General features: G+C 39.1%; 2 protein-coding genes across 6 annotated transcripts; one reads left to right on the top strand and one right to left on the bottom strand.

The window, feature by feature from the left end:
- Positions 1-32,462: 32,462 nt before the first annotated feature.
- On the top strand, positions 32,463-96,870 carry EEA1 (early endosome antigen 1). Of its 5 annotated transcripts, XM_079304846.1 has the most exons (30): positions 32,463-32,630; positions 40,509-40,601; positions 43,055-43,177; positions 53,768-53,895; positions 57,692-57,746; positions 57,873-57,938; positions 58,764-58,803; positions 59,589-59,696; positions 59,783-59,904; positions 61,310-61,465; positions 63,874-63,990; positions 67,725-68,063; positions 71,439-71,588; positions 72,608-72,727; positions 72,955-73,158; positions 73,843-74,043; positions 74,246-74,359; positions 75,575-75,730; positions 77,483-77,622; positions 78,183-78,513; positions 79,963-80,064; positions 81,139-81,333; positions 82,557-82,739; positions 87,678-87,863; positions 88,315-88,446; positions 90,227-90,412; positions 90,719-90,957; positions 92,405-92,525; positions 92,873-92,971; positions 94,017-96,870. In XM_079304846.1, the coding sequence occupies exons 1-30, from the start codon at positions 32,607-32,609 to the stop codon at positions 94,137-94,139; spliced, it is 4,353 nt and encodes a 1,450-aa protein (XP_079160972.1). In that variant the 5' UTR covers positions 32,463-32,606; the 3' UTR covers positions 94,140-96,870. The 5 variants fall into 5 exon arrangements, with proteins under 5 accessions (XP_079160972.1, XP_079160974.1, XP_079160973.1 ...); XM_079304848.1 differs by lacking the exon at positions 43,055-43,177; XM_079304847.1 differs by lacking the exon at positions 57,873-57,938.
- A 4,511-nt stretch (positions 96,871-101,381) lies between these two features.
- Positions 101,382-130,171, bottom strand: PLEKHG7 (pleckstrin homology and RhoGEF domain containing G7). Its single transcript, XM_079304135.1, has 17 exons — positions 129,932-130,171; positions 129,090-129,802; positions 127,887-127,909; positions 122,609-122,736; positions 121,335-121,375; positions 119,371-119,466; positions 118,579-118,728; positions 116,525-116,620; positions 114,213-114,308; positions 112,819-112,932; positions 111,259-111,433; positions 109,777-109,892; positions 108,900-108,993; positions 108,380-108,459; positions 106,966-107,125; positions 103,038-103,135; positions 101,382-101,544 (listed from the first exon to the last, which is right to left on the bottom strand). The coding sequence occupies exons 2-17, from the start codon at positions 129,798-129,800 to the stop codon at positions 101,437-101,439; spliced, it is 2,286 nt and encodes a 761-aa protein (XP_079160261.1). The 5' UTR covers positions 129,801-129,802; positions 129,932-130,171; the 3' UTR covers positions 101,382-101,436.
- Between the last annotated feature and the right edge of the window lie 14,008 nt (positions 130,172-144,179).

The raw sequence follows: 144,179 nt of genomic DNA, 5'->3' as shown, positions 1-144,179 counted from the left end.
TAAAATGCAAGGAAAACAAGAACATGTCAAGAATAGTCTCCATATTTCAAAGGGAAAAAGGCATGCCAAGAAAAACACTGTAATCCTGCTTCTGTCTTGAAATAAAATTTAGAAGCATTTTAAAAGCTTTCTACTTCATATTGGTGCTAGTGTGAGTTCTCAGGCTTACAGGTTTGGTTTTTTTGGCTTTTTTTTTTTTTTTTTTTATCTAGATGCAATACAGAAAATACAGAATTAAGAAAAAGCATTCCTAATTGGAGCAGTGTGAAAAGACAAAGAAATAGGATATCTTGGAAGAGAAAGAAGAATGTCCTAGAGAATGGATTAAAACCATGAAATGTTGACACTGGGAGCATTTATATGCAAAACCAGACAATCAAACTGGTATTGGTTGAAAAATTGAAAAATAGATTAGTGTTCCTTGCAATAATGATGGTGATGAAAACTGTTGTTTTAGTTACCTGAGTTCAGGAATAACAGTCTTAGCAGCAGTTCTATCTTTAGCTGCTGTTCTCTAACAAAGAATACTACACAGCAGCTTCTGCTGGATGCACTCTGCATGTTCTGCTGAATATTTTTCCTTGGAACTACTATTAGAGGAATAGGTATGGCAGAGATTTGGAAAAATACCAAATAAGAAGAGATTTTTTTTTCCAAACCACATTGCTATGAATAAGTGAAGTGTGTATGACTGATAAGGAAAACTACATGAAGAGTAAAAGGGGAAGGGACAATGCTGTACAGGTTTAGGTGACAGCTAACAGAAGGTGACATCCAGAAAATATAGCTGGTTTGGGCAGGATTGAACTACAAATGAGCCAAACTGAGTAGTGCTCAGAATGGAATATCAGAGCTTGTGTTTCTGTTCAGGCCTGTGTTGCCATCTGTCCTTGCTCTAAAGAGCATAGAAACCCTTAACCTTCATGTTTACCTGCTTATGCCATTACCTCAGCGTCTGCTATGTTCTGCTGGATTTTGATATTCCCACCAATGAGCAGGAGTACAGAGCTCTAGAAAATGAGTCTGTATAAGTAAAAGATAATCTAACCCAGATGTGAAAAGGAGTAGAAGAAGGAGGGACATTGTATTGCTACTGCTTCTGTGCAATGTACTGCATTTATTTGTTGGCAGCACAACTGGTTTCTCTAACTGTGTGTATAGTTTAAGCTACAAACCTGAACATTAGGCAGTGCATTTGGTTCCATATATTTCCAAAGATTAGAGGAATGTGTGTTTGGGTTTTAGCTAATGATGTTTGTGATGGTTTGGGAGACATGGGTTAGAGCTGTGTGCTCAGCCCCAGTGGAGCAGGCAGCCTAGGACACTCCAGACCAGCCAGCTTCAACTCTATAAGACTACCTTGTCCTATCTCCATCAGGGTTTTTCAATGTGCCAGATAAAATGACCAAACCAAACCTTTGTAAGAAGGCAGCAAATGGAATTTCAGTAAGAAGACCCATAACCAAACGAAAAGATTCTGAAAAATAATGAGTTAAACACGTCTGGAAATTATCTAGCTATTAAAAAAGGAAAAACTAGACCTCAGGTTTTGGGTTTTTTTTTTCTAGAAAGTGTTTAAAGTTTCTTAAGCTGCCTGATGGGAAGCAGTGGCCACCTAGGATCCTGTAGGCTGCTATGTCAGGAGAAAATGTTACTACTCTTTATGAATTTATTTAATTCTGCTTTTCATATTACTGGACTGTTTTTTTGCACTGGCTATGTTTAAATTGCATTGATCTTCAGAAAATAAAAGAAAAAAAAACAAACAAAAAACCCCCAAACAAACAAACAAACAAACAAAAAAACCAAACCGCAAAACAAAAACAAAAATTTACAAACAAAAACAAACAAAAAAAACCCCAGTAAAACCCAAACAAAACCAACTCAATTAATTTCAAAACCTTTTGTTTCAGAAATAATGTATGAGTAAGGACTGTCAGATTAATGCAGGATCAGATAGGGAAGAAAAGAACATTTTTGCCTGCACTGGATGCTTAGGGCAAGCATTCATGATATCTGAGGCAGCCCAGCTGTTGAATCCTGTGCCCTCAGCCACAACATCAGCCAACCAGGCTGCCTAAACTTTGTAGGTAGCAGAGAGTGAGACCCTGGATGAGGCAACCAAAACCATCTGAGTTAAAAGAGTCCTGATTGGCCAGTGAAGGAACTTCTCCCTCTCTGCTGGGTATGGTGAGAACTGCTTGCTTGTGAAGTGCTTAAAATTGAGTGATGCCAGTTATCCTTTCTATATAATTTTTAAACAACTAATAGATTACCTTGAATCTTCTATGAACTGTCATGAAGACACTTTGTGTTTTAATTTTAATTTTAGTTTTAATTTCCCAAGAGCATAGTTTTATTTCTTTCAGTTTCCTAAATTGTCCTTACTTAGTTTTTATGTCCCATTCCTTGCACCATGATGTTAATATCGTCAGAACAATACTTCATGATTTGGCCTTATCATAAGTGCATCAAAATTGATGAACAGTGGGAAATATTGCTTGCTAAATTTAAACATCAAGGTGAACTGTTATTTACATGCAAGACAGCTTTATTGTTATGATCATTTATTTATTGCATTTCTAGTGTACTGGGAGCTTTGCAGCACATGTTGCTAGGTGTGCTCTCTGCCCTTTGAATGCTGCTATTTTGGAAATAGCCTGAGATTAGAAGGCTGGTTGATCTACTCTTGAAGCTTGACAGATGATATTCTTATTTATCTTTTGAAAGTGAGAAAAAAAATGTAATCACCATTCTGAGCATCTGGAAAAATGTATATAGCAGGTGTGAGCAATTGCAATTTCCTTTCTCTGTTAATCACACTGTGTAGGAATATACACAGGTTTTATGATCTGATTGCCTTCTTCATGTGGTGTAATTCACCACCACAGGGATAAATACTGCAGAGAGGCTACTGTGAAAGGTAATGTGTACATTCTTCTTCAAGGTGGTGCATTTATCTGCTTAATAAACCTGGTTCACAGCTTCCAACAGCTATAGCCAGGCATTAATAATGTAATTTGTGTCAGTCCATAGGGGCCTGTCAGCAGAGGAATTAGGACACCTGGCCACAGAGCCAGAGCTGTGAAACAGGCTGTGCTCAAATGTGTGCTGACAGTGGTTCCAAAGGGATCCTGCTTTAAATGAAGGCTTAGTCATGCAGGCTGGCAAGTGGAAGGTGGGCAGGGGTGGTGCCAACAGCCTCATGCTGGTCCTTGGTGCTCCTGCATGTTTCTGGGCATGCTTTTAACTGTATTCACCCAGGTCTCATCCAGGACTTAGGGGAAGGATGGATGTGTAGTAGGTATATATCACTGACCTCTCACGGGTGGACTCGGGACTCAGTGGTAATCAGCAAAATATTCCTGAGTCCCCCAGCAAGGTGCATGGTATGCTTCAGATTGAGAAAGCCTCTGTGCATCCGAGGGAGACAGCCTTAGCTTTCCCAGGGGTAGCATGGATGTGCTGTTATGCTGCTAACACAGTGGTTATAATTTGTTGGAACATTATTCCAAATGCAAAGACATCTAGTCAACCAATAATGTCTTTACTAAGTTCTAATACACAGATCCAAAGCTTTCTCATCTCACGATGGCCACTTGGTACACCCTTATTTAAATGCACAGGCTGTCCTTGAAGCATGTTATAAAAGCAAAATAGATTAGGAAGCCGAGATTATTTGCAAACAAAACTGAATAACAGAATCAAATCTGGTGGGGTAGCACTGTGCAGTCAATTGAAACCAGGACTTAATAACTTCTCTGGTAAGGGAAAGTAGGTATTCTTAGCTGGCAGTAAACTTCCCTGCCTATATTTTTGGTCTGTACCTGTGCACCTGAGGTGTCCATCAGTCAAGGGCAGTCATGTGCTATAGCTCCAGTCTAGTGAATTACTGATGCTAATGAGGGGAGATCCTGCTGCTCTCCCATCCTCTGTTCCTCCCTCATCAGGCTGCATAGTTCCAGCTGTTCTCTTCACTGTCTCTAGAGCTCCTCTAACTGTACAGTGACCTGATTCAGCTCGGCAGCACTAACTCATAAAATAATTCCAAAACAAAAGCAAAGCAAAGGGGGTTTTCTGCTTGGTGAGTGGAATTGGCTTTATTGTACAGATAGAGCATTGTAAGTTGCACAAGAGAGGACCTGAAGTTGTGTGTTTGTGAAAGGGGAAATAGACAAGGAAGGGAGAGATAGAAAGTGGTGGAGCAGGACCATTGCATCTTAAAGCAACCAGTCATTGCTTTAAGCAAAAAAATCCTCTCTGTTACACCTCTGGCTATACTCATATCATCTCAACACCTCTCTGTCCTCAGGCTTCCTTCTGTCCTGCCCGTGAAGTAATGATGTTCTGCTACTGCCATTTTACAGGAGAAGGCACAATCAATAGTTCTCTTGACATGGAGAGAAATTGAAGTCAGGTGAGTGACTACAGGTGAGTCTGAAACACTGGCCATTCCTCCCTGCCAAAAGGGGCAACTAATTTTTCATCCTCCATCTTAATTCCTGCTCTTATATGGTAACTGTGGTTCTGCTTATGAGCACACAAGAGTATTTTTATACTGCACTGCAAAGGCAGAGTTTTGGTATCTTTCTCCTGTCCTTTCATCCATGACCTATTACAAATAATCTGCTAGCCAAGGGGCAGAATGAAGGTTGCCTTCATTTGTTGCTGCCCTGCTGTAATCTCACTAGTTAGCTGCCAGAATTTTCTAATTTCTAAGATAAATATGCGAGCAGTTGGATTTCAAATTGCAAAACTGTGTTGACCGTATTCATATCCAGGAGTGCTTCTAATTGGAGTTTTTATTAATTTTTTCCTTGCATTCAGGACTAGTAACATGAAAAGATATTATGCTGTTTGAAAGCTTCAAGCTAATGCACACCAAAGATTAGCTTGCTTCTACACACTAATCATGGGGCACTTAAAAGTCACTGTGCAGAGTGTACATGACACTCAGGGACATGTTTAAAAGCAGTGTAATCAGCTTTCAGTCTGATCTTTTCCTTTGCATACATTTAGAGTAGTCACACAGAAATATTCTACTCACTGGTCTTGCAGAGCTCACTTTAACTACCCGCTTGTAAAATCCTTCAGTAGCATGGTACAAAGGCAGAAAACAGCCCATGTAACATCTTTAAAATGAAGTAACACACTGGAGTGGAATGCTTCTGAATGATGACATATTAACTGCATTTCCCTGCATATTAGTCCCAAATAAGTTTTAATTATCTACATTTTGGTGAGTAATCTCTTCCACTTGTGGAGTTCATGCAGACAGACTGCACTTTCCTTGTTCATATTCTGGGAGTATTTTTGTGGTATGGAATATTTGGTATCCACAATACAAGCTGTGCTATTTAGCTGTGATTAGTTACTTAAGTCATTTGTTATTATTTCCATTACCTAGTTGGAGGAGAATAATTTATAATTAGCAGGGTGAGTTTGGCTTTCTGAATAAGGCAGTAATTTGTGGGATGGGATTCAGCAGGAAGTGGAATTAGGACATCCCTTTCCTTGCTTATGTAAGTCTTGTCCTTAGATTCAATCCTGGAAAGTTAAGTTATTCTTAACAATTTAGAAAGGGAATATATTGATTTTAAATACTGTACTCTAGTTAAAAAGAAATGCAGCTCTGCACTTGAGGTGAACTGTGAGAAGTATTGTCAGTACAGTTTGGTTTATGTCAGGGTGGATACAACATGTGCATTGTGTCTATTCCGTACTTGGATATCTTTGATCTGTGGGCTGTGGCTCTTCGAGTCACCCGTCAGTTTGAACCTGTAATCAGTGACAGAACTGTAGACAGAGGCTAAAGGTTTGGTACAGGGTTCTAGTTAAAGCCACTCCTTGCTCTTAAGGTGGCTTTTTGGTACCTTCTGTTCTGTGGTACTTGTGGGAAAATGAGTTAAGATTTTTGACAGTTAGGAGCCAGGAGCTTATTGCTGCTTCCACTTTTGGTTGGACTGGAAGTGTTTGTAAGGATACATTTAATGTTAAAGTCAGGGTAATGATGACAGTCGGGACTAGTTGGAGGTTTCAGTTTCTGCTGAATCTACATAGGTATATTATACTCTGGGTAGGAGTATTACCTTTAACTCTGAAAAAATCAGTGCCATTATGTTGTTTAAAACATTATTTCAAGCTTCAGTTTTGGATTGATTTTGGTACATTATTCTTTAGCGTCTGAAGTTTTAGTTCAATCTGTATTTGGCTTTCAGATTGCATTTTGAACTCTGCCCAGTAGAAATGAGAGACTGAGGTTGAAATAAAAAGTGACAAGACAGTGCAGTGCATTGAGCCTGTCACTGGTCAGTGATGAGCGTGAGTGTCTGAGCATTGCTTGGAGGGCAGTTTCAACCTCCAACGAGCACGTGCAGAAATGGTAAGTTAAATGTTGCAGTGAATTATCTTCAGGAGGTACTCACTACTCTTCAAGGATTACACAGAGGGAGTGGTGTGATCTGGTTTTTGACACAGATGTCTACATTAAATACCTGCTGCTAGATGGAATTAATCAGGTCTTATTCATTTTTTGTATGTTGGCAGTAGCACTAATGGAGATCAATTGCCTGAATTTTCATCAATCTGGTCCTTCTCTGGAATTTCCTCAGATTGTTTTGGTCAGTGATTGATCTTCTTGTCAGTTATTTTAAATAACTTTTTGAGTCATTTTGGCAAATATGGAAATACTGTGAAGATGGGAAAGCTGGAGTGAAGGCAGGTTAGTTCATTCCAGCTTTGTTCAGGCTTGAAGTAATTCTGAAGCAAATGTCTTTCCACAAAATGTTGGGTGGAGACATCCCAGATTCTGTAGCTCAGCCAATCTGGCTATTTCTGTTGGAAAATTTTATTTCTTTTATAGTTCTATTCAGGTCAATTTTCTGCTTGTTTCTTCTTTCTGACACGTACAGACTCACCTGGTTCCTATACATTTGATAGAGTTTCCCCAACAAGTTCAATGGTATTGAAAATATTCAATAAGCAATACTTAATCACCCTGTCCCACCCCAAAAAGGAAATTGTAGTGGTGAAGGGGCTTGAGCAGGAATTGAATCTTGCTTATCTGAGGGTTGATATTAACACAGAATTCATTAATCTGCAGCTCTGGCTCAGGCAGGCATTTTCATCGCTCTTTCCTCCTCCTTTCCTTTCATCCTCTTGGCTGCTTGTCCTTGTCTGGCTCTTCCTCCACCATGGTTGTATGAGTACAGAATATGTTGGACTAGGGAACTGTTCTGGATTGAAAAAATTATTATTATATTGGTGGTACATATTATATTTCAGCTGATTCACTTCCTTAGGAGACTACACAAATGTTTGTGCTGGGAGAACACTGTGGGAACCAGGATTGGAGGTGGAGTAGGAATGGCTTCATCTGGCAAAAGCTTCATTGCTGCCAAAACCTCAGTCCCAGGAAGTGCTGTGAAAGCAAAGGCAAAGCTGATCAAGTGGCCAGATATGGTGTTGGCAGTGGATTTCCTTGAAGCAGGGTGTTGGACTAGGTGAGCTCCAGAGGTCCTTTCCAACCTTAATTATTTTGTGGTTCTATGATTCAAACTTCAATCCTGTTTCAGGCATCCTTTGACTCAGGCATTTGCACACATTTCATTCAGCACAAATACAAAGCTAAGATTAAAAGTGTCCAACAGAGATAGATGCCCTCTGAACATGTGGTATGGTCAACAGAGTACAAGCCAGATCACATCCACACAATTTTATTTATTAAGAAGAACACTATTGGAACTTTTTTTTATTCTTTTCTGCCTTATCATAAGTAAGAATTGCAAACACAGCCCTGTATAGGCTGTTGTATTTTGATTTGTTACAATTTGTTAATGTTGTGAAAGCTGAAAGGGCAATGTCTAGGTACAAACAGCAGGTAACCCTGTACCTGCACCACTGTCAAATGTTCTGTGATACCCATGCCTGTTCTTACATAGCCAGTGACAAGGCAGGCAGTGCCTTCTGTGGTACAGGACTATCCTTGAAAGCTCTGGTATCATCTCTCAGGATCAGGGCTGCAGTGTAGTGGTAGTAGGCTGTATAGTGATGTTGAACATACGCCTGTTTCCTTCTTCCTTGCCATGAAGCTGCTGTTGAGAGCCCTTTTCCTTTCCAGGTGCCTGCCTCGTGCTAAATGCAGAGGGAGTGAAAGAGAAAGCAGCCCCACTGTAGCTGCAGATATCTAATGCAGATATCAAAGAAAGTGCCAAAGTCCATGGTTCCCATCCATCTGGCATATCCCCTCAGTATTCCAACTCTGTCAGTCCCTACTATTTTCCAATGAGATAATATTCAAAAAGACCACAACATACTGCACAAGGAGATCCAAGGCCAAAAGAGGAGCACTTTGTCCAGGGCTCAAAGCAATGTACTGTGCTTTTTCAGCAGCCTGCATAATATCAGTTTTAAAGACCCCATTAAATTCTTTTTAGTATGCATAAAAATAAAAACAGGGCAGCTAATGCTAAAGTGTAAATATAATGTGTTCTGTATTATTTTGCTGTGTGATTTGCTGCCTCATGTGGCTGAGCTGCCAGATGTCCATGGTAGGAGAAGATCATATATACTGACCAGTCCCTGTCTCCTCTGAGTGGGGTGAGCCAGGGCTGTAGTCATACTACCTCCACTTGTCAGTGAAGTCAGAGGTGTGACAAAGCAATGGAGAACTTGCTCTTTTAAAGGAAAGCAGGGAGCCATTGCACTTTATGTGTTGGCGTGATATATACTGGTTAATTGAACTAGAGAGGGCAAAATACCTTAGACCTGTTGCTCAGGCTTTATGAGTTTGTTTGGGTATGGCTGATAAATTGCTGTCCCCAGCTCTGTGCCTCACCCAGGATGTGCAAGGTGTCTCTGAGTCAGCTGCTGCATCACCTCGATTTACATCATGGTTGTGGTCTGGAGTATAATAGGGCTGATTCATGTTGATTCATCAGCAGCTCAAGTGTCTATACAGTCTGTGCTAGACAGAAACCTAGGATATTGTTTTTCTTCTTTCATCCTATCTGAGGTATTCCTACTCTTCACCACTCTTTGCCCTTAACCAAGCTTGACTGTGGGGAGATTCATTGTTCTACAGTGAATTGCTAGTTCTTCCTTCTTCTGCCCCCAGCCCTCCTCCCCCTCATTTCTTCAGCCTTCAGTTGCAGAAGCACAGTGTCAGAGGGGTCCTTGCTGTGCTGCCAACCTGTGCATGTCTGCGGGGAACTGCCCCTTGAGTTCTTGATGGCCCATTGATGTGAGTATTTGGCAATTTTCGTTCCTTAGCCTTTCTTTTCCCCTCTCTCAACTAGTTTCTAATCTGTTCTTGTCCCTTTTAACTTCATGCAGAACTGAAGAATATTATGACACAATAACATTAAAAGTATTGCAAGATGCTCCTCTATTTTCTGTACAGCAGCTGTGGACAAAGCTCACAAAATACTGTTATTATGAGCTGCAGGGAAAAAAAATACCTATTGTACATAGGCTGCTTCCTTGCTACTGTGAATGCTCCTTTCTGACTCCCTGGTATTATCTACAGGGCAGAGGCACCCATAGCATTGCTCTACCTCACCTCACCACTTTCCTACTTCACCCTATACTCAGCCTTTCATCCCCATCCCAGCTTCATCCTGCTGGCTTTGTCCCTGCAACTGTGTGCCAGAAAGTGGATTGAACCTTGTTGCTGAAATGATCAAAACTGAAGGGAACTCCATTCTGAGGGTTATTTATACTCCTGAGGGTTATTTATACAGCTGCAGCAGTGTAGTCAGCAGTGCAGCACCATCATCCAGTTATCAGGCAGTGCCTGAGAGAAAGTGGCTCTGGCTGGATAGGAACCTCTCCGGTGGCTTTGCCTTGCAGAAGACTAAGTTTTGTGGAACTGCTCCTGCCTGACAGGGGCCTGTCAAAGGAGCTTGTGTGTAATAAGAGTGGGGGATCCGGAGGATTGGGTCAATGAGGCCTTGAAGAAGTGGTGGGACAGGGTGAGAAGAATGGGAAGATAGGTGGAAATGAGGGTATGAAAACTCAGTGCATCCAGACAAGGCTGGGTGTGCTGTCAGAATGGAGATAGGGCTAGAGGAGGCTTTACTGGGAAGGGAGAAGCTGAGCATCAGATCAAGTAGAGGGGTGTTGAAGGGGAATGTCATCTTTCACTAGGCAGATATAGTTAGACAAAGCTCTGACACACTTCCAAGTACACTGACTTTCGGTGACATGGGGATGAGTTTATGTTCCTGAAAAACTATCTGGTTCCTGTTCCTTTAATTTAATAAAAACAAGGCCTGCCCTTACAAATATTGCCTTGGTCATCTTCTCAGGCCATCATAGCTCCAAAAGCCACATGGATACAACCAGAAGGAGAGACAGAACGATGTGTAGGAACTGGCAGATCCTGGAAAAACTCAAAGACAATTCTTGCCAACTTTCCCAAGGATGTGTTAGAAACAGGCCTCTAACTTCCTTAAGCAGTCATTGCCCAGCAGTAGATTTTACATTCTCTGGGCTCCCTAGAGTTCAAACACCTTTAATATCTAGAAGTGCTCACCCCTCAGTTCTATAGCTGAGTCTCTCTTGGCTTTCATCAAAATTAGCAGAGCTACCCAGATAGTAGATATGATGAGAATTTTCTGTTATCTTTCTGCACATTTTCTCCTGATCTTTACTCTCTCATGCTAAATATGCCCACCATTTGTGTCAGAGCTCTGTTCCTAGGCTTGCCATGGCACAGACACTTGTGGAGGAAGTCCCCCAGCCTATGGTAACACACAGCCCTCGTGTTTTGGGTGAGTGAAGGGTAAGCAATGGTATACAATTTCAGGGAGGTTTGCAATCTCTCCAGGAAATTGTAATGTTCACTTAGACACTATCCTTAGTCTGAATATGTTAAGCCCACTGGTGAAAAGATAGCCACAATTTAAGTTAATTGTACAGTTACTGGAAACAATAAGAGTTATCTTTGTAGTCAGTCCTCCCACACATGGCATCAGCTAGTTTTGTATCCCTGCTACCTCATACCACAAACCAGTAGGGAGAAAACAGTAATTCTTGACTCTCTTCTTTTTTTTTTTTTTTTTTTTAAAGTGGAGGAGGCAACATTTTTGCCTTCTGTGCAGCTTTATTCACCAGCAAGCTTTCATTTAATTGCAATTTTCAGGTGTCTCACAAAAGATTATCATATGAGTCCTGAAAAATATCAGCAGTGGAACTGTCACTTTATTGTGAAGAAAGATAACAAGATGAAAAAGAAGTGAGGGAATTGCTGTCAGGATTTTCTGTCTCTAGTTCTAGGCTTGGTTTGTTAAAAACTGTTAAATGGGGAGGTGAGCTGTTTTCAAAAGGCTTTTTGATAAAATGCAATCCAGTGGTAATGCTTCCATACTTTTCTGCAGGGCTGTGGAGTAGGCAATGAGGCAGCATTCTGTCTCAACCATCCTTAAACCCAGAGAAAGAGAGACAAATAGGCTGTTTGCCTCTGAACTGCTAACAATTGACTCCAAAGGATCCTTGAGTTTCTCATTGATAGGAGAATGCTTTTCTTCAAGTGCAAGGGCATTCTTTTGGACTTTATGGACTTGGGTTCCAATGCCAGCAAGAGTTAGATATTGCTGTGCAAAGAGTTTTCCCTGGACATTCAGAAGGTATTTTCAATAGCTGTGCATGTTTACTCCTCAAAGCAGGAATTTCTATGTGCTTTCTGTGGACAAATGCTGGTGAAAGCAGATGCCAAACCATGGCACCACATTAAGGCCAGAAAAACTGCTTAAGAAACCAGATTATTCCTCTTCCCTTTTCTCAGTCAGTCATCCCCATTCTTATGGAAACCTTCTTACAACTGCAGCATAAGCATTTGTATGACTTTGTGGGGAACTATATTGCAAAAATTGCATATTTTTTCCCAGGGGCTGTTTTTCATCTGGATCAGTTCCTTGATCTGGTTAACCATGCAGCCACACAAATATTTATGATGGCACAGTACAACAGATGATCTGAGACAAACTGTGGGAGTGGGAGAAAGTGGGGACTGCTTTATTGGTAATCATGTTCACTTGAAAGAATACCAAACTGTAGCTTAAAGAAAAAAGGAATAGCAGTGGGATGACACGTCTGAGAAGGGATTTGAGGCATGTGCATTATTCTCCAGAAATGAAAACACAGCTTCAAATATCAAATGGTACTGTTCCAGGGGGTGAATATCAGCTGACACAGCCATTTCCAAATGTTGCAGTCTGCAGGCAGGGAGACTTTTCAGTATTTTGGTCTGTCTGAAACTTTGCTTTGAGGGAGCTGGGAAGCAGAAGATGCAGATGGTAAATCCAAACAGCTGCAAAACCAGTGATTTGCATGTAGATGACCCTGTGCCTCCATGTGATCCACAAGATCTGAAGTGAGATGCTATGTGAGATTGTTTTGGATAAATATGCTGGTGTCACTGTGTGTTTGTGTGTGGGCTCAGATATGTTCTTGCATGGTGTTCTTCTCCTGAAGGTGCTTGTTGTGGGTTACATTTGAACTGGTTTGTCACCAGATAGAGAGCATTGCACACAGATTTATTTATTTTCTTGAGAAGCTGTGCTACTTGCAGTACTCCTCTGGGCCCTGCATGCTGCAATGGCACAGTAGCCTGTCCAAGTCCTCACAGAAAGATGATGTGGCTCCTTGTTCCATGTTGCCAGTGTTCATCCTTACTGCTGTCATTTGGAACCTGGGCTTGTGTGGCTTTGGCAAAGGGCCCTCTCTGTATCTGCCCAAACCACCAAAACTGATTTTGCTGAGCCTCTGATGGCCTCTGACATTTGCTGAAATACTTCTGAGTTTTGTGCCAAAATATCCTACTTCCAGTACATTCAGGTAAAGAGGAGAGAAATTGAATAAATGCTTTTTCCTGCTTCCTGAGGTTCTATTGCATTTTACAAAAGCCTTCAGAGACAATTTCCAATCCAGAAAGGAGCTCCCAACATGCTTCGCCATTATTAAGCTAAAGCACTTGCCAAGTCTATTCAGAGCCTTACAGCTACATGTGTGCTGAAATGCCTTTCTGGACAGAGGTCCAAAATGCTGGGCTATGTCACTGCTGCAGTTTCAACTCCCAGTTTGTATCTGTTCTTTCTCTACAGGACCCAAGGTGTAATTTAGACACAAAGCTAATTTTGAACATGATAACTCAGTTGCCTACAGCAGTTTAGTTAAGGGAGCAAGGATTTAAAAATAATCTGTCAGAAAAATCAAGGTAGATTAGGCAAGCAATGAGCTTCATGGTGCTGCAGGTTTATGACTCTCCCCAGTCCAAAAGACAAAAATTTGGTTCTTTTCACATGGTACAGTGTTTTGGGGACTGACACACCTTTACATTGTGAGGGGCTATGCTTCTCGAATAGTGCTAAGTTCACATCTGCTTTTAAGAGATTCTCTAGCTCACTGCTGCATACAGTCTCTTACACAAGGTAAGAGAAGGGTTTTCTGCTCTGTAGTCAGTGTTGTGGAGGATGGACTATGTTCAAGTACTTTGATTCCAGACTAAATGCCAAGTCTGATTTAGCCTGGCATGTCTTGTGTTAGTGTTTCCAGGGACACGTGAACCAGTTCCTTTCAGAAATGCTTTTTAATGAATGAAGTTCTGAATATCCAAGTGACACTTCATTATTCACTGCTACTTTATTTCACTTGATGTTGTTTCAGTCAGTATCTCCCTAGCTCTTAAGCGAATAATGTCATTATACCTTCACTTCTTCAGAGGCTCTCAGGATCAAAGATGTCAACTACACTGTGATCTTCATTAAAAGGGAAAGACAACAGGGAGAGGCTGGCTCATGCAGTGAGAAGATCTTTTAAAACTCTCTGTCTCTTCACACCATAATAACAGAATGATGGCTCTGACTGGGTAATGGAGGCAGGGTAAGATGCAGAACAGTGCTGAAATCAGATAATTTGGAAGTTTTCTTCTTTTGTGCATAGGGAAGGTGCTTCCCAGATCATTACAAATGCTTTGTTGCCTCCGCATTAAACTATATTGTAGGAAACCTGATGGGAAGAATGACCTTGGGAAAAGGTTTACAGTTCCAGCTACTGCAAATTTAAGGATAGGATTGTTGGCTTATAAAGCTATGAGTGAAAAAGAAGCAAAAATTAATCAGTTGCAGGGCCAGAAATATGGACAACGTTTTTAGCACTAATGTTGCATCTCTGCACAACTGTATCAGGGCCCTGAGGGCACCCTGTTTCTGACTACCCTTGCCCAGCCCTCTGGAGCTCCCCCCACACTGCCTACAGCCCAGGATCCCATGTCAGCCCCCTGGGGCTGTTGGTTCTGCCCAGTGATGCTTCAGCTGAGCCACGTTCCAGCTGCCCAGCCCTGCTCAGCTGTGAGTGCCCAAGACTGGGCCCACCACAGACCTGTGTCCCCATCCCCTCAGTCACCCAGTGCCTGGGGCTGGGACTCTCCTGGGTTTGTTGGTGCCTCTGCAGCAGCTCTGTTTTGCCATCTGCTATGGGAAGACTGAGCCCTTGCAGGGCTCTGACAGTCAGGTTGCTTTTGCTGGAATTCAGCCAGCACCCTCCTGAGGGCTTTTTTCCTGGTGCTTTCTCATATATATGAATACATCTGAGCTGACTAAAAATATTCTTATCTATTATTCAATAATCTCTTCATCTTTCACCTTGCTGCTGGGCTGCTTTGTAAAACTTTAACAATAAGCTCATTTGATTGAAGTGGAGATAAGAAGTCAGCTCATAAGTGCAGATTTTTGCTGGGGAATGATTTGTGAAACCCATGTGTATTTGGCCTGTCTGCTTGCTTCAAGACTTACATAGGTAGTGCCCTAAGAACTGGGTGCTTGTTTTTTTCCACGGACATTTCAAGTATGTAACACAGGGCAAACATGTTCTTAAACCTATATTTAAAAATATCTATTACAAAAGCACTGAGCTTGACTCTGATATCCAGGAATAGCAAATGAGCTATTCACCAATATGAAGCCATGCTCTAAACAGAGTATTTTCATCACTGTGTTTTTTTAAAATTTGAATGATTCTTTTTCATCAGAGTACTTGGTGATGTATTTGACAGTGTTGCCTTAAAGAGTTTATGACAGCCTCATGTTTGAAGCTGGAAAAGGGGGAAGAAGGGTGGGTTACCAATGTGAGAAGATATTGCAGACCACAACAGCCCTCTTTTCCTCTTGTCCTGTGTTGACTATTATGACACAGTTCTGGTTTTGGAAATATGTAGTTTCTATTTTTGCTTCTGAAATAGAACTACATTTTCCAACAACATTGTGAGAAGAAAGTATCATTGCCCAGCCAGCACAACTTGTGCATGCACTATGCACAGGTGATGTGAGAATGTCTTTTTCATGAAGACTCGTTCAGGAGTGATAAGGGGAGCCTGTCTCTAACCCAGGCCATGGTAGTGTGTGTGCTCTGAAACATTTGTCCTACCAACCTCAGAAGACCTCACTACAAAATATCCTAGGGACTGTCCCAGTACAGATTGGAGGATATCTGACACCTTCTGCTGCTTTTGCCACCAATGTGATGGGTGTGATAGCAGTGGCTTTTCCATGCTTGCTGAAGAATCTCTTTCTCTTTTTGAGATATCCCTCCAGGACTTCTGTGTAAGCAGTACTGAAAAATAAGCTATCTAGTTTCTTCCTGGAATCATGGTCCCAAAGGCAGGGAGGGTTAAAAGCATTTTTTAAAAATACTTTTTATTTAAAAATATCTTATTAAACCTTTTTGGCCTTAACTATACTGAGAAAATATACTGATCTAACACATAACTTGTATAAACCATGGTTGGGTGTAATACTGTCAGAGCATATCACGGATTTCTGCCCTTGCTCATTCCAAGGACAAAATGATGTTTAACATCAGGATAGTTAGAAAACAATTTTACCTCATACATTTTAACATTGCATTTTCCCTGTACAGTGTTGAGCTTAGTTATTCTAATTTTGTCTTCAGTAATGTGTTTCTAATTTTGTTGTTGTGGCTGTTGTTCCCTAAGGGTATTTTGGAAATGAGATCCAGCGTTTAAAAAATGCTTGGATGTAACAAACTTCTAATAATGAAATCAATGAAAAGAGTATTTATAACTATAAATTCTGAATTCTTTTTCATTAGTACATGAAAAGTTGTTACTGTTTGTTGTGTACTGAGTTTTGTATTCCTGGTGCATGTAACCACTTATTTCTCCTGGGCATATTCTCTGGACATCTGGAAATCTCCATTCAGAAGGGCCAGTTGCCATGTTTTCCACCAAAGTGTATGTCAGATGTGCTAGAAACCACAGGAAACCCTTTAAAATAAGAGGGCTGTGTGGCCAGTGCCATGTTATGGCATTATGACCAACAAGTTGATTTAATTGGGAAGCAACAGCAGAAATTTCCTTTGAGATAGAAATAAGTGCAATTTTTCTTTCACTTATCTGGAAAAGTTGGCTTACTCCAGATCTGGAAGGAAGCATGTGTGTCCAGGCAGGATTCAGGAACTTTCCAACAGTGCCTCTTGTTCACATATATGACCCATATCTTGCTATATGTGCCTTCTCAGGTGATTGATTTTCTTCTTGGGGAGATCTTCTCCATGCTTCCTTTTTGACAGCAGCTTGTCTGCTCTACCAATCTCTCCCCAACATTTTTTGTCTGAACCACTGAAGGCATCTGGAGGCAAAAGGAAAGCCCCAGACCAAGAACTTTGGAATGGCCAGTGCTCACCCTCCCTAATGGCCATAGCATCAGCAAGGAAGAATCAGCAAAGGTGTCAGTGGGGCCTACACTTGCAGATTTCTTGATTCAAACACCTGTAGAGCACTCAAATAGGATAATGTGTTTAAAAAGGCATTATATTACTGGGTCTTGTTTTCCAAATATCAGCCCAGAACAAGCTTTACAGCTGATGTACAATGGATGGAAATATTTATGGTAGAAATTCTGCCAGCTGTTTAACACCAACAGCACCCTGGCCAGTTAGTCACTGGAGAACTTTGTCAAAGTGTGTAACTGTGAGAGATTTTCTACCTCCTTTTGATCCTGACTTAATTTCCCAGACTTGGAGCGCTCCTGGTAAAGAATACCAAATATGTAAAATTGTATCATGAGTAGCATTCAGTGTCCTCATGGAAAAAATGTTGACATGGCAGGGCACTATGCCTTTCTGGAACTGCTGGACAGCATTTCTGTGGACATGCCCTTGGGAGATACTCAGAAACAATTGTCTCACATGTTGGTATGGACAGAAGCTGCCTCGAATTTGGATAAAAAGGCAAATGTATTTGCTAAGCCACTATTGGTAACACAACAGCTTATACAGCAATATATTCATTATCATTGGGCTGATTTAGCAGCATGTTATGTTCAGCACATAATGTATAAAAACATTAATGTATAAATGGATAATAATATTGTGATCTAAGACCACTGAGCTTTAGCTAGTGTTGTGCATTGCCTGCTTTCAGTTAGGCTCAATTCAATGAAAATTAGTGCCAGTTGTCTTTCATTATTGCACCAAAAAGGGGGCTGTTTTTGTTTTCCAGAAAGTTGCTGAATCACATCACTGAGCAGAGTATATTCCTCAAATGGGCTTTCTCTAATGATGGAAAAAAAATAAGCAAAAGAGAAAGCAGCAGCAAACCTGGTATGAAAAGTCAAATGATGAACCATATTATGAAGAAATGTAACAGTATCCTTTAATTTGTAAAAAATTGTATTTCTCATGCTGCATTGCCTTGGAATTGAAGGGCATAGAGTATTCCTTTTCTTTTTTACTGCTGCATGGCTTGTGCTTAAGTATTTATGTTACAGTGTTAAGACCTGCTCTTGCTCCCCAGCAGAAGCACACTAAAGTATTATTAGATCTAAGTGCATGGGAGGGAAAGCTCTTAGTATAATTTTTTATGTATAAATATTGCATATTTTATACCCATCCTTAGACTTTTACCAAAATAGAAGTCATCTGATGCACACTCTAATGGCCAGTCTTTTTACAAAAAGAACTCATAGGTGCAACATGATAAATAATGCACATGTGTTTGCCATGTATTGTGCTATTTTTTAATTTCTAATTGTTATTTTAAATTTAAGAATACATACACTGTCCTGTCAAGCCCTGAATAGGTGTTTTTTAGCTGCTAGTCCTTTGGTCTCTAAGACTAAAACTGGGTTGGTTTAATAACACAGAGTTTCTGTTAAACTTTCTTTTTGGTCACAGCTCCTTATCTGTTAAAAAGTAAAAGATCTTATCCTCTGTTTTATTGGACAATAATAAACACAGTACAGCAGAGGTTTTGGTACAGATTTGTGTCATGCTCAGCAAACACAAGTCTAGGATGGGCCTTCTGGGCTTCACAGCCATATGAATAAGTACCAGCTTTCTGGAACTTCTATACAAATATACATGACTTAAAGGCTTCAATTTTTTGTGTATGCACATGTGAATTCAAATGCACATAATGTTCAGTTCAGTCACATAGCCTCTACTGACTATGACATTTCTGTATATTCTGTCTTCTGGCCTGGCCCTGCTTAATGCTGCTTCTTTTATGTTGTCTGTGACGTACTTAGCCTTTTTTTTAGTTTTTCTTTTTGTTCAACAGGAAATGTCAGACTGTTCTGATTGCATCTTTCATTTTCTTCTAGGCACTGCTCTATTACTTTGGCTGTAGGTGCTGGAAGATGAAATTCTGCTCAACTTCCAGGCAAGCAAATCTCCATCCTGCCACATGCAGAGAAGTTGCTGAAATGCTGGGACAGAGAGAGACTGGGGGAAACACAAAGAAATTCCTGACTCCCTGTAGAACACAAAGTGTGAACACAAAGTGTGAACACAAAGAAGAGGGAGGAGGAAGATGGTAGGTGTGACCCTGAAGCTCTCTTGCCCATGCCCTGAGAGACAGGTCTGGTGCTGCTCCCCCTGTTTGCAGGGCAACTGCTCTGGCCCTTGCTCAGGACTCTGCTCCCTGAGCCATTTTCCTCCTCTGCTTTCCTTTCACTCAGGGTCATCTCTTAAGGTTATAAACTCCTCTTGCTAAGGAAAAGAAGGCAGCCTGCTCCCTCTATAGGCTTTCCTGGTTGTTGCTTTCATGAACCAGCCATCCAGGGAATCAGAGCTGCATGCTTTTGAAGGCTGTCAAAAATGCTGAAGTGAGACATATTTTGCATTTCTTTTAAATTTAGAGGTTATTTGTGTGTGTGAGTGTGTGTGTGTGAATGTGCATTTGTGTGTGAATGCATGTGCACATGTGTGTACATATGCCCACACATGTTCTCTCACACCTATCTATATAGGTGCTACTTTTCCTGCAGAAGTCACCCATGGAGCTGTTTTACTGTTTAACTTTAGTCTCTTTTCTAGAACAAGTGCATGGTCCTTTTGTGTGAACTTGCTGTTTGTTAATGGTTTATGACAACATAAGCCATGCATCCTGACTGCATCCTACTCTTATTAATGGAAGAGACACCATCTGAGCCAGCACATCCATGAACTCAGGCATGCTTCCTCCCTAGGGTCCTCTATCCCAACTGCTTTTTCTCTTCTCTGTCCCAGGACTCTACCTCCTCAGTTGCACCAGCACTGCAATTTCCAACATTGTTCTGGTAAGAAAAGCAACCTGTATTAATAACAACTCTGTAAATAAAAAGCCTATTTGTAATTTCGATCAGCTCAGTGACCTGATTTACAGCACAAACCCAAAAACAGTGCAGAGAAGCATTAGTGTGAAGAAGCAGCCCGAGGCAATGCAGGGATGGGAGACAGACATTCCCAAGCTGTCCTTGCAGCTGAAGTCCCCCTTTTGTATAACTGCAGCTGCCAGTGTACCTTTGCTCTGGCACAGATATCAAAGGGAATTCCCCTGCACTGCCTGAAGTAACACTTGAGGGAAAAACTGACACATTGGTGAGTAATATATCAACCATTACAGAGAATGGCAGCGTGACAAGGCAGTGAGTTACTGATAAAAAAAAAAAAAAAAAAAAAAAAGCAACATTTCCATTATGCAGAGCATGGATAATAGCTCCTAGGAAAAAATGGCCCAACTCTTTCCACTAAATTATACTGTTTTCAATTCTTCCATACTTTCTGGAATGAGAATATATTGTTCAGACATTTTCAATGCTAAATAAATGCCTCTGGCTGGTTCTTGTGGGTAGCTGAGGGGAAAAGGCAGGAAATGTTTTAGCTAAAATGATGCAGCTATTTCCAATGAAGCATCAGAAGAGCAGCATACAAGATTTTAGGAGTTACAGGAAAAAAATTAATCTTAGTAGTCATTCAGCACTGTGCTCAGTTTTCTTTCCCAATATCTGACCTTGCTCTGTGTTCAGCAGTATTAGAGGTCTGCTGCAATGAAGTTTAGGTTCTTATGTCTCTTAGGACACAAATTAATTACTTAAACTTAAGTTTAAAAGCAGAATCTTGCTGGAGATTACAAATGGGAGTATTATATATCACCAGTTAAATGATTAATGTTTTATTTGTCTTTGAAGTTTCTGGAGAAAGCTGAAGCATAATGGTGAAAGAAAAAATAATTTAAGTTACACAATACCTCACATATGGGATTGATAATGCTCTGTTTTTATATGGAATACATTGCTCTTCAGTGGTTATATATATATATATATATATATATAATTAAGATGATTCAAATTGGTATCCAATATGTGTTGTGCATTTATTTGGGAGATTTAGGAGATTTAAACTTTTTGACTGAAGATTAGATTTTTTTGTAGGAGATCCTTCTTTCAGTCAGTATATTCCACTACTTAATGAAAAGAACCCTGTCTATGTTTCAAGTCAATTGTTTGAGTTCCAAGAGACATTTTTGACCATCAAAACCACAAAATGATCCTTGCCTTACACCAAAATACTGTCTTTTGAACTGAAAAAAACTCCAAACCAGCCCCCCCTTTTTCTCCCCCAAAGCGTTTCTTATTTCAGTAGTAATACATTTCCTTAAAGTTGTATGTTTGGAATTGAATTTCATGGCATTTATGTAGCCAAGGCTTTAAGCACTCTTACATAATGAATAATATAACCAAAATCCCTGAGGTCTTTTTATCAGGAACTCAGCTAGACAGGCACTTAGAGATGCCCTTTTTCTACTCCCAATACTATGGGAAGTATACTCTGCACTTGACAAGGTGAAATAAAAAGGGATTTAGATAACAAAAGGATGGTAATAAATACTAATGCATACAGGAGAGTTGAGGGTAGGCCATGTTCAGTGCAGGATATTGCTCAACTGTGTTTGGGAAGGGAAGTACTGACAGGGATTTCCTCTCCACCCCTTAGATCTGCTAACCTCTTCATGTGGGTCAGGGTTGCCCTGGCATGTGGCTGCACCTCCTTTCATCCCACCCTGACCTCTTGAAAAAGCAGAGGCATGAGTAAGGGAGATGAATTATTTTGCTTAAATAGCTAGTGCTGGCTGCCAAGAAGGCAACCTGTGACAGAGAAGAAGAGTAGTGAGAGGCAAAACGAGCTAGCCAGGATTAGGTAAAAAAAAAAGCTAAGCAGAACCAGAGCAAGAAACATTTAGGCAAAGAATTAGTCCAGGGATGAGTGAAACAGAGCTCCAATGGGATTGATAAAATCCAGGATACGAGTGTACTTAGGAATAATATGATTGTTGTTTGGATGCAAGGGCACTGTATGTGTACTGATCATCTCTAAGCTGGTGCCAGAGGTCTGTCACACACACCGATTTGGAACTGCTGCCAGTTTTCTGAGTACAGTGTGTCCAGATGATTATTACAAGTCTGCAGTAAGAAATAGGCAAGTTATGCTTGTGTCTGATATTCAGACTCCAAGAAAAGGGCAAAGAAATGTAGGTCTTTTATGTGACAATTTTGACCAGTCTGATCAGAAAAAAAATCCCTAAACCCAAACATTTTGTACGTTCCTATACATTAAACACCTGTTATGATAAAAATACAACAATATCAATTTCTGCTTGTTGGAAATTTTTGCACATAGGCTTTGTCAACACCATTTCTCCTCACAGCAAGAAGACCATGAGACAACTCAGCATTACCTTTCAGATGGTTATGCCATCACACTACTGTATTGCACCACCAGGGTGTTGCAAAGAATGCCTTACAATGTGGAGCTACCCAAACCTAACAAGGCTTGGGAGCAATGTATTTGCTATTGTATGCATGACCTCATCTTCAAAGGAAGATTAGCGTTAGCAAACTTAAGATGGTGGAAAGGGAGAAGTTGGTTTAAAATTCATTTCAGCACAATAGAGTTCAATTTAAAAAATCCTTTATTGCCATCCTCCTCTTTGCCAGTTCTGCATTTAAGTGCTCTTTTTTTTATTTCAGCAGAGTCAATCACCACAAAAATCAGGATGAACAGATTTCTCATGTATGTGCCAAAGCAACATCAGAAAGTGGTGTTCAGAGCAGTTGGTATGGCTTTTTGGGCTGCTCAGTGGGGCCATGAAAATCATGCTTTGGGCTGGGGCAGGCACCTGTGACTGCAGGGCAGAGGAGGGAGCTGCCAGTAGCTGCCAGCAGCTCTGGTGTCAGACTTACACAAAGCATGACTAAAACAATGCCACTTCTGAATACAAAATTGCCCTACTTCTTTCTTTCTTTAGTGAGAAAAGCTCTGCAGATGTGGAGAAAGGGACAAAAGCAGCCAGTATTTCCTCTTTTTCTACATGCTAGTCAGCCCTGTTTATGGGGCACTGGCTCATCCCCCTGGCTTCTGAACTGAGAAAAGAAGATGCCCCTCTTCCAAGTAACTAATGAATCATCCCTTTTAGTACATAGCATGCATGACTGCATTGTTAAAAGCAGTCTTAATCACTCACTGAGAAAAATATTATTGATCATTTCTCCCTTTTAGTTGTTAAGTGGAAGCCTTGGGAGTTGTGACTCACAGCCGTTGTGCTCTGGCAAACCCAGAAAGACTTCAGTAGATTTTTAGATAATTGTATGAGCCCTCTGCATCTTATGCTTCACATCTTCCTAGTATAGCTATAATTTGGAAAAATGGCAGATTTCTTACTTTTATATTATTCTAGAAATTGCTGTTTTGCAGATGGATTTGCCCTGAACTTTACACATAAATTCAACAAGGAGAAGTATTTGTGGTAGGCAACTGACTTGAAGCAGTGGATAGGGCAAAACAGCTTCTGGGCTGGAGAAGCCCACCCCCCCATTTTGCCTTTAGCTCTGTAGTGGTGTTGGACATGCCATGCATACTGCAGTTCACCCTTGTTTATAGGCATAGGACTATGTCAACAGAACAGTGAAATAAGGAAAAAGTAAGTAGTAAGATTAAATTTGAAGGCTCTTGACAGTTTCCTGGAAAGAGAATGAATGGCTCTGAGGTAAAAAATAAATTATCCTGTTTACCTGCAATTGCCAAAGGCAGAGAAAAGTTAATAGTTTAAATGTTTTCAATGTGACATGGTAAAAAATTATCTGTAGCTATTTCAAATGTAGGCAGATATACTGATTGACATACTTGTGTATTAACTGCATAAAAAATACTAGGGTGAAAGATTATTATTAATGCAAAATTGTAAAATTTTCAGCTGGTGCAGGGTTCCATAGTTAAGACAGTCTATACCCTAATAAATCAGTCTTTCTATGTTTGTATGTCTTATATGAGTATAATGTGGCTGTATTCTATTATTACATCACACTTACTTAATTGAATCAGTTGCTTGTTCATTCCCCCACAAAAGCAAAAGAAGCTACAGGGCCTCCATGGAGGATGAGGAGGAGTAAGAGATGTAGGGGCACTTCTGGTAGTGACTGATTGAAGCATGTTTGTTGTTACCATTTTTTTTTTTCTTTTTTTTTTGTTATTTCCCCTAAATAACCTTTCTCATTCATTCTGAACAGAGAGCTTTCCCACATGCCCCTCCATGGCACTACATCGAATATTGCTGTTCAGCAGGTCCTCTGGTCTCCCACCACAGCCTTCCTTAGGTTCTGGAAAATGGAACCAACCTCTGCTGTGAGCAGACACTTAGGAGAAAGAGGTAAGAGGGGTAAGAAGGCACCCAACTAGTGATTGATTGTGTAATGATACTAAAACCACATGCATTACAAAACTTCATCATGTTTGACTGTACCTGGGAGCAAAGGTGATGTCAAATAATTTATGATAATAGTTTTCTTTTAGTATCTGTGCCTAGAACCAGATAAGTAGCTTTTTGGTTTTTGGGCTGTCATTGTTGGGAAAAGTATTGCCATCAGCTGTAGGTCTTAAAAATATCCTTTGATATATGGAAAGGAAATGGAATTTATTCAAATTCCAAAGAATCTTGTCCCCCCGGTGCACTGCTTAAGGAATGTGGTCAATTGATGGAACCATGGTGCCATGGGGTAACAGCCCTTGAGATTTGTCCTGGTGTCAGCTCAGCTCTTAGAGAATGACAGAAGCTATTGTGGAAGAAGAAAATGTTCTCAGTGGAATCACAAGGAAAGAACAGACAAGAAGATATTTGAGAAGAAGGGCATGCTGAAGACCCTAGCAAAACTGCATTTGGCATCTTCAAGAGAGGATTCAGTGAGGGCAGAGATTTAGAGTGAGCCTTGCAGGGGGATAGCTCCAGAGACCTCCCCAGCCATCACAGGCTGGAGGCAGGGGTTCACTTTTTGTGTGATGACCCTACAGATGCAGAGGACTGTAACTTGTACAGCTCAAATTCCAGACATCCTCTGGATGGGGTCTAAAGGGTCCTAAAAGATCTGTGAGAAGCAAATAGTAACTGTATAAAATTCTAAAATTCTAGCTTTTACACAGTTTTGTCTTTGTAGGAAATAGCTTGGATCTTGACTGCTGAAAGTGGACAAACCTGCTATAATTATCTGTATCAGTTTTTGCAATACAGAGATATAGTAGCCAGCACTTGTTCTTTGTGAATGGCAGGCATCAGGAAAACATCTTTAATAAGAAACAGCAATTTGAACTTCTAAATGTGACTTCAGTTTGAACTCTCTTTAATACTCTTAAAATATATTTCAGTTTAATAACCTCATTCAATTTCTGCTTGGGTCTGAGAGCACCTTTTATTATCTGCTGTTTCTTACATTTATAAAAATAGTACTTAACATCAAAGGAGCCTTTAAAAAAATAAGCTTCTTGGATCACTTCAGTAAATAGCTTATTGCTACTAATTGCCCATCACTTCATAAAGCCCCTTTCTCTTTTATGGTTCTTCCTTGCAAAGCCTCAGTGAGACTGAGATAACTCCATATCTAAGTATAAGACTGTGGCCCTCAAATAATTTTTTCCATTCCTTTTCTCATGTATTTCTAAGTCTCAGGTCTCCTTGTGAAAGAATTGCAAAGGCAAGCCATTGCATTGTGCATCTGTAGGATTCCCACTGGTTCCCACACTCATGTCTATGGCTATGGTCATATCCCTCTCTGTCAGGAACATCCACATGTTATCCACCTTTCCATGTAAACAGAGCCCCCAGCTGTATTCTGCCTAACAGGAACACCAGTCCTCTATGAGAATCAAAAAAAGCCCTGCTCAGTCATGAACCATATGTAATGGGTTTTTTCTTTCCTTAGTGTAGACTGGAATATTGATTTCAAAACCTCACTGAGGTTAGGTCCCACTGTGTGCAAGAGAGCCATGGGTCTCGTGTTCAGTATTGAGAGACTTCTTTGAATGTCTTGAAACACTGAATACCTTCTCATTTCTTTTTCTGCTTTGGGTCAGACAACAAAACAGATGTCCTCTACAAATTATTGTGTACATAATATTGCTGAGCAACTGAAAGATGCTGTAGCAGTAGATGACCCTTGTCTCCTTCCTAAAGTCAAATGACATCTTTACATTATATTTTTGCAACTATACTGCCAGAATCTTGGAATACATTACATGAGCTTAAAAATTTAGGATTTTCATACAAATCAGTATTGCCCAACTTGTTAGCAAAGAAGGGGCTTTATTATTCCCTATGGGAAACCTCTATATTTGGTCAGAAATGTCTAATATGAATAAAATACCCTATCTTCAAAGAATACACTTGATCTTCCATTTCTTGATCATTCAAATCACCCAGCAAATTAATAAAGAGATTTTGGTGCACTAAACATATATTCTAGCCAGGTAGTTAATCCACCACTGAAACATTTTTTTTTTAAGTTGGATGATTTTATTTGGTTTTGTAATCTTAAACCTTAAAAAAATAGTTATATGATGCTCTTCTTCCTCCTTTGGTTTGAAAACTTTTTGAGGCAGAGATGGTCCATATTAAAACCTTCTACAATATATATCCAGTTTGGGGGGAACCATTTCATTGCCAAGCTGGAAGTAAGGAGTGAATATTTATTTTAGGAACAGATATATTACTAGCATGGCTCTTGCCATTACAGCTAAGAATTATCTAAGAAAAGAGAGGCATAGAGGCCAGGCTAGGGTTACATAGCTTTTCAAATCGGGCTTCAGAAAACTTAGCTCTAGATCAGAAAATTTACCAGCACAAATAGCAAAATTCCAGGTGTTGTGCAAATTTATTCAACATAACAAAATGTATTAACATTGTTTTAAAGCAGTTACTTTCTTCTGGCCACTTTTATAATAGATTTGATGTGAAAGATTTTTCCCTGCAATTAACTCACAGTCAACAGGAAGTATAAAACTGCTTTAACACTATAACCTACACTCTTCTTAGCTCAGATGATACAGAAATTCAGTGGTGCGTGTGTATTTGTTCCAGAATAAATATGTATTGTTAGTTGACCCAGTAATGCATCTAGCTGGCATTAATGGAAAGGAGCCTCAGCTGTTGAAGGGTTGATCCTTGATAACTGTGTAACCATGTGGCATTTCATCATGCCACAGGAAATGCATTTGTTACTTTTTCCTTCACTGTTACTCTGTGCCTCTTTGCCCTGGGCGTTGCTATATGCATTTTATTTTCCATTAATAAATTAGATGGTTTGTTTTTGTTTTTTTTTTTTTTTTTTTTGTTTCAGTATTTTATGAAATTGCAGATTGTACCTGCTCTATACCAGAAGAAGATGAGTGAAACGTCCTACTCTTTAATTTTTTAGTGAGAGCAATCTAAGTCATTTCTACAATTGCTACATAGACAGGTTTGGCTAGTACTGCAAGAAAATCAAAGGCTGGCCAGCCAGTATTTAGTAGTGTGCATTTAGCTGTGCACCTTAAAAATAGCATTTTGATTCCTAGATGCAGCAGACATTAAAATACAAATCTGGATGACTTTGAGAGGTTGACTTTATAATTACAGATACCATTAAGCATTATGTGATTAGTGTAATGCTATGGGCCTATTTGTTTACAGTTTTAAGAAAGCCTGTTAACCTCCTTTTACAGTTAAAATTCAGGCTCTTTATTTAGCAGCCTGTATTCTGGTAATTTAAAGATGTTTAACTGAATTGCTGATGCAACACGTGTACACAGTGACTCTCAGTAAAGCTAACATTTATTGCATCTACTTATATACAAGGCCATGAACAAATAGTGCCTTAATGTTCAGAGAGAGAGGACCGTGTTTGAAGCAGTGCTGTATGGACCTTCCTATTTAAAAAAAACCCAACCAACCAAACAACATAAGCCAAGCAAAAGCTTGTTATTTCACCTGGTTAGAACTGTGTTTGAATAAAACCAACCCATGTTAGACTTTCAGCATATTTTGCAGTTATGCAGAAGGGTGACCGAAACGATGCCCCTAGCTATTATCAATAAAAATTCAAACATTAAATCATCATACACTGAAAATTCATCAGTTTCTGCTGTAACTAGGAAAGTCCTACTAAGGTTCATTTTAATAACCATTAATACTGACAAGCAAATAATCACTACTTCCCCTACTTCTTTCATTTGGCATTTAAAGCATTTTGCTTAAAAATCTATGAAGTAGTCTCAAACATGCCTAGACTGATGGAGGTGAATAACTTTGTGTCTAAGAGAGGGAAAAAGAAACCACATATGTATTTTAGCACATGCCAAGGTGAACAGATAAGTAACCTCAAATAATCTATTATTCAAAATATTTTAATTTTACTCTGCAGTGAAATTCCACAAAGCCCCTTTATTGTTCCTTTTGACCCATTTTCTGTGCCATTTACTGGAAAGAAACTAGGTGAATTGCCAAAAATTTTTAAAGTCTCTGGACTATTGGGATCAGAATGGACATGGCATCACCACAGCTTTTTATGGTGGAATTTTAAAATGTTTCTTTTGTGTCAAGCTTTCAACTTTATGCAGAATAATTTCTTGGCTGAGGCATTTGGCAAAGAGTGCTCTGCATGACTCAGCAGCAGGTCTCCTCCATGTCAGATTTTGGTTATATTAATATGAGGTTTATTTTTTACACAAACTTATACATATTTATGATATAAGTTCCCTTGCATGTTGCTACTTCCAGTGCCTGTCTGTCCAGCTTCTCCAGCAAAGCTACATGGCATATGCTACACAGGGATTCAGTACTGAGGTGGATGGAGAAGGAATCAGTGAGCAATTTTTTTGATTGATAATAGAGATAATTCTGTTATTCTGTCCTTAACTGGGGTTTCTTAGGGAGAGCTGTGCAAATTTTACAACATTCAAGTTCGGTAATACTAGAATGAAGTCATGACTTGAAGCTCTTGGATTTGGTATTTATGCTAGCCATGCAACCTTTATTAGTAGACACTCATTACTCATGCAGGTAATTGCACTGGCTTGAAAGAGGCTCTCTGTAGCAGAGGAACTGGCCTCGAGTAGCCAGCTCTTTGTTAGAGACATCACCACAGAGTCACCCAGCTTCTAAAGCAGCTGAGCAAACACAGTCTAATATATGCAGGGAGAAGTACTCTGGCCAATCTCTTCAGTACCATGAGTGAAGAATTGGAGAGCTGTTATTTTTCTCTGTAGTGAGAATGGGTCAGGAACCATTGGTGATTAGTTCAAGCATAGACTAAAACCAGCCTACGTGCTGGTAAATAGCTCTGCCTTCAGCTGAAAATACATTTTTGTCCAGATCTGCACTTCATAAATCTTCCAAATTTTGTCATACACCTTTCATAGCATCATTAAGGTTTGTAAAGACCTGTGAGATCATTAAGTACAACCTTTGACCAAATTTCACCATGTAAGCTAAACCAGATCTTTTAAATAGTCTGTGTTCAACTGAGTTTCATAGAGCTCAACTTGAAAGGAGAGAGCTTCAGAAAAAGATATGGGTAAATTTGAAAGCTACTTACTGATAGTATATGGAACAACACACAGTGACAGTCAAAACTGTACAGTTGAGCTAGGAAAAAGAAAACCAACCAGAGGCTGATATCTTTTATAAATAGGATACTTAGAAACAACATCTTGAAAAAATTGGATACTTTTCCAGTGCAGCACATCATGAACCAAAGGAGCTTGTGACCAAGTGATTTTAAGGTCAGGAATTTTACATGACTGAAAATAGTCATCTGTATAAACACTGAAAACATAGGACAATAAATAGCCCAGAAACTTGTAGGCTGTTAGTGTGAGCAAGCGTACGTACTGTGCATGCACCACATGTGTTCCTTGCCATTTTCAACCAAAACACAGTGGTTCCTTGTAGCCCTCAGTTGGGGCAGAAGATTGTGTGAACACCAGTTCTTGTGAGCCGTGGTCCAGACACCATTGCTCTTTATTTGACTATATGCATAACCAGTAAAAATAAAGAACAACACTCCAAACTCCCAACTAAACCCTGCAGTTATCTACTGGAAGATCTGAGAAGTGCTAGTGCACACTGGGCCATCCTGGAAACTGCTTGTACAGTCAAAAGACTGATTTTCAGTTCTGCACTGAAATAAAAATTACTGGCTTTGGCAGAGGCTGCTGAGATTGTTGTAGTTCAGACACTTCAACTGGTGTTTAATTGTTGTAGTTCAGACACTTCAACTGGTGTTTAAAGGATAAGGTACCTGTTCCCAGCTGGTTTTGGAAAAATATTTGCTGTGATTGTGTTCTGAGACTTTTTATCAACAACTGACTCTTCAGAAAAGCATCTTCCAACCCTCATGTCACCAAACCCTTAACAGAATTTATGAGCTTGGATGAAATGAAAGTTTACAGCTCCCATGCCTGAGGATAAAGCTTATTTACCAACAGCTGAAAATTCTGCTGAGTTTTAGGAGGGCACATGATACGATTTCATAGAATACCATACACATAATAATTAAAACCAAGGACTTCCACTAGAATTTTTTTTCCCCTAGATCTCTGCCCCAAGAGTGATTTTTTGTGTGGATTTTCTGGTATGTAAAAGCAGCCACACTGCAATCTTTCCTTACAGCCAGGATTCAATAGGGACTCTCCTCTCCCTAGCTACCTATTTAACTTCGTAGGAACTTAGCATCTTTGAGCCTTATCTGACTCTGTTGTATTTGAAACTGGCCCATAGATGAGAAAGTTACTGAGGTAATGATGCTTGGACAGGGAGACAAATGTATGTGTTCTAACATCCATGTTAGCATCATGTATTTTCTTTCAAGTCTTGCTAAGAAAAGCCTCCTCTGATAAAAACTTTTAACTAGTATCCTCAATTCCTCTAATACTCAGGAATTTCTAACCTAGGAGAGTAAAAACCATTCTAGAAAGATGGGTTGGCCAAGTTGCTTGAGGCTTGCAAATTAAGCAGTCCAGCAGTTTGTTGTGTAGGCTGTCACTCTTGTTGAAATATCTATAAAACTTGCAGTCATTTCTGTTTAGATTCAGAGTGTCTCTGATCTGCCTAAATATTTAAAGATCTGTACAGCTGTACAAAATCAATCAAATTCCCCTTACTAATCTCAAATACAAAATTCAGAAAAAAACCTAACTGCCACATCACCACTCATCAGCTGAAGACGTTACCAAGTGTGTGTGTGTGTGCTCTTAATGTACCTCACTTGTGGATCCAATGCCATTAACATGAAACACACTGGAACCTGTAGCTGGAGCAAACTGAGTCCAGCCACATAACACTGCCATGCTTCAAGCCTCCAGCTGTGGCAGCCAAATTCTTCTGGTCATGTGCTCACAACTCACACAATGTGTGAGGATTTTAGAGTACTTAGAAATGTCAGCTTCTGGGTGGAAAAATGTTTTTGATCTTTACAGCACAACTGGTGCTCTGCTGTGATATGTGTTCTACTCGACACAATTAGTCATTGACCAAGTTTATTATTTACTCGTGACCCTTTGTCTGGCATCCAACATGTGAAAAGTGCAGCTTTTGGGTAGAACAGGGAGCTGTAACTTGTTGAATTACATATTCTAGAAGGTGCATGTATTCCAGAAACTCTCCTGCCATGTCTAATGTGGGGTTTTGCCTCAGCACCTGAAGATACTGTGATTCTTTCTCAGTTAAACTTGTCAGAAAAATTAATCCACAAACACCAAAGATTTATGTACAAAACGGCGACAGAAAAATCCTGTAACTCCATTCGAATAAAGGGAGAGGTTATGGGACACTCCCTATGGGGTCTCTGAAAATTTTTAGGGGATGTGACCCCTACTTTTTATCCTGAATTCCCGGCCACATTTTCCCTCTCTTTGCCCATTGCGTGAGGTACAGACTCCTCAAAACACCTAAGCCCCCTTCTAATTTATATCCTTGTTTTTCTTTTTCCTGTATCTCTGTTTTTTTTCTCTAAATCCAGAGATTTAGTTCAGTCTTTGGTGAGTAACACTAAGTGAGTCTGTGTCTATTAGTGGAGCTCCTGTGGAATTTCTGATTCCTCCCATTGCTTCTTGTACCCCTCCGTATTTGGCCTTATCTTGCATCAGCCCCACAGTTTGTTTGGAGACACCTCCTTCTCATTCCTTTCCAATGGATGCTTTTTGGGTTGTACGTTTTTTTTTTTTTAAGGCATGTGTTTGTATGAGTAAAATGCTCTTTTCTGATATTTAAAAAACACCTAATGAGTCATGCCACAAGCTCATCTTTTCAGCCGAGGGCTTGAAGCAGGGAGCTGCTTCATCAGAATTATATTTCCGATTAATTATCCAAACAAGTTTGCTCTAACAGTCCTCACTAACGCGCATTTCTCAGTACTTTCAGTGCCGCACGAGTAACAAAGTACCAGGCGCTGCATTTGCGCTTTGCCTCCATCAGCGAGCCCTGAGCTGCAAGCTCCTTTTCCTTCTCTCAGACTGGTGCCAACAGCAAGGGGCCCGCAGCTGTCGGGAGCCTGGGGCAGCCCCCGAGGGCAGGAGGGCCGAGGGGCAGAGACACCGCCGCCCTCCGTTCCTTCCCCGCTGCGGCCAGGAACGCCTGTCGGGCGGCGGAGCCCGCGGGCACAGCGCAGGGACAGCCCGAGAGCGGCGGCAAGGGGCCGGGCCCGGGTTCCTGAGGGGCGATGGGGGCGCAGACTGCCTCCCGTCCCGGGAGCAGCCCCCGCCGGCCCGGCGCGCCCCGCACCTCTGCCCCATCCTGCCTCCCCTGCTTCCTTCTCCCCGCGCCCGGCCGTGGCCACAGCCCCTTCCCCGCGGAACCCGCCCTCCCCGGGGCGGAGCGCGGGCCTGTCCCGCCTCCCCGGCCGCGGCGGCTGTCACGGGGCGAGCGGGCCGCACCGGGCTCCTGCGGGGCGGGGGCGGCGCTGCGCGGGGCCCCGCGGCTTCCCTTCGGTCTGGCCGCGGCCGCCCGGCGGCATCCGCGCTCTGCCACCATGTTCAGGCGGATTCTGCAGCGGGTAAGGCAGCGAGACCCGCCCCAGCGGCGAGGGCGGCGTGCCGTGCCGGCGGCGTGCCGGTGCCGCTTCCTGGTGCCGGCCGGCCTCGGGGCTGCGCTCCCCGCGGCGGCGCCGGAGCCACCGTCCCCGTCCGGCCCGTCTTGCGGCGCCGGGTACGGCTTAGGGCCGTCGCGGCCCCGGAGGCCGGGAGTTTGTCCGCCCCCGCCCTCCCGCGGGGGACGGCCCGAGCCCCGACGGGACGGGACGGGCCGGGCCGAGCCCGCTGTCCCGGCTGGGGGCGGTGTCGTTCCCCGGGCTGGGCGGAGGTGCTGGCGGCGGGCGGTGCCGCGGCCGGGCCTGTCGGAGGGACGAGGGGCGGCCCTGGCCGGCGTGGCTGCTTGCCGTAGCGCGGCGGCGTCTCCGCCCGCCGCCTGCGCCCGTCGCCGCGGCTGCGGGCGCCCGCGCATAGGGCAGCATAGAGGGATGCCCGGCCTGCGGAGAGCCGCCGCCGGGACCTGCGCTAATTTCCTCGGGGGCTGGCAGGCGGCAGGCTCCCAGCGCCGAGAGCCAGCCCGGCAGCCACCGTCCGGCCGCCTCCCGTGTTTTAGGAACCGGCTTTTCCGGCAGCTCTGCCGGGCTTGGAAAGCCAAGTTGTGACACCCATTTATGAAACGCTTGTCGCTTGCCCGGATCCCCGCGCCGGTGTAAGGCGCCCTGCGGTTGGCCTGCGGCTCGGGTGGCGGCTGCCGGGAGGCGCCGGCGCGGTCCCGGTGGCGGCGCGGTCCCGGCTCCGTGCGGCCGGCACGGCGGGGGATCGCCGAGAAGGGTTGAGTCACGGCGGCGGTGGGCAGGCAGCGCTCCAGATCCCGCACCGCCAGAGAGCGGTCCCGCTGTCACGCAGGAGGCGCTCACGGGTAGAGAGAGGACCAGCTGCCCTCCCCGTTTTGTCTGCTGTTGCTTCCAAAGCGTGCTGTCTGTGTAACACCTCTGCCAAAGAGTGTTTTATTGGAAACGCTGGCTTGCTCTCCTTATCTGCCATGCAAAGAAGCGTTGCTACAAGAATGAGAGTTAGGGGAAATAAAGTAAGCATAGCACCAACTTTTTCACTGTAAAACATACCTCAGATTATTTTTCGGTCGTAGACCCCGAGCAGGTGAAGAATCTTGGTCTATTTGGAGCTTCGTGTTTACAAGGAGGAACTTCCTTCCTGAAGCTTAATGGGAAGCCCTGCTAACAAGCAGGGAAACTTAGTTCAGACCTAATTAAATATTGGCAGCAGTTAACTGGGCGTTTATTGATTCTGAGAAATACTAGGCCATCAAGGAAGGCTTCTGTGAGAGAGGAAAAAGCTTCATACAGTGCCAAAGGATATTTGCCCCTAAGTAGGGATTCAGTTAAACACATCTTATAAAAATCTAAAGTCAGAAGTTTCTGTGGGAGAAACAGATGCCTTTTCCTAGAAGATTGAACAAATGGTTGTTCTCCAGTTGCTCCTGAAAATTACAGGAGAGCTATTGTCAAGAAAGTGAAACAGACTTCTTCCTGTCTAAAAATTAAATAAAGAAATGCCAAGATTTTTGAAGGTGTTAACCTTTTAATTGCTGAAAATAACTATGTTTTTGAAAAATTCACCTCATACTAAAAGGGGCTTCAGGCGTTTTGTAAAAACAAGGTTGCATGCACAACCTTGCACGTGTGTACCATTTAAACTTGCACTCCAGCAGGTGTGAAAAGTCACTTGGCAAACTGTGAAAAATAGTTCTGCTGCCCTTTAGTATTAAAAATGAACCTTAGGTTTATGTCAGATATTTTAATAAAGAGCATAGTTATTAACATTTTTCATGTCTCATGCAGTAATTTGAAAAGTGAGGAACCTCCTCTTGACCTTTTTATTGTCCATCATTTGCATAGCTGGCAAAAAAACCCTGCCTTTCTGTCACTGAAGCATAGCTTCTTACACATCTATTTGGTTTTTTATATGGTTGTAGGTGATGCCACCCTTTCTAGCCAGAGAGCTAGTAATTAATGATAATATAACTTGAATTACAAAAGTATGCTTTTTGAAAAAGGAATTATTTATTGTATTTATTTTGTTGTAACTCAGCTGGCTGACAAGCTGCAGAGGAGGCAGACAACAGCTACAAAGATATGGTTTATAGTTTCTGATTCCTGAAGATTCAAAACATCAGATGTTTCTTTCTTATATTACTTATGTACCTTGACCACCTTTTTATTTTTTCTGCAGTTGTAATTTCTGTTTTTAAAAGTATCTTCACTGTGGCTTTGAACGACATATTTTCAAGGTAGAAAGTATTATATACTGAACATTACCTATTTAGTTTTTGAGGTTTTCAACTAGTTCCTTATTTGACATCCTTTCCCTACAAGCTCCTAAATTATTTACAAGTTTTGAAATTTTATGTGTGTTTTCAGCATGACATCTCAGGGATCCACCTGTTTTGTGTGTTTGCACCATAAAACCCCTTTTGTACGTTGTTGTTGCTTCCTGGTTTCATGCATTGTTCATCATGCTGATCTAGAAAAAGGCAATTTTCCCCAAAAGGCATCTCTGTGTGAAATGAACGAGACACAACTTTCCTGCTCAAATAGTTTGATTTTTGTCAGTGGATTCCTTGGAGAGCAGTCTTTTCTTTATTGTGTTCAACTTTGATGCCCTTTGTGGGCGTTGTGTCATCTCTCCATTATTAATCTTCTAGTGGGACAGTGGCAGATGCCTCTGGCCTGTGAAAGCAGAGCTTATTTCTTACATTTGCAAGGAGGAGGCATTTATTTTCAGCTAGTAGAAAACTGATTGCTTTGACTTCCTTTTGAGCCTTATTCCCATTGCTCATAATTTTTTACTGGACAGCTCATCTATTGAACCAGTGTGACTACTATTTACATTAGTTTTTGTCTCAGTTTTTTATCTTTAACCGAATGTCTACAACTATTGGCTGCTGTGCTGTGTTTGGGTGCTCTCTGTGCTCTTCTATTGCTTTCTGTTTCTAACTAACGCTTGAGTTTTTGGTCTTGAGATCCTAGTATCTGGAGGATAACAGGGTTTTGCAGGTATTTCTGTAGCTCCAGTAGTACAGTCACCTTTTCTCTTACTCCAGGCTCAGGCACAGAGATATTTACTTGTCTGAAATCATTGCATCTCGTGCCTGACTTACACTTTTCACATTTAGGCTTGCCAGGTAGCATATTTACTTGGATAGATGCTGAACTGCAGCGGTGCCTCTGCCTTCTCCTCAGGAGTCAAAGGGAGCATGTGCACCTCTTCCTGGGCACAGAGTGTGCTTGTGTGAAACTGATGGCATGGGAAAGAAAGAAAAGTTCTATGCCCTTTGAAGTCAGGAGTCATTTCATTTTACAGAGTCACATTAGAAGTAAATGGTGTTACTGTTCTGTATGGCAAAATACCCTGTTCCTAGCAGAGAGTTCTTTGGCAACAAGGGCTTTGGCCCTCTTACCTTCTCATTTTTGTTTTGTTTGTTGCTTCAGGACCTTTTTATGGTTGTAGTAGTAACCTGAGTAGTAGTATTTAAATCTGTGCTGGAAAAACTGCTTAATCTACTATATTTTTTCACATTTTCTCAAGACTTTACGTATTTTTTTTCAGAAATTTAAATTTATTCTGAATTTAAAATTGCTGAAAAGAGTGTTCTGACTGAAAGGAATGTAGCTGTAGACAGATAAAAGACTATGCAAAAACGACACAGTAGTGGTCCGTATTTATACTCCCTCCTCTTAAAACATTAACTCAACTCATTCATTATATAATTTTCAATTCCTTTTTGGAAAACTAGCTGCAATCATTATCATCCTTTTTGCCGTTACTGGTATTTCTTTATATTAGCTTGCACTCTTGAGAAAACACAGAGAATGCATTATGAAGTTTACAATATTACTTCTACAATTCTAGGGCTAGCATTAGAAACATAGTCTTCTCTGCAAAGTAAACAGTAATTGACAACTAGGAGGGAATTATGCTGGATCAGAGACTAGCTTTGCATTAGTCTTTCAACTCTGGATATGCCTTCAGATGTCAAATGTTAATTTTGTAATTGTATATACACAGAAGCCTGTGTGGAAATTTTCTTTTTCTCTGGGATTAGTAAGTTGTTTATTTGCTCCCCTGTATAGGCCATCTCAAAACAAAGAACATCATTCTCAGTTCTTTTGTAGATCACAAATCCAGATTGTTCGATGTGTTGTGATTCTTTTTTTAGCAGACTGTGATACCACAGTGGTATGTGTGCACAACATAACTGTGTGTGTGAACCAGTTTGATGATGCAATGATCAATTTGAAAAAGACATTCCCAATACCCCATTCTTTATTTGGATGGTGAAGGATATTTAAATTACATTGCAACCCTGAAAGATAAATTAATTTCATTTTTGATCTTGGCCTCCTTAACATTCTTCCAGGTTTTTGTTTAATTTTTCTTGCTACTCTGTATATTTTCAAATGGATACTATAGACTAGAACTCGAAAGTTACTTAATGACCTTCTTCATTCCCTCTCTTCTTTCCCGTGCATGGCGTTCACCAGAAAATGTCACCATTTGTACTAAGCTTTCTAAACCTAGTTTGGAACTATGCTTTCTCATTTCAAGAGCACACATTGATATTTGAAAGATTTAGAAGGATGTTGCCAGGTACTGCAATAATTTCTGTCTTACAGTGCATGCAGTAAGACATTCCATCCAGTGCTTATTAGTGTGATTATAGAATGTCTGATGTGTTTCATAAAGCAAGTACTTTGAGCAACCATGGAGTAATAGCAGTGTACAGTGGAGTAATAACAGAAGAGCTTGCATCCTGGAGGCTGTAATAATCTCAAATTTGTAGTGCTAGAACTAGCAGAACTTAATATGCAAATCTCATTGCAAAATGGAGTCAACTCTAGGCTGAATGGAATGGGCAAATAACAATGTACAGTAGTGTTGTATAAGGAATTACCGCATAGGTGAAGAAAATATTGTGTTAATTGTTGCAGAAGATTCTTGGGTTTGGGATGAAATGATTCATTAGGTGTGCTGAAAGTGTATGCTCAGATATTGCAAAAGTGAAGGTAGATGCTGCTTGTCTAAAGTAACTGTTGGACCATCTCTTAGTGCCACTGGAACATTCTAAATGGGAAAAAATTCTTTCCTGGGAAACCTGGCTACAACTTACAATTTGTTTTACATAGTATTTATCGGACTGTCAGTTGAACACAATCCACATATTCATTAAGGGAGTTACTTAACTTGTATTTCAAAGCTGTCCTGTGGGATGTGTCTTTCTGTGGGCAGCACTTCTTAGGCTACAGAACAATTGGGGCAGGAAGGGAGCTCAGGAATTCTCTAGTCTGAGGAGTGAACAGGATCAACTTGGAGGTCAAGAGCAGGTTGCTCAGGCCTATCTCACACTAGAAAAGCTCTTCTTTATATCCAGTAGGAATCTCTCATTTCAGTTTTTGTGTCTGGTCTTCCCACTGTGTGCTGCTTAGACCACTTGGCTTCCTGTGATGGCCTGTTCATGAGTGGTGGTGTGGCTGCTTTTGGCACTGCCAAAGCTGTCTCTACTTCCAGGCTGCCAGCCTGTTCCCTCAGCTGCTCCCACAGGTCAGATGCTTCATCCCCAGATGTGTTGGTTGCCTTTTGCTAAACTTGCACTGGTTTGTCAGTGTTGTCCCTGGACTGGAAGAGCAGTATCTTGACATGGTCCACTGGGTGCTGGCCAGTGGGGAACAATCGCTTCCCTTGATCAGTTGTCTGGGCTCCTTGTTAACACAATCCAGGCTTCTGGCTGCCGTCTCTGCAGACAGGGCACACTGTGGGCTCCTGTTCAGCTTGCTGGCTGACACAAGGCCTTGGTCCTTTTCAGCAGAGAGACCTGTGTTACTGCCAGGAATTTTTCTTCCCTGGCACAGGACTTGGCATTTGTCCCTTTTGTATTGCACAGGGTTCCCCTTGGCCTGTTTCTCCTGGCATTTCTAGGTCCCTCTGGGTGGCAGCTCTGTCCTTGAGTGTATCAGCTGGTCCTCCCAGTTTGATGTCATGTGGAAACCTGAAGAGTGTGTACCTGTGGTCCATGCTGGGATGTCCATTGTTTAGTGTCTGGTCAGTCACCCTGGGAAGAAGTACCGATGCCTTCACTTTGGCGTATTTTGCACGTGTACAGTATCCCTGCTTACACCCTTTTTTGCCCCTCCTATTATTAACTTGCAGAGCTTGCATTGTCTTGCCTGTTGTTTTTATATGCTGTACTAGAAGCAAATGGCATTCATATTTTCTTTAGAAATACAGCTAACATGAAAAAGACATGGTATAGGAAAACCAGAGTACGTTCAACACTTAACTGGTGACCTCAAGAAGGCTGGAGTGAGGAGACGTGGTTGTCTTCTCTCACTGTTACCAGCCCCCATAGCTTAGCTTCACTCCTTCTCATTTCCCTTTGGCCAGTCTGCAGAGCCTTTCCAAAACTAAAATGTATTTCACTGGGTATTTAATCAGCACACTTGACCTGTTAACAACATATTTGATAGATTTGATAAACAGTAAAAGGCCGTTATCTTTGTTATCTTCATCTTTGTTATCTTTGTTATTTTTGCTATCTTTTGTTATCTTTTTATCTGTGAAAGTTGAAAATAGAACATTCTTCTTAAAACAAAGCAGGAAAATATACTTAATATTCAAAGAATGGGAATAATGTGTGCTGCAGATATCTTATAAGAGGTTATATAACTGATTTGTTTTCAATAAAAAGATCTATTTGAGCAAGAAAACTCTTCTCCAAATAAGATTTTGGAGGCACCAAGATCAAGAAAGTAAAACTCTGTCCCTCTCTCTGTAGATTTCAGTCTATATATTTAAGTTCTTTATCTTTATCCTCTTATATTAAATTATAAAATCCTTTATAGAGTTACAAGTATTTCCAGATGGACTAAAATACAGCAGTAGCATTACTTTATCCATTTGAGATTGTCATACTGGAACTAGATAATGAGCTTTTTGTTCTCTGTTGAAACTAGGATTGCATATACACATTGAGATAATTTTTTAATGGTGTTTGTTTTGAGAATGCTTACTCTGCCATCAGTTAAGCAGTGACATTCTGGAGATGAGTAAGAGAAGTTAAATCAAATTTAAATCAAAGTTATAGTTAAATAAGGACTATAAGATACAATCCATCTACCCAGATTTTGCATCCTATAGTATTTAAAAGTGCTTATTTTATATGTCTGTAGTTACAAATTATTACTGTTGTTTTGATTTTCAGCATATTCATAGAAGTATATCTTTATATAGGTTGTCTTACTGATTAGCGTGTTTTAACTTTACCACAGGGTTGATTATTATTTTTATTCTTTTCCAAATCAAGGCAGTGTACCTGCTTGTGTGCTTGTTGAATCAACAGGATGGTCAAACTTTAATTTTCCATCTTTCATATGTATAAGAGCTTGTCCAGAATGTGGACAAGTTATTAAGAAAGTAGCATGATACTAGTTGACTACTAATGAAACTTTTCAGATTGTAATTTCTACTGTTTTCCTGTAGGATACAGCGGCCTAATTTAATGTCACCAAGAGTGATACAAGGGCAGGCTTTAGTTTTTGTATTGTGGTGAGCATTCATGAGAGGAAGTGGTTTAAAATCCTGGCCTTTGCTTTTGGTATCTGCTTGGTTTTTTATGAATGGAGAGTGTTGGGTATAGGCTTTTGTTGAAGTATTGTGCTGAAAATTATATAATTGCTTGTCAGCCTGTTAACTTCTTGTGGAGGGAAAATACCTCTGTATTCCAATAAGTAGAAGAGAGGCCTTTGTATAGGATATGTACTGTGCTTTATTAAGTATTTATTAAGTATGAAAATGTAGACTTTCATTTTTGTCTTCCCCATTTATTTCAGACTCCAGGTAGAGGTGGGTCTCAGAGTTCGGATTCAGATTCATCTGCCACACCTGGAAATGCCGTGGACGTGAACAATGAAGGCTCCTCAGAGGTACTGTGCTCTCTGAAATCTTGGATGCTGTTTCTCTGATCCATGGAGCTGTTGCAATAACTTTTCATGCCCTTCCTAAATATCAGCTGTATTAAACAAATACTTGCAAATGTCATTCTAAAAATTGTTTGCTATTTAAATAATAAAGGGAGACTAGGCCATATTTATATGTAACTCTTAATTAGGCTTATCTATCCAAATGGTCACAAGCAATTCTTCCTGTAGTTCTAGAGATGAATTATTAAAATTAAAAGCAATGAGATGTAAGCTTAAGACTCCTTGTTAATAAATCTTTTATGAGAGCTGCAAAAACCAAGGATTGACGTTTTATCATGCTTGTACTCCAGTTTCACCTTGCTTCTGCTTAGCTGTAATGTATACTGGAAACCTCTTCCTTCTTGTGAAAAATCAAATATATTGGATTTTATTTGGTGTTGGAGTATAAATCCTATCAGTTTTTCATATACTATATGCCATACTTAATCAGCAGAATAAGTTATTCTCGCTGCAATCCCATATTGCAATGTCTTTGTATTTACAGTGTTGTCTGACATTAACTCTGAAAAATACAAACTGATTTCACTGGCTGTTGAAACTTGTTTGTGCTAATGTAGCCTGATTACTTACCTTAAAAATGTTTTGAGCTTAACATACAAACACAGTGCAAGGTTAATTACCCCTATTACAACATCGAAAGGAGCAAAGTGCCCTTTCTTATACTGAGTAAAGTGTATGATGATTCAAATACTCCTGTATGTGCTATGATAAAATATAAAAGAAACTTACTGTGCTGTTTAAAATCCTGTGCTTTTCTTCTTTCTTGAAGCCTTATTGCAGTCAATGTAGTCAGACATTCCTTAATATTTTCTGTATGTTCTACATGTCACATGTTTTAGAGTCCAAATCTGTTCTGTGTGCGTATTTAACAATCCCTGAAGCAAATAAATATTCTTAAATTGCAGATTAAAATCAACTTTTGTAGTTGATTAAGGCATAAAAACATTCAATGAGATGATTACTTCTTTCCAAAGTTTGACTGAAATTACACAATTCTGTTAACATGAGTGCACCATCACTGACTGTACAGCTTGTGGGTGCCATAAGGTACCTCAGTATTTTCTTGGCATGGGATGAGCTTTCAGTGTGGTGGTGTGCCTGCACTTTTGCCCCATTGGCTGTTCTTTCTACTGAGTCAAAACTGGAACAGACCAAAGGCTGTCTTGTCACTCTTGATATGCATGTGTTACATAAAAAAAAGTATCTTTTAGCTGTCCATAATTCCATCATTTCTTGCATTGGGTGTTATCCTTAGCATAGAATTTCAAAGTCTATTTAAAACTGAGCTTTGAACCTGATGATAGGTTTCACATTCACATGCAACACTACTTGAATCTGTTAGCCTTCCTTTTCCCTCACAGCTTACCTGAGGTCTTGTCTCTCCTGGAACTTCTCTTCAGGAGCACCATAGTTGGTCTCTGCAGAATGTTTACTGTTTGTTTTATCATGGTATTCCTACCTGGTTCTTCATTATTATGCAGTCAGAAGTCCATTAACTTGTTTTCACTCAAGTTTTCTTGGCTACATTTTCTAATTAGTATTGTTGAAAGATTCAAGTAGAGACTAATTATTAAATCTGTGCAGCTTTGTATGCTTCCTTTCTTCTCAAGCCTGGTTAAAATAAATCCTGATTTTTGAGAATTGTAGTATGAAACAGAAGCAGTGGGAAAATCTGAATTCAGACTGCTCAAGAAGAGGTAAAAATTTGCTCGTGTTCTGTCTGTGACCATGCTGACTCTTCAAGTCACAGGCCTTTTATTCACTGTGCCCGAGAAGGAAACATTTGAGTTTCTCTTACCTTTGCAGCTTGAGTCCCAGTTCAACTCTTTGCAGTACAGGGTTGCTAAATATTCCAGGCTTGCTCTGAGTCTACCAATGAGATGATGCTGCAGTGAGATAATGCTTTCCTTAGTGTAGTGTAACTGTGTTAACCAGACAGGTTTGCCTCAGCCTCTCCTGCAAACTTGCTTATTGATTTATAGAGGCATTTCTGCAATCTCACTGCACCACTACTCCCTCTTTTTCTGAAGCATCTGAACACCCTTATGGGAAACCTTGTGATGGATGTGCTGTAATGCCTTGTAATGCTCCATTCACTATTTGTTATGCAGTTTGTTCCTCTGTCACATGAAGGGGCACCAAGAGTGTAAGGAAAACATGTAGCATACAGCATTGTCCTAGTTTTTAAGGCATGTTTTAGATTTATTTTTGTGTTCTTAATAACTCTTCCTTCTTGCCTTTTCTGTGGTGTTGGTATGGTTTGTAAAAGTTCTCTCTCCAAAAGGAAATTTTTGGTGATTCTAGAAAGCTTTCAGTGTAAGAATTCAAATTTTTGATTCCAGCTCTACATTTTTTTGTCTTTATTAGTTTCTTAAAAACAAATATATATTTCACAGGGCTTCATCTGTCCATTGTGTATGAAAGTGTGTGTAACTCCCACTGATCTATCTGAACATTACCAGAGTGAGCATACTGGGACAGAAGGAAGACAGGAGCTTCACGACCTCGCAGCTGTTAGTGTGGGTCTTGTTTATTTTGTTTAAATAGCTTTGGTGATGGGCTGCTTTAAATGAACTACATGTTTTCCTGGTGTCAGCCTTTTAAATTGTTACTTTTAAATCCTTGCTTAAATGCTGCTTGATCTCGTGCTTGATTACAAAGCATAGATTCAGCAGAATAATTAATTCATGTCTAGTTTTCTGGTTTGCATTTTCAACAGCTTTTGCTTGATTTTCTTATAAATAAGACTGTTTCCTTATTTGATTTTCTTCACATCAGACTCAGTATCATGATAAACATGGTGTTGGATCAGGCACATTCTTTGTGAAAATAAACATTTAGAGCTCTTATTAGCTAACTTTTTTTAACAGCAGATTTCTAGTGCCCGTTCGTACATTGGGTAAAGACAACAGAGGGCAGTGATATAAAAATCTCAGAAACTTCTGCTTTTGAACACAAGAGCATATGTATTGCAGCAACATTGTAAGAATAATTAGAAAAACTTATTTTTTATAGGTAATCTGACTGGATATTTTATGCCCCCAAGAAAATGCAAAGGCTGTTTCAGTAAATAGATGTAAATTGTGCATTTCTAAATTCTTCTGGTTGTTCAGTGTAAGACTACACACTTAAAACAAAATGCATGGCTTTATACTCAAGAGCTAGAAGAATTTGGATTCTGGAAGTCAACAGCCTCCAGCTGCACAAGGCAATCTGATTCTTATTTCTGCAAACCTTGAGAGAGTAGATTGGACTTCTGGGAGCAGGCAGATTGCTGTGCTCACTAAATGGGTTTGTGTAGAGGTGAAGTTTTGCATTGCTTCTGCCAATGTTACTCTTGTTGCAATTTGAAATCTGAGGATTTATTCTAGGATATGTGTGTGTTGTGATTTTGTTGGGTTTATTGTTACATTTGCTAGATAATGCTTTTTTCTTTATACTTGATGTGTATTTGTACTGTATTTTGGAAGAGAAGACTTCAAATTGTTGGATGCTATTCTCAAAAAGGATGGAAAGAATCAATACATTGTTTATTCTAGAGATAGCCTGAGGTGTCATTTCGAGTGTGAAGTTATCTGCTAAAGTGAGAAGGATCTGTGGTAAGACTGACCTGTGCTGCTGTCTTGGAGTGGTGTGGGACCTCCTGAGAGCCAAGGCAGCTTGAGTATGGCTTTGGATGGACTCCTTACTGCCTCTTGTTGAAGCAGAGGCTGTCAGCAGTGCTCTGTTGTGGTCAAGTAAACTTCTTACTTTTGTTATTATCTGGTCACAATGCACATGCTGTACTCGAATAAGCTGTGGTATTCCTGATGTGATGGTGACACTAGATTGGGGTTTGATTGCCTGAAGAAGTTACTGTTTTATTTAAGCTGATTGTGTTTAGCATATTTTATGGAGCTGACTGCAGGGACTTGACCACTTTGACTTTTTGTTTTTCCACCTACCTTTTGTCAGTTCCTTGGTCAGTTCTTTTTACTGGTCAAGATCTGTTTACAGCTTTTAACTTGATAAAGCTATGTATTAAGTGTGGCACTTGAAATACAAATTCACTTGTTTCTAGCTGTTGCTGTTTCTTGTTGAAGCTGTTTCTTTGTACTGTGGTTCGGTAAATATCTGTAAGAGGTGAGAAAAAAAGAAAGCAAATGTGTGTGGGGTTTTTTTCAGTTTGATCTTTTATTATATGAGAAGATACATATATGCCTAGAAGCATTGAAAAAGTGGGGAATTATGTTAATAACTGTAGTCAATACTAGTATGAAAAGTTTTAAATGTTTGACTACTGAGAAGTCAACAAGCAAGCTGATGGTTTTCTGATGGAAAAGAATAGTTTGGATTTGTAGGAAACACATTGAAACAGCAGCATAGCCAGGCTGTCACACCTCATTCTATCTCTGCCGTTTCTGGGATGGGCTATAACAATGATAAAATGTTGTTCATGTCATCTTATGTAGCAGTCATATGAAACATTGCTCCCTTTGCCTCATTTCAACCCTTAATGTTTAGTGGTATTGCTTGTGCATAGTACATAGTATTGGGAAGAGTTCAAATACCTTTTGTTGAAAACATTGCTGAAGAAGTTTGTGAATTCAGAATTTTTGCTAGTGAATTCGACTTAAACAAGGAGATAGGATGTGTTGCAAGACCAGTGTTTGGTTACACTTTGTGAGACCTGAAAAACTGTTACTTGGTTAACAAAAGCCTTAATACCTGCTTTAGATTTTACCTGTAGTTTCTTTGCTAACTCTTCTTCCACTGATACACCTATCAGCTGATGGAAATTTTAGCAAGTGCCCTTCTATTCTCCTTGCTCTTCCTTCCTCCCTGTCCTCCATGCAGTGAGAGTTGGTCTTTGTTTTTCAGTCACAAGCATTCACACCTGCAGTGTTGTGCACAGCTCCTGTTGTGGGAAAGGTTCTTTGCCACTTGCCTGCAGCCTGATTTCTGGCCATTTTGAACAGCTCTCTCTGCCCTCTTTTTCAAACTAGGGATTGAAACAGGATAACGGGTGAAAATGTCAGTGTAATACTTCCCCTGCCCCCCAAGCTGTAATGAAGCCTTGCTTTAAAATATAATGGCTTATTCAGCTTGAGGAAAAACCACCAAAATGTTGGCAAATATCTGTCCATGTATAGCCAGCTTAACCAAACAAATGCTGTATGAAAGTCACACACGTCTCCAAGTTCCCAAATATTGTTCCCCCACTTTCATGTGTACAGTGAGGTCACTAACAAAAGCTGTGTGGTGGCTTCTGTTTTATTTTCTTTTTATTGAAGGAATGATACATTTCTAAACTGTGTTCTGCATTTCCTGACAGTCTCTGTTGGACATTCAGAATATCTAAACAGTGAGTCAGTATAGAGGCATAGTTTGAGACTTCCTGTCCTGTTTTTATCTGAGGCATCCAAAGGAACCACTGAATGGTACCCCTGCAGCATTTAGAATATAGTGGCTGTTATTATCTATTGTCTTATCTACCAAGTGGGCTAAATCTAAGACAATTTTCAGCCAGTTCTTTTGGGTAATCTTCATAAATTTCTAGACGTTTAGTAAGAATGTGTTTCTTGGCTAATACAAGCAAGATGACCTTGATGTTTTCTGAATAAGCTTTTCATAGCAGAATTGCAGAGAATGTAAATTGGCATAGTAGTTGTGCAAAAATGTGTGGTTTTTAAGTCAGTCTTTAAAAAGACCACATTCTTTATGTTTTTTTCCCTACCGGTCTCTTATTGTAGATGTAGTTGAGTGAATCTTCTGTTTTTATGCATGCCCTTGGAGTGTTGTAGACTGTTACTGCACAGAACATCATGTCAATGCTTTAAAGCTGATTTTTTATTCTCTTTCAGTTGCTTTTCAAATTAGGTTGTGGTGCCTGCTTTCACCTCAACAGTACTTGCCTGCTTTGCACAGGAGCAAAAATTATTGATGGAGTTACATTAGTATATTAATTTCCTTCAACATCTGAACAGTATTAAGAGAATGAAGAATTAGAGATACTGGTTTGAGTTGACTTGGGCATGGAATATGACTTTTCTTTAAGAAATAGAGATCACATGGGATTAGGGTTTCTAATTCTTGACAAAACTGTGGTTTTGTAGGTTGTGACAATTTTAGTCTTACTCATCAATAGCAGTAAAAACATAAGAGAACTGAACCAGAAATTATGTTTGTTCTATTCTTCTCAGGAAGAATCCAGCTTCTTTTCTAGGACAAATTCTGCACCTTTGCTCTCTTTGTCCAGAAATTTAAATACTTGTAAAATTGGAATGGACTGCAGGTCTTAATTATACTCAACGTGACCTTTTTACCTACTTTTCTAATGATTAAATAGAGATGTTATCTGAAAGCCACTGTCATCTTACTTCTTACATAAACACAGAGGAAAGAGCTTTATCTGGTCAAAGACATGAAAAATGTCAACTGTATTTTCCTTTTAGCAATATATAAAATAAGTGACCTAATTTATTTATTCTTTAACTTAAAATATGTCATTATTTTTTAAATCAATATGTAAACCTACTGAAATAAATTATGAAATGTAGTCTTGCCCTTGCTGTCTCGGCAGACTGTTTAATCTGCTTCTGAGAACTTCCTGAGGATACAGTTAATTGCTTTGATATATATTTGGAAAATACAATCTAGACACTACTTGACATATCTTTCAGCTCTGAAATATCACTTATGTTCCCCTCTGCTGGCCCTAAATATATAGTTTCTGATCTTCCATCATGTAAAATGTTTCAGACTCTAAATCACTGTGTAACTGGAGAATATCTGGGTTTTAGTTTGGACTTACTGTTTGAGTGCTGGTGAAGATGTGTATCTTGTATTAAGGAAAATTGTAGAGGTTCACTTGCAGTGGAAGAAACATGAATGGTAAACTTACTTTCAGTTTTCTAAACATGCTGAACTTTATTCACAGCATACAGCTTTTTGTATGAAAACAGCTGTGTGAGAGCTGCTGATGTAAGTCTGGATTCTGAGAGATGGGCAAACATACGTCATGGCCAGAAGGTGTTACAGCCCTGGCTTCAATCACTGCTGTTGGATTCTTGTCCATGCAGCTCACTGGAAACAGGCTGTAGTTGGGGTGCTGGCCTGGTATTTAAGGAAGGTCAATGGTGAAACTTAGATATTAAAATCTATTTAAACTTAAAGCCTAGTCATGTGAATGCCAAGCATGTTAAAGTGCATTCTGGTTTTTGGTTTGGGCTAAGGTGTCCTATAGCATGTATGTGGTAGAATAGTCATGAATGTTTTCTATATGGTAAAAGTGTCAGCTATCCTGAAATGATTCTGTGGGATGGAGGCTTTTTTTTAGTTAGATTTTTTTTTTGTTGTTTACCACAGTTCTTAAATATTTTCCAAGAATGGAAAACAATGAAGCAGTGAAGTTACATGATTCTCTAAGCTTGACTCATGATGTAAGTGCTGCAATAAAAATATAAAGGTGTTGCAGAAGCTTTGTTTGTATTAGTAAATGAAGCTATTTGTGCTATGTGGCTTTCTACCACACAAAGCTTTAGATCAGCAGCAATCATAGCACCCTAAATGGGACCACTTATTCAATTCTATGCAGTGTTAAAATGGGATTGACTACACTATCATTAGATATTGCTGGAAGGTGCTAAGGAAGCTGAATTGCTATGGCTGTGACTTTAAAACTTAAATAAGGTGCCTTATTTCTTGGATTCTAAGGACCTGAGCACATCTGGATTCCATCCTGTAAAAACTGTTTTGTCTGTGGGACTGACCTGCAAGAGGTATCTGTCTGCCTGTAACTCCACTTTTAATTTGTGAAAAAGCAACCTTGAGTGAAGTAACTGTGCTCTCACTCATTAACTAATTAAGGCAAGATTTCATATTAGCTGTAAAAGACCATTTCATTAAAGCTCAGGGCAAAAGGAGAGCAGTTGTTACAAGAAGAGAGATTGAATGCATTTATATGTAGGTGTCTCAGGCTGCAGTTACTGATAATGGAGCCCTGGGAGTTGTTATGCTGACCCTACCTAAGGTATACACATTTGTTCAGTCAGATTACTAGTTTCTTGCTCCATTCACTGTTGAATAGCTCTTCATTGGTATTGACTGGGGGGTAGACATCTATGTGTAAATGTTGGGTGTTTTTTAAACCTAAGTTGGTAGCCTTCAGCTGATGAAGAAAAATCATTAAAAGTAAGACAATATTCTGAAAAGGCTGAAATTTTCAAAATACTTCTTTACACAGACAACCGCCTTACCCTTAGTCCTACAGAGTAATGGAAGGAGAAGACAGAAACCCAGAAACCATTCAGTCCTACACATTCATTTTCCTGTTGCAGAAACTATTTCTGCATCCAGTTTAAAATCATGTGAGGATTAGGAGGACTCTGTGGTAGCCTGCAGTTGGTCTGGTTGTGCACTTGTCTGTCTGTGGGTCTGTGCCCTGCATTTCAATGTTTTAGGGCAAAGTTCTTCCAATAGTTGATAGCTCTGTAAATTATTTTAGTACAAAAACCCCCCAAACCCCACACTAGTTTTTGTAGTGAGTTTCCTTTTAGTGTTGCTTTTAGTATCCTGGCATACCTCCCAAGGAATGCTGTCTTAATGATTCATACAAATATTAATGTTACCAGAAATAAATAATTTACCTTGAATGGCTTTAAAGATATAGAGCACTGAGAAGCTTAACTTTATCAAGCCTGAAAATAAATCTCAACTGTTAAAGGGGGAAAGTAGTTTTTTGGGCTTATTTGTAAATCTGTCTTGAGAAAGTAGGTATAAAAGCATCTGGTGCTTTCATGGAGTCTGAGATCTTTGGTGAAATTTGTCATTATAACTCAGGCTGAGGCAAGATGCTTTCCTACAAAACTTCTTTGTAGCATTTTCTGTTCTGTTGTGAGTGAAACCCATGTGTTTTGGAGTCTTTGCACTGAGAAAGGCCTGTCCCACTGCAAACAGCATGGTGCTCTGGTAGTGCTTGATGCTTGGCATGGCTTCTGGGCCTCCTGAAAGAGGAACATTTCACTTGGGATCAGAAAATTGGGATTTGAAGTTTAGCGTCTCACTCATTGTTGAAATGTCTGGACTATTGGGTCAGGGGCTGTTTTCAGCTTTACATTGTGTGCTGTCTCCTAGCTGGTTTTTGTGCCTGTGTATTGGGTTTGGTTTGAATGCCTTTTTTTATTTTACTGTTCTTTCTGTGCAATGCTTCAGAAACTATGTGGTGATCTCAAGAACTCTTTCTTGATAAAAAGTAGAACATGTAGTTGTGGTTTATTTTCTATTTTCTGTGAAACTGACAGGTATCTGCAGAAATCTTTGCATTCAATAAATTGTCATTTCTTGGTGAGAAGGCATAAAAACAAGCCTAAGTAATAACCATTCAACTTCTTTTAAGTTCTTTTCTTCCTATGTAAAGTGGAAGATAAAACCCAACTAGAAACATCAGCCAGGGAATCATGAGTTACGATGCAGCATTGAAGGGGCTCTAAGTGCTGTCTTCACTTTTATTAAATGAAGAATGTGAAATACCTTTTGCTTCTCTATGGCTGTGGTTTATGCAAAGTAATCCCATAGCACACGTTAAAAGGAAACCAACCAAAATTCAAGATACTCTCATACTTGCTTCTTCTGTGAAGGAGTCTGTTAGTTAAGGTATCCAGGTGCTGGCTTACAGGGAAGGATGCCTCAGCTCCTCCCTGAAGCTGTGATGATCACTATTACATCTCTTGGTTGTAGCTACACAGTCTCCTTTTTGTCCAAGACTGGTGTGGTCCTGATGCAGGAATATGTTGGACCTGATATAAATTCCTGCAAGCTGACAGAAATGTTCACTAAATTTAAGCATCTCAGATCATCAGGTTTCTTCTCCTCTTCTTACATATTTGTTTTTGCAATAGTAAAATACACTTTTGAACATATTTACAAAGTTCATCTCAAGATGATACTGAGAGATATTTTTTATTTGGCTGTATTTAATTGTATTTTTTTTTTAAGAGATAAGATTAGTGATCCACCAACCCAATTTCCCAAACAAGATTGTCACCAGGGCTGATAGTAACAAATCCAGGGAACATACTCTTCTGCCTGTTACTGCCTGCTGCCGGGAAGATCCTGATGGTTCTGGTTTTCCTACTGTAAAGAGAACTGAATTAGTGCTTCTGAGTCAGAGTCAACATTGGATATTATCAGTCTGTGAGGTGCAGCTGCTTCCTGGGTTCGTGCAGTTTGAGGCTCTGATGTATGAGTGGTAGTTGCCTGCATCTTTAGGAGCTGGTGTTCTTGTCCACCTCTGCACAGGAGAGGTGACATTTCCCATGGCGAGGTCACCTTGCTGCTGAAGGGTGATGGCTCACTCTGCTGGAGCCTGTGTGTCAGACCTCTAGCAAAAGCTGCATTAGATTAAGGCTGCATGTGAGAGCTGACTCCAACAGTGCCAGGTCCCCCAAAACTGAGGCCAGCCATGATCAAGACTGTGCTGGTGGAGAGCCTGTGGCTGGTGAGTGATGCACTCTTTATCCCCTGCTTGCATGAGAGGAAGGCAGTTTCTGAGAAGAGGAGGAGGAGGTTTTGTCCACGTTTCTCCCCTCTGCCAATGACAGTATGCTTGCCACCCCAGAGCTCCCATCCACCCTTGCAGGCTCACAACTGCAGCACATTCCCTTTGCTCAGCAGCTCTGCTCTGCCTCTGGCCCCTTGTCCTTGTGGACCTTGCCTTCAAATCTACCTCCCTGCTTGCCTGGGAAATCTTGGCTGGCTTTGCCCCATAATTGAGATGAATGGTTGCTGTTCCCCTGGCCTAATTGCACATGTAATCTATTCTTTCCTCTTCTCTAGGGCTCCTATTTGCACAGAACAAACCCTAAACACAATAAAACCACAAAAAACCCAAAAAAAACCAAACCCAAAAAAATCCAATAAAACCCCAAGCAAAGGAACAGATTTTGTTGTTTAAATGAAAAGAGATAAAGGGCAAAAGAAAGGAGAGGCCATAGCAATTTTCTACACTCATTCTTTCTAGATGTGATTACTGGAGCTCTGAGGAATACATACTTTTCTCTATGAGCAGCAGACCTTCCCATCACTGGGAAACTAAGCACAACACTGAGAACTGCTTAGTAGAGTTTCACCCCAAAAGGATGCTGTTGCATTATCATTGTATGAAACTGCTTTCTGTATAAAGCTTACTAGGAAAAACCCCAATCCCATAATTTGTTACCCCCCCTATGGTTCATTAACATTTTTTGTGTGCCAGGCAGCTCTCTCTGGTTCTTGCATTCAGAGAGACTCTTGCTGGCATCCTATTCTAATTGCATCAGATAAACATTACTGGGAACCTGGTAGCTAAACAGAATTTCTTATACTTATATTTTATATATGTATTACTTACATCTTATATATATTACTTATGTATTGCTTATATAATGCTTACATATTGGTTAAATTGGTTTAATCTGGAGTGAAACTGCTGATTAACTCTGCAAATAATAAATGGTTGTTAAGGTTAAATGCCTGTTTATTGCAGTACAGTACATGGTTTTTTTTGGGTTTTTTTTTGGTCTAGTTGTGAAAACTAATTTTCCATGTGATACATGGTGGACTTGACAAGTGACTCTATTTAGGAATTAATTTTCTGAAACACTAAATAAATAACAGAAGTTACGAAGGCTCTGTTTAGAGTTTTGGTACATTTGAGTAGCTGAACATGGTAGTTTTCCTGGGTTAAAACCATGTAAATGTTGAATTCTTAGTGACTCATGAAACAAAATGCTATGAATACCAACTTAATGAGTGCTTTTTCTGGTTGTCAACATATGCATTCAATATGCTCACTTTTTGCTAATATTTAAAGTGTTGTGTCTTGTCTGTTAGCATCCAAATGCAAAGTTAAGGGCAGAAAAGTGTCAAAACTCTTCATGTGTCCTTCATAAGTCATATGTGAGCCTGTGTTAGGGGAAGTGTGATAATGCCATTTAGAGGAGAGCTCTTATCTTGGATGCTGGAGAACCTTGGTTTAATATTGGAGTACACTACAGTTCATAATGGCATAATAAACTTAAGGATAATATATAAATGTAAAAATGCATATTTGAAATGAATTCAAGGAACAGGGAGCCTTGCAAAAATTAAAGACAGGCAGCATACTTACCCAAGGTCTTTTGCACTGCTTGGAATTACAGGTAGTCTTTAATGTGAGATGAGGTCTTGACCTCTTACTGTCTCAGTGGTGCTGCTATGTTGCATTATAGGCTGAAGTGTAGTTGGGAGTTGGGCTCAGAGTTGCCATGATAACCACAGGAGTGAGGAGCCAGTGTAAAGTCCAGCAGTCAACACCAGATGTAATAAACTGTGGAAAATTAGGTGGATGGTACTTCTGCTGAGTGGCAGCTTGGACACTCCACAAATGTTTAGAGATACATAAAGAAGGAACATAACCCTTACTGTTTTCATCTGTGGGCTAGTGGGTAGAACAAGGGCATTGATCTGCTAAATTTCTGCTCTGGTAAGCTTGTAGTACATATGCTAGAAGGAAAATGGATGATTTCTGATTCTTAGGGCTGTAGAGATCTGTTTTTTTTAATGTGGTATTTATCTGAATGGCATTTACCAATTAATTATATGAAAGGTAAAAAGTGATTCCTAGTTGTCTGGCCCGTATTAAAATCAGTAGTTTCAATATGTTTTATTTATGTTTATTAAAGTTTATTAATGACTGTGCTTTAGAGTGGGTCTTTATATCTCCTTTTTAAAGACCAAACTCCAGACGCTACTTCTATTTGGAATAAGAATGTGATACTGTGAAAAGTTATATGGAAAATTGTTTTGTTGGGGCAGGGAGGAAGAAACTGCAGAATAGTCCTTTTTATTTTGCTAAATAAAATTTTGTTGCTAGTATGTAATGCTATTGGAGAAAAAACCTCACTGAATAATGGAATATGCTTTTTGCAGGCATTTTCTAACTTTCTCATTGCAAAAACTGTTACTAGTGCATGAACAAATTAGTATGAGTCTTCACAATTGCATTTACTCCTTAAATGTGCAAAGAAAACTTACAGTTCTGTATAAAAACAGGATGGAAAAGAAATATGTCTGAAATTTTTTTGTTTGTTTGTTTTTCCTTTTTGTAATAGGGCTTTATTTGTCCTCTCTGTATGAAGTCTCATGGATCAGCGGAGGAGCTGTTCAAGCACTATGAAGCAGTTCATAATTCTGGCATTGATTCAACTCATGGAGGGGAAGGTCATCTGTCTCCAGAAAGGTGAAACAGTACTCACTTGTGCATGTGCTTTTGTGCTGGTGTGGAGCTGCTTCTAGTTACACTGAAGGCTTTATTAATTTGAAATTATGCAGTCAAGTATTTAAATGTTCATGTCTCATTTCCAATTAGAATTGAAAGGCAGCTTGTAAATTATGTTGTCTGATACTGATCTGACAGTAAGTGAGGATCAGATACCTGTGTTTATGATATTAAGCCACCTGTTTCTGCTTCAGCAGACAATGCAGCATTACAGATCAGAATGATTTTTACAAGTGCGACAGAAAAAATATGGGTTTCTCCTAATTTCTGACATAGACCTGAAATATCATCATTTGAGAGTGGAGAGGACACCCCTAAAGATAGAGAAGAAACCCAGTTTTGTCCCTAGTTAATTAGGGTACTTACTGGGTAATTAAATATCAGTATTTGCCTGAATAGCTTCCCTTATTACCTAGTTATTTGCAAATGAGAAGTTTCTGTGTGTGCCCATAATTCTCCTTCTGTGTTTCAGAAACTCTGTGCTGATCTTCAGAAATCTTAACTAGTTTATTTAATTTGTTTTGGTCAAAACTATATTGTTACATACATCCCTAGGAAGAATATCAGGTTGGTGGTTTTTTTTGAGAGCAGTTTGCAGCAGGAATTGATAATATGAAACTTTATTTAGAAGTGTGTTTAGCTGAGTAGTCCGAGTTTCTTTGGGAAGGTTTTTCTTGGGAGTAAAATTTACATAGGTTCCCCCTTGCTTCCTGCTAATTCTTTTTCTGTTCAGTGCTTGTTTTGTGCTGTAAATGGCAGTCCATGGTGCTGTTATGTCACACTCCCCCAGACTCCCCTGTTTGTACACAGGAGAGTCAGAGTGAGCAGCAGAGAGATGCATAGCACAAGACCTGTGGCTTCTGCTGATCCTGGGAAATAAACAGTTGAAAAATTTTGTTACAAACAGAAATGTGACCCAAAATGACATATAATTACATTGAAAGAAATACATATATTTATGTAACTAATTCAAGAGAAGGTGGCTCTGGTGAGAAAAGAGTGTGGAAGATAACATGTTTCAGTTGTTACCCAAATTCAGATCTGTATCTTCTCAGTACTGAGCAAAACTGGCAAGCCAGTAGGAGCCAGCATTAGCAGAAGTCTTGGATGACTCCTTCCTTGTGGATAGCTGCCTTCTCTCTCAGATACTGCATCAAAGAAATCAAAGTTGGTACTTTATACAGGATAAAGCAACAGGGTACTATTGAAGTCATATTGGGCTTCTGATATGCACATTTATTCAATAAAGAATATTTCTTCTTTTTATGCCTCATTTAAGTATTTTTAGAATGATTCAGCGTAGACCTGAAGTGATACTTTTGTAGGATAATAGCATTCACATGGGGAAATTACTGGTCATAAATGTTTTGTTTATACAGTTTATTAAATACTTATTTTTATGCCTGCAAATTTCCAAAGTCAGCCAGATGCTGGCTGGTGAAATTGACAGTTTAGGGACAAGTAGTTTTGTTTTCTCTTGCATAATTGAAAAAGTGGAGAAGGTCAGGGAATTTTGATGGAATAAAAGGAGCCTGGTGGGAGCCATTGTGTATACACATGAGCTATATTTTCCTATTATTGTGGCATTCTTTAGTGCTACTAATTTGCATGCTTTCTTGAGAAAACTCTTATTCAACATAAATCTGTTTTCCCAAGCCTTGGATTCCTTGGAATATTAGAGAACTATTTCAGACTGCAGTAGGGAGCCACTCCACTTGCTCTCCATATGTGAAGCTTATGTGCAGTTCTCAGGACCAAGACTGGGAGGTGAAATTCCATATGTAGTCAATAGGAAAATTAAGTACTAGGAATGACACTGTTTCCTCTTCCTCCCACTCCCCAGTAAACTATGATGAGTAAGTTCCAAGAGTAAATATAATGTAATTCCCCCCCAGTGTGTTTCAGCAAGGCCATCAGCACTCAGTACTAGGGAGGAGGTACTGGTACACGTGGGAAACAGAGTGGACCATAATGAAAAGGCACTAAGGATTTTCCAGATCATAGGCTCAGATGTGCTGGGAGAGGAAGGGATTGTCACAGAGCTAGCAAAAAAAGGAGATTTGGTGAGGATTTGGATGACAGGAAGAAAAGCAAAGTTACAGTGCCTGTAGTGATACCTTACACTAATTCCCCCCATACATTTTCCACTCGTTAAACTAAATTTAGGTTTCATTTTAAAATGGTCAAATAAAATTTTGTTGCAGATATCAAGGCAAATACTGTAGAAGGCTCCTTATGTTGCAAACTTATTCCTTTCTCCTCTCCTCTACCTTTCTCTCTACTACAAACCAGCTTTATACAACTCAAACCCTTAAAACTGTTGTGAAGACCAGAGCATCTTAAAAGCTTTCATATTGCAGATCTAGTATATGTTCAGACCACCTTCACTATAGTTTACTGTTCCACCTTCTTTTTTCTTTATATTCTTAGATCTGAATCTTAGTTCATTTATTTACTGGTACTGAGGAGAAAGTGGCTCCCTCTTCTCCACTCACAACCAACGTACATGTTTTGGAATGCAGCTACACCTGCCTTAGTAAAGTTGTATTTGCAAGCCTCCAGTAAGTGTATCACATAGGCAGAATAATATGTACATAACACAATTTTCCCCTGAAAAAAGTAAATCTCATAATATCCCATGTTTGTTTTGTTATTAAAATTGGTCCCCCGTGGAGTTCTTGCTCCACTGGTTCAAAAGCACGTTTCACTTACTACTTGATGACCCTGACCTGATGCTAATATGCTAATGTAGATTGAATCTATTCCTCACCAGGTTAGCAAAGGAATAAGTTTTTTTTTGTGGTTTCTTTTCTCCAAAGTATGAAATAATCTGAAAGAACATCTGTGGAGGAGGGGTAATGCACACCAGCAGCAATAAAATTGTATGGTATAAAACTGAGAGGATTTGTTGGCACTGGTACCCTCCATGTATATATTTTGTGAAACTCTTAATGTTGCCACTGTACAAGCAATAAGAAAGAGTATTTTTGCATTATTTTAACAACCCTTGTATTCTTGATTTTGAATGGCTCAGTAATCAGTATCTCAGTAATGCAACATTATCCTTGTGTGTATAGTTGTGCAACTCTGTAAGGAGACCTGTAATTTTGAAGGGTGCTGTGTAAGTCAGTTACTAACAGTTATAGCCTTGGATCTTGGGTTCTTGCGTGTCTGGAGGCTTGAGCATGAAATTTGAGAATTTGAAATTCTAAGGCTTTAAATATTCAGACCATTAAGTGAATATGTCTTTGGGGCATACCAAATTGCTGTGTGGATGAACAATTATGTAACTGCATATTTCAGAAGTAGGATAGCATGCTGTCACTTAGCAGTGTTCCTTTATATGATATGGGAAGTGAAGGAGAAGAAACCTGTCCTTTTTGTACGAAGGCATGCAAACCAGTTAAATGTTCCAATGCATAGCTTTGTTATTCTAAAGTCATGTCATTGAGCTGATGCACTGATTTAGATTTACATTCTGTTTTCATCAGACTTTTTTTCATATCTATTTCTTTACTTATCCATTTAATATGTTCAGCATTTTTCAAGTGATGTGCAAAGTGATAATAATCTAGTTTGTTCCAAACCAGATTTAAAAAAAAAATCTAAAAATAAATATTTTTAATTATGTAAGTTATATTTATGTAGCACATGGCTATCAGTTCAGTTACTTAATACATATTACAACTTGTGTGTAATTGACAAAATATAAACACTGTGTATTCATTTTCTCCACTCTGTGGATATGTTTATTCAGAGATGAAGTATCACTGCTCCGACAAGAAGTCCAAGACTTGCAAGCTTCACTGAAGGTTGGAAATGTATTTTACTTGCACTTGGTTCTTTGTTTCAAATTGAAGTGTTCCACTGTCTTAAGCAACCAGATTTATAGTCTCTCTCCCCATCTCTTTTTTCTTTGTTATCGTTTTCCCCCTCAGGAGGAGAGATGGTATTCAGAAGAGCTGAAGAAAGAACTAGAGAAATTGCAGGGGCAGCGGCAGCAAGTAATTGCTTTAAAATACTTGAAGCAGGTTTATCGTCAGCATTGACATTGAAGATTAAAACCTTTTTTGTAAGGCACGTGGCCTGATTTAGTTAGTTCTGTAATTTAAATATTGACGTGTTCTTGAAAACAAAGCTAGTTATCTCTGCACAATGTAACTAGATATATAATGTAAAGAACAAAGTCAGAATAGATAACAATTCTTCCATACTACTCACTACAAGTTCAGTTCAGAGTTTTCCTTCTGTTGAGCTTATTCAGAACTCAGTTTATTAAAGAAAGTAAATTGAATGTGGTGTTTCATCTTTTATGAGAAAAGGCTATGAAGTCTTTCTTGTAGGAACTTTTGGAAAACAGCAGTGGCATTTCATAGGTATCCAGCTGAGCTCAAAAAATAATGCAAGGCCAACAGTGGTGTGTTGTGCCCTAAAGGAAGCTCTTGCTTTTTTTATTACTATGAGCTGCTTAGATGCAGGATAGTTACAAACCTCAGAAATTGCTTTCTGACAAAACTCCCTCTCAGAATGTACTTGATGTCTGTAACCTCTGTTTTAAGGACAGATTTCTATATTGAGAAAAGGGAGGAGGAGGGGATTGTTACTGGAGCCTTATGAGTGGAGACTTTAATCGTGTAGCAATATATGAAATGAAAAGTCATCTTGGCCTTTTCCAGTCTTCTGTTTGAAATCAGATATTTTTATACTGCTGTGCAGTATTTGAGTATGGAAGTCTTTATTTACCTGTCTTTTCCAAAAAATGGATGAACTTTGAAAGTAGTAGTTTTTATTCCTACTATCTAATGGTGCATTTATTCTGTTTTCTTAAGGATTCTAAATCTGATGGATTGACAACAGCTACGTCTACAGGTGGCTAACATTTTATTATATTAATTTCTGCACTGCTTTGGAATTTATTTTGGTTTAGCTTTTAGGTAAATTAGCACTTTTGGTAAATTGAAGAGCTAGAAAGCTGATGTTACAATTACTGGCAAAAAAACTTCATTGTAAGACCTATTAAGAGCAATTTATATTAAGCAATGGTCTGGGATAATGTTCCAGGGGCTCAGGGTTTGAAATTTTTAGAAGCAAAACAGTTCTTCTGAATCTGAAAGCAGTTCTCATGAGATATTTTGAAAACTTTTAAAATAATTTCATATATTCAAGCAGTCATATATATACTATAGCATTCTTTATTGATAGTTTTATGTAGTGATTTTCTGTGCTCATTGCTATCAAAGAAAGCGGTGCATTCTTTTTTTGTTTTGAAGACCCATAATTTTTGCTCTGTTTTTCTTCATGAGGCACTCATAGAATAAAATTTTCCCTCTTTGTACATAACCTATCTGACTGATACTGATTAAAGCTTTTAATTACAGTTCAGGGGTTGGAGTTCAACATCATGCAGTGATCTGAAGGGCTATTTGTGACCAGTGAAAACCAATATGTACTTAATCCTGCAGAATACTCAGCTAGTGACAGTGTTGTCATACTTGTAGATACTTAACTTCAGTAAGGTTGTTCACTTTGCTAAGATGATTGGATGTTAAGGGATTTTGGATTACATATTCATCTCTCATGGTTAGTTATGGGCATGAGGAACTGTATTGTCCTAGTTCTTCTAGAAAATAATACTGTTCTTTTTATGGAAATAGAATCATTAGAACGGCAACTAGAAGAGATCCAAGTAGAAAATTTTAACATTAAGCAAATGAAAGACTTATTTGAGCAAAAAGCAGCACAACTGGCCACTGAAATTGTAGGTAAGTGTATTAGCATGAGATCTGATTCTCTTCTTTACTTGTGCAATATGTGAAAGGGATCATTTATTCCACTTCCTTCTTATTAGATCTTAAATCAAAGTATGATGAAGAAACCAGCCTTCGGGAAGGTGCAGAACAGAAAGTGACAAACCTGAGACAAGAACTGCAGAAAGAGAGAAGTACGGTAGAAGACTTAAAGACTGAGCTGGTATTCACATCACATTAATGTTTTTGTTGTTTTCAGGTCAAGGTAGAGTTTTATTTAAAAGCTGGCAAACATAGTTTTAAAGCAGTCAAACTCTGTTGAACTTGATGATGTCTGCCTGTGGGCTGAAAAAATTCATAGTATCATTGTTTTTGATCTGCATTTTCAGTGTTTTTCCAGAGAGAAATTATATGTTGTTTCTGTCATATATTAAAATTCACCCTGCATTATGTTATAGTCTTCTTGTTAGATGCTCTACCCTGTAGCATTTCTGCAGTGTATTATGCATATAGATGTGCTGCACAGACCATGGAGCATGCCATTGCTGGCTTCCACAGCTATCTTTAGGTCACTCTTTTTCCATGAGGTGTTATACTCTGATTGTCCTTGGGCAGCTGGATTTTTAAGAAGTGGTCAGAGAGGTATTTTGTGACATGGTGGCTGAAAAACTGGCAGCTGTCATCATCATGCCTATATTAATTTTGTCCCTTTTGTGTTTGGCTGATAATACCAATGTGTGTGTATTTCAGGATTTTGTCTCCTAATGACTTTTATATTCAGCCATGGCTCCAGGGAGCAATCCCAGTGACTCAGCAAGCTGGGGCACTTCTAATGCAGTAGTGCAAGGAATTCCCCAGTTTCTCCCACTCACTACTGCTTAGACTCTGGAGGAAAGTAGGATTTGTTTATCCCCCTTCTTCCCTGTAGCTGACTGCCCTCAAGAGCCTGTTGGCCTTGTTCAGATTCTGGACCTATCCATTCCTCCCTGTTCAGTGGTATCTTGTCTTCTCTTTTCCTTATATTTTTCTTTTTTCCCTGTTCCTTTTCTCTTCTGAGGATGCCAACACACTTTTTTCTGCTTTCTCTAGTGCTCCTAGTTGCCATCCCTCTCCTTTCTCTCCATACTGTTTCATGCTGTTATGGTGCTTGAAATGCAATTGTCAACAGATTTTACTTGTGGGTTTGGTATGAGCCATATCTGATACTATCTTCAAAATGCTGCCTTCAATTGCCCTTTTGTTTTGTACTGGTGATTTTCTGAAATACTTCTTGAAGACAAGGGCAGTATCCTATATCTAGCCATCTACTCACATAAAAGTTACCAACCTTTAATCTCTTAAGACAATTTTCCTTTTGTCAGATTTGGTTGAAATCAATCAGCAAGTTCAAAATTTAGCAGAAAAAACTTAAAATCTAGCTGTTTTCATTGGGAATTATAAGCATTCCTCTGTGGTTTTGGGTTGTTTTTGGTGGGAGATTTTTTTTTTTTTTTTTTTAATATTTTTTTAAGCCTAGCTGTAATACTTATATGTTACCTTGTCTGTAAATAGATGATTTGAAAGATTTTTAGAAATTATATTGGCACTGGAAGCATATCTACCAATGTGATGTTGCTCACTGTTTTCAGCTGCAAAGGCCTGGTGTGGAAGATGTGGCTGTCCTGAAAAAGGAGCTGGTCCAAGTTCAAACACTAATGGATAAAATGACCCTGGAACGTGAAAGAGAATCTGAAAAGCTGAAAGATGAGTGCAAGCACTTGCAGGAAAAGCAGGCTAACTCTGAGGTAATAACCATACATAAAGATATGTGTTCTAGCTTTGCCATGATTATCATATGAAAATAGAAAATAATAATTAATCATAATGAAGAAGCATCTTTCTTAATTGAATCTTCTCACTTCTCCAAAAGTTGTGGTTATTCCACTCTTTTATTAGTTACGACTTCGATAAAAGGAGAGAAAAAGGGATGCAGAATCTCAGATTTGGATCTTTAAGAGGAACTTTACTCCTCAAACTGTCTCAAACAGCTCCTGGCTAAAACACAATTTTACTAAGTGCTACTTATAAGAAGATAAGACCTGGAAATCCTTAATTGACACATTGACTGCAGTGCTTGACATAAGTGTTTGGCCATGTTTCATCTCAGCTTTGCTCTTAAGACCACATCAAGGACTGAAAGTTTAAAGTGTATTTTATAACATACTTGGTTGTTTTTACAGGCTGGCTGAGGATACGTTTATCAATAATGGTTTTCAAAGTGAATATTTTTAAAATAAGGTAAATGTTCAGTATGGGTGGAAATAACAAAAATAATACAAGCATCATATAAGCCCTATATAAGGATTTTCAAATACAGCAGGAGAAGGATGTGAAGAATAGTACAGTCTACAATATTCACCTAAATCTGTTAGGTGTCTATACCTTTTTTTCCAGAGCTGTATGTGAAACTGGCATCTACATCTTTCACATGAATATTCATACTGAGCCGTTCCTTTCATCTTTAGTTTTTCCCTGTAGTGGCTCCTGCATAGTAAATATGTTACAAAAACAGCTGCACTGCTTTGGAACTAAGCATTGCTTTGAATCTCTGCTTATTGGGATTTGTTTCAGTGACTTATAAATCTTCATTAAATGAAGCACTTAGGCTTGATTGTTTACTTGAGTGACCAAAGAAATAAACAAAATTAGTAGTCTAAATTGAAGGTAAATTTAATAAAGCCAGGACTAGTGTTTTTTTGTTTAGGTTTTTTTCCTCTCCCACTAAGCAAAGGCATTAGAAACACTGGAATATTTATAAAACAAATCTGAGGAAGTCTGCCTACTACAGCTTTTGTGACTGCTTCTTTCCATCTTTTATCCATCCATTTAATTTTTCTGCTTTCTATTAGAAACAGTTAAATTTGAGGTAATTTTTTTGGAAAATATTTAATTTTTATAGCAAATTTCTGTCATATCAAGACAATTCCAAGATGTTATTAAACAGAAGCATTCCTATTTTTCAATGGTTCATTATTCATACAGACACATTAGCAAAAAAATATCAGTACTGTATATTTACCTAGGATGCATTTCCTTGTTAAGAAAGAAATGTGGGATGGTCTTAGTGAATTGTGAACAAGAAATGGATATTTATGCATTTAAATTATTAGTCTAGTTGGAAAGGCTATAGTGGTGTCCTTTGTGAACTTCTGCACATTTTCTGCATTATATTCTCTCAATATGAAATAGCCATACCATTTTCTGATTACATCCTGGAATGTTTAGCCAAATAGGACCGATCCTAGGATGTATTTCAGCTAATAGCTCGGTTATTAAACAGTGTTGTACAGCACAGCATTACAGAAAGTCAGTTAACTATATGCAGTCATATACTGATGTTCTCTTTGCTGTTCCTTTTTCTGTAGGAAGGTTGTAAATTGGATGGTTATTGCCTATTCTGTTCTGCTTTAGTTCACTTTTGAATTCAGTATTTATGCATTTGTGCTGAAATCTCTGCTTACAAGAACTATAGGAAAGAAAACTTCTTTATAAAGGTCACTGCTATACAGTGTATTTGAAATGAGTGCATTAATATGCATTAACATGACATGTTTTAGGGCAGCCATGCTCTAAAGTACTTTTCTTGTTTTCCTTCATTACTGTATTCAAATACTGTGTAGTCATTGATATGTTCTGCTCTTCACTGATTCTGTTTGATGGGTTAATACTGTTCCTTTGAATATACTGACCTGCAGGTTTGATGTGTCCAAACATCACACATCAAGTTTGCATCAAATGCCAGACTTGCTTCTAGAGCCTTTTCCAGCACATTTCCCTTTCTAGCGTGGCCAAGATTTTGGTTGTGTAACTGCAATGATTTGGAAAGATTTCACCTTTGGCTAGAACTGTGATAATTATCAATGGATAATCTGTTATTATTTTCATCAGTTTTGGATTCAACTGGCATTTGCTATTGGATTGGGTCAGATTTTCATTCTTCCAAAGTAGGACATATATTAATCTCAGCTGGGAAATTGCACTCAGTGGTACTTCTGATGGGACTCTGAGCTTAGTTTACTGGTGATTTTTTTCCCTTAGGCTTTTTATTGTTATGGAAAACGTATTTTTATTTTGCTACTGGACATCTTGCTTTTGTTGGATTATGCATGCAAAGTTTTGTTTTAAATGTGGATTTTTCTGTTTGTCTTTTCAGGCTACCATTAACCAGTTAAAAGCTGAACTTGCCAAAGGACCTCAGGAGGTAGCTGTGTACGTTCAGGAGCTGCAAAAACTTCAAAGTTCAGTCAAGGAGTTAGAACAGATGAATCAGGTGAGACTGCTATTATTTCCTATGCTTGTCAGCTCAGATTAAAATATCACATACTGCTTTTGGAAGCACTGAAGGCTAACTTCTTGCAGAAGTTGAGAATTCCTTTGACATTTTGTTTAATAATTGGACTATTATAATGTGCAAACAAACACCATATTTTAATGATCATCATATCCTACAACTGAAATTCTTTAGGTAGTTATGATTGCAAATTTTTAATTGCTGCAATTTGTGCTTACCTATCATTAAGCAGAATTGCCATCTCACACATTAAATAATAATACATTTGCCTAAAAATCATAATTTCAAAGATATTCTGAGCTCTCTTTATTGCTTTTCCAGTTTCTTAGCTTTTAGATTGTACTTCTATCATATTTTTCTGGCCATGTACTGGTATTGTGAATGGTAGAAAATGGAAATTAATTTCAGAAACTTCTCAACTTATATTCGAGAGCTGTTATCAGTGCTCTTTGAGCTTGCTGCATTTTGTATTTGTGTTTAGAATCATGTATTGTGGGGGTAAAAATAAAAATAAAGGATGACAGGAAACAAGGACCAAGATGTGTACTGCATTATGTTGCATGTAACACTGTGTATGACCTGGATATTACATACATGCATTTACCAGGAACCTTGTCAGCCTTGGAAAATAGGAAAGGGCAGGGACCATACAGAGTGTATTTAATGTAATCTAATATTAAAGCATTTGCAAAAAATAGAAGAAGGTGAAATTAGAATTTGGTAAATGAAGCTACCTTTAGCAGGATGACTCTGGCTCACTAAATCAGGTGTTGGAACTGAGAAGATAAGAATTGTCATGCTGTAATTTTCCACAGACCAGCAACAATGAATCAAGCTTTTGGCAGGAGTGTTGCTATACAGTATAGAGCCCTTTCCTGAATCTGTTGGTGTTTCATTAACAATGTGGAGTGAAACAATTGATGCATAAGGAAGTATTTAAGAGAGGCCAAAGCTCAGTTCAAATTTAAGTTGGCAACTTTTGTAAAGGATAATAAAATTTGTTTTTACAAATATATTAATGGAAAAAGGAAGGATAAAACTGGCCTTTCTTCTTTACTGGATGTGGGAGGGAACTTAGTAGCTGCAGATGAGGAGAAGGCAGAAGTGCTAAACATCTTCTTTGCCTCTTTAGTGGGAAGATGCTTGCCCTCAGGACAGCTGTCCTCCTGGGTTGGTAGATGGTGTCAGGGAGCAGAATGGTACCTCTGTTATTCAAGAGGAGGCAGTCAGAGAACTGCTGAGCTGCTTGGATGTTCATAAATCTATGGGACCAGGTGGGATCCATCCCAGGCTGATGAGGGAGCTGGCAGATGATCTGTGAAACCGCTTTCCATCATTTACCAGCAGTCCTGGGTCACTGGGGAGGTTCCAGATGGCTGGAAGCTGGCCAATGTGACACTCATTCACTAAAAGGGGGGAAAGGAAGATCCTGGTAATTACAGGCCAGTTAGCCTGACCTCAGTACCTGGCAAGGTAATGGAACAGTTTATACTGAGTGTCATCATGCAGCCCTTGCAGGATGGCCAGGGGATCAGACCCAGCCAGCATGGGTTTAGGAGGTAGGTTGTGTTTGACCAACCTGGGTTCTTTTCTGATCAGGTGACCTGCCTGGTGGGTGCAGGAAAGTCTGTGGATGTTGTGTATGTGGATTTCAGTAAGGCCTTTGGCACTGTCTCCCACAGCACACTCCTGGACAAGCTGGCAGTCCCCTACTTGGACAGGAGCACTCTCTGCTGGGTTAAGAACTGGCTGGATGGCTGGGCACAGAGAGTGGTGAACAGTGCTGCATCCAGCTGGAGATCAGCCACCAGTGGTGTCCCTCAGGTCTGTGCTGGGGCCAGTCCTGTTCAATAGTTTTATTGATGGCATGGATGAGGGTATTGAGTCTGTCTTTAGTAAATTTGCAGGCAGCTGGGAGCGTGTGTTCTGATCTCTTGGAGGGTAGGAGGGCTCTGCAGAGAGACTTGGAGTGGTTGGATGGATGGACAGTCCAATATGATGAAGTTTAGTAAATCCAAGTGTGCATTTTGGCCACAGTCATCCCCTGCAGTGTTGCAGGTTGGGGACGGTGTGGCTGGACATTGCCCAGGCAGAAAGAGACCTGGGGGTGCTGACTGACAGCAGACTGAACATGAGCCAACACTGTGCCCTGGTGGCCAAGAGGCCAATGGCATCCTGGCCTCTATCAGGAATAGTGCAGCCAGAGGGACCAGGGAGGTCACACACCACACCACTGGTGAGGCCACACCTTGAGTTCTGTGTCCAATTCTGGGCCCCTCAGTTTAGGAAGGAAGTTCAGATGCTGGAACATGTCCAGAGGAGGCAACAAGACTGGTGAGGGGCTTGAAACACAAACCCTGTGAGGAACAGCTGAGGGAGCTGGGGTTGTTTAGCCTGGAGAAGAGGAGGCTCAGGGGTGACCTTATTACTCTCTGCAACTCCCTGAAAGGTGGTTGTAGCCATGTAGGACTCGGTCTCTTTTTCCAGGCAGCAGCTGACAGAACAAGAGGACACAGTCTTAAGTTGTACCAAGGGAAATACAGGTTGGATATTAGGAAAAAGTTTTTTACAGAAAGAGTGATAAAGCACTGGAATTCTCTGCCCGGGGAGGTGGTAGAGTCACCATCCCTGGATGCATTTTAAAAAAGGCTGGATGTGGCACTTGGTGCCATAGATTAGTAGGGGTGTTAAGGCATTGGTTGGACTTGATGATCTTGAAGGTCTCTTCCAACCTTGTGATTCTGTGATAAGATAATCACACATTAAGAGAGAATCCTCTGCTATGTCAGGTTAATGCCAAACACTAAGGAATAGGAAGAGAAGTGGCAGTGAGCTACTTTTCCTCTTTCAGTTTTAGTGACTTAAAGCAGTTTACAGCCATTTCTTTATGCAGCTTTTTGAAAGGTGGTATCCATAAAAATTATATGCTAGCTAAGGAATTTAGGCCTTGGAGGAGTTGGACCTAGAATTGGAAAAGGTAAGACCAGCTTCCTATAAGAGAAATTTGTAAGACAAAGTGTCAAGAACAGTTGGTCATTCTTGAAAAATCTGTCACGGAGGAGCCATTAATTCATGGTAGTATACATTATATATAGAATATATAGAATGTAATACATTTGATATGAATATAGATTTATAATCCAGTTGCAATGTGGGAAGATATTTCTGTGTTTTGATGTGAAGTTTTTCAAGCTGATGTACAACCTCAAGCTAGAAATCTGTTTCTTATATTTTCAGGAGTTATACTGAGAAGAACAGAGGTATATATAAATATATAGGTTTCAGAGAACCAGCAGGGACTCACTTTTCATCATTTTTACAGCACAGTAATTATGGGGCTTGGTTTGCCTTACAAAGACCAGTAAGGGCCTCAACTTCTCAACTTTTCCCCAAGGAATTGCAGTTACAATAAAGTTAATTTGAACATTCAGGGAAAATTAGTTTAGAGGATATGGATGTAGAGTTTTTGTGGTATTCTCAGTAAGAGGAAGTGGATTTATGTGAGAATATGAAAAACAGTATTTCCAGTTAAAACTGTGTGCTGTATGAGCTCCAGAACCAATGTGTGTAATACAAGATACAGGTTAATATTTTCTTTAATAATGTTTTTGTAAAAGTTCTTCACTGTTCAGCATCAACACTTAGAAATTTGAATAATATGTTGAACAGCTGCAAACAGAATTGTACTTGAATTGCTATGTAACTCTCTTCAGAGTTTGACTGAGAAGCTGCTGAAGAAAGAACAGGACTACACCCAGCTGGAAGAAAAACACAATGAAGTATCTGTGAGTAAGAAAAATGTGCAGGCAAGTTTTCACCAGAAGGACCTGGACTGCCAACAGCTTCAGGCAAAGCTGTCTGCATCTGAAGCCTCAGTACAGAGACTGCAGACAGAGCTAGGTGAGAAGGCAGAAGCAAGTCAGAAACTTAAAGAGGAGTTGTCTGAAGTAGAGACAAAGTACCAGCATCTTAAGGCAGAATGTAAACAGCTCCAGCAGCAGAGGGAGGAAAAAGAGCAGCATGGACTGCAACTCCAAAGTGAGCTCAGTCAGGTAAGTGTCCTTAAGCCTCCTGCACCATCCTATTCGAATGGTTCATAAAATCATCTCATCAGTTTAAAAAACTGCACACGTGTATTTCTTATGAAGATGAATTTACATTTCCTTATTTGAAGGAGAGTAGTTAACCAGCACTTATATTTTACTACCCTATGGGATGTTTGAGAAAAGTGAGTCTTGGTTTTACTTTGGAACTGACCAGTGCTTGACTTGCTTTAAGTCTGAGTAGTTAATATAGTACAGAAATATCTGGTGTGGAAAACCAGGGTAATGTGAAATCCTGGTATTGCTTCTTTAGTGCTTCTCCCCAGACAACTTCACTTTATGTTGCTGATAGTGGGGAGAGTACCCAGAGCATACATCCCCCCCACCAGAACCGATTATTCTGCTGAGTCAAATGACTTAGAGGAGTAGGACTTTCATTTAACATTGAGCATTTTGAAAATTGAGGGTCATTGAATTCAGTTTATCTTTTTTTTGTTTTGAGAGTAATGTGTTAGACTGGAGAAATATTTGTGCATCAGTAATCATGTCCAGTCTTAAGATGTAAAAAATTATTTGTTAGTATAACATACTTCATTTTAATCTTGCTAAAGCTTATTTATTTTAAAGTGGATGTTTCAACCCTTTGTAAAATCTGAATCAGATCAAGTTGCAAGCTCTCTGTGTATAGTTTACCTTAGAAGAAGTGTGACTTGGCTAAATCACGTTTATGTGTCTATTGCATCCCCAGAATGTCTTTCCTTCTCTCATCAGTCTTCTGTCAGGGTGAGAGGAGATAATTGTGTTAGTTATCTGCATAGGAATCTGCATTTAGTGAACCTGCCTCAGTCTGCCTGGGCAGCAGAAGCATATCTAAGAGGCTGAGTTGAAATCTGTCTTTAGCCTGAGATGGCATTTTCAAGAACGATTTTTGGGGTGGGAAAGTGAAGGAGGAGGATGGTGAGTAAAGCATTGCTCTATTAATCCCTATGAAAGGAAATGGAGGTGTGACACATTCTCTGGTGGTACCATTGGAAAAGAAGACAACCTATCAAGAAAGCTTCAGCAAGCCACCAGACTTCAGGATGTGTTTTAGAATTGTATAGTAAAAGAATAGTGCAGGAAAAAAACTCTTTGTACCTGGTATAAAAGAAAAGCCAAGCATAAACTTTTTCCTTTCTCTTCCTGCAAAGAAGTGTTCAGTTACTATTGTAATGAAAAGACTAAATTTCTCATATTTATTCACTTGGTACTTTTATGCATGTAGTCCATTAGCTTACATTTCAAATATGAATTCTGTTCATAGAGGTATATGAATAGTTGTTTATTCAAATCACATTTTTTAAGAATCCTTGTCATCTTCTCAAAATTCATTTGAATGGATACATGTCTGGTTAAGTTTGTACATTTTAGAATTTGGGTGATGTGGAAGAACTGATCTTAATGGAAGAAACTTCAGTAACAGTGTTGGTTTCAGCATGACAGTAGGAGGAGGGTATGGACTCCTTCAGTTTTGAACAAATATTAATTGCTAATAAATTCTGTTCAGAAAATTTGAATCTACTTGATTGTATGTTTTAAACTCTAGATATTTTTTCATTATTATTATTTTTTGCATTCTGTAGCATAGGTTAGTCCTGGATTTTATGGTCCTGTTTACTTAAATGTCATCTTAAAGTTCCTCAAAAATACTTAACAATGCCTGTAATAACAGTAACTAGTGGAAAATATTGTTTACTGATTTCCGTCTTTCCAGATATTTTCTCCTGGTATCAGCATAGCCATGAATAGTTGCTAGTTATCTTGTTGCACTCTTTCTTCAGTAGATTTTTTTCTACAGTTCTTGTTTGTATTTTTAGTGAGGAGGAAATATTTATAATTTGGTGATCCTTCAAGAAAAGACAAATGTTCTTCATTACTGGAGGAGAGATTTTGGTCTCTTTCCTCACCCTGTCCTCCCTTTTCTCTTTCCTCTTTCTTAACTGTACAGTCACCATTAGCAACCAATATCTTGACCACAAGCCAAACATCTTTTCACTTATGATTTTTGATAACTTAGCTTGATTTTTTAAGAAGGTAAGTCATGGATACATTTATTTCTGTTTCCAAACCCTTGAAACTTCTGTAGTGTTTGATAACTTGAGCTAAATTTTGACAGATGGCCCAAAGGACTCATTATCAGTTCTTCAGTGTTAAGTTCTTCAGTATTAAATTTTTTGGGATACAGACAGCAGGAGAGAGAGTCTTCACCCCTCCTTAATGCCTGCATGGAAAGTATAATGGTATCATAATCACTGTTCCTTTTTCTGCTCTGCTAGGCAGCCGGTTGGTCAATGATTGCTTGCAGCCAATAAAATTGGGCTGCCTTTTGCATAGGTATTAGTAGGGATTTAAGGAAAGCATGAGGAAAGTTTAGGAGTATTGAAGGGAGGACCTGGAGTTAAAAAGTGAATGATTCAAGGGCCTTGGACATAAATGCATAGGGGAGCAAGCTTCATTCATAGCTTTCTCACAACCTGTATAAAGTTCTTTCTGTGCTGCAAGGTCTGATCCATTCTCTGGTTTTGCACTGAGTTAAAAGGCTATTGTGTCCTTGAATGTATTCATATAGAAGTAGGCAGGAGGCAACCCAGGACCTACAGTGGCAGTTTCACATAGAGTAAGCTTATTGTATGAAAAGAGCTTTTCAGAACAGTGAATTGTAAAAGGCCATCCTTGCACTTTGAAGATGGTGCAGTACTGCTTTTGATGACTGATAAAATCCTGACGCAGGTTTGTGTCCAGCTGAAAGTGCACATCCACCTACTTACTCTTTGCTGCTGGCAGGTGCTGGACTGTGAGCCACCAAAGTTGCTATATACCCTACACTGACTGTTCATGTATCTCTTCTCTGCAGAGAATGAATGCCATTGATGTAGCCAGCTCAGGTTAAAAATTATACTCTTAATATTCTAGCAGTGCATGTTGTGGGAGGCAGTGGAACAGGTAAATGCAGGGTGCTTCAGCCACTGGATCTACAGGAGTCATCTGGTGAACTGGATAAGCCAAGATGGCTCAAAGCATCACTATTTTACATGATAGTCCTTATGCTTTGAAGGATCATGCTCTTTCTGCTAAATATCTGCAACTTGTTTTGAAGGGCTCCTGTAGATAAATGAGGGTGTTTCTGAGTCTTTCCGATCCAATTTTCTGAATACCTGCTCTTACATGTGAAGTTGATGCTGTTTCTTAACATGATTTGTGTTTCTGAGGTGTATGAGGTACATACATGACTCCAGGACGTCATGAACTTGTTTTGTTTTGAGTTATGAAAACTTCCTATAAACATTGCACAAAGTCACTGTTGGCTAAGGAATGACTGAAAAGGTGGATGACTCTTTTTTGCAGTTGCACAGTAAACTCCTAGAAACAGAGCGCCAGCTGGGGGAAGCACATGGGCGGCTCAAGGAACAGAGGCAGCTGTCCAGTGAGAAACTGATGGACAAAGAGCAGCAGGTGGCTGACCTACAATTAAAACTTTCTCGTGCTGAAGAGCAGGTAGGGTTTTTTTATGCAGATTCTATAGTTTGTTCTGGCTCTGTTACACACACTTGTGATATTGCAGTTTATAAAGTTTCTCGTGGGAATTTCTTTTGACTAATATTGTCAAGAACTTACAGTACAATTATCAACATCTGCTTAGATGATGCTTGTCTTTACAGATGTATGTGTGTTTGTAATGAACAAAAGTTCATTACAAATGAATAAAATGACAAATGAACAGATGAATAAAAGTTGTGCATTTTGCACTTATGAGCTTTGTCTAAGGACCATATGAAAAAATTACTTAGGTGTACATAGGCCCATATGGGTAGTTTTGTGTGTAGATATTTTTTTAAGAGAAAACTCTACATGAAGAAGAAGTGAAGATGGCAGGTCATTGATAGTTAATAATCAGTGTGGGGTGGATGGGCAGAAAACAGTTATTTTATTAATTTTTATTTGTTTTAATGAATATCTTGTATATGTTGCTGATTTTCTGCTGGCTGTAAGGGGATTGGCCAAATATCTGAGTGGTATGTTGTTAAAGCTTTAAACTTTTCTGTAGCTAATTTGCAAAGCCTTGACTAGTATAGAAGTGGAGAGACTGCTAAACTGAAGTTGCTACTAAAATAATGACTGACAGTTGCTACTGTAATTACCAAAAAAAGTAATAATAATGTTGTTTTACAAGTATCTGTATTATCTGTTGTATTACATCTTAACAACTATTGCAAAAACATACTAAAAATTTCTTATGTTTTAGATTGAGAGCTAAATTAAGTGTGTCTGATAATTGTTTTATAGTTCTCACTTGTGATATAGAATCTCACTGATTAATTGTAATGAATGCTTTGATTAGAATTTGATCTAGCATTACAGATTTTTGTTTTTATACAAGTTTTTAAATATCCATGTTTACATTAAAATCTTTTATAGTTAGAGTGAACATTGAGTACAACCGGCATACTGAGTTGTATTTTTTTTCCCCCTCATTAGCTGGTTTGTTTGGTATTTGGTTTTGGGTTTTCTTTCAGCTAAAGGAAAAAGCAGCAAATTCCACAGAATTGCAACATCAATTAGAAAAGGCAAAGCAGCAGCACCAGGAGCAGCAGACGCTTCAACAAAACACAACAGCAAAACTACGAGAAGCCCAGGTAATGTAGTTGTGTGCCCTCATGTGAAAGTGGGTTCCAGGGTTTCATTACGCTAAATACTTTTTCATACTAAAAATTACTTGCAGGAATCATATTAGTTTCAATTAATTAACTTATAAATCTGGAAGAGAATATACAGAAGGTGTTTGATAAATTTATCCAATATGTCATGCATTAACCCCACTTTTAATGTCCTTATAATTAAACGCTATTATGTTCTTGTCTAGAATGATCTGGAGCAAGTACTACGACAAATTGGAGATAAAGACCAAAAAATTCAAAATCTTGAGGCTTTGCTTCAAAAAAGTAAGGACAACATCTCTCTGCTAGAAAAGGAAAGAGAGGACTTATATGCAAAAATTCAAGCTGGTGAAGGAGAAACTGCAGTTCTTAACCAGCTGCAAGAGAAAAACCATGCATTACAAATACAGGTAAAAACTTTGGGATCTGTTTTTTTCCATTCATTCTCATTATTGAATCTTGTTTCCTTTTTTTTTTTTTTTTCTATCTCATCTCATATGATGCTAATATTTTCTTTATGGTTCCATTTCTTTAAAACTTACTTTAAAGATCTTACTGTAAATTTCAAATGACTTGTGTTTTGGTGATTTCCATGTTAGTAGCATAGGGAAAGGAATTCCTAGATATTTCATTTGTACATCTGCTAGTAATATGTACTTACAAATAGTTAAATTATATAACTATGTAACTTTATATCTATTTGTATATCTGTATACTTTTAAAAAAACTATATATATAGTTATAACTATATAAAAATAAATATAATATATGTATATTTGTTTCACTCATTTTAAAAAGATATTTGATTCCTGCTTTCAGCACCAAAATTCAGTTTAGCCTACATCTGTTGTCTCCTTACTATTTTGTTTATTTCATTAAGGCCAAATCAACAATTCCCTTTTGCTTCTATTTTAGCTGGTAATTTATTTAAAGTCTGGTATTGTGTACAATATAGCTTTGCTGTAATAGTTCAGGAAAAGAAATATGATAGCATTGAATCTTGAGAGACATAATAAGACACACTAAAATAAGTTTTTACTTCCTTGGACATCTGTTCCAGCCTTCTCACATTCTTTTTTTTTTTCCCATTGCAGGTAACTCAGCTGACAGAGAAGCTGAAGAATCAATCAGAAAGTCATAAACAAGCCCAAGAGAATTTGCATGAACAAGTGCAGGAACAAAAGGCTCACCTAAGAGCTGCTCAAGATCGTGTGCTTTCCCTGGAAACAAACATCACTGAACTAACCAGTCAGTTAAATGAAAGTAAAGAGAAAGTGTCACAACTTGATGTGCAGGTAATGAATCTCTGTATTTTATGGTGATTAAAAATTCTGGTTGTGATTTCCCATTTGGGAAAAGGTGCATTTTTCTACAAGGAGATACACACACTAACACATGAATACTGCTGATTTTACTATTAAACTTACTGATAGCTATCAAAAAATTAGAATGAGCTATGGTGAAACATGTTTTAGTGAAATGCAATTTGTCTTTCAGGTAAAAGCAAAGACTGAATTGCTACTTTCAGCAGAAGCATCAAAAGCTGCTCAGAGAGCAGATCTACAGAACCATCTGGACACTGCCCAGAATGCATTGCAAGATAAACAACAGGTATTAAGCAACACATAAAGTTCCTATGTTGCCTAAAAACTGCTTAAAAGCCTAATAAGAGTCTGTTTACAAACTCAATAAACATATGAATAAGCATTAGGAAATGATCATTCAGGGTATTTTAACCATGTAGTGTGCACTCATTTATTTTTGCTGCTTTGAATCGGATATATTTTGCAGTGCAAGGAATTTACTTGGGAATCCATTCCTTGCTGTAGGGTTATCATTCAGAATCTAAGCTTTCCTTAGGTATTCTGGAAGTATTATTCAATTCCTGTGTGTCTGCTATGTAGAAAAGATTGTAGAACACACTCAGTAGAAGCAAAGACTCTTAACTCTTATTGCTGACTCAGATAAATTTTGTATCACCTGCTGGTATTCAGAAATAATTCTCTGTGTGCCAGCTGGCATAAAAACTCAAAAGGCTGGTGATAAAATTACATGGTTTTTAATGTATTTTGATCCTGGTGAAGCATTTTACCGTCTGCTGAATCAAATATTTGCATAGTTAAAATAAGTACTGCTGTGGTCTTTATGGAAACATCCTGCTGATGTTAACATGGCACCATTTTGTACAGTGGGAATGTAATTATTTGCTCTAAACAGGAGACAATTTTTTGCAGGCATTAAATATTTAATTCATAACTAAATATATCAGTTTGGATGGAGGGCAGTGAACTTTGATGTAGCTACTATCATAGTGGCCACTAAGTGGATGTGTTCATGTCTCTTGCAGAATTTATTTGTTTTGTGTTGAACAAAATGTTTTAAAATCATCTCTGGTATGTGGAGAACTAAGCATTTCCATGTTAATGGCTTTCCTCTTTGATGGTTGATCTCATGACAAAGACATAAAAAATTCTACCTAGGTTTTTTAATGTTCTTATCTAGTTACTGCTGTAGTAATTTGAGGATGCAGTGCTTTTATTACCTACAGTTCAAGTTTAGAACTTGAAACACCTTTGTTAACGTTTAGCCCAGAGCCTGTAAGGTTTGAGAGAATATTGAGCTTTAAAATAGGTTTTTTCACTGAAACAGAGGGAATTTGTGCATGTGTTTGTGTTTCCCCTTTAAGTTCCCTGCCCCTCAGAATAAAAAATAAACATTATTTTCCTTTTTAATTTGAACACATTAGATCATTTAAAGCATATATGACATTAATAATTTTTGAAATAATTAAAAAAGTAACAAGCTTTTTATTTTTGTTTTACCCAGGAGTTAAATAAGGTCAGCGCTCAGTTGGATCAGGTTACAGCTAAGCTGAATGACAAGCAGGAATACTGTACTCAGCTGGAAGCCAATCTTAAAGAGCACAAAGAAAAATGCCTTTCTTTAGAGCAGAAAACTGAAGAACTAGAGGCACAGCTTAAGGTTTGTAATGAACACAGTACCTGGACTTACAGAAACTGATCTTTGCTGTTAGGCAGCATTTGAGCATGTGCTCAAATTAGGGGAGAAGGATTATATCAATATCACTTTTGTGGGTTTTCTTTCTCACTAATGTTTCCTGATTAACCATTTAATCCTGTTCTCTTCTTCCATGCTAGTATATCACATTAAGAAGAAAGGCCTATGACATGGCCACTATACTGTCATTTTCCTTTGTGTGCTTCTACCAACCTTTCTGCTACCTGGAAATACCTATGTGAGGGAACATCAATATGTCCCAAAATCAGGGTTTTCAAGTTTGAACTTAAGCACTTGACAAATAGTAGCAGGGAATATGTGTTACATTGGCTAGACCTGCTTAACACTGCCTGTCTGGTTTAATTTGTTTCTGAAGCCTTTCGCTAGACTTTTTAGACAGATACATTTATCACTATTTTATCTCTTAATTTGATCTGGTGTTTTGCATTCCAGTTCTGAAATCAGATTTTATTTTAAAGTCCACATAATGCTGGCAGAAGGTTTGCAGACCCTTTTGGTCTTTTGATATACTAATATTTTCAGTTAAGGACATGGCTTAGTTCTAATGCTTGAAAGCTTTAAAATTTGGGCTTTGAGCTTTGTTCACTATTTTTAAAAAGTACTTAGTGGTCAAAATTCATAACACACAAAGCCATAAGATACAGGGATCATGGAAGCAATTCAGAACTGGTTTTGCAGTGTTGACTGTCTGTTCTGAGGGAGATTAGTAGTCTTTATGCTCCAGACTCAGTTGAGAGTTTTTCCTAGCTTTTGTGTTCTATAGAAGAAAACAAAGATTGTTTTCTGTGTATGAAATTTTAAATCCAATTATATTAAAAATTAAAGCTGTCATGCATTTCATTCTCAGCATCATTATTTTGTTCCTCCTTCTTTTATTTTGGACACTGGGTTTTTTCCTTGCCTACTTTGATTTGTGTGTTTAGTTTTCATTCTTTTGCTGAAGTTTCACAAGTAGCCAATAGACATGCTTGGGAGAAATACAGAGCTTGCTTGCGTATGATTTTATGAGGTTCCTGGTAGCTGAAGTGTGAAACTGAGCTGGGTTGTTGATGCTGTCAACAGGAATGCAATTCTATGTAGAATCTTGGCATCATCATCATTCTTTGAGGTTATTCCAGTTGAATGTGTGGCATTTAAAAAAATTAGAAAACAAAAAGCCCTCAGGAAATTTTTTGGAGAAACTTGGCCGCTTTGTTTTATGGTCTCTGTGTGAAAGCAGAAGTGCCTGTAGAACAGCCAGTATGTTGAAGAGTATAAACAGTGCCCGTTTGCTGAAGGCTCCTGTGTTCTTTATACTCCATGTGAGAGAAACAGAAGCTTTGGGAAAAAAAAAAATAGAAGAAAATCCTCTTCCAGGCAAACACAGAATTTCTTCACCACTATAGTTTGTGTCTTTGCTTTTGCTGTAAAGCTTTTTATCTATTACTTTGCAGTAAAATGCCTTCTTGGGCCTTTAATTTAAAGATGCTTTCAGAATGTTTCACCAAAATAGTTCAGTTCTGGAGGAGCAAGTGATTAGCAGGAACTAAATAGTGGAAGATAAATCACAAAGTAATGGAACAGGTAGATGATGTGTGAGAGCTGTGACTGCTTTCTACAGTTAATGCTACACACAGACTAGATGACTGTGCTTTTTATTGCTATTTTTATTTAGTTTGTTGTGTTCTGATGGCTCTTCTTATTTTTCTCTCTCAGAAACTTGAAGGTGACATTGTTGATGCTAGAGCAAGTAAAGACCAAGCTCTTCAGGAGTTACAGCAGCAGCAGCATCAGTCTCAAGAATTAGACCTCCGGACAGCAGAGCTGAGTAAACAGCTTGAGGCAGCAAGAGAAGCGTATGCATTTCCTGTGTTACAGTGCTTTTCACAGTCAGACATAACACTGGGGCAGTTTGGACTAGAGTTGAAATTTTCTGCTTCTCTCCTGTGATTTCATAAAGTCATAAATAAGTGCTGTGTCCCCTCTGCTACAAGAATTGTGTTGTATCCCACTTATTGTGTTTCACTCCTTCTGCCATGTTTTCTCACAGGAATCACTGACTGCTGTGATTCACTACACTTCTTCATTTTATTCACTGTGCTTGTTGTCAGCTAAATATCTGAATGGTTTAATGTAGTGAGGTCCATCTTTAAATATCCATAGCTCTGTAACCATTTTCAGGTACAAATCTGCAATTTATGCATAAGCAGTAAAGGGGTAGTTTCTGTTCATTATGGCTGAGGAAGAAGGGACCATCTTAAACCTAGTTTCTGAAGTTACCGTTTCATCTTAACTGGAGAAGTGTAATATGAATAGAATGGAGAATAGAGGCCCATGAATAGAGACATTTAAGGATGCAAAAGAACCTGTGAAAAAGAAATTTTAAAAAGTATGTTTTATCATTTTATATTTGCAGGATGTCTAATGCTCAGTTGGATTTGCAGAAGAAATCTGAGGCCCTTGACCAAGCTAACCAACGAATTTCAAAGCAGGAAGCAGAAAAGGCCAGTCTCAAACAAAATCTTGAGAAATCAAATCAAGATACAAGTAAACAGCTCAAGGAACTTGATTGTAAAATGCAAGCAGCCACATCAGAGCTGCAACAAGTGAAATTAGAGAAGGACACTCTATTAAAGGACCTTACAGATACCAAAGATATGCTCTCAAAAAGCTTTGAATCCTTCAAAAAAAGAAAGGAGGAATTAGAAAAAGAAATTAAAAATGGAAGAACAGTTATTGCAGAAATGGTTAGTAGATTCTTTAATTAGGCATTACATTTGGTGCATATACATTCTGATAAAATTACTTTGCTTTCTTTTTTACAACAGTGTACATATGATGAAAATGCATAAAAATTTATTACTGTAAGGAAAACCAAATTGTGATTTTTAGTAGTTCATACATATTTCTCACCTTACATTTTTGCCTGGATATTTACAGTAGTAAGCATCAGTCATATCACATAACAGGATCCTTTATTCTTCCTGCATGCCTTTAACCATGCCTTAGTGAAGAAACTAAATAGAGATGACAAAGTGGTGAACTTATGGCAGACGTCCCCCTTTTAAAAAATAAATCAACCATATTGTAACAATACTAAGTTTTAGAACCTTTGCTAAAATGCTGTTGCATTGAAGAAGTTATTTTTCTGAGGCCATTTTAATTTCCTTTCCAAAGTCTTTGTACATAGAACTTCCTGTGCACTTGTCTGGACGTACTGGAAATCTATATACTGCAGGTAGAGAGAGTAACATCATCTGTCATTTGGTGAATGCCTAGCTTAAAGTATTATTGGAGTACTAGAACTATTTGAATTTCAGAAAGGTCTTACAAGTGACAGTATAACAAGTGCTTGACCACCAGAGCAATCTATTATGGTATAGAAAGTAAACTATTACTGGTTAAAATACACCTTTTTCTTACTTCTTCTGCCTTGATAATACGAATGGGCACTATATGAATACAGTTGTTCTGACACCCTTGTCTCACATGTGGCAAGGGGTGTCTCTCATACTCTCATCTTACATGTCACCATTTCCCTGAACCCATTTAGAGCTGCTTTTATTCTGATCTGAAAAAAAATCTGCTTCTAGTTAAAAAGAACATTTTCTCTTACTCATTCACCTGGTGTAGAAAAGCTTTTTGGTTTGCTTTTCTTAGTTACTACTGTTTAAAGATTTGTTTCTCCTAAAAGCTTGAAGGATTTTCTCCCCAGTTTAGACTTAAAAATAGTAGTCCAGAACCAGTAGTCTGCTTCTGGTTCTGTTGTCTTTTGGAGGCTCTCCATTGCCTTAAATGTGTAGTATTTGGGCTTAACATATGGTTGCATATGCATGGAGATCTGCAAATATACTTGCTTGTGAGTTTTAGAACATGAGGAAATTTTAGATCCTGCAGAGACCAATGAGCCTATTACTTCATTAAGAAGGAGAAGGGGTCCCAACCACAGCTTCAAACAGGGAGACTATCCCTAATCAGAAAAAACTCTGGCACCTGGCTGAGTTTATTAGCACAGGGCATCTAAAGTGTGGATTAGATTTGCCACTTAAAGTTTTGAGCTGAAAATGTCTGCAGTTGAGAAGGTAAGATTTTTTCGTTGAAAATGAAAGTGGTTTTTTTAAGGATTTGTAACTTGTGCAAAAATACTCTGTACATGGTCTTAGAAGCTAACATAAATGTTGTCTTATGTTTTTTAGGAAAAGTCTTGCGAAGAATTAAAACACCAACTTCAGATACAAACAGAGTCTGTAGCTAAAGAGAGGAATGAATTGAAAAACTCACTGGAGAAAAAGGAGGGGGTGAGTTGTCTGCTTAATTTCAAAAATCTAAAAAACAATAATAAATGTTTAAAAGATTGATTTTCAGTCTTACTTGCTGAGACTGATGATACATAAAGATGTTTCAATTCTCAAATTTTAAACTATCTTTGGGATTGAAGTGAGGTGATACTAAAACTTTCCTAGAGGGTGATGTGAAGCTTTAAAAATACAGGTTTTACTCTTAGATTTCTGTGCTCCTCATAGTGTAGCAGGGGATTTTAGCCCTTCAGATTTTTTCATTAGTGAAACGGTTACTTGGTATTACTGTGTCCCCATTTTCTTTTGTATTTCCATACAATAAAAGTTATTATTTCATACCCTTAGATCTATTTTATTCTCAGGCTTATTCAGTATGTTCTCAGTGTAGTTGACAGGACATTTTCAGATATCCTTCAAGGATTGCTTTGCTTTTTTAAACTTGTACAAGTCCCTTGCTTGTGACTATGTAAGGACCAAATGTACTTCTTTTTCAAAGATGGGCATTCAGACCATGCAGTGCAGCTGGCAGCCTGAAGGACATGTCTGCTTTCATGGATTTCTTTACCCAAGGCATCTTCTGTTCCCTAAAGGAATCAAAATATTTTTGATCAATGGACATAGTTTGATAGACTGTGATGGACACTTACTGTCTGAAAGAGGTTTGGGGGTGTGCAGGTGTGATGGTAGTTGCTCTGTGACTATTACTGCTACTTCCCTGGCTCCTCACTTGTTCAGCTGAAGTGCTGTGGTGCTCAGTGGAAAGTGAAGGAGGATGAGCTTGGTGTATGCTGCAGTTGGCAGCAGGAGAGTCTGTATCACTGCTGGTGTGAGAAAAGTTGCCTTCTCTTAATTTAGAATGGATAAAAAAGACTGCTGCTGATCTCTGGGTAGTAAAATTGGAAAAAGAGATTATTTTAATGTATTATGGTAGTTCTTAAAATCTGCTTACCAGTGTTCACCACATAGCTCTGAAACAGCAGTGGCACTGTGGGATGGTCTGGTTATGTGAACAGCATGTACAAATAGTGATTTGAATTTAAATTATATATAGTTACTTAATATTTTTGAATATAGATTTCTAAGCAGTTGTCTATAGACCTTGATGCAGCAAGAGCACAAGTACTGGAAGTCCAGGGTCTTCTGAAGGAAAAAGAAAAAAGTGAGCAACACCTCCAGGGAAAGCTGAGAGAGCTAAAGGAATCTTTTGAACAGAAGAAAAAGCACAGTGAGACACTGCAAGCTGAATTAAAAACTGCCCTTTTAGAAAAGGTAAGACTTTCCTTTCTTACTCCTTATAAGAAAATGAATGTAAATTCCTCTGATAAATACTGAAGCTTTTATGTCAATAATTTTGTGATAAACTCTGTTTGCTGTAGTCTTGTTGGAAATGATAAGGTCAGGATGTGGAAGTGAGATCTTCAGATGCTGTTGGAGGTAGAAACAACATCAAGAGCAGTAATGAAAAGAACCAGTGCTGAAATATGAATTCTGTAGGAATTGAATTTTAATGAAGGGATAAAATAAATTAGTTTGAATGTGGTTTTTTTCTTCAGGAGCAAAGTAAGAGCTGCCATTTTTTTATAAAGCAGTAGAATTTTATGAGAGTATTTTCAGACAAACTCTGAAGTGTTTTAAAATGTCCATGGCAGTTTTAAACCAAGTCTTCTCATATTATACCAAAAGAATTTATCTGAGTGACAGTATGAAAGTCAAAAACCATCATGGAAACAGTTCAAATGTCTTACAAAATTAGGGAATGTTGTGCTGTGTGCCATGCACTATTAAATGTGGCTCCAGCTTTGTCTGCCAATGCTACATGTTCATATTTGTGCTTTAGACAGCCTGTGGAAACATTAGGTCTTGGTGTTGTGGTTTAACCCAGCCATCAACTTAACACCACAGAGCTGCTCAGTGACTTAGGAAGACAAACACCATCACTCCTAACTCCCTCCCCTTTCTTCTTCTGCCAGCTCCGTATGCTGATGTCATATGGTATGAAATATCTCTCTGGTCAGTGGGATCAGCTGTCCTGACTGTGCCCTCTCCAAATTCTTTTGCACCTCCAGATTTCTTGCTGGTGGGGTGGTGTGAGAAGCAGGAAAGGCCTTGGCTCTGTGTGAGTGCTGCTAAGCAGCAGCTAAAGCATCCCTGTAACATCAACACTGTTCCCACCATAAATCCAAAACACAGCCCCCATACTAACTATGAAGAAAATTCTACCTCAGCCAAAACCAACACACTTGGAAACATTATTCCAGTTTTTAATGTTTGATCGTAATGTGTTTCACTTAGTCTTTTGTCATGAATTAAGTTTTGTTGTTAAATTAGTTACAAAATCTTACTGTAAAAATCACAAATATCAAGATACTGAACTGTTACTTCATAAGAAGAATAAAATTCTCTTCTTGCAGTAGAAATGCATTTTATTGAAATGCTTAAGATAACTTTACTGTCTGTAACTTCAACTAAAACATTCTATGCTTGTGTTTCAGGCAGAGCTGGAGAATAAACTACAACAGCAGTCTATTTTGTCAGCACAGGAGCTTAAAGCAGAGAAAGGCAAGCTAGCAGACTTACAGAAGGCCCATGATAAACACAAAGAAAACATGGAGAAGCTGCAGCTGGATCTTTATGGAAAAGAGTCTGAGCTGCTGGCAACCAGGCAAGATCTTAAGGTACTTAGTCATTTTAAGGTCATATGTGACTTTGTAGATGTTAATATCCATTTTGAAGACCAAGAAACAATGCAAGAACTGGACAAGTGAAAAATAAATTCTTCTGGTATATATAGAATTTAGTGCTGTTTAATCCCTTCCCCCAAGACAAAAGATATTCTGAAACTAATTTAAAGGCAAATATTTTTGCCAGTATACCTGTGCATTTCTGCAGCAGCAAAGTAAAAGGTGATTTGGTTTTATATTCATTAAATAATTATTTTTAATGTTACTTTTTCTTGTTATATACTGTAGCTTTCAACTAATTTAAATAGCATAGCTAATTAGGGCAAGGTCTGCCAGCATGTGAGTAACTGCTATCTTCCAGATGATTTAACTAGGATATTCCTGGCTGATGGTAGATGTTGCCAGATGTCAAACAAATAAAAACATTAGGCTTATGGACCTACCTGAAATCCAAGTGCCAGAATTTAGTCCTTAAGTTTTTGCTATTCCTAAACTGAAGTTATCTGATTTTGTGTTAGTGTGTAGTGCCTTCAAAGAGATGTTGCTGGGAGTTGAGCCAGCCAGCAAAGGTGTTTTTCAGTCATTTTGTGTCAGTACTAAGCCAATGCTTCACAGTTCCAGGACATACTGTGCCACTGAGACTGAACTCCAGGTTCAGGTTATTTTAAGAAACAGAAAAATACCTCCTATACATATAGGCCACTGCAGTTTTATTAGACCTACTCCTCTGTAGTATTAAATTACCTGCCATGTTTCCCTGCAGGTTACTGAAGCTTTACTTTCAGTGCACCATGGTTGAATTGCTGCATTAAATTGTGGAGAGCTTCTGCATGATTAACCAGCAGTGGTGGTTTAAGCATATTCTTTCTTTCAGTTTGTTCATATTGCACATGTACATCTGTAAGTTTATTTCCTGCAATGCATTTAAATCACTATTTGGTAGTGGAGTGGCTTGTAGAATCATTGGATGTGTTCATGAAATTGGGGGATTTTTTGGTATAGTTTTTTTTTTTTGAAGTATCACTTGTTGCAAAATAGCTGTAAGTATTGTTGTTAAAGCAGTTTGATGACCTCTAGTTCTGGCAAGTATGAGCTAGGACAGTAAGTATCTCACATGTGTTGAGACCTGATGGGCATGGTAGCAAGAGAGAGGCAGAGCTCTATGCACAAAGGTAAAATAAGGTGATGGCAATGGGGTAAACAAGATTTTTAAGGTGAGCAGTCAGGTAACTTTATTAATGATAAGTTTCTGTGGAGCCTAGAGAGCCTGAAAAAATTGACATCCTAAGTACTGAAGTGGTGTAGCAATTTGGAAGCTATTTGCTTGATTTAAAATTTTTGTAAAAAACATATTAATTAGGATTAATGAGGTCTGATTAATGCCATTTTTGAATTTTTTTTTTTTTTTTCTGGAAGAGGGAAAAGGTGGGGGGCTTAACTTTAATCATGGCTGTGCTACCTCAGATTATTAAACTAAAGCAGTGATAACTTGTCCTAGAAGACCACAAAAGGAAAATAAAACACATTCAGATAGCCTCAGAGTGCAATGTTAGTCTTGAGAGATGAATATCAAAATACCACTGAAGGCAGAAGAACTTTATAGTAGAATATCATAGCCTATTCAAAATCTGTTGTCTGCATGATGTTTTGCCTTGGGCAAGTTACTTTTAAAAAGTAGCTCATTTGAGCCAGAGCTGTGTGTTTTGACTGAAGTTTGGAACCAAAGCTGATGGGCAGGCTGAGCTTTAGATTGCCCTTAATCTTCTTAGTAGGCAGTGGTAGAAGTTTTTAAAACTTGTCTATGTAGAGTCAGTGTTTCAGTGCAGGATTTTCAGCAGAGATACGAACTCCCTGCAGAGCTGTGTTGGGTCAGCAGTGTCAGGAGCCCAGCATTGCCCAGAACAGGCATGGCCAGACCCTATCGTGACATGCCAGCAGTGCTGGATTGCAAAGGGAAAACTCGAACATCCTCGGGTGCTGCGGCACCGTGCTGCTGGCGGGCCGAGGTTCCAGGATGGGGATGGAGCACGGAAGGCTGGTGGTGTGGTGCCTGGGATGGGCTGATGCTGGGAGGGACGGCAGAGGCGGGCCGTGCCCAGAGCACCATCTGCTGGCATCTCTCGGGACATGGCTGCTGGAGGCGGAGTGCGCCCGGGAAGGGAGGCAGCGCTGGGCAGCCGAGCCGTGCGGCTGAGCCTGCCCGGGACACCCGAGCAGCGCTGCAATCGAAAACCACCACTGGGAATGGAGTTACAATTTTATGGGTACTATTTGCTGCAAATTTACTTGGCTTTAAAAATGTCTCTAACTTTTATACACGATTTTGTCTTTGTGGCTGGAAAAAGAAATAGGGTAGGAGTTGAATTCTTGTTAAAGCTGTGATTTTTGATAAAAAAGGGATATATATAATTTTAAAAATATCGCTAAATAATTTTTTGTATATACACACACATATTTATACAAATATCTATCTGTGTGTGTGTATATTCGCACTTCTTTTTGTGTGTGAAAAAGGCATTTTTTATATAGAAGAGTTAATAAAAATGTACAAACTGTTATTTTTGCCTTGATTTTGACTTAGTGTGAGAGTACTTTTTGTGAATATGATCTCTTGAACTCTGCCAAGTATTCTTGAGTTTTGGCATTTGTGCTTTTTGTAGTCAGTCCTGGTTTCTTCTGTGTTTTCAAAAGAATGTTTCTTTGTCTCCAGTGTTGACATTGCTGTCAGCATATATTCAGTGAATGTTTTGGAACAAAAATCATACTTGCCAGACCTCAGTAAGTCAGGAGCCTAAGTTGCATACAGTTAGTCAAACTCTTTTTCTTAGGGAGTGAAGAGAGATCAGGTTAGCCTCTGAATAATTTAATGTTGATCCTTGTGGACTGGAATCAGGGAGCACACAGACTCAAGTGCTTGCTTGTGCACTTCATGCAGGTAGAATGAAGCTAGGTCCTACCACCCTGCTAGGACCAGTTGTGATGCTCCTGCTATGACTTGCACTGGCACAGCCTAAGCTGTAGTGAAAAAAATTGTAATTTTTCAATATTTTTATTTTTTTAAACTATGTACCAGTCAACCTAGCAATCTCTTTATTTCCACAAGTAAGTATTGATTGACCTCTTTTGTTCTGTACCTGTTCCTTTCTCAGCCTTGGTACAGACACAGTGAGATAACCTGTACAGTGTGGGCACTTTGAGGCATGGGTTGAGAGAAAAGTACCCACTGTGTGTGGGTGTCACTATCCACTTCATCAAATTTCATCATCTGGTGCTACCAAATTTGATGTAACCACATTTCCTCTACTGGAAACAAATTTGAATAAAAGCTCTGGCTTTACCATGTTTCTTTCTCAAACTTCAGAGACTGTTGGGTTTTCCTGTGAAGATGTTACATGATGATTCTAGACTTCCTATAATTCCTCAGTGTTAGGAAAATTTGGTATTCCTCTGCACACAGTGGAACAGAGGGAGATAATTTTGGTTTCTGAAATACCCATCCTATTGAAACATCAAACTATAAAAGTGTCTCCTATTTTTTTACAAAAATTCTGAGTCAACACCTTTCAAAGTATTAAGTAGTAAACTCTAATATCTCAGAAAGCAAGTAAAGTAATTTGTCTGAAAATTAATTTTAAAAGCTGGTGTGAGCTTTTTAAGAGCCATGGGGGGTTGTTGAAACTGCTGTTGAATCAGCAGTGTTCCATCACTGCTGTTTCAAATTAAGTCTGACTCTACAAGCAAAATACTTTAGATATTACAAAGGAGGGTCATGAGGCATCAGCAATGAATTAGCTTTTAAATCAACATGGGAGTGACTAAAGCATATGCATTATTGAATGAAGTGAAAATTCTGCTTATAGTTCCTTTTAAAACCACTAACCTTCAACAAGAGGTTTGATTAATATTTAAGCAAGAACTTGAAAAATAATTGAGTTTGTCTTGAAAGAATTTAAATTCTTACTGCTGCACTGAAGGCTATAAACCTATTACTAATAATAAATATCAGCTCACTCTCTGTATCATAGCATCAAAAATTTCCATAAAATACCAGTATTTTGGAGAAATGGAGTATGAGTTTGCTTGGTTGTTTTTTTCTTGTTGGTTTCAAGTGGAACTAGTCTTTATCTAGGCTAGAAAGTTTAAAAAAACCTTTAGAATATTAACTTTAAAAGACTTCCAAAGTTTAACTTGACTGTGACCCAACAGAATGAGCTTTGGCTTTGGGTGCAAGTTTTGGATTGTTTCTTGGGATTTTGTGACCTGTTTCAGAGAGATAAATCAAAGTTATTTTTCTAGCTAGTGGTGAGAATTAGAAGCAAATAAAGTATCACCTGTGGATTTTGAATGAAAGCTTAAACTTAATGTTTACAATGCTTATCTAGCAGAAACTGTGAAACATTTTATCCTGATATTAGCTTTTTATTTTATACATTTCACTTCGGAATTTTATAAAAATTTACAGCTGTCCTAGCACTAATTTTATTAAGTCATTGATAAAAAATAGCATTTAATGATTTTTGAAATCTTCAAAGTATAGCTTTACTGTTTGTTAAGTAGCAGCTGTCTAGAGTTATAGAACAGTTTTGCCTAAATGATGAAATGACTTTGTGAGAGCAAATTCAAGTGTATTCTTTTTGTCGGTAATCTTTTGTTCTCTGCCCTTCTGCATGTTTTCACCCTTTGTCTGGGTGAGGATGTAAGCTGGAATAGGTACAGTAAGGTTTTTTTCCTGGAAATGAGGCTGACATAGTTTCTTTTTACTTAGGGTAACCTTGTAAATGAGAAGTTTCTGTAATTGTGCTCTGTCAACATTTGAAGCTAAATGTTGCATTCTAGGTAGCAATTTTTCTACTTGGAAAATGTTTAAGTGGCTTTTTAGTATCTGAAACTTTTATACTGACAGATAACTTGCAGAACTCTTTTTGTAATTAGTCCACAGAAGAAAAACTTGCTCTAGCTCAAGAAGAATTAGTTTCCAGCAGGAATCGAATAGCTAGCAGTAATCAACAGATTCAGGAACTGAAGAAAGCTAAGTCTACACTGGAGCAAGATGCATCAAAGAAAGAACAGCAGCTGGGTGAGAAGACCAAAATGCTACAAGATCTTCAGAATGACAGGGTAAATGCCTCTGCCTTTTGAAATGCCTCTCCTCTCTAAACAGGAGATTTCACATCCACCCCATGCAGGCACCCTTTATTATTTTCTATTCTGTCCCTAATTTGAGAGCATTACATCGTTGTAGTGCATAACAGTGGCAGTTTTACTGAGCCTCTGCTGAAAAGACTTAAAAAAGAGACAGTTGTAGTGAATTTGGTTCAGAGTATGCTGTTAAATTTGTTCTCAACAGCTTTGTGGCTAGACAGGTGGGAAAACATTAGTTTTAAATCTAAAACTGCAATTATGCTGCTAGTTGCATTATAAACCGTGGATAGATATATGGCAGTTGTTTCCCTATAACTAAAAAGCCACCAAGTTGTTTTTGGACCCTGGATGTTTTTTGATTGGTTGGGTTTTTTATTTTGTGAACTTGGAAGAGGTATCTTTTCTAGCACTTCTATTTCTCTTCAAGATTTTGAAAGAAAAAGATTTGGCTAATGAAAAACATAAAACAGCAGAACTCCAGGAAATAAGGAGTAGACTTGAAAAGGAAAGTGCCAAGCTGGGTGAAGATCTTAGATCCTGCAAGCAAGAATTTGAGAAGGTACAGTGAGACAAACTAATTTTTTTTTCTTCTTGTATTTGCTTATCTGATGAGAAATATGTGCCTACTCAGTAGATGTTATCTGGAATGGCTTTGCAAAGATGGTTATTAGTATTACTAGGTAAGGGAATCAAAGCCCAGAATTTATTGAGCTTCTTCAGCAATGATGTCTTGGTTAGTGGTGATCCTTAAGCACCAGGGCCTGGTGAGCCAGGTGGGCTGCATAACTTGTTTTAGCTTCAGGGTGGGTTGTGTGTCCTGGCTTTTCTTCAGTTCTGCTCTAAATTCACTCTTCATACCCTGCTTGACTATTCTGAAATGAAAAGCTGTCCCAAAAAGGCACAATGGTGAAGTTTTCCAGATATTCTAAGCACATCTGGGACTTCTCAAAGATGCATGGTAGAGTTGAAACTCCCATAGCGTTTCTTAAAATGTCTTAAAAAGTCACTGTTGGGGAAGCCTCGTAAATGGCAAATGTCAAGAGCCTCATAAAAGACAAACTGTCTTCAAAATCATAACAATCAGTTGAGCTCTCTAAAGGGTAAAAGTTGGGAGGCTTTAATGAAATAATTGTAGTCTTCAGTAAAACTTGTTTCTTGTCACACTCTACATATTCTGTTTTTTGGTCTCTATAAAAACTAACATTCCTAAAAGGCTGCAGTTTGTATTTTCCATAATGTGCTATTAACAGTTATATTTGCATCTGTTAAGCACACTTAGTTTAAATTGTTGCACAAGTATAAATACAGGTACAATTCCCTATACACTAATAAAAAGAAAATAACATGGTAACTTATGATCTTCAGATGCTCTTTTGTTCTCCATTATTTGGCAAGTGGTCTGTAATTTTTAGGTATAAGTCTGTACTTTTTTTCTCTTGAGCACTTTGTGCTTAGGGAAAGGTATTCTAATTCTTGTTGTTCCTAAAATCTGTACTCTAAAGAATAAAGTTCATAAAGATGTAAAATGTGTGTGCACCATTATCAGCTTAATAGTAATTTCTTCATCTCCCTACAAACAATCAGACTGAAAGTCTGCTAAAGACTTAAATTCTGTTTCCCATCTCTTAGCAAGGAATGGAAGTATATATATCTGTAGGGCATCCTCTTGTTCTGAGGATATGTTCTTTTCACTGTCCTTGGTTTGGTTTTACTTCGCATTGTGAATTTTGATTTATGGAAAATGGTCCACCCCTGTTTGTCTGTTAGTACCTTTGTACTTGGTGTAATTTTAAGGAAGATGATTTCTATAAATTAAACTAACTATTCTACTTGAGTTCAGTTACTGAAGAACAAGTAAAGCCATTACTTGTATCATCCTACTTGCTTAAAACAGTGTAATTTTTTATGCATTAAAGACTAATAGAAACAAAATTTCTTCCATCAGCATTCAATTTTACATTGTCATTACGAAGTTTTAACCTCATTATTGCAACCACAGAACAATGTGTAGTAGATTTTAGAACAGTACCTAGAAAATGACAATGGATGCATCTTTTCAAGGAATGGTAGAAAACAATTCAATAGATCTTCCTCTCTACTTTAGCAGAAACGTGCATTAAAATTATGTTTAAAATTGAATGTTGGTTATAATATAAGTTTAAAAACTTTGATCATGAAAATCACAGATACTTTGCTCTATAAAATTATCCTTTATTCTAGTGATAAAACTAAAAAATTATTGCTGTCCTCTCCTAGGAAAGGATTACAGTGTTTTTGAATTTAAATCCATTTACACTTTCAGTGTTGCTATTTTAACTTTGAACCCCGTATCCTAACAGGAGGTGACAAATCTCAAGGATGCAAATCAGCTATTGATTCAACAGAAATTAGAACTGCAGGGCAAAATAGATAATGCCAATTCAAGTCTGGAACAGGAGAAACAAAAACATCAAGCTGTCAAAGATCAGTTGAAAAAGAGAGAAGAGGAGCTGAAGAAAGAATGTGCTGAAATTGAAGCCAAGCTGGTTAGTATGTTAGAGAAAATGAGACTGCTGTTTTGTGAACATGCCTTTGCATTCTTCCAGGGACAGAAAAGAAGCAATGGGTTGACTTTAGTTTCACTTTACGTGAGTTTTAAAATGACAAGAACAAAAATCTTTGAGGCATTTAATGTTATAGGAAAATTCAGTGAGGTGACAGCCTTGTCTGCTAGAGTATGTTGATTAAAAGTAGTTATTCTACTACAGTAAAATTCTTTGCCACTGTTAAATTTAGGGAATAGGGAAAGAATGCTTGGAGGCTTGTTTTTAATTTTTCCATTGTTTTTATAGCACACAGAGAAAAAAGACAAAGAAGAAGAAAAACGGAAACATGAGGAAAAGGAGACCAAGCTCACCATGCAGGTCACAGCCCTGAATGAAAACCTGGCAACCATGAAGAAAGAGTGGCAAAGCAGTCAAAGACGAGTGAGTGAGCTGGAGAAACAGACAGATGATTTACGTGGAGACAATGCTGTCTTGGAAGCAACAGTCCAGAATAATCAGGATGAGAGGAGAGCATTGCTGGAGAGGTAAGCTGTGGTGATGATGATGATGTGGAAGTGTAGCTTGAGAAATTAAGTGAACTGAGAATGAAAATTTGTTTGAGTTGATCTGGGATTATGTATTCATGCTTTATTTAAGTCTGCATTTGTTCTTAGTGCCTGGGCTGTGGGTAAAGTTTCAAGAGTGCAACCTTCTGTCATCCCTACCAAAGCGCAGCAAGAGGTTTTGGGAACCAACTGTGCTCTTTGTGATCATTCTGTAGAAAATAAGGCAGGCTTATCAGGATCTTTACTTATCACCAATCCACAGCTCTGTGCTTGCTCACAAAGACTGATGTCCGTCTGTAAGAGCCTTCTAAATCCACTGATTCAGATTTAAATTCTCTGAGATTTCTGATATATGGGCTGTGGCTTCTCCTCTGTTGTGTCAACCTTGTGAGGCCTGGCAAAGAGAACTTTTCTTACCTGAGCTAACTGTCCTCCATCACTCTGATGCTCCCATGCCTTCATTCAGTTTGAATACATGCCCTAGTCATCCAGAAGCCTGGAAGAGACCACTTAAGTAACATAGAATTTGCATAGGAACTCCTAGGTGTGCCCACTACTAGTGTTAGGAGACTGAGTGTGTAATTGGATTAGATAGACTAAAGTTCACAAAAATTCCTCCTGAAAACCTGCAGTCTTATTTTCTCCAGTCCTGCTGTTTCTATGATATATTTAAGTCTTAGGTAAGCAGAGTGCTTTTCCTTCAGGCAGCAGGAGTCCTTGCAAGGCAGCGGGAGCTACCTGAATACAGTGATTTCCAGGGCAGAAGAAACATCTGTAAGACAGCAAGCTTTCTTTGCCCTTATTTCCTGACATATTTGAAGGCAGAGGAAAAAAATTTTGTTGGTACTCTCAAGCTTGGTGATTTGACTTTTGAGCAGTAGACCTTGGAAAAAGGATGGGATCAATTCAAGTGAGATCCTCTTTCTTTGGCAACCCCTTGCTGTACTGTGTTGAACACATCCAGTAGCTGTTTACTTAGCTTGGCAGAAAAAAACCCCTTTTGAAATTTGCCTTTGAGCAGCTAAGTGAATTTCAGCTGGTGGGAGGTGGCCTTGATAGAAGAAAAAGGTTTCTTTTCTGCCTGACCTGATCTGCAGCAACTGATTTGCAAGAGTGTCCTGTTGCACAAGGCTGTTTATCAGGGCTTGCTGTTGAGGGATTGCATTCAGCACTGTCCCTGGTTTGGGGTAAACTACAGGTATTGATAAGCTGCAGATACCTAGGAGCAATGCCAGTATAATCTTTAACTGATTGTTACAGCAGAATGTTTTCCTAGTTAAGTAAGGCATCCAAGAACTTTTCAGAGCAAGGATTTTTTTGGCTAGATTTTATGTGGCTAACTTCTCAGTCTGACAACCAGCCCAAAGGACACACAGTGTACATTTTCTTAAATGCTTTGAGCTGACTGTTTATTATTTTACCTCAGGTGTATAAAAAGTGAGGGAGAAATTGAAAAACTTCAAGCCAAACTTGTAGAAATGAAGAAAAAGCTGGACAATACAACTGCTGCAATGCAGGAACTTGGTCGAGAAAACCAATCATTGCAGGTATAATTTGATTTGAAGCTATTAAACCTGTTGATTCTCTGTTTGGAACCTTAGGAGAATTTAAAATTTGTGTCAGATTGGTGGCAGGTTGCCTTTCTAGAGTAAATTAGCTGTTATATTTGTGGTGTGTGAGGGCCATACTTCTGTCTGTGTGTTATTAAATCTGCTTATAGTTTTGAAGCTTGGAAGATTTTCCCTCTGAACAAACATAAGCCTTGTGTACCATGGCAAAATCGGTGCTTTTATTTTGCAATGGGTAGTATGTGCTGTGGAAATAGAGAATGTTAGAAGCAATTAGACATGCATTTTCTAAAAAGCCTGATGCTTTTTTTATGTCTTCTGTATAGATCAAACACACACAAGCTCTCAACAGGAAGTGGGCAGAAGACAATGAGGTACAGAATTGTATGGCCTGTGGAAAAGGCTTTTCGGTGACAGTAAGAAGGGTAGGTATCTGTCTATGGGGATTTTCTGTTTTTATTGTTTTCAAACTCTTAGATAGGATACAGACTTCAGAAAATGGTCTGGGTAGTGCTGTGATTCTCAAGACATCTCAGACAGTTATTGTTTGAAGTGCCTTTCCTTATTAAAAATAAGGGCTGTGGAGTTTATTCATGATTCTTTTTCCATTTTAACAGCACCAATTTATAAACAGTATTTAAATGCTTCAATCCCCTAAGCGAGCAGGCAAAATTACACTGCTATAAGCATATTTACAGAAAGGGTATTTATAACCAATCTGAAATAGATTTATGGGTATAAAAGGAATGTAAATTGGTTGAAATCAGGTATGTGTGAAAATATGAGGCATGACTATGACCTGGTGCTTTGTGACTGTGCATTTGTAAACATGGAACAGAAGAAACAACTGGATGTGTTTTAGGTCTGTAGTCAGACCTTGCTTGAAAAACTGCTGTGGTCAGCTAAGATGGTAGCATCAATTGGCAGGGTCTGCCCTTCATCCACAGATGAGCACCCCTCCAACAAGTGACTTAGGAATGAAGTAGATGAGGGACATTCGTGAGGTTAGTTTTTGCAGAGCTTCCTGATACAGTCTTAGGTGACTTCCCCTGGCCTGCACTATTCTGGTGATGTTTTTTGGGTAGTCTTTGAAGAAAGGCTGCTGGATCCTTTGATTCAAGGATACTTCTCAATGTGAAAGCAGGTAATTACATATAAGAATGTCTTTCATGTGATTGGAAAAAGTCCAAGAGAACAAATTCAAGAGGAGGATGAACTTAACCATCTATTTTCTGAAACTGGTATTTCTCTTTACTCAGTGAAGCACTTCTGAATCTTTTACTCATATACCCTTTAGAAAGCATTTACTCAAATAATCTTCTCTATGCTATGCAATTGCCAATTGAAAATTAAGACTAATTTTTGAAACATGAGAGTTGATTTGGCTGAGAGTTGCCATGATAGTGGTCTCTATTAGTGATCACTGCTCTGCCACAGATGTTTAGCATGTATGTTTCTTCTCTTTTGCAGCATCACTGTAGACAGTGTGGAAATATCTTTTGTGCTGAGTGCTCAGCAAAGAATGCCTTAACTCCTTCTTCCAAGAAGCCTGTCCGAGTCTGTGATACTTGCTTTAATGACTTGCAAGGATAACTGGCTATCGTGAGTGACAAAGAAATGCTACACTAAAATTTACTATTTCTGTTGATGCACTTCATTCTGCACTCAGACTATTATTCAGTTTGGACAATGATTGTAACACTTGGCAAAAATCTAGTATATTTTAAAATGTTTATTGATACCAAGCAAAACTATTGTATTTTTTGTGAGACATGGGCTCAGATCATCAATAGCTTACTGACATTAATCATGGAAAGAGCTTCTATGTCTAGATTAGAAATATCCAGTTATTTGTAAATAAAGTTTAAACAGAGGAGTAACAATGTATTTTTTTATCTTTTATTTTTTTGTTCAAGAGAAACAGCATTTATGTGATATTGAAGTTTATTCTTGTTTCCTTCAAAGAAAAAGGAAGATGCTAAAACTTGTGAGGATTTTATGTATCAAATGTTGCTGTAAAAACAACTAATTGTTGCATTTGATTGCATATCTGATGGTCTTTTAACCTCCTGTGATTTTGTTTTTTCCCTATCTCTCTGATTCTTGCATTTTTCTCTCTAAAGTTTGAACTCCACAATGAGGATAATGGCTGGATTCAACTTCAACTCAGTTTTATTTGCCCACTTGTAAATCAGTAATATCATCATCCAAATCCTTATCCAGTACAGCCCTTGGGTGCTAGAACATCTTTCTACATACTACATTGCAGAGCTGGTGTGCGAGTGCATCTGTCTCTGAGAGAGTATGTGTGAACAAATGATGAGGCAAAATTTTTCTGGCATTGTAGCAATATTATATGATATATTACAGTATTTCATCCCATGGTGATTGATTTCACTTTTACAAATTTGGTTGACATATTTTAATATTCAAGAAATCCTTACATGTGGGTTTTAAAAAGCAAACCAACAATGCTGGTAAAAGCCTGTAGCACATCTCTGTCCCTGCCCATACTCTGGAAGCACTGAGAGATCACTGTAGTTCTAAGAGACATCCAGACCTTCCAAGCCAGCTATCCAACTAAGAAAATATATTTTTTGAGACAACTTTAGTTTTTCTGGCCTTTTCTTCTATGCCTTCCCCACCCTTTTGGTGAAAGAAGCTGAACTCCTGCTATGCCTAACAAACCCCACTTTTCCATGACTCCATCTGACCCCCATTACCATGGGCTCTTAAGTGTTATGCTAATTATGTGATTTAGTCTGCTTAGAATGGAAAACTGGCTTTGTTATAAGCCAAACAGCTCCAACTAAGAGGCCAATATATATGACTAGAAGTATTTATTCATGTTTTCTGTACTGGGAACAGAAGTTTCTTGTAGAGTTTGTGTAGGCTCCAGACTTCTTTTTTCTTGTAATTTTGTATGAACCTCTTCATTTTTGCTTACTTGTCTCTAACTTTTCTTCCCTTTGTATCTGGTATTTCAAAACCATTAAGATTATTTCTTCTAAGCAGGGGTTGTGCCTTCCAATATTTAGGAATTTTTTGTCTTAAATACCCTAATAAATTCTCCACCCCTCAAGTGTTTCAGTATCTTACCAAATTTTGCCAGCTGTTGAGAGAAAAAGGTTTTGTCCTGAACTCCTCTACTTCTTTCCTGAGGCAAGGAATCAAATTCTGTCACAATGATGGTAGCTTAATCATCATTAGGAAGATTTGTTTGCTTTTATCTAGTTACAGCTATATATGTGAATGAAGAAGTGTCTCCTTTATTAAAAACGTTTTGTCTTGATTGACTGTCAAGTGAAGAAACTTCAACCCTCTACTCCAGAAGAAGTGATCTATGTTTCATATACCCTTTTAACTTACCCAGCAAGTTCTACATTTGCACTGTCAAGGACCTTTCTTAAAATTCAGTTCTTATTTCCCAAAAGCCAACTGATGTAACTTGTTCTTGTCACTGTAACAGGGTTTGGGTTACAACTGTGGTTCATACAAAACACTGACCTGCTTTTCTGGTTTGAACTTGGGAGTTGCTTGGTCAAAAAAAAATGTGCTACAACAATTCCATATGAACAGAACCTCTGGACTCCTGGTTTCTCCTCATCAGTGTAACTGTTTGGCATAAGAATCTTTTGAATAGAAAATATGAACAGAATCTCTGCCTCTGGGAATTTTTTTTTCTATTTATTTGTTTACTGAGAGAAACCAGAAAAATTGCTTTAGAGTCTTTCTTTGTCTGACTTTAGAAATGTGGGAAAAGTAGAGATGGGACAGTCATACTCCAGCCTAGATGCATTCTGCCCTTTTGTGTAACACACAAGAGCCTTGTAGAGTTCTTAGGGTGAAGGACAGTCACATGGAACAGGAGGGATTTTTAGAGGGAAGGGAGAAACTTCCCACAGCTGCCTGAGATCAAAACACGAGGCAGAGAAAGATGGAGATCTTTCAGGGGAGCTAGGAAAGTGGTTAGAGGATTCAGTTGTGTTTAGGTGTTTTGCTTTTGATTGGGAATGTGTGGAAGCTCAGGGGAGACTTCTGAAGTGGTAGAAGCTCTGGAAGGGTTGTTCTTAATTCAGCCTTTTGGGATGCCATCGTGTGAAGACAAGCAGAGTTACCTTTATCAGCAGGCTCTGAAGCAGCAGTTGACTGCAGATCACACCTTGGTTGTGCAGCTCTTAAGCTTCAGGGGCAAAACCAGCATGATTTTTGAAAACTGCTTTTTGCAGGCCAGTTTATATAACCAGCTTTTTGAGGGGATGGAAATGCTGTTTGAAGACACATTTGTAGAAAAAAGGATTGATAAAATCTCGATGAATAGTGGGGTAGAAACTTTCATGCTTGAGCTTTGATTCTGCAGCAATAGGTCATCATTTCTACAGCTTTCCACTGGAGTGAATTTATGGCTCCATTGCTGAGTCTTAGGCTCTTTCTTTTGTACTTGTAGTTCTTAGTGCTGATCTGAATTTGTGGACAAGTTGATGGTATACTGACTCTATAAAACTTGGCTTCACTGTCAGGTTGGAAGCTGTATTCAAGCTCAAGAAAATATGCCATAATAAGGGAAACTGGAAGGTGTAATGCTGTGTATTTACAAATATGCTTGCAGAGTCTGACTGTTTTGATCAGCATGTTTCAGTAGGAATGTGGGCTTTTTGTTCCACTGCCTTAAAATCTTAACTAACAGGAAAATCAAGTAAAAAACCTGGTGGCTTTTACCACAGTAAAATGAAGGATTCCAGGCAAAACAGTTTAATTCAATGATTTTTCAGACTGCAGACAAAGGAACAGATGGGGAAACTAATAAAATGGCAGAAGAGACTGAGTCTTGGAACTGGAGGATGTACAGTGATGTGTTTTTACAGTCCCTAGCAATAGGCAGATTCACTGAGGAGTAGCCATTATATAGGAAGAGGAGAAAATAATGGCAAAACCAGCACTCAAACCAGTAGGTTTGTGAGATCCTCAGGCAGCCTTTGGGTATTAGTTATTACTATGGCATCAGGGATGGGACAGTGAAGTGTGGGCTTTGTTTTTGAAACTATCCCATCTGCAGGATACTCCATCCACATTCAGAGTTACTGTGAGAGCAGAATGTGAGAAACCAGCTGCTTCATGGGCAGAGACAAGCTATGGAAGCTTTTGTAAATGTGTAAAGGACAGTCTTACTAAGGGTGGGGAGAGCTTCTTTTAACTTCCTGGAGACAACACCTCTCTTCCCAGTCAAAGACCCACAGTCCCTTGCATTTTTGCCCCATAAATGCCAAATCCAGCTGTTCCACTCTGGCCTCATGTGAGCAGTACGTCATACTGGAGACAGGTAGCATTGCAGAGGTCAGTGACAGGCTTTTGATCTTAGCTGGCTCTGCTTCCTTGTTGTTTATTTCTTCTCCCCATGTACTCCCTAATGTAATCTTCCCCCTTCTGCAAAAGTCGAATGAGGAGGATAAAAGTAATGAGTCACAGTAGGAAAAGTTGCTGTCTGGAGATGAAGAGACAAAAGGAATTTTCTGCTGCAGCTTCCAACAGAGGCAAGAGGTTTAGTAGGATCTCATTTTTCAGCTGGCTTCACTGTCTGGCACAAGAGTTCAAATGAAATGAGGTTGAAATGTGGGTTTTTGCCTCTGTTTTTGGAAGGTGTCAAGTAACCAAGTTGCCATGGAGTGTGGAGCACAAGGTACACAAGAATGATGAGTAACTACTTTTGTTGGCTTTGGGACCATTAGGATTGTTTGTGAATCCTCACTGGAAAAGCATTCTTATTAATGAAGAAAGAAGGGATTTGGGAGCAGAAGCATGAAGTAACCTCTCTGTGTTTGTATTACAGGAGCCAGAACAATTGAGCTTCTCATGCTAAATATAAGAGAAGTGACATTCATAAAGGTACCTGCAAAACTCAGTTGCTTTTCTGGATTGTTAAATATCAGTTAACCATGAAGTAGGAACAAATGCTTACAAAACTTAAAAAAAAATTATGGCCAGTACTCAGTGATGGACAGAAAAATGCTGGAGCTGAAGTTCAAATAGAATCTAAACTATGCCAAGAAGAGTGATATAATGATTTGAGCATGTTGAAACTGATAAATTACTCTTCCAGGTACCACCCCTTCTGCTCTCATATTCTCAGAGAACTAGGAAGCAACACTGTCATTTGCACTGTGCACTTTTTGCTGTCTAAGAGAATCCAGAGTAAGTGGAATGGCATCATGTGCATTGCATGTGTTAGCTGTAGTCATTGGACAGCAGATTTATAATCAGCTGGATTTTTCACTGTATACATTTGGCCCTAAGGAGAATTGCACTCACAGTTCCTTTGACCAAAAAACAAAATCGCCATCTGAGAGCACATATAACAAACCATGTTAATCACATGTCTTTGTAGAATTTAATTTTATGATTATAAAATAAGAAAAAAACAATTTACATATTTGCAAGGATCTTACCAGTTGTCTATTTCTTTAATTTTGAAGTCTTGACCTCAGCATCCATTTTAGAATAAGTTTGAAATTATTGTCCAAACACAGCATCTCCAAAAGCACTAATTGATGTACTTTTTAAAACCAGCTATAATTGCATGTAAGCCCTGCCACAGAAATGTGGTTTCTGAGGTTTTTTTTCTGTTTCTTTTTAAAGGGACACTGAATAAAAAAATTTGTGTGTTTAGAGAAAACATTAGACACCACTCAAGTTCACAATAATGAAGAGTGTAGGTGCTAGGTAATGTATAAACTCTGCCTATTGTCTGTAGCTCTCCACATACTACCACTCACTCTGCAGTGGATAGAGAATTTAGAGATTGATGAAGCCCTGCTACCCCTTTGGATCAATGTTGTATGAAAGCAGGAGCCTGGAAGGCATATTTTCCCTCCCTCTGTGACTGAAACTTAACACTAAAACCAAATTTGTCTGTATTTCCTGCCTTTTTTTTTTTTTTGGTAAGGAGAGCTGGGAAAGGATGTTCATTGTTATGTATCAACAGGTCAGTGCTGGCAGGTCCAGGCTACTGCTGTTGGCTTTATGGCAAAGTCCTCCATTGTATCACGCTGGAGCTTCATTCCTGGCACAAAAGGGATGTTTGAAAGAATGTCTCACTAGGTTAGCAAATACCACAACTTTTTATAGTAGTATGTCCAAAATGCTGCTTGTATAGAAATGCTCACTTTTGTAAGAAAAGAAAAAAAGTCACAAAAATAAAGTCACACCCCTCGCTCCCCCATTTGATGCCATTTCACAAGATTTAATTTAAGCTACCTCTCAATGTGAAATTCAAACATTAGGTAAGTCTAATAAGGTTTTCTCACTGTTATGTAAAAGTTATAGTGAATGCCAAAATTGCAGAAGTTTATCACCAAAAAGGAAAAAAGTTAAGTATTTTTTTTATGTGTATTTGAAAATATTCAACAGTTTCAAGTTATTATAAATTCTCTTAAATTCTTTCAACTTCTGTAGTTTCAACCTTGCAAACACTAGCTGCTAGACAGGAAATCAATTATAACCACAAGCTTTCATAATTATGGTCTGCTGGGTAAAACCAATTTTGTATGGAGCTTTGTTGTTTGGTTTCAGATAGCCTCAGTCACCAAATGTACCATTCATTTGGTCGTGGTTTTTTTCTTCAGTACTCGAGATGTGAACCTGATGAATGGTGTTCTGTAATGGATGTGTGCCACAAATTACATGGTCTCATTTGCCTCTTTTCTGACTTTTAATGATCAGTTTATTATTGCAGATGTGAATATTGTTCATACAGCTTAATTTCTGTATAATTGTATAAAATATAAATGGAAGAAAATATAAGTTTTTACTTGGTATTTAGAAGTAATGTATTATAAAAGACTTATGTTGCAGTTTTACTTACAGAGTACTGTATTTCTAAACTGGATCATACCATCTTGGTAGGTGTAGATAGATTTTTTGCATGAGTCTGTTTTGGTTTTATTTCTTTTAAATTGATGTTTTATTCTCTTAAGTTCTATTTTCAGTGTTTGTGTTTACTACTTGTGATCATGTAGTTGTGCCTTACATTGTGAAAGAATTTAGTCCAGTGTCCACTGTAATTCTTAAACTTTGTGATCTGGAAGGTGGCTGTGGATTTGAATGGGAAGGTGACACCATGCATCAACGAGTTCTGTATAAATTATAATGAATTGTTGATGAAATGTCATTTTTGTTTTCTAATCTGTTAAAGGAATGGTTATTATTAATAATAATAATAAAAAAATTAGACCTTTCTAATAGACCAGGTTATGTCATTGAAAACTACCTTGCCACATTTCAGACAGCAAAGCTACCTTGAAATGATAGATACATAGTTTTACAAATGAACTGTAAGGAAGTAAGAGATCTAAGAACAAGCTAAATGTTCCTGTTTCTTAAGAGTTGCAGGGAGCTGCAACAAAGGCTTTCACATTCCTGAGGACAGGTAAGTGCATACATACATATACATATATACACATGCTCAGTATTAATGCAAAAACCAGCTTGTGATATTACAGGTTAGTGGGTAGAGACACACAAATATCAGAAGCTATGGCTGTACAATTCTAATTTACTGAAATTTATTAATACACTTTAAATACAATAACTTCTAAACTTCTCTGGTGGATGAGTTGTCCTTACAAAACAAGGGATTTTTTCCCTGTCATACTTTCTAGGAAAAGACAGGCTCTATTAAAACTTCCCTGGGTGGCAAGAGCCTTCCCTAGGTGAAGGAGAGGAGCATTTGGGAGCGATAGATTTGCTGCATGGCTCATTCCCCTCCTTCAGTTTATTCCCACATAGTGTGGTCTATGCACCATACTTTTGTCAAGCCAGAAATTCAGAGACCTAAGGCAATCTGAAAGAAATAACTATATTATCACCACAATAGTCTGGCTCTGTCAGGGCATTATCAAATTTCAGAGGATTCAACAGGGAAGCAGAAAGCAGTGCTTTTCTTGGTTTCATGTTGTGTGGTGTAATTGGAGATTGCTGTTTCTATCTGTGACATCCATGCTTTCTGTAACAAGAAAAAATATTTGTAAACCAAGACAACTTAAAAAATTTCCAGTAAGTTAGATGCATAAACATCCAGAGCCTTTAGTTTTGTTTAAGATCTCTTCAAGCTTGTGCTCATAATTGCTGAAGGAAACATGAATTATCCCACAACTGAGACCTTCCCAGTTGTTCAGACTGCTGGAATCTGTGTCTGGGGCCAGGCATTTCCAGTGAATATTTCCATTTTTGGTTGTCAGGTAGGATTTTAATGTTCTGCTTGTAATGGTGAAGTTTGTTGCAGGCTATTTCACCCCTTTCTTTGTAATGTTTGTTAATTAGCTTAATGCTGTCCCTGCAGTTTGGGTTTCTAATTTTTCTGATTAGGACAGCTCCAGTCCTGTCAGCCTCACAAGTTCTGTCCCCCTCCAAGATTTGCTTTGTGCTGCCAACTGAATTTCAGTTTCTGTTATCATGCTGACAGCATTCAGCATTCAGGTGTGTATTTGCTGTCTTCCAGGTATGAGGACAGGGGGTGATGGAGAGATAATTTCGAATATGTAACTTCCTTCTCTTTGCTAGTCCAGATGGTCTGGTCACAGAAGTTGTCTCTGAATTTCTATGATCAGACATTGGATTAATCCTAAAAGGATTTATCCTTTGGACTAAAACCTTTAAAGGGGCCCTTTCAACCCAAACTATTCTATGATTCTATGACATTGGCAAGATGGTAGCCCTGGTATGAAGGCAGTTTTGGAAGAGGAAGGTGATATTTCAGTAACAGCAGAAAGTAATGACTTCTTGAGTGAATAGCTATTCCAAATACCAGCCAGTAACTTGAAAATGGAAAGAATTCACTCAGTGCTTCTCTTAGAAGAAGTCTGCCACCATTTACTTGCAAGAATTAGTATTAGTGGTGGTGAAGGTTCTGTTCATTAGGTATTAGGGAAGGAAATTCAACTTACATAAGAAAGCAAAATACTGCAAAGTGCCTGACACACTTTCAGATGTTATACACAGTGCTGTTACTAGAAATGTGACATAGTGTGAAAATGAGGGGTAAATTTATATAACAGTGGAATTAATCACACCATCTGTTCAGTCTGAAATTGCAAAATGCATGTTGTGATTAGATGAACATGAAACAGTTTTCTGATCTGAGTACTACTCCATGTAGGGGGGGTTGTTTTGGTGTTGACTTCTCTGGAGGGGCTGACCATCTTCTGTGATACAAGAAATGGATCTTTTTTTTTTAGCAATCAGAATTGATAATGTTTTTAAACAAGTCTATGACCTGCTATCAACCCTGATAAAAAACTGGAACATGTTCAGCAGCAAAGATTGTATAACAAATATGTGAAGCAGAGCACTGGGGTGTTATTTTGTTTTCTTTTAGTTTTGGTCAAGTGTCACAACTGTAAGAGATTCTTATCACAGCATGACCACTTTTAGGCTGCCACCCTCCTTTAGGGAAAGCATAATTGTGTAATTAGAGAAGAAGAGAAAGATGTTACCTACCTTGGCAGTCTCTGTCTGAGCTTGTAGCAAGAAGACTGCTGTGCACTGCCGATACCTGTTCTCATGCTGAATTAGGAAAGCGTTCCGCAGGCTGAAGACTGGAAAAATGTAAAGGAGTGATGTAAATGCACCTCATACAACTGTCAGTCCAACTTTATGTCACATTGATTATGATTGAAGTAATGATTTATGTAAGCATCTTTTCTGATTTCTAAAAGGGTAATTGCACCCTCATAGGGTGAGTTAATTTTGTTGTGCAGGAATGTTTCTTATTTCAAAACATTTGCATTTGTTTTATTTTTAATTGTTTTATCATGGTGCAGCTAAGGTGCTTTTGAGTCTTCCTGAGGATCATTAAGAAATATTTCCCTTCAAAGTGGCCTAAATCATAACAGAAGTTAGAGAAAAAAATCAAAAATGAAAGAGAAAGGTCCAATTTTTATTTTATTTAAGTAAGTCCATATGATGGCTGGCACATGGGGAAGTGGCTGTACTCAGGCTGGTGCTGGCTTTGCATTCTCCCTGGGCATGTGCCTGACTGAGCTGGTGCTCCTGGGGGTGCCCTGGTTAGCTGCTGGCAGCCAGGCACGTTGCCTCTGTTTCCTGCCAGGCTTGTGTTCCTGAAGATGACTGTGAGCATCATGTAGTGCGTTTCTCTGCAAGGGGACAAAGTGACACATCTGGCGTAAAAGGGGGCTGAAATCACCTAGTGATTTTTCTAATCAGAAGGTATGTTGCTGCTTACAACCTTCAGAGCTGGGTTCCTGCTGTTTTACTTGCATATAAAGTTACATCTCTTGTACCAAGTCATGGTGTTTGCAAATGGTTCTGCTTTTAGGGTGCCTTCCTGGTTTATGAACACACCATTTTATCTTCTATCCCTTCACTAATGCATGGAAGGCTTTGGACAAGAATTACCCTACATAATTACCAGCTCCTGCCTGCTACCAAAAAGGTATTTCTAGGATATTGCAACATATATTTTTTCTAGTACTTGCATTGAGCTTTGTTTGTTTTCAAAGTGTTGTCAACCCTCAGCAAACAAATGGATGCAAAAGTGCTTGCTAGATCAAAAATCAGGATTTCATTTTTGATTAATGTGATGGATCACATGAACTTTCTGAGAACATGCTAACTAATCTTTTAGTGCTGCCAGTAATAAAAGTCTCTTTGACACTACAGATATATTGGCAACATTCCCCAAGGTCACACATTCCAGACAATATTAAATATTTTTTTTCTCCTGCAAAGGGCCATTTTCAGTTGACATTGGAATGTTTGCTTGTTGTTTTGCAAAGAATGGTGTGAATCTGAACTGCAGTATCCCTAGGGTAATTTTTCTCCCTGTTTTTATTGTAGCTCACCCCAAGGGGTCCTGCATTAGGACAGGGCTTCCAAGGTGCTGCTATAAGACAAGTGGGTAAGAGAGACTGCCATGGCTACAGCTGTAATAAAGCTGGTAAGAACATATGGGAAAGAGGTCAAGCAATGAGGCTGAGGTGCAGGGAAGGGTCATAACCAGTGGATAGAGCCTAGGCTAGAATGCAGAAAGCAGCTTTTTCTATTCTGATGATTGCAGCTGATAGACCCTGGTTAGGAATTGCTATGGGAAGTGCTGCCTTGGAAAAAAAAATATCCAAAAATATTATTTCCATCTCCATTATGGTTTTTATGGTAAATCTGTGCAAACTGAAGGGTGGCTGCAGTGTCTTCATCAGCACCCAGGAGCTGTTGGCCTTGCATTCAGCCCGGGCTTACACAGGATATGGGGCTGCCCTCCCCTCCACCCTGCAGGCAAGAGATGCATTTGCTCCATTTCTGCTGGTTTGGTAGGGGGGAATTACTGGGCAGGTAGACAGTGCTTGGAACATGTTTTTAAAAAAGACTATTACTATTTTGTGTTCATCCCCTTATCTTGTCTTTAGTAATTTGCCTTTTATTGCCTACCTTTATATCCTCTCAACATTCATGCTGAATGGGTGAATGTATTTCAAAGTTATCTTGAATTTTACAGACTCTAGGTTTATTTTCCATATTATTGCTTTCTCACAAAGCACTGTAGCTCCCTAAGCTTCTCCTTTCTGTATTTGGGATTAGGATGACCCTGGAGCCCAGAGATTTAGATTTCTTTTCATTCTCTTTGATGTAGGAAGCTCCTGTGATCTTGGCAGTGTTAGACTGAATCAATGAATCCTTAAGGCTGGAAAAGACTTCCAAAATCCAACCTTTGACTGAACTGCCCATGTCAGATAGACCAAGCATTAAGTGCCACCTGCAGTCATTTATTGAATGCTTCCAGTGGTGCTGACTCCACCACTTCCCTGGGTAGCCTGTTCCAATCCTTAACCATCCTTTCTGTGAAAGAATTCTGATGTCCAACCTGAACCTCTCCTGGTGCAGATTAAAGCCATTTCCTTTTGTCCCATCACTGGTTGCCTGGGAATAGAGGCCATCCCCCACTTGGCTACTGCCTCTTTTCAGGAGGTTGTAGGGAGTGATGATATCACCCTTTTTCTCCAGGCTAAACACCCCCAGATTCCTCAGCCACTCCTTTCTGAACTTACTCTTCAGACCCTTTCCTAGCTTCACTGCTCTTCTCTGGACACACTCTGGATTCTCAATCTCCTTTTTGTAGTGAGTGGCCCAGATCTGGACATGCTGTACTTGGCCTCACCAGTGCCAAGTACAGATACCTTCCCTAGTCCTGCTGGCCTCATTATTGCTCATACAATTGGGTTGCTTGCCCACCTGGGCACATGCTGGTTTGTGTTCAGCTGGCTGCCAACCAGCACCCCCAGGTCCTTTTCCTCTGAGCTGCTTTCAGCCACTCTTCCCCAAGCTCATAATGCTGCATGGTGGTGTTGTGACTGAAGTGCTGCACACAGAACTTTACCCTACTGGATTTCATGCAGTTGGCTTCAGCCCATCATGCAGTCTGTCTAGATCCTTCTGCAGAGCCTTCCTACCACCCAGTGGATCAACACTCCCCCCAAATTAATGCTATCTATGAACTGACTAAGGGATACCTCAGTCACCTCACCCAGGTCTTTTATAAAGGTGTTGAAGAGGACCAGCAGCAATACTGAGCCTTAGGGAACATCGCCAGTGACTGGCCACCAGCTGGATGTGGCACCATTCATCACCAAGGTGAGGTGTGTGAGGCCCTGCTGCATCAGTGCCTCAGACCAAGGGCAGGCCTGATGATTCATTCCTGATCCCCATCCCAAAATCTGATTTGGTGACTTCAGGAACCTTGTTTTGGCAGGGTAAGGCTCTCTGTGTCAGTCAGCCCTCCTTCACTCCCCACCCAACTGCACAGCAGCAGGAATAGGAGGTGTATTCCCCAGTGATGCATTTGGATGTCTGAGAGCAAGGAAGAATGGATGTATGCTGGGTGATTTCCATCCTCTCAGGAGCTGGTGGGGATGTGAGTAGGAGCAGTAGCAGGAGATAAATCTCTCCAGCCTCCTTGAGAATGGCTGCTGTGTATGTGGGAGGACACCCAGAAGAACAATGTATGGTACAGCTGAAAAAATGCAGCCTAACTAGTACAGAACTGAAAATGTTCTTGGGAAAGATGTTTGATAGAGCATATTAGGACAGTTAGGACAAGGGAGTGGTTGGCTTATGAGAAAGAAGCCATTGGAATCTTGATATGTCCTTTGGGGTGAGTGGGTAATATGTGACAGTCCCTGGTGTGTGTGTGAGTCACTGCTGGCAGCAGGGGCTGTGAAGTCTGAGGCTGTGAGCAGCTCATACCTCACAGCAGGAGCAGGGCTGTGAAGTCAGGCAGTGCTGAGGAACCAGTGTTTGCACCCCAGGCATCTGGGGGTGGTTTGTGGGCAAACAGCAGCTTGCCCTTATGCTGCCACACACACTGCATTGACATGGTGTTTATGAAGGCATTCAAGTGCATGCAGGCACATACCTGTAACTTGGATGGGCTCAACATTTTTCAGTATGAGTCTGTCTAGTGGGATGGGCTGGTCTAGGACTGTGCAAAATCCCCCTTCTCTTATGAAGGACTGCAGCTCAGGAGTGAGGGAAGGACAGACAGGGATTAAGCTGGTGTCTGAGCCTCCATATTTCTGGGAAGAGAAAATGGAGTTGGTTAGCAGGTTGTCTGTCATCTGCTCATGGAGTATAGGCACTGAACAACTCTAAATTATGTGCTTTCTCTTAACAGAGATACACAGCTTATTTGCCTGAGGAATCTTCAAAAGACTGACTGTTACCTGGAGCTCTCCTGCAAGGTCACACTTTGCATTAAAAAGCTACAAAAGAAACATAATACAAGTCCATGAGCAGAAGACAGTCATAGACATTCCAAAAGTATTTTCCCACTTTCCTTCTTATTTTAATAGCAGTTTTGTTTCTCCATTCCTTGGGGGTAAGTTTTCTCATCTCCCCTTATGTATGTGCACAAAACAATTCTTGGAGCTCCAGATGAGTTGCAGCCCTTCACAGAAGATTCACGAACACATGTACATGGGACAACACTCAAAGAAATCTGCCTAATTGTACCGGGTCCCTTGAATTTCTGCTTCCTTCACCAGCCCTGTTGCTAAGGGATGGTGCTCTTGTCTAAAACCTCTCTCTGCATGCTTTCTTTATCTCATTTCTCTCTAAAGCAGAGCACCCGCTTCTTGAAAAAAACAATAACCTGGGAGATTATCACAGGTTCATTTAGACTTACTTTACATCAGTTTCATAAACTTAATTAGCTAAATGCACTCCTACACTGAAGCTTTAGGAATTTCAGGTCATCCAGTTCTTCTGTTGATATCTAAATACAGGTACTTATCATCTAAAGAACTCTATAGAATCATTCATGAAGAAACATTTTCTTTAAAGGGGTCCTTATATCTCAGTTTTAAACTTGGGAAAATCAAGGCAAAGAGAGGACAACAAACAGTTTAGCCAGTCTTCCATCAATGTAGCCTTACCCTGTTTATTTTCCTTTTAATTTTTCTTCTTCTTTCCAACAGTTCTGATATCTCTGGGATAAAAAAATTCTCAGGCAGCAGGGACCATTAGAAAAAGTTTTACATTCCTGAAACTTTTCTGAGCTTTAGGAATCCAGCATATCAGAATGATATCAGTAAGATATTAAGGTCTTGTGATGTAAATTCTGCCTGTGTTCCTGTGTCATACTGAGCCTAGAAGCAGGTTTTTGAATCAGTGTTATTGCTCGTTGCATAAGGAAATATCAGCTGTTCTTCATGCTGATTAGTCATCTTGTATTTTTATCATTAGATCAATCTCCCAAAGTACATTCAAAATCCATCCAAGAGCTAAGAAATATGACAACTGCAATCATGCATATCTCTAGACATCATTACCTTTTTGTTACGTTTAATTTTGGTAATTAGTAGGAAATCATCAAATAGAAAGAGGTAGACGTCAAGGAGTCTTGTGCTTTCTGAGAAGGAAAACAAAAAAATCAGCTTTATGGTGTAATTATTTTAAGGTATTGCTACTTCTAAGATCTATGAATCACTGCCCCTTGCAGAATGCTTTTAACAAAGAAGCCTTGTTTCCAGTATAGCTCACAACCTCCAGTCTGCATTCTCAAATGCACTAATCAGTCATTTTGGCTACTAAACTTTGACCTGGTAGTTTCTACATCATTCTGATTAAACAACTTCTTGCTTGCAAGGAAAAAGGACAATAAACAATCATACAGACTACTCATCCTATTGGCAGCTTGCTGTATCTCAGTCTCTCTCTGATAAATTCTACAGTTGCTTTTCTTTCCTGCACCTGCCCAAATGCTGTTGCAGAGGTTCATTCTGGACCTGCCATAACAATGTGTAATTCTGTTAAGATACCTCTGGACACCAGGAGATTCAGGGACGTTACCTGCTAGCATCAGCCTCCCTTCATGAAGGAGAACTCTGTTCACTGAAGACAAAATGTTTTCACTGCTGTTTTCTCTTAAGTTTTGCTTCAAACACTTGACCAAAAGAGAGAGAGAGAGAGAGAGAATGGGGAATCATGCATAGTGGATGATGAACTGGGGGCTACCAGCAGCTAAACACAATGAGCATATGTGTGTGTTCTTAACTCAGGCTAAGTGCATCACACAGCTGATAACTGAGCATGCTTGTGTTTCTTTAGCAGTGCTATTACTTAAATGTGTTTATGCTTTTGAAATGCTAAGCTGTGTTTTACTTTTCCAAATTGAGTTTAATAGTGTTTGCAGCCCTTTATGTGAACAGACATAATCCTAGAGATGAGACCACTTGATGATGTTACCATAGGGCTGGTTAAGGTCTGTGTGGGTAATGGGGTAGCTACAGCAGAAATGTGCACACCCAGATATGCTGTGTATTTCTTTGTAATGCAATTTAAGTGTAAATGGAAAATTCTTTGGCTCAGCTTGAGAAGTGAAAGAGGTAAATAATTTCTGCTTTATTGAATGCTGGTAATACTTACATCTACCCCATTTAATTCTGTCCCCTAAAAGCCAATATGGTAGAGTCCTCCTGGACTGCATCATTGCCCTCCCTTGGCTGCTAACTGGGAGCAACCCATGCTGCCATTTAAGGCACTGTGTGTGTTCAGCTACAGCACTTGCAGTGCCCAGCCTGCAGGTGCTTCTGTTAGAGCACAGTTATCCACAAACTGGAATACAGACCACCAGCCAACTTTAGACCACACTATGGAGACAGATAGGAAATGAAACCCTCCTCTAAGAAAAAAAAAAAAAAAAAAAGTGTCTTTAAAATCTGCTTACCTCTGGGACAAAGAACCTTTTGTCACGATCCCAGACCTGAGGCCAAATTATAACCTCTTGCAGCTGCCTGAACTTCTGAAAGTTGTCCAACCACTTGACTTTACCTTCCAGATCCCCTGAAATGTGTGAAACACCAGTTACTGCCAGGGCTGGCAAAAGCAGTCCTGTTTCTAGGAGATGCTGAATACTGATTTTCTCCAGTGAAAGCTGAAGTACCTCACATGTGAGGCCCCAGATGAAATCTTGATCTCATTGAAAAAAATGCTTAACCTCTACTTAGATCAGCAGGGATAGAATTTCAATTCATGCATTCAAAGATGCTTAAACTCACTGCTAAATGGAAAGGTTGTGTTTACTAATCTGTCTGGGGAACAGGAAATCATATAAATCTTAAAAATGTCTTCAAAAAAAGTCTGTCACTCTAAACTGTCTAGCATAGTGTGAGAAAAATAATTTTCATTATATGTAGCCTGATAAAAAGACTGTTGAAATTAATGAGAAATAATTTCAGAGGAAGTGTTGTCAGAAGTGACTGGGATGGGGGTCCCTCAAAATGTGGAAAATTTGGACTGTGGCTTTGCTGATTCAAGGCTATTATGGGAAAAGCTTTAATGGACCTGCAACTTAAAATTTAAGTTTTTGGCTGGAGTGATGTTGCAGATAAGGGTTTCACATGCATGCCTCCCCACCAGAAGGGAAATGCTTGGAATACAACTGTTCTTTATGTTACTGGTTCACTGATCAAAAAATGAAGGCAGATCTTTGTCAGGTGTCTGTGAGTAAAGAGGGGTTACCCTTTTATCTTTGGTTTCCTTGATCCAGAGGTATCTTTGGAAGGACTTATTTATTATGCCAGTAATACTCTCCAGGCATCCCATGGTCTTTTGGGGCCATACCCAAAACTGCTGTCCTTATATAGGTTAAATATATAAATATTATATATTTGAATCTAAATGCAGGGAAAAAAATAATGTCTGGACGAGCCACTTATTTTCCATAATAGCTAGAGAAAATCTGTAGCTGAGACAACTTTACATGGTAGGACCTTGTCGTTAGTGAAAGGTCACAGACATAATATTCCCCTTGTGAGTGCAAATTTATCCTATTAAGGATCAGCCCTAAAAAAATCCTCCTTAGACATAAATCCAACTGAAAGACTTCTTTGTTTGAGATTTTTCTTGATATGTTCCAATTTGAGATCTGCTTTTAATTGTTTGCCTGTCATTGCAGATGGTTCTGAGAAAACACAAGCGACTCACTGATTTGGGAGTCCTGTGACATTGCTCAGAGAGGCTTTGGCAGCACAAGATGGCCCAAATCATTCCCTACAGAATGAGGGTCAGGACTGTAGAAAGGCACACACATTTTTGTTGCTTTTCTGCAGGCACTTGACCAATTCACACTTCAAAGGACATGCACAAAACAGCCATGTAACCTTCCAATTTGTAATTGCATACTTGACTTTTAGCCTTTGTTACTTACTTATAGACTTTTCCACCTTCTCTTTAAGTGACTGGATAAAACTTTTCTCTGTTTCATCTGTGCTCCTCTTCCAGATGTTGTTGAGGAGGAGGGGATACCGCATCAGTCGATGCAGAGGAGCAACCAGCAGCTCTGGCAGATGCAACCTCTTGCACTGTTCATTTTGTTCACACCACTGCTGAAGACAAAGGAAATCTGCCTTAGGCTTCAGGTTCCTTCTGGCCAGGAGGTAGCAAACAGTTTTCTGCATCATTAGCTGACTGTAACAAGACAGGGACTAATGAAAGATGGGTTTCTCATTCAGTGAGAGCAAGGCTAGTATTAAGGGTCCTGTCATAGTTTAACCCAACAGGTATCTAAACCACACAGCCACTCATTCACTCTTCACTCTCTCTCCCATGGGATGGGGAAGAGAAATGGGAAAATAAAAATAAAGTTTGTAGTTTGAGACAAAGGCAGTTTAACAGAAGAGAAACAGAATATACAAAACAAGTGGTGCACAATGCTCAACATGATACCAGCTACTAGGAGCAAAATTAAGACTGTCCCAATTTGCCCCCTCTATGGGGGAAATTGCATTATCCCTCCAGATTCACTTTCTACATTGCTGCTTACCACTTCAGATGCTGTGGCCATGCTATCACATCAAGTAGGGCTCTTAATTGTCTGCTGTTTTAATTTTCTCAGGAAGACCTGAGAAAATTAGCCCGAGTTAAGTTTGAATGCCACCATATATTTTAGGGTCACTTCTACTTGCCACTGGGGAACATTTCTCCTAGGTGTGAATGTAAGAAATCCTCATCAGGGAGCAAGCAAGGTGAAACTCCAAGGCCCAAGCTACACAATTTGCCTGTCACAAAAAGATGTTCTTCCAGTTTTGGGCTTCCTGTGAGAAAAGCCCACAACTTCAGGTTTCTCTTTCTAAGCTTGCAATGCTGAAGATTAATCTGAAGTAATTACAGGACACACATCTGATAATGATGTCAGGAAAGAGCAGAGCCTGAGTTCCCCATCACTGCACTGGAAGGAGTTGCTTCAGGCAGATGTAGTGTCAGCAAGGACAGAACCTGCTGCAGTGATGCAACTTGATAAAGAGTCCAGTGATAGCTCTTTCCAGCCTTAGAGGGAGGTGAGTTCTCCCTTACTGGTATTGTTTTGATGCCAAAGTAAAACATTTGAAATTGATTTTTGTATCTTTTTTTTTTTCCTGTAATCATTTCACTTTGTCAACATGGAAGTCATTGAGTCAAGGAATTATGTACAAAATGTATAAAAGAGGCTAATACTTTGGATTTTCTGCCTGCAAAAACACAGCCCAGCTCTTCCCCCTCTTATCTAGTCTAAATTACAAGTAGGGACTTGCACACATGCAGGTGAACATACTCTCAGAAGGGTGACTTCCAATTGGTAATAGGTTATGCAGTAAAAAAAAAAAAAAAATTCCTGTGAAAACTTTGCTTCTAATGAACATTGCTGGTTTGCTGTTGAAATCCTGTCATGTTGAAGACAACAGCAGCAACGACAAGAACAGCAATAACAATAACAAAACCATCACTTTACCTTCAGATAGATGCCAAAATCTTCTCTCTGTCTCAGTTTTTCCAAGTAGAAGACAGCAGAGGTATAATTAAGGCAATAAATCTGGTGTGTCTGGCAGAGGTCACCCTGGAAAAGCTGCAGAAAAGATTTGGAAATTTATCAAGAAAGAAAAAAATCACGACAAAGGAAGAAACAGGAGTTTTGGGTTTGTAATGTGCATTTTATCTGAGATTTCCTTGTACCTAGGAAAAGGGGGAAGAGGGAAAGAGGGAATTAAAAAAGTAAAAGGCAGTTGAAAGAGCAATAAAAATAAAGTAGTAAAAATACCACAACAATGCTCCAGTAATGCCTGGGAGTACAGTTTTAACAGCTCTGCAGAGGTGAGACACATTCTTAGACTTTGTTCTCATTAGAAAGAAATGTTGTGAAATTCATATGGAAGTTGAAGATGAAACCCACTATTTCTGAAACAGCTTTGATGACTTCATGTAGCATGGCATTTTATATCTGGGTATGCTCTTAGAAATAACAGGATAACAGGATAGCCTCATTTATGCTGGAGGTGTTGAATGCCATGCATGGTAAAATACTGCTTTGTCTGAGATTTTGTCTGTCCACACAGACATTATCATTAAGAATACCTGAAGTCAGAGGTCACAGGGGCAAGAAACCAAGCTCTAGCCATAATTTCTCTGATAAAAGTATTAATGCTGAGGTAGGCTCTTTTAGTATTTCCCAGAAGTTTTCCAATGGCCTCTACTGCTAGGGAAGGTTCTGATTTTCTGTCTTCATTAATATTTCCAACTTTACAGGCATTGTGGGAAGCTGAGCAGGAATTAGACTGCTGTTGAAACATCATCCTTGTTTACCACACAGACTGACCAAAAGGGTTGCAGGGCGGGCAGGGCTTGGCAGTGGCAGGACAGCTGTGGCTGTGTCTCTGTCTTGCCTAGCAGACACAGCCCAAAGTGTAATTTCAGTCCCAATGAGCTCTTAATTAAGCAATGAAGCACTGGTGGGTCTGGTCTATGGAGTAAAGGAGGATCAGTGTGAAGGAGTGGAAGGGCAGTGATGGGGCTGGGTCTGGTCTCAGGGAAACATCTTCCATATCTATCTTCCATAGAGTGGGAAGCTTGTCTCTGCCAGTGGAAAAGTGTCCTCAGAGTCTGGGCTGCTGTTCCCCAGGAAGGGAACATCTTTCCACACTTGTTTCCACATACAGAGCATCTTTCTATGACTGCTTCAAACATGCCAGTGAATAAAATCCTTCTGATAGGAGCAACCTGAGACTGAGACCAAACTGCCCATGACAGATGGCATGGACTTGACTGAGTTGATTGCTCTGGAGCACCTGTATGCCATGATAAATGGTCTGCTGCTTGTATTAAAAGCAAGAATGCTTGTAATTATGTTACCATTCTGAGTACAGAGCTGAAATCCATAGGAGAGTCTGACGTGCTGATATGCTTCTTCACAGTTTCAAAAAATGTTTTCAGAAAATTGAGACTTATCTAAGTAAGGGAAAAAAAAGAGATAAATTAACATCAGTGATCCAAAACTAGGATTAAAGCAACTTTTTTTCCCCTCCCTGGCCTCTCTGAAGGCTCCAAGTGTAATGGGTGCCTATACATATCTCTAACATTGCCAGAATTGTCTTCAGAATTATGTCCAGAATGCTTTATTTAGTCAGGAGCTAAGACAAATCTATACAAATACCCACTTATGTTGTGATAATGCCTGATGACAAAAGCTTTGAAACAAGATTAGTTAGTCCATTAAACTTGTCCTGAGGTAGCAGCTGTATTTAATATGGATTGACATTAAAAATGGCAATGGGTGAATGGTATCTGCTGGAAAACTATGGTGGTGTGTGACAGAGCTGTGGCAGTTCAGGAAGCCTTTGTGGTCATTTGAGGAAGACACCATCTTCCATGTTTTGTGTTTGTTTTGTACAAATTGTACGAACTGAAGGTGAAGGAAGTATCTATAAAATACTACAAAAACTCACATTCCCTATGAGGTAACTTTGCATGTGGATTCCAAAGTGCCTGCCTTATCAGTCAGATGGGGCTGCAAGCCTGCTCCTAAGCCCACACTTTCATCCTGAACACACTATTTTCACACAAATCCATGGCTGGGCTAAGTTGTTGGCCAAATGTTAGGCCAGAAGGGCACATCAATGCACTCTGATAGTGCTACAGAGTGTAGTAGCTGCAGACTGCTTTGCTTGGTGTGTTTATTGGGTAAGGATGCATAAAGGATAATGCCCATTCTTTAATTTTGACCTTTACAATTTTACAGCATGCACTTTTTCATGCATTCAGCCTGCTGTCAAGAAGATATGGATCCTGTAAAATGTATGAAAAAAGGAACCAAAGGCATTGAGAGCAGCTTCTTTCTCCTACATTTAATCACTATTTAAATTATGCATAACAAACAATCATTTATTATCCTCATCAATAAGGATAACAAAATTGGAAAGCAAAGCAAGATATTTTTTAAAGATAATTCTCTCAAGACATGACCAAGCTCAAAGTGAAGTGAAATACAGCAAAATATCCCATCTCTTCTTTGAACAAGGGAATCGATAACCACACATCTGCTGAAGTCTAATAGTTACCTGCATGTACAGTCCTAGTCCACAATAAGCCAAAGGTGAAACCTGTCAGCTAAAAATATTTTTCCTTGTATTTCCAAACCTACTGGTTGGTCATTCAGCAGCTCAGCAGGTGTGAGGTCTCTGACTGAGCAGCAGTGCCTTGCTCATGTGTTTGAGTTCTGGCTAATTGTCTCTGCTTTGAAGACCTTTCCCAGTTTTCCTGTTTTGGCTAAAAAGGGAGAGATTCAGTATTAAGGCAAGGGAATAACAGTAAGGGAAATAAATGGGACTCAGCAGCTGCTTTAGGGCATGTGATGTGATTGTGAGTAGTTATTCAATTAAGGCAGCTGCAGAGTTCTTTCAAGAATTCACTTTGCAACGAAGGGTAAGGTGTCCTGTAAAAGAGCCCCCAAGCTAAGAAAAATTGTTTTGTTTCTACAGTAATGTGAAGGCTATTTTTGATTTCAGGGTTTTTAACTTTTAGGAGCTGGAAATGGTTTCCCAGGAGCTGGCCAAAAGCAGCAAAGAGCTGGAGCACATCACAGCCAAGGCTTGTGGGGTCCCTCCTCCTGGACAGGTCAGAGTAAGTAGCAGGTGAACACAGAGCATCCAATCTCTGTGGGAGAGATCCTTGCACATGTGCCAAGGGAAACCTTAGAGTGAGGGAGAGAGGGGGACAGCATTTTGTTCTAACTTGCTGTTTTGGAGTGGCAGAATAGATAGTGAAGTCTCTGTGCCCATGCAAAAGGGGACTTGTGATGTGGTTATTTTGCCATGTTTATTGTTTCGGTATAAGGATTGAATAGTAGTTTCTCTTTATCTCTTTTAAAAGGTTGCTGTTATAAAAATTAGTCTCAAACTTGTGTTTACTTCAGAAACATCTGCCAAATGAGCTCTTCCCCATGTTTAAAATGGCATGTATCTTTGCATGGAGATACAAGAGAATGATTTGCACTGGTGGTGTTTGACTCTCTCTGATATACCACAGAGAAAGGAAGAAAAGGGAGATTATTTGAACTAAGTTCCAAATGTGAGCATTGAAGCTAAATGGAAGCTTTTGGTTTATTGTCTTCTTTTACTGGGCTGATTGACTTCTGATCTGAGTAATAATTCTCTTTTTATACTCACCTTGTTTAACTCCTCTAAGTTTGCAAAAAGTCTCCACAAATCCACATCCAAGAGAAATTCATTATTCTGGAGATATTTTAGAGTGTTCATAAATATCTTTAAAACCAAAACAAATCTATGTTATTTACTGTTTGTGCCAATTCGATAATTTTTTTTTTTTTTGCCCCCCCTGAAAATAACATTTTTACTGGAATTCATATGAAAGGATTATTTGGCTTAGGGAGGACAAAAGATGGCATTGTGAGAAAAGTCTCCTGTTTTGCCTGAAGGTTAAATATTGGTTTTTGTGCAGAAGAGGGTATGAGTGATGTCTCTGGGGTTTCTCTGTGATTTCCATGGAGGCAGCTGTGTCCCTGCTGTGCCCTTGGGCAGAAGAGGGGCAAAGGAGCCCCCTGCAGATCCTTGTGTGAGGGATTTAGTAACATCAGAGTCACAGTTGCAGATTTCCATGACCTTTCTAAATGCTTTCCTCTTACCCCATGCATCTCCTGCTTTCTAAATTGTTTAGAGTTACTATGAGGAAAAAAAAGATATTCTTGGATTAAGGTAAATAGTGGTTCTGTGGAGGTTTTTAATCTCTTGGAATTGTTTTATTAACCTGAATTGAGTGAAAACTGTATGTGTATTTATTGGCTGCTTAAGATTTTATATTTTTTAAGCTGCCTGAGCTGTGCTGAATCTGACCTAAATCTAAAAAAGGCTTAAAATTTATATGTTAGTGAGAAGATTTTTTTTTCTTATGTGTATAAAGCATCATGAAAAAACCTGTCACCCAAGTGCCAAGACTGAGTAGCTAGTGAGAGTGTTTGCTTAGCCTTGTGTAGTTCTTTAGTTACCACAACCAGGTGTCCTTAGAGCTTTAAAGGGGATTTATGGTGGTGTTAAATCTCCCTGTGGAGATTCATAAAAATCAGTGGAATATTTCTATACTTGGGAGTAACCAGGTATCTTTAAAACTGGTTACTGAATGCAATGGGTTGTTTCTTTAGCAGGAGAGTTTGGCAAGCTGGCATGGGCTGAATCATCATTCCTGGGCCATGCAGGGCTGACTAAGGCTTGTCTGGGAGCTTCTACATCAGACCCACAAGGAGTCTGCATACCTGCTGTTATCATCATTCTTCCCAGTATTCACCACTCTTTAAACTTTCCAGATTTCTAAACAAAGTGCATAGAAAGATGCTCTTCTCCTGCCTTGCACCAATAGCTGATCCTGTTATCCTGTTTTCTCTCCCTTCCTCTTCTGCCCCACCAAGGAGGAATTCAGCCCATTACTCTATTTATTTCCTTTACTTTGCAGTAGTTCTTGCATTCTACATATTTACAGAAATATGTAAAATGTTTCTAAAATCTCTTTTCTTTGACTTAATAAAAAATCAGAAGTTATCTGTGCCAAGTAAGAGAAAAATGATAAGAAAATGTGTATGGAAGGTTCCGTCCTTTTAAATGGATGCATGAAATTTGATGTGTGGTGAATATAAATTACACAGCTTTTCTTGTAACGGTGTGTAATATTCCTGTCCATATTTCAAGCTCTTAAAATTCACTGTATTGGAGGTAATATAGAATTTTTAGGAGAGGAGTTTTTTTAGTACACTTATCATGTAACATTAAAACTACAGTTCTTCTGAATTCTGAGGCTTTCATGCTCCAGTCAAAATAATCTAACCACAGCTCTATATGAAGTTAAATTCCAAATATAATGTTACACACTAGCAACATTAGCATTGGTATATCCAGTACAGAAATAGCTGGTTGGAACATGGCTTCAGTACAATGTTTGTGAGAGGAATAGTGGAATATCAGTTGAATATCCTGGAAGGCTCTGCAGTCAGATGATGATTGCATCACTCAGAGTGATGTTTAGAAGAAGAGATACCATCATAAAGGTAGAAAAGGGAGCTATGGAAAAAGATGAGCAGACAAGGTGGGGAAAAAAAAACCAGGTGCTTGAGTCATTCCCCCACCAACCTCTAATGAGAGGTTTCAGGTGTTTTTTTGTCCATAATAGCAGAAAAAATGTTTCATTATTTTTGTGAAGTGAAATATGATGTTACCTTCTTGAGAACCAGCAAATGATCCAGAAAGTAAGTGCATTCACTTGTGAAAAGTTCCCACACTGCAGCTTCTTTTTCCACTTCCAGCCAACTGTTGACACCTTTCTGCTCCCTGTATTGCTCATTTATAAATTCATGCCAAGATTTACTCTGTTGATCAAAGAAGAAAGAAACACACCAATTGTAGCATCAGTTGCTTCAGACCTCATTAAAAGAATGCATGTCCTATGTACTGTGTAAATCTCATCCACCAGTATTAGTGATTTCTCTTCTGAAAGCTTAACAGTTCCTTTAAAATATTTTAAAACCTGCCATTCTTCTCTACAATACTTACAATGCAAACACTAAATTTGAAACCAACACAAATGATAGTCTATGTTTAGGTATGCTGTATCAAAAATTAGTGGGCAGCTAGCTAATGCTAAGGAATTTGATCTGTTGTGCTGCTCTTGGGTGGATGATAAAATTGAGGTACCAAAGTTCTTGGTCTTTATAGTCACTTGGAAATTGTTTTGTTTGGTCCTGACGTGGCCACTACCAGCTCATGGACCTGCTTCAAAGTCAGATATCCATGTATAAGTTAGGCACTGGCAGGAGCCCTCAGCAACCCTCAGTTTCCCACTTGCCCCTCCATTTCAAATGACAAAAATATACCATATACTTATGCATTAATTTAACAGGAAGGTCTCATATCCAGATTAATAAACTGAAAAATGTTAGCTTATAAAGAACACAAAATTCCTCCTTCCACCCTTAAGTATCCTTGACACAGTATATTACGTATTTTGATACCTTAAAGCAGAAAAATTCATCTGTGCAGCAGTCTATGATCTTAACAGTAGAAAGACAATTTTCCAGATCAGATGCTTGCTTCTGTTTTTCTTTACCCTGTTGAATGACAAAAAACCACCCCTGATTCATACAGTGCTTTAAAGTCTGTTAAGAACTTTACCCAGCTCTGTGACCTTGCCCTAATCTGTAAGGAGTTTGTCCTTAAATGAATTATTTCTTTATATGTCCAGGCTCTTCTACATGGAGACAAGGCAGTGATGGCAGCTTTCTTTGTAGCTGTGGGTGGAGTGTGTAAATACCTCAGGTTTGGATGTGTAAGGTCTTATTTATGTAATATACTGGTGTCTGACAGGGCAAATCACTGCCATGGCAACAGGCAATGGGCTACCCTTGGAAGGCAGAACAAATGAAATGTTTTGCTTCCCTTAGCACTGTCAGAGATAGGGGACAACAGATTCATAGTTGAAATCCTGTCGTAGGTATAGAAATTTATTTATTTATTTTTAATTTTTTTTAAGCTACATATGGAAAAAGCTCCCTTGGTCATTGGCAGTGTCTGTAAAATGAGCTTTCAGAAAGCTGAAGGAGCAGCAGGAGTTTGTGTGAGGGACCATGAAATAAACACAATTGCTTTTGTTTTGGCTTTGTTTATTCAGGCCTTGTAAAAAATTTAAACGTTGTTTATGAACTCTAGTTTAGTGCTGTGGGCACAGACTTATAAGGTGTTTGTTTAAGTTTTATCTGTTCTCTGGAACAGTATATTCCCACTTCATGGATTTCTATTGTCTGAACTTTAGGCACTGAACTCAAGCTGATTTTGAAATATGTGTTTGATTATAATATTTGAAACTTAGGTTTTAAGTTCAGCTCCTAATTTTGAAAGATGGATTGAAATGAAGCAGAAAAAATAATACAGTTAATATATGTGCACAATGAACTAGTGTACCAGCAAATGAATCTTCATGAATTAAATTTTATGACATTTAATAGTTTTAGAAATCCCCTTTGTCTAAATATCAAATGCTTTTTATTGCAGATGTAAAATATTTTGCTGAATTTAAAAATTGTCAGTTTTAGATCATGCTCCTTCAAATGCTATAAAACTGCTATGAAATGAAGAGGGAATTCTTGTACATATCAGCCTGAGTACATGCATTTGTTCTGTATGCACAAACTATTCTTTGATAAAATGCAAAAAATACAGGGAAGGGACTGTTCTTAATTACATGCTTAAGGAGAAAAATTTATCAAGACACTTGTAAATTATTTTTGAAATGTTGAACAGTACATAGAAAGGAAATTCAGGTATGTTAGTAAGTGAAATCTTTCATAAATGGAAAGACAAGCAATTGTGTTAGACAAGGAATTTCACTAAGTTGTGCTTTCACTGGAGAGTGTGAGGGCACCCATAAGGACAGAAAAGGCCTAAGAAAGTGTCCTGGAACACTACTTTTATAGGAAAAGCTGTAAAAGTATAAAAGCTAAAGATCCCTTCCATGTGAGTGGGGGTTTTTCACACTCTCCAAAGCCCCAAGGCACACCAAAAATACAGGTTACATCATCGTCAAAGCAATGATGCCACTGATTTGTCCACATTTGCTACCTTGTCCTGGGGAGATGCACTGGGTTGCTGCCACCCCTGAACCCCCTGCTCCCACTGCCCATCCCACCCTGCCCTCCTGATGCCAAGGACTCTCTCTCCTCCCACCACCCCAGGGATGGGGAGCAGGGCCACTGGCTGTTTCCATGTGCATCACCTGCAATGGATGCACTGGGGCCACCCAATCTTCATTGCAGATTAATGTGCAAGCAGTCCCCAGGGAGGGCTGAGACCTCTGAGCTCAGCTCACCTGTTGGCTGCCTTTCTCCAAGGACAAGAAAGCAATGAAGCTTTTTTTACCCAGGTTGGTTGGGGGAAAAGGCAAGGTCAGTGCAAGGGAAAATAAAATGGTAAAAATACTCACGACTCCTCTTTTGGCAAATGGCCACCTTGACTTTTTGGACTCTAATGGGTAAAACAAATTATCAGTAAGGATACAGATAAAAAAACCCGTTATTTATAATATTTATATATTTAGCTTGATAGACTATATATAGTCTACTTGGCTCATATTTAATATTTGAGTTTAGGCAGTTTGTGCACCAGACTTAAAACCCATTAAGCTTGTTGGGTTCCTCCCAGCAAGAATTATGGCAGTCTGTGGTGGGATCTTGGATGATGCTAAACACTCCTACTTGTTGCAGGTGATCAATATGTAATTGCCAATTCTTTACCTGGAAAAGCCATCATACCTCAAGCCAGTTTTTGAAGATCTTGTTTTAAAGCAAGAGTTAGTCTGTCTTTTCATTATGATAACTGGAATTATGCAGGTATTTAAATCTCCAGTGAATAAACAATCCTATGAGCCCTAAGCCTCAGACCTGTCATGGCACAGTGAGGCAGACTGTAATTTGGGGTCCTTGGTGAGGCACAGGGAAAGCTGAAGATCTAGATTTAGGAATGCACTGGTGACTTGGGAGGAATGACTGTGTTCAACAAGAAATCTGAAAGGGTTTTCTTTATGTGGCACCCATCTTCTGGTGTGTGACAGGGAATCATAGTCAAAACTTTGTGTTTCTGGATTTTGAAGGCCTTGGCCATTCTGGGAATGGCTAGCTTATTTGCTGTCATGAAAATTCTGGTTGTTGGACCTTGGCTGACTTACTTTTTGTGAAACTTTTTAACCTCTGGCCACCACGATCCCCATCAATCACATCTCATACTATACTGTATTCTACAATAGCTACTTGTGGAAATTGCTTGCACGTCTCCATTTCAGTTTTGCAGTGTCTTGTGAGCAGCCCTAGCCATGAGTTGGCTTTGCTACCCTTGTGATCAGAGCGCTCCTGCAAAGGGCAGCATGGGCTGCTTTTCTGTCTGCTGGAAGCTGTGGAGGTAGGAGATGCACCTCAGCTGCTTCCAGATGGAGATCCTGACCTGGGCTCTGGTTGCTTCTGTGGAGGAGCAATGTCATCCGTGTCCTACCCTCTCATCTACTTGCATTCAACAGTAAAATGCAGGGGGTTGGGGGTGGAAATAGTAATTTTAGAATTGTCAATGCAGTCACTTTGGCATGGGGTAGCAGGACCCCCAGAGGGGCTGCAGCACCTGACATGCTGTTTGTGCACATCCTCCCTCCCTCCCAGGCCACATCCATGTTCCAGCCCCGGCTTCTGGTGGGTCAGGGCTGTGTCTGACCTGCACTGAGCAGGAAGGAGGAGCAGGGCAGGTAGTCCATGGCACTGTCTGACACCAGCAGGTCTCCAGGGAACACCTCGAGTCCCGGCAGACTCACCACCAGGGAGCTTCGCCTGCGCTCGGCCGATCTGCGAGACCAACAACACAGCCCGTCATCTGTCTGCCTGGGCTGCACAGGAGCTGCTGAGGGCCCCTTGCTCTCACAGGGGGAACCAGCTGAAAATCCAAATCACAGGGGCTGTGGCATCGTGTCTTGAAAGAGCAGTGAGCAGAGAATTTCAGTGATTGACAGCAGGGACCTGATTGTCTTTCCAACTCCGCCTTGTTGCTGAGATCAATATTCTTAGGGTCGTAGCTTGCCTTAGATAATAAGTAATTATAGCATTTAAATATTGAAAACATCTGGTTTCTTCTGAGGTTAGACAAAAAGTGAGTGGGGATTTTATAATCTATGTTTGGCAGTGAGAGTTTAGAGGATCAACTAAATACTGTTTTTTGCTGACATGTGTCTTGTTACTTTTAACTTTCCTGTAACTCAGGTGATTTCAAGAAAAGACAGCATGGTAGTGAAACAGTTAAAATGTTGGGTTTTTAAAAAATTGTTTAACCTTTTGGCTAGTTGCTGCTGTTTTCTTTCTAACTTTTGGCATTTTTTTCTGTTATTTCAAATATTTTGAATGTAATATGGCTCGGTGGCCCTACTGATCGAAAACAAATGTCTCTTTCCAACTATTGTTGCTCCTAATGGAGAACATTGTCCAGGATCTAGATCCATTAGGAAAAGTGACACAGGCATTTGGTATCCAGCAGCATGTTTGTGCCAGAGGCTGCTTACATTCACACAGAGAAACTTTTGGTGCATTTTTCTATTTTGCTAATAACTTTTTCTATTTTGCTAATAAGTCAATTGCCTTCAATTGACTGACACATGAATACTGCATTAGGGCTCAAAAGGTCAGTAATTCAGTAGCTGAGGGAGGAGGCACAAAGCACTTGTACATATATAAAAATTCTGTTTTTCTGCCAACACTTATTGTGCATGGTGATTTTGACCAGTTAAGCATGATTCTTACTGAGATCTCTTTTTGTCTAAGCTAAGATATTCATCTTGCTATGAATATGTGAATGTGAAACCTGTACATATATTTTTTTACTTTAAGTTCATGAAAAATTACTTGACATCTTAAACTGGCAGATGAGCTCTGAGGTAGAGAACTGGGATTTGATACGTGGAGTAAGACATGGAGATTGTACCTTTTTTTTTTTATGGCCTGACAGTGGCACTGCTTGCAGTTGCTTTAGCTGAACAATTGAATGGTCTAAATGGAAGCTGCTCCTAACAAGAGAGTCTGTACCAGGAGGGCCAGGCCTGGGACTTGAACCCTGGACATACCAGGGCTTAAAAACTACATCTTCAGGAGGTTAAAATTTGCAGTATAGGAGTTCTTTGAAGGTTTTCCTGTCCTACTGAATGGAGAACATAGGATTTATTTATTTGGCTTTAGGGTTTACAATGAAACTCTGTGGTTTCTCATTAAATGGAACCCTCAGTATGTGGTTTAAGAGCTTTATTGGATGGGGGATCTGTTTCTTGGCTGTCTGCAGGCCCATACCAGTGCAAGGGAGAGGAGTGTTCCTCTCAGGAATACGTGCGAGGGAGAGGAGTGTTCCTCTCAGGAACACCTTCCTGAGATGTGCACTGAGTACTACCCAATGCAAATTTTCAGTGTTGGTAATGATTGTATTAAGATGCCACTGAAACCTCTAGTGATTCCATGGTGCAATCTCTTGGACAGCTGGGCTATTATACAAGTCAGGTACTGCAATATAGTACCAGGATAATGCTCAAAGGTGTTATTCTGTACTAGGGAATTCAGGAGGTTTATTTCAGGTTGGCTTCACAGTGAAATTTTGCCAGTATATTATTGATTTTTAAAACATCTAGCCTACTACTATTTGCACAATACATTTGAAGCTGCAGGCTTGTGGCTTATGAAGACTAATAATGGAAGCACAGTCACTGAGTTAAATGACATTATTTACCCAGATCAAAAGGCCTCACATGGCTAAACAAGCTCTTCACATAGGTGCAGAAGCCTGTGAAATGTGGGGGCATGGCAAGATCACCTGGATACAATATGCTTTTGCAATCTGATGAGCCTGGGCTGGTTAATGGCTTCCATGTCTAAATTATATACTCATGCTTCAGAGATGGAGGCACAGGTTTCTGTGGTTCCTGATCTGATGCCTGTAGACATATTAGATACATCAGTTGCTTGCTGTTTTTCTTCTGAAGAAATTAAATTACTGAAGTGCTATGTAGTAAATTTTTTTAATTTTATGTCTGTAATATTTCAGCACCTTCTCATGCCTTCAGACTCTGTAGCTTTGCCTTTTCCTTTGTTTTTTGTTTGTTTCATTTACTGGGGGCAGTGGACTGCAGTGATGGAATGAAAGAAGTGCTTATGCTTTAGGGAAAAACTCAGGCATCTGAGGAGCTATCTGTAATTATTTGTTCTTAAGATACACTTGTTTTTTAAAACATGATTATGTCATAGATTTACATGGCAAAGTTATGTAAAATTACTAAAAACATTGAAATGGGTCATGGTCTGGCAAAACAAATATCCTGTGCACACAGTTATTTCTAAGGCACAGAAAGTATGCCCTAATCTTAACCTAACTAACTAGCCCAGGTTATCTATATAACATCTATATAGATCACCTTACTTAAATAGCAGATAAATAACTTAAAGGAATATCCACTAGAAGCAAATAAAAGCAACAGAGGATGTTACTAAGATAAATATTATAGTGTGGTCACTGTACTGAGATAACTACCAGCCAGTGACACAGTTTCCCAAGTCACTCAGGGAGGGTGTTTGGACTCCCTGATTCAAAAAGTTAACATGGAAAATGAGCTATTGTCAAGAGTAAAATATTTCTGACTGCATAAGGAGTTAGGTTTAGTGTAATGGACACCATCCTGTGCAATGTGCTTTAGGATGACCCTGCTTCAGCAGAGAGGTTGTAGCAGACAAGCCACTGTGGTCCTTCCCAACCTTACCCACTCTGTGACTCTGTGGCACTTTACAGCAGTGTGAAATATTAAAAGAGGAATGGGAATACTTCAAGATAGATGAGCCAGCTCCTTCAAGGCATTGAATATGAGCTGTCTTGGCAGCCACCATGAAGGTTCTTAATTAGCTGATTTTTCTATAGGAAATAATGTAATGCAGTTTTCCACCCAGTCTCTCATAATGCTGAATGGTACAAGGAGAAAAGGAGATCAGAGTAAACTTGTGGTTTAATTTTATCAATGTTTTCTTCTACCTTCTCTCCACCATATATACCTCTGTCTGTGCTGTCCCTGTTGCCCTTGTTGTTTATTTATTTTGGATGGTCTTTATAAACAGCATCAGTTCAGCAAGTTGCTGTGCTGACAGGGATGTGCTGGGATTCTTGACTGAGGACTGTGTGAGGGAAGACTGTTTAAAATGAATATGAGTGCATTATTGAAATTTTTGAAAGTACAGCTTGGGAACAGGGAGAAGAGATGTTCATTAAAACTGAAGGACAGGGGTATGATTTTACCCAGGACAATATGTAAATATGTCTTGGAGAAGGGTTGCCAACTGTCCTAATGTGCTTCGAGATGGAGAGAATAATCTGACATGCCAACAGTTTTTGCTGGTTGTGATAAAATGGGATTAGCTGTTAAGGAGTTAGGCTAATAATCTTAATAAAGGAGGAGCTGAATGCAGGCTTAACCCAGACCTTGGACCAAATTAAATTTGACAAAAAATGTTTAAAGCAGAGACTGATGCATTTTAGAATATATTTTTTCACATTCTAATATTTATCTAGATGGAATTCATAATACATCCTCCCAAACACCTTTTGACAATCTTTCCTGCTAGTGCCTATGGAAAAATCTCGGGTTGTTTCCTTGGGTTGTGGTTTCTTGATTTTAAAAGGTGTCTGGATAGAAGTCCAAGGCCAATACCATAGCTGGCGTATAGTTACTTCCCTCTTGAAGCCACTATGGGCAAGCAGCACCAAGAGAAGGTGTGTACACTAAATGTTCAGTGTTTTCCTGTTAAACCATCTGTGTTCAGTATCTTCAATTTCTCCCCTGAAGTGTTACATGCCATGCAAATTTTCATGCTGACAGTGAGATATGTTTATGTATTCCTATTATGAGTTGGATCAGAGCAGACTCTTCCCACAAAAAGCACAGATCATTTGCTTTCACATCCAGATGAAAAGATCTTTCCCTCCCCTTCTCTATCTCCACTGTAAATTCAAAATGACAAAGAGTGGGTTGGAAATTGTAACGGTTCAGAACATCTGGGAGGCCTTTTCTACAGTGAACATGTAATTTCAAATACATGCACACATCTCTTGAATCTCTCTTGTCTAGGAGACTGCATTGTGTAAGGACACACATCCTAAACTCTATCAGTCTGCTCCAAACCACCCAGTCCCAAACATCCTTGAGGGAACCCTGCAGTACAGGGAGCACTACCCCATCAATGGGAGAGGGGTGATTGTTAATGGAGGTACTATCTCCTGCTTCCTTGTTGTGTGGGGAGAAAATAAAATTTTCCTACCCTTCTGTAAACATTTTAACATCTTAAAGAAAGAAGCATATCTTAATCAAAACATTTCTAATGGAACTTTTGCTTTCTGGTAATTGTTTTGAAGATCTTGACACAATTCACTGCACAGGTCTATGGTATGCAGCACTCTATCTTGTCTGCACTAACTTATAAAATCCATTTATTTTATGTACACTTTTTAATTTGTATGATTAACAAATCCTCTCCAGTAGCAGTCCTAGATCTTCTTTGCTCGTGTATAAGAACAATATTGAGCTGTTCTGCTAACTCCTTAGCTCCCTTTTCCCTTCCACACACTTTTGAAGAATGCCACTCAAGATTGAGATATTTCACATTCTTCAAGCTGAAATTTGACACTGCTAAGCCAAACAACCAGACCTTTTGGCAGTGAGTCCTAGTGCAAAGCTCCCTGATGATCTGGATGAAGTATTGTGTGAAATGTAGCTAAACATGCTAGGGAGAGGGCTACCTCTGAAAGAAAATCTCATTAAAAAGTTTAGTGAGCTGGTGACAGGCATTTCACATAGCAAATCTACAAATTACAGATGGGTTATATACACATGACTCAGTGTTCAGATTTGTCTTAGAGTGAAACAAATTTATTAAAAATGTAGGAGAGTCAAGCTTAGAATCAGATAAAATAAATATGTGCATACCTTTGCATGGGCAGTCCACTCTCCTGAAAGCAAGTGAGATATTCTTAGTTACTTGGTCGGAAAGCAAGCAAGAAGTCTGATTTTTTTTGTGAAAAAAGAACTAATTTGTAAAGGGAAATATAATAATAACAGTGTAATAGACTTGGGCATAGGCTAACTAATTTCACTGTGGAGGAACGAGGAGAATTCATTTGATATCCAGAATGTTTGCTATATTTGAAGGGGATGGGGGGAGCAGGAAAATAGTTTTTAGTTTGTAGTGTAAAGCTAACCAGTTAGTGAAGAACTCTACATGTATGTGACACCATGCACCCTCAGTAAAATGTGTGCAGGTGGTTTGCATAAGGACAGAGTCAAGCAAGTGTGTGAATTTCACTGCCTCTGCACACAGTGGAAGGTCTTTGAGAGCAGATTTGGTAGCAAACCTGGCTTTTACAAAAAGCCTCTCCTTTTGTCCTTGTGGAGAGCTGAATTTTAGTTTCCTGCCCTTGAAAGATGCAGGATTTGCTCCTTCCTTGTTTATTTCTCTTGCTGACACCAGGGTTTCTCTCTTATTTTTTTATTTTATTTTTTTTTCAGAAGAGATTACACAGTTGTTTCTTTGTTTATGGAGCTGGACATAAAAAGGGAGGGGTGCCAGTGAATGGCAGAATAAATGGAAATAAATAAAGGGAATGGTACCTCCTCCTTTGCTAGTGGCAGACCTTAAATTTGACTCGACCAACTAAATTCTTGGTTTTATTCGGATTAGTAATGCCATTCAGTAAAACAGAATAGAGATCTTCCCTGTGTAAGGAATAATCCTGCTGAAGGGTTAAAATGTGGGTTGAAAGAAAATAGTCTTCTAAAACCCAGTCCTGAACAGGATTAATTACTTAGTCTTGTTCTTTCATACCCCCACCAGCAGTTGTACTGGCTCACCAGGGTGAGTGGACAGAGGTGGGAAAGAGTGGCCTTGTACAGGAGTGGACTAAGCTAACCTGGTCACCAAGGGACAAGGCTGGAACTGCTGTCTCTTGCTGATCTGGAAAGAAAAATATCCCTTCCTGTTAAGTGTAGAGGCCAGTTTGCTGTAATAAAGGATCATGGCCCAGCTTGCAGTTCAGGTTAAGAACTGGGGTTTTATTTGTGCACTGGCCCATGACGGACCAACACTGAATATGAAAGACTGAAAAAGAGGTTGCATCCTCCTATTCCTCTTACCTGGACACCTGCCCAAAGTGTAGGGCTTGGCCGGGGGAGTCTCGTGGGAAGCGTAGCAGAGTTGGCTCTCCAAGAGTTTCTGGGTGGCTCCTTGGGGCTGCCATGGCTGAGAGGATCCTTTTGGCTTGGAAGCTTTGACCTGGGTGGGTCAGACTCTGGAACTGCTATAGTTCTCTCAGACTTGGCTTTGGATGACAGCAATTTTTCATGGACACAAGAAGGCAGGGACAATGAAGAGGCTGTAATGCACCGAGGTGGACTCTTACAAATGTGGTGGAGAGAGCCAGCGTATTCCTTTTGATTCCCCGGCTGGGCTGTGTCAGAGCAGTCTGGAAGGGGCAGTGCTTGTGAGGCAGAGGCCATCCTCAGGCGCCTTAGCGTTGGGGAAGTGGCCATTCTGGCCCGGGCGCGGCGGTCGAAGGGGAAAGGCGCGTGGTGGATCCCAACATATTCCTCCGCAGGGAGCCTCGGCAGGGGCTCCGTGTGTCCTCCCAGGATGCAGACCCCTGGGGGCACGGGGGTGTCCACACAAACTGCCACTGCCTGCGTTTCACAGGAACTGAGGGCATCTTCTGCACTTTCCTTAGGGACATCAGCTTCCCTGCCCAGGGGTTCCACGCTGGTGCAGGTTTCTTTGACCAGATTTGGAGAATAATCAGAGCTTGGCTGTTGCATTCTTAATTTGCAGCATGAAGATTTATATCTATGCATACCTAGGAAACATGATCAGAAACAGTTGTCACAAACTTGCCATATGAATTTTTAAGTGGGGAAACAGGCAATTGGAAAAAAACATCCAAACAAAACAAGATAGATATGTGCACTAGTACATAAAAAATTACCTTTCCATTGAATCCTGCTTAAATGCACATTTCAACAGGTCCAGGACCAATTCTGGCAAGCTGTTTAAACAGCTGCTAACTTTGAGTGTGCCAGCAGTGTCAGCATCAGTCAGCAGAACTAATTACATGGTAAGGAGTAACTGTTTAGAATCTCTGCCCATCTGGTACTGCAGCCACCTGATTTCCTGTTGCCACTCCCCCATCAATAAATGAGAGTGTAGCACTGCTGTATGTGGGATAAAAGTGAAGCCACTTGCTCTCAGGACTTGTTGCAAAATTCTTTGTGTACAAATACTAATTTCTTGCTGAATTCTTAAGCAAAAACAAGTTTAACACTTAGGTAAGATATGTCTCATCACTCTTGTTTTCTTTTCAGCCTAAAATGTTACATACATGTTGTAATCAAATAATGAAGAAAATAATTTATATACTACATTATCTGTTGATTAATCAGTAAATAGTCATATGGTCTTTGATTCATGAAGCTTTGTTTTAACATGTTCTCTAGAACTGGACTGACATTTCAATAAAGAAGGTTATGAATTCAACCTCTTAATTTAGCTTCTTTGCTAAGATGAATCTTAAATCTGTTCATGATTGTGATCTTATTAAGGGAACTGCCATTTATTAGAATTGTTTCTTCAAATCCATGTTGATTTCTTTCTTGAATTATTGACTATCATATATTAATCATCTTTTTAAAAAATCTAATTATATAGTTCCATCAGATTGATTTACAAAGTGAATAGAAAGAAGTTAATTTATCAAGTTTGCCAGTTCAAAGTATTGCTTTTACCAAAACCTTCAGAAGGTAATTCAGATTCTTACAGAGAGAAAAGCATATCTTTATGATAGAAATGGCTTCGTTCACAACTGCAGTGAATAGCCCCAAATATATTAGCATCTATTAATTTATTTTATGGGTAAGAACTAATTAACACATATGCTTATTAAAAATCTTATTTAATAGATTGCAGAATGATAAAGAGAAATTACTACTACGTTACCCTTTTGAATGACCATATTGCATACTATTACTCTGAGATTTGTCGCTGCTGCTTTTTAATATTTCAAGACTTTTATTTTGTGATGTGTAATGTGTCACTGGTTGTTGTTTGGCCAGGCATTTCATTGCTTTTTTTTTTTTAATTTTAATAATTTTTTTTGGTAATCCTCTCTTGTCCTGGCAGAATTTTACAACTTGGCATGCAGTTTCAGAAATTTATGTGAATAGTGATCTGTTCCAGAAGTACAAAAGTTTAAAGCCATCTTTTTTGGAAGTCTTATATTAAAAATAGGACCATATTTTGCTTTTCAGTTTAGCAAGGTTTTTTTAAAAGAAGTAAAAATTTACATATTTCTTTTTGGGTATTTCTATGTTACTTTTACAAGTAGAATCTCTCAGTAGCAAAATATTTGTAAAGAAAATACACTGTTAAAAAAAGTGCAGAAATCTATCACACACACGCAGAAAAAATATATGATCAAACTTACCAACATAGCCGATTGAATATGTCACATCCTTTTAAATAAAATTTTCAACAAGTCCTTGATTAACTGATGCCAGTCTTAACAGTGGCATTTTGTCTCTTAAAACCTCTTTACTGAATGCTGGTATAGGGAACAAGATTTTGCTTGTAGCTTTGTTTCTAAGGGATTTGTTTTTCAGGTCAGATGGAAGTGGATTCAGGATTAATGCCCCTAAATAAAAGGTAGCATGATCCATACATTGAATTAAATTCCATGCCTTTTATATTTCTGGACTTTTCACATTGAGAAAATTTGGGAAGACAGAGCTCATTCAAGTGTATAATAATTTTCAAGAGCAGATTAAATGCTTCCACTCCTCCAACAATCTTTTTTTTTCTCCTCTCTTGTCTTGATTCATTCAGCTGGATCTAGCTTTGCACTGTTTATCTTTCATGGAAGTATAATAGGGGTATATCCCTTGCTTATGTTATTTATGATTAGTTTTTAATTTTTACAAGTGTGCTAACTAGTTAAGTAATTTTGAACACAGATTTTAGTACCAGAATATTTGAGGATTCATCATTGATAATTCATTGTTTTGTTGTGTTGTAGAACTGATTGGAAAATACTAGAATTGATTAAGGCATTCTTTGGTTAGATGAATTGAAAGTGAAACCTGGGAAAAGATGGTTTATTTGATAGATGACTTGTGAGGAAGCACTGACATCTAAAAATATTCAACTCTGTTGTGTAATTAAGGCACATTTTCAGAGGGTTTAGTGAACTTGAAAATGCTTGCTTGAAAATGCAGACGTTTGCAGTACAATGCTTTCATTTTCTGTAAAGGATTTTTTGTCAAAACTCATCCACAAACCAATTCAAGATAGCCCTAAACTGATGTGCCTTTGACTTTGCATAACATTGGATGTGACCATGGATTGAGGGAGGACTGTTCTGAGAGAAAGAAGTGAGGAAACAAACTGAAAGACTTTATTGCAAAACCATGGCAGTGTTACAGAATTTTATTAGTTTTTGTTCAGTTTGGTTTCTAGGAAGAAGAGATGTGCTCACCCTGTCTGATAGTTGATAGTATTTGCTTTAAGAAGCACTTTTAGGAACGTAAAATTTTTTTCTCTCCCTTTTTTCTTTCCTTTTTTTTTTCTTTTTTTTGAGGGAGGGTTGGTGTTTGTGGCATCTTTTTTGTTACTGTTCTTTGGTTTTGGTTTGGTCTCCTTGATATGCAAATGTCTGCAGATTTCACAGTGTTCAAAGCTGTTCTTTCCTCAGGACACACTGAGGAGGTGAGAATCTCCAAGAAGAAATACTCTCAGGGGAAAGGGCTTAGACAGGCAGCAAGCAAAGCCATACCCTTCCCCAAAGAGGGAAAAATCTACCTCTTAGCTGGGGACAGTAAACAAATGAAAATATCATCCATAGAAGAAACACAAAGCAGAGCCAAAACCACTCCCTATTAATTGCTATTAATAGAAAATCTTTCTAAAATGCTATAAAGTTTTCAATAGAAAAACTATTGCCTTTGAAATAATTTAGGAACATTTGGTCAGCTAATGATACTGGATACATTAAAGCCCACTGAAATTTTCACTAGAAAAGGTGCCTCATTTTCAAGAAAAAGAAAAGCTAAAGATTAAAGATTTGAAGTTATATAGAAATAGCCCTCTCTGGACTGCAGGGCACCATATTTTTTTTGCAAACTGATTTTAATTGATTAAACCATGAGCATTTGGAAGGCATGTAATTATTGAAAAAAGAAAAGCTATTTTGAAAGAAATAGTCTATGCTTGCATAGTATAAACCAAATTCCTTGAACTCAAAACCAATTACAAACTACATAGGATATAATTTAAAAAAATATGCCAGTCCAGGGAGCAATGAAAGGTGCTATTCACAATTCACTTATATATTACTTTAAAGGGAGCTTGGTTACAGGGAAGTAGAATAGCTTGATAGAATTGGACTAATGTAGAGTCAAACACCAACAACATTTCATGGGGTCTGTGTAATTATTGTCTAGGCAGCACAGCTTCAAAGCAGAAGGGATTAGGCTTTTGAAAGGTTATCCTCAACAGAAAATCACAAACAAACAACAAATCCAAGGGAAATCAAATACAAAGGCTGACATTAACAACTAAACACCAGGAAATGCCACAGTTCAGTCTGGCTGTGTCATTGTGCTGCTGCTTTTTCCTGTGCATTATCTGATTACATGGATGCCTGAAATCCTTCAAACAGAATCTATTAGATATAATAACCTCACACAGACATAAACCTATGTTTGTGCTCAGTATTTCTTATCAATATGTCTATAGCCAGTGACAAATTTGTGGTTATCAGGTGGATATAAGAATGCATTCAAATGATGACTAAGAGAACTCTGGTAAAATAAAAACCATATCTCCATCATCTCAAGAGCCACAAAGAACTCTGTAAGGGGATCTCAGATCTGGAATAGAGATTGAATGCTCATGTGGAGGAGTATAAGAAAACATAAAAGTATTTTAAAAATATTTTATATAAAAAATGTGTGGACGCTGCATTTTAACACATTTTCCTAGAAATATGAAATCCAAGTTGAATGGGGTATGAAACCATGAAGTCCTGCCACAAATGGAGACCAGTAGTTGAGATTTCAGAGCTGTGCTCTAGCTGGGACCACTTGTGAGATTTACACAGGTAATGTTCACCTGTGACACAGTCTCTCAAGTCTTGCAGCCATTGTTGACACTCCCTGCTATGCTGGTCTGTTGTTACATTCAATTTTGGCACAAGATCCCCTAAGCTGAATCTCTCATCTTTCCTGTTTCTCTGATAAGCCTTCCCATTACCTGGGATACAAGGCTCAGGTAACTATAGCAGAAGCATTTTGAGTGTGTATGTGCCTATGTATGGAAGGAAAAAAAAGAAAAAGAAAAGGCCAGCTCTCTGGGAGACCAAAGAATCATCTCAGTGATACGAAAGGGGCAAATGAAAATTAAGTCAGTTAAGTTCCTGAGACAGAAGGGATAAATGTATTCTTCTTATGGATTTACAGGCCAAGGGACAGGTATGCCTCACTTCTAAAATGAGTTTTGGATCCAGTCACAAAGTTCTGCTTTACTTGCAGTCTTATACTCTTTCCTGACTAAAGAATAAAGCAGCAGCTATGTCTCAATAAACAGTTGTAGTGTCTCAGCGTATGATGTGATTTCTAGGTCTCCTTTCTTTCTATACAATCCTGTTATGGGCTGATGTTTGGATGTTTGGAAAGACAAGAATCTGGACTTCGGGGGCCGCTGCTGGAGGTCGGCTTGGGAGGCTCTGCCGCTCTCCCCGGCAAGGACCGGCTGGGTTCGTCTCATCTGGGTTTGGGTTGGAAAAGTGTTTCTTTTGTATTTTTGTTAATAAAAAAGTTTTTTCCATTTTCACCACAAGAACAATTCTTTCTGAGCTCAGTAAAAGAAAGAATTGTAACAAGAAAGGGGGGGGGGGGGCCCTTTGGAGCTCTTTTTCCCCAAATTTGTCCTAAACTTGAACAAATCCAAATATTTTTGGAGCCTATAAACTGTCCATAGCACCATCCCAGTTGTGCTGATTCCCTCTCTTCTCATTCTAGCCAGATCAAAGTGAATGAGATTTTCAGGGATTGGCATGAGATTCATGGGGTGTTGTAAGCCCTGGCATGGGGAAGAGGCTTTCTAAAACATCGTGGTGTCAGTCACAAGGTTTCTGCTCTTTTTGGCCTTGCTCCTCATAGCTAGCTCTGAAGTGAAGCATGCTTGAGGAGCAGAGAGAACTCACATGAGTGCCACAGCACCTGGGAGGGGCAGGGGAAGGTGGCTGAGACATTTTTTGGGCAGCTGTAGTGAGAAGGCAGGGGAGATAACAGTCACAGATGGCCTGGGAGCTAAGAGAAACAGGAACTCCTAGTGGGAATAGCTGTGGTCATCATCCATGTTCTGAAGCAAGTGCCTGCAGGAAAATCCATCCTTCAGCCATGTATTCATTCTCTCTTTTTCTCTGAATTTTTTTACTTTTCAGAGTGTCTTTGATGGAGTGAGGGCTGGGTGGGAATAGCAGCAGGTATGCAGGGCCGTGTAAAGAAACACTTGTCCTCTTAAGTGATTGTTCTGTGTAAGCTGCAAAAAACTCTGTAGCTTCAACCAGTACCCTCTGGCTTCTCACCAAACACCTTGTCAAATTGTTCACCATCAATTTCTGCATATGGCACTGCAGCCAGATTTTACTTTTTTGTAGCTGGTTTCAGTGTAAACGAATAGGAATAAACAGCTGAATGAAACTTTTTTAAGCAGTGTAGGAGTACCTTACTGAAATCTGGAAAAAAACTTTCATTGGCCAATTCTTCTGCCTTCCAGCTGCTGACAGTATAAAGTGCTAGATTAAAGAGTTTGCCTGCCTGTGAGATATTCTGTGTGCTCAGGATAAAAAGTTGGATGAGAAAATGATCAATGTTTCATGTGAAGACAGGTTTTTGGTTCAATGGGGAACTTGTAAAGCATATTTGGGAATAATTGTAGGAATTTGAAGTTGGGTCAGCATGCCCTACCTCCCTTCTTGTCATCCTTTCCCACTGACACATAGGACTCTACATTTTCCTAGAAGATTGATTTTGATCTCAATTACTTGGTTTTCCAGCTGTGTTTTCAGCTTCTTCCTGTCAGAGAGACAGATTTAGAGAGTGGGTCATATTTACTCTCACTAGGGAAAATTGTAGAGGTCTGGCTGATGCAAGCAGTATAAAAATACAATCAAGGACTGGGAGCATTCACAGATGGGATGGTGCTGGTTAGAGATTTGGTCTGTCATGGGTGGAGGCAGCATGCAGAGAAGTATCAGAGCCAGAGGTACCATCCTTCATTGCTGCAAATCCTCCTCACAGTATTTGGTGGTAAGATGTTCTCCAGCAGCTTTATTCCTCCTGCACAGAATAGAGAATGCTCCCTCTCACTAGACAAAGGACATTTACTTCACCAGATACTTTTTTAAGCATATCAGGTGTTAGGAGGTCTGGGGGCAAGTAAGTTGCCTGGGAGGATAGGGGAATTTTGCACACTACTCAGCAGAGGATGCACCAGGCCAAGGGGACTGTTTATACCTTGGTTTATCTTGGTAAACCAGAGGGAAATGCTCTTTCAAATATGTTAAAACTCATTAAAGCTTTAGAGAGAAACACAGGGTCTGGACAACCAGATGTTTGGACTGGGTAAACAGAATAAAGTCTGGCAGCCAGTAATTAGCTGTTATAGGACAGGAACAGCCTGATCACAATAGAAATAATAATATGCTGATCTTTTCTGTTTTTCTGTGTCCCACCCTTCTATGATTGTCTGCTTGTTCCCCAGAGATATCAAACCTTGACCATAGGAGTTAGAAATGTGGTTTGAACAGCTGTCATTTTGCATCCTGCTGGCTGTTTAGCTCCCTTTCATCTTTTGTCCCAGACACAGGACTCTTTTCATGAATGATGTACTTGCATAGCCCCTGTTCTTGAAATACTGACTGCCCTTCCTGAACAAGTTTTTCTCAGTGTTATGCAAGACAAGAAACCAACTGCTGTCCCAATAGTAGTTAAATATATTGTCAAACCTTTTTGTTTGTTGACGTTTGTTTATTGTTAAATGCTGGCATCTGAGCAGCCATTGTCCATGGTAGTGTGGGTGAATCTACACTGGCACAATGGGGTGCTCCAAACGTTTTCTCTTGTGTTTCCTTTTTCACTGGCAACTTAAAACAACTTGAGCTTTTCCAAACTATAGAAAAAGCTATAGAGCTGTTTTGTAATCCTTATATGAACAGTTTGATGATGATGATGGAATTGGCGGAATCACTTCTCACCAATCAATATTAGCACCTCAGGATACTTCCTAATTTACTGTAGACTTGTCTGATGATCATGTTATATACTATATTGAAGAAATCCGTGGCCATGGTAGTATGGCAACCTTGAAAATCCTGAAGAAGTTTATAACTTGTGTGGCACCATAATTAGCAGTTAGGTTGATAGTAACATTTTACTGATTTCAGCAGGTCTGAAGGTCAAAGCATGTGGTGTCCTAAAAAAACTTTGGGATTTAAATGGTGCACAAAGTTTTGAGTTAAGTCTGAGCCTTAATTCAGTGCTTTCCTGAATTTCCTGAAACCTTCTGAAAAGTTGGCATATACAGTTAATTACAAAATAGATATGCTTTCTTAAAAATGGGCTCTTCAAGAAATTTGATTTTGTGGGCACCTTGGAAATATTTCAGGACTATAGGACTTTGAGAGATCTGCAAATCAGAGGCTGAAAGTTCAAAGCTACAGGTTTAAAACATAAAGAATGTTGTTCAGTGAGCCATCATGTTAGGAACAACATTATCTAGTAATGATGAATAGAAAGCAAAATTTTGTAACAGTAGCATCTCTAATATATAACTAATTAACTATTTTCTTTTAACATCATTCTGCAAGGTCAAATGTTTGCTGCAGAAGAGTTTGCCATCTCTTATCCTGGTCTATGTGTGTGTGTGTCCTGCTGTTCAGTGATTGCTTCACAAGGAAAACTAATGTCTGTGGAACTACCAGAGGACAGATTTTCTTTAAGCATTTATTTTGTACATTGTTCAAGTGCAAGGACCAGTCCTGACATTGTATATGATTTATTCAGGGGGTGGGAAAGTTCTCTGCAGCAGGTGGATTTATTCCAAACTCTAAGAAGCTACAGCACTGTAGGACTTTTTTGTTGCTTGAATGTGTGTGAAAGGCATTTGCAATGTTTGATTACTAGCCCAAGAGTAGGATAAAAAAATGTCTCTGGCTTCTCAAGCAATCCCATTCTTCATGGTGTAACTGTAAAATTTGCTGCTTGCTGGCAAGGAAAAATTTGAAATGAAAATAATAATTTTCCTCCCTTTGTGAACTCAAACAATTTGTAAAATATTTAATATGTATTCACATATTCGCACACACCTTCCTGAAACTTTTTGTCCTTGCTTATTTTCTGTACAGTGCTTTGTTTTTGTTTTTTTTTGTTGTTGTTGTTTAAATAGCTGTAAGATATGAGCTATTGGTGCTTTTTGCTCAACACAAGGTGGCAGTAAGACATTGTCCAGTGACATGCAATAGCTTGGGTTGCTTGTTTCCCTCCTGTTTACTTAGCCTTCAGATAACAAAAGCCCTCCTGATGTATGAACATTGAAAGCAAAAGAGGTTGTAATAACAATTTAAAAGGTGCACAGATAAAGCAAACACACCAGATAAGATCCCAATTGAATTATAGTAAGCTATATTTTATCATACCGTGGGCAGTTTCACAAAATGCTGTATTGATGTCTTTTTTTACCCCTCTGATGTTATTGTTTTTTTAGAATTTGCACATTACATAAAGGCTGCTATTGCCTGTTTTTCAAGTTGTAATTTAAAAATAGCCCAATATTGTTTGAGATCCTACATGTTGTAAGGGACAAAGCTTTCTACCTCAGTTCTTGGTTGTCTGGAAAACACTCTGGTATCATTGCATTCAGTAGCAGCTACTGCAATAAACTCCTTTTCAAAATGAAGCAAGAGGGAGAAATAAAGAGCTATATGCCAGAGTATCCCACTGGCAATATTATGAGAGGTTTTTTCTTTGCTTTGGTAGGATATAGGTCATATGCAGACAATCCTGAGTGCAAACCAGCAAGTTGCAAATGTAGCTGCTGTTTCTTTTGTTCTTGGTACTCATATTCCAGCAGGCCCCAAGCAGATTCAAAGCATGGCTGGGATACTGGATTTGTCAATAGGATTAAAATTCATCCTTGTGGGACTAGATGTGGTGTTTTAGGCCCATATTGTCCCCAGCTTCTCAGAATACTCTGAAGCATTTGTGCATGGTGTTTGTGACTAGATGTTTGCCTGAAATGGAGTTCTGACCCCAACCTTCCAGCAGCCACTTGGTTTGTCTGTGGCCTCTGTACACACTGGCATATTTGTTGAGAACAAAAGAGAAATTAGAGATGTTACAGACAAGCTGATTGCATGGAAGCTCTGCCTCCTTGTTTCACAAGTTATGCACGTGTGGTTTATTTTCCAAGAACTGGCTGGCAGAGATCACAGTATTTTGTTTTCCATCAGAATGATTCACTTGCAGCTTCTGAAAACCAATCCCACTGTGAACTCCTGTGCACGTGAATCACTCACACACAACTTGGAATATGCATCTTTTAGTATTTATCAAAAATCTGTCTTTCTGATTTTTTAAAAATAATAAATACTATTATAAATACTAACATAAATACTGTTAAGTAGCAGTGTAGACCTACTTCTTTTCCTGCTTACTCTTTACAGTTTTACCCTTGAATTCTTGCCATCTGGAGATGAATTATGGACTTTGAGACTATACAAAATAATGCAGTTTCAGGAAGAAAATTCCCACCTATGTAATCTTGATTTTATGCTAATGGCTTTCATAATGAAGAATAACCCCTATAGAGCACCTTTAAAGTGGTGTTTACACTATTCTCATTGTGTGATTTATGCATGACCACAGGGTTTGGTGTAATAAAATGATATGCTGTAAAGCTTATCATCTTCTTGGGCTATGTATGGCTGCTTGAGATAATACTAAAAATTGAGGGTCACAGGGACTTTTCTGGGAGTCTTCTTAGGATTCAGATATTGTCCAATAGTCTTAGCTAAATGTTTTGTGTGAGTTTTCATTATTTTGCATCATAAAAAAATAAATAAAGTGTTGAAATATTGTTCTTATTGTTATTATGTGCTGTGCTGATAGTTGGGTGTCTTCTTTTAGGATTAAAGATAAAAAATGCTGCAATACTTTTCTGCTAAGTAGTAATTATTTGCAGAGAATAGGGGCTTCTGCTTCAATATGTGCCTGTGGTTTCCTTGGATGGAATTCCAACAAACCTGATACTGCCCAAAATGTGACTCCTTTAAACATAAAACAGAGATTCCACTGTAAAGAAATCTTCTCTGAAAATCTCTGGCTACTCATGAGGTCTTTCTAAGAGAGTTTTAGTATCTGGTAACATTCCTTTGAAGTTTTTATATTATCTTTATTTTAATCATGTGCCACCAACCATGCCATTGATTTAAGTTTTTAAGTCTGAAATAACAGCTATGCTTTTTTGACACCCTCAAATTATATTGGAATGGCTGAAACTCTAGTAAACAGAGCTATTACACTGAATGCCCAAGGGAGGGACATGGAAAAAAAAAAAAACCTGTAGGAAGTTCCAAGAAAGAAATCTGAGGTCAAACAGTTTTCATGGGAGGCAAACTACGTGGCTGGGATTATTCTGGCTAATTGTGGGTTACAAAATCTCTCTTGAGAGTTTATCATGGCCAACTGCTCTGTTAGCTTTCCTTTTCTACATCTGTTTGTGGGTGTGGACAGCACTCGGGAGTGACCTTTCCTTGAAGGCTTTTTGTGCAGGGGACGTGGATGGGATGCTGGGACAGACTGAATGGACTTGCTGTGCTGTTTGTAGGCCTGCTGGCCATGTTCCCATAGACAACAGCCAGGTTTCTGCCTTTAGGCTTCCCCACACACTGGACAGTTCTCTGGAATGAGCCATGCTTTGTGTGCACACGAGGAACAACACAATCTCTGCAGGATAACTTCAGGGTTAAAGATACTTTGAGGAATTTGAAAGCAAGTAAGGTTGTCTGCATAAACAAGGGCATTCTGTCAGTGAAGTGTTTTTTACTTTCTGCTTCTAATTAATACACACATTCCCATCTTTTTCATCCAAACACGTGATTTCCAGCTCTTTTCCCCATCCTATTAAAACTGGTGCACCAACCAGTGGTTTCAGCTGGCTCAGGACTTGAGCATCTGTCATTAAGACTTGCTGTGCAGTTTTAAGGCAAACCAGTCTGAAAAGCTTTATGTCTTAAATACTAGCAATTTCTGGGACCATATGTAAATTATACCTCTTTCTTTTCTGAGCATCCAATTAAATAGCTTATGTGGTAAAAGTCTGCACTAGAGTATGCCTGTTATATTTACTGTGACATTCACTTCTTGTGCACAGAGGCAAGCCTTCTCTTTCACAAGGCAGAATTGTGGACAACGAGCAGCTGAATAGAGGGATGATGGTGCTTTTTGGGAAGTAGTTGCTGCTCTGATTTATAATTCTGTTTTACAAAAAGGGTCCAGGTGTTACAAATTCAAGCTTTAATCAGATGTTCTCCATGCCTTTATGAAGAGAAAAGAACAAAATTTTTAAGTGTATCCTAAATTAAAATTGAAGAGATTGTGATTAGTTTTTCTTCTGATAGTAGGTCAAGAATAGTAGCCAAATATAGCCCAGCAAGTGGAGAAAGACAGATTTTGGAGCAGTGCAGATACTGGTATTTAATCAATCCAGGATTACAAAAGAGACTTTGTAACTGAATTGTAAAAATTTTACTTAATATCAGCTGCATGCTCCTCTTACATCATCAGCTGTTCATAAGCTCATTGCTCATCCCTGAAGGCTGGACTAATTTTCTCTGTGATCTTTATCCTATGTATTTTGTGAACAGCAAAGTAAATTAAATAAATTCTTTCTGATTTAATGGCAGAAAAATCTTAGATCAGAACTGAGTGCCATTTGTGACTTGTCACTGAGAGCCAGCTTGACTCTGGGCCTAAAGTATGAGAATTAGACTCCTGTTTCTTTGATTTTAAAAATAAACTGTTTTAAGTTCAGGTTGTATCTTGTCCTGTGAAATCTTTGTTTTTATTCCTAAATGTAGCATTATTTATTTATTTATTTCTGTCTATGTGCTAGTGGCCCCATGCAATTTTTTGGTTCTCTTTTTTCACTGGGCAGAAGTCATGAAGTTTGCTCTTTTGTAATGCAGTGTTGTTAGAGAGTTTTTGTTGGCTTTACATAAAGGTCATACCCATAAGTTGAAAGTTGTGGTTTTAACCAAACAAGAAGACAGAGGGAAAGGACTAAGGCATCCTAAAAAACCACACCCACTCAAACTGGTAATTTTCCAGGTACACGTGGACTGTACATTCATACTAGAGAACAAAGTAGCATGGGTCCTTGTCTCCCCTGCCACTGGTGTTCCAAAACTCTAAGTGTGGTTCATTTACAGTGATTAAAAAAAGACATTAAAAAAGCTGGCCAAAGCAGAGGTTTTAAGTTTCCTAAAGCTTCAAAGGTCTTTTTATATTATTGATAGCTCAGTAGTGGTAGCACATGGAATTTTGCAGTTATTACTGGCAGTAGAGAAACCACAGAAGCACCATATGAGTCCCTGTGATTACTCATAATGGGTCATTGCAACAAAAGTTGCCTGTCATGGGCTTCATCAGGCAACATTAGTGAGTATTTTGTTGACAATTCTCTGAATAATTTGATGTCCTGGTTCAAAAGTTCACCTCTTTCATGGCCAGAAGGAATGTCAAAAGCTTTCCCTAGGGAAGACATACTACTGCTCATTGAGTTAAAATACTTATTTATCACATTTGATACATTAAGAAAAAAACAGAAAGTGTATGTATGCCAGATTGAAAGTGCAAGTTTCAAAGGAGTAATGAATGTGATTCCAGGGGTATGAGATTCCCAGTTGCCTGACTCTACATCTTTCACTATGCAGAAATGGGGTCTTCTGGATCTTAACAAACAATACTCCCCTTACCTTATACTGGTGGTGTGAATAGTAAGCTGTGGATTCCAGATCCACAGAGGAGACCCACCAAGTCTTAAAGAATGTAGCTGTTGTAGTCTCTAGCTCATATATCTGGATTGACAGAGCAGGAAAAGGAGTTTCTGCTCTCAAATCTATCCCCACCCTCTGGTACTCTGGGTATGGTACAGTGGGGACTCCTGCAAACACAGCCCACATGGGGTGCTGTGGCATTAGAAGGGAGGGACAGCCATTCTCTAGGTTACCTTCCAGACATTGGATCTTGCTCTGCAGCTGCAGGCACAAAGGATTGACTATTGGAAATCCTTTCCCCATACAGTTACTCATGCAATATGGCAGGATCGCCTCTAATTTCTCCTTTGAAGAATTTCAATGTGTTTTGCTTATCAGTCTCTGTGAAAGAAGACTTTTTCTTAAAACCAGGCTCTTTTTGTAATCCTCTTTTGGATTCAACATTTTCACAATATCTAATGACAGAGCAGTTAAGAATGAATTTAATTCCGATTTTGTGTTTTTGATTTGGGTGGGTGAATCCTCACAACACCAGAACTTGTGATCTAATAGCAGCTGGAATATACTTGTGTGTGTCAACTCTGGCACAGAAGCATTGGTCTGTATTTGCTAAAGCTGGTTAATGCTTGGAGGATGAGATTAAACTGCTTGTGAGGTCAGAACCTAGAGTACCTTGTAGTAACAGCATGTGAGAGATGTATCCACATATAATTTAACAATAGCATTTTCTACTAAACAGCTTTCTTCTGTTAAATAACATTGTTCTCAAGGATGATCTGGTTGAAAGGATTAAGTACAATCTCAGTCTGTGACTGAATTTTCTTTAGACATCTCTAAGTCGCAGCAATGGCTGCATCAACAAACTGATTCAGACTCAGAATTGTGAGATTTACTAGAGAAATATTTATTAAATGCAATACTGCCTTCCTCAGAGTTTCTTTGAGACTTCAGGCCAGGAAGCATCTATCTTTCTTCCTTCAGTTTGGATGGGGATCCAGTAGAGATTCAAGGCGCAGGCGAACACATCTGCAGATACCTGAAGATGGGATTGCTGTGCTTTATCTGAAGTTTCAGGAGGGGACAGAATGCATCCATGTGCTCAGGAAGACAACAGTTCTGGATCCAC

The sequence above is a fragment of the Erithacus rubecula genome (assembly GCF_903797595.1).
Source record: "Erithacus rubecula genome assembly, chromosome: 4".
In the NCBI taxonomy this organism is placed as follows: Eukaryota; Metazoa; Chordata; class Aves; order Passeriformes; family Muscicapidae; genus Erithacus; species Erithacus rubecula.
Note: the sequence above shows the minus strand (reverse complement) of the source record. Positions and strands in the feature narration are given on the sequence as shown.

What these genes read in the sequence shown, in the direction of transcription:
- EEA1 (XM_079304846.1), top strand. Translation starts at nt 32,607, where the DNA reads ATGTTCAGGCGGATTCTGCAGCGG. An exon ending in ACTGGCCACTGAAATTGTAG is followed by an intron (nt 59,697 to 59,782) that starts GTAAGTGTATTA and finishes CCTTCTTATTAG; the next exon opens with ATCTTAAATCAAAGTATGAT. An exon ending in GAGAAAACCAATCATTGCAG is followed by an intron (nt 92,526 to 92,872) that starts GTATAATTTGAT and finishes TCTTCTGTATAG; the next exon opens with ATCAAACACACACAAGCTCT.
- PLEKHG7 (XM_079304135.1), bottom strand. Translation starts at nt 129,800, where the DNA reads ATGCATAGATATAAATCTTCATGCTGCAAATTAAGAATGCAACAGCCA. An exon ending in GAAGGTGGAAAAGTCTATAA is followed by an intron (nt 109,893 to 111,258) that starts GTAAGTAACAAA and finishes CACACATTTCAG; the next exon opens with GGGATCTGGAAGGTAAAGTC. An exon ending in AGGGAGGCTGATGCTAGCAG is followed by an intron (nt 108,460 to 108,899) that starts GTAACGTCCCTG and finishes TTTCCTTCTCAG; the next exon opens with AAAGCACAAGACTCCTTGAC.